Raw genomic sequence first — 144179 nt, forward strand, 5'->3', positions numbered from 1 at the left:
ATATATATATATACTGCACATACACACACACATACTAACATATATATATACTGCACATACACACACATACTAACATATATATATATACTGCACATACACACACACACATACTAACATATATATATACTGCACATACACACACACATACTAACATATATATATATACTGCACATACACACACATACTAACATATACATACATACAGTATATATACACACACATACATACTAACATATATATATATACTGCACATACACACACATACTAACATATATATATACTGCACATACACACACATACTAACATATATATACTGCACATACACACATACATACTAACATATATATATACTGCACATACACATACATACTAACATATATATATATACTGCACATATACACACATACATACTAACATATATATACTGCACATACACACACATACATACTAACATATATATATACACTGCACATACACACACATACATACTAACATATATATATACTGCACATACACATACATACTAACATATATATATACTGCACATACACACACATACATACTAACTTATATATATATATACTGCACATACACACACATACTAACATATATATATATACTGCACATACACACACATACTAACATATATATATATACTGCACATACACACACATACTAACATATATATACTGCACATACACACACATACTAACATATATATATACTGCACATACACACACACATACTAACATATATATACTGCACATACACACACATACTAACATATATATATATATATACTGCACACATACACATACTAACATATATATATATACTGCACATACACACACATACTAACATATATATATATATATACTGCACATACACACACATACATACTAACATATATATATATATACTGCACATACACACACATACTGCACATACACACACATACATACTAACATATATATATATATACTGCACATACACACATACTAACATATATATATATATATATATACTGCACATACACACACATACTAACATATATATATACACTGCACATACACACACATACTAACATATATATATATATACTGCACATACACACACATACTAACATATATATATATACTGCACATACACACACATACTAACATATATATATACTGCACATACACACACATACTAACATATATATATATACTGCACATACACACACATACTAACATATATATATACTGCACATACACACACACACATACTAACATATATATATATACTGCACATACACACACATACTAACATATATATATACAGTTATATGAAAAAGTTTGGGCACCCCTATTAATCTTAAGCTTAATGTTTTATAAAAATTGGTGTTTTTGCAGCAGCTATTTCAGTTTGATATCTGTAATAACTGTTGGACACAGTAATGTTTCTGCCTTGAAATGAGGTTTATTGTACTAACAGAAAATGTGCAATCTGCATTCAAACAAAATTTGACCGGTGCATAAGTATGGGCACCCTTATCATTTTCTTGGTTTAAATACTCCTACCTACTTTTTACTGACTTACTAAAGCCCTTTTTTTGGTTTTGTAACCTCATTGAGCTTTGAACTTCATAGCCAGGTGTTTGCAATCATGAGAAAAGCTACTTAAAGTGGCCACTTGCAAGTTGTTCTCCTGTATGAATCTCCTCTGAAGAGTGGCATCATGGGCTCCTCAAAACAACTGTCAAATGATCTGAAAACAAAGATTATTCAACATAGTTGTTCAGGGGAAGGATACAAAAAGCTGTCTCAGAGATTTAACCTGTCAGTTTCCACTGTGAGGAACATAGTAAGGAAATGGAAGAACACATGGACAGTTCTTGTTAAGGCCAGAAGTGGCAGGCCAAAAAAAACATCAGAAAGGCAGAGAAGAAGAATGGTGAGATCAGTCAAGGACAATCCTCAGACCACCTCCAGAGAGCTGCAGCATCAACTTGCTGCAGATGGTGTCACTGTGCATCGGTCAACTATACAACGCACTTTGCACAAAGAGAAGCTGTATGGGAGAGTGATGCGAAAGAAGCCGTTTCTGCAAGCACGCCACAAACAGAGTCGGCTGAGGTATGCAAAAGCACATTTGGAGAAGCCAATTTCTTTTTGGAAGAAGGTCCTGTGGACTGATGAAACCAAGATTGAGTTGTTTGGTCATACAAAAAGGCGTTATGCACGGCGGCAAAAAAACACAGCATTCCAAGAAAAACACTTGCTACCCACAGTAAAATTTGGTGGAGGTTCCATCATGCTTTGGGGCTGTGTGGCCAATGCCGGCACCGGGAATCTTGTTAAAGTTGAGGGACGCATGGATTCCACTCAGTATCAGCAGATTCTTGACAATAATGTTCAAGAATCAGTGACAAAGTTGAAGTTATGCAGGGAATGGATCTTTCAGCAAGACAATGATCCAAAACACCGCTCCAAATCTACTCAGGCATTCATGCAGAGGAACAATTACAATGTTCTGGAATGGCCATCCCAGTCCCCAGACCTGAATATCATTGAACATCTGTGGGATCATTTGAAGAGGGCTGTCCATGCTCGGGGGCGACCATCAAACTTAACTGAACTGGAATTGTTTTGTAAAGAGGAATGGTCAAAAATACCTTCATCCAGGATCCAGGAACTCATTAAAAGCTACAGGAAGCGACTAGAGGCAAAAGGAGGATCTACTAAATATTAATGTCACTTTTCTGGTGAGGTGCCCATACTTATGCACCTGTCAAATTTTGTTTGAATGCAGATTGCACATTTTCTGTTGGTACAATAAACCTAATTTCAAGGCAGAAACATTACTGTGTCCAACAGTTATTACATATATCAAACTGAAAAAGCTGCTGCAAAAACACCAAATTTTATAAAACATTAAGCTTAAGATTAATAGGGGTGCCCAAACTTTTTCATATAACTGTATACTGCACATACACACACATACATACTAACATATATATATATACTGCACATACTAACATATATATATATACTGCACATACACACACATACTAACATATATATATACTGCACATACACACACATACTAACATATATATATATACTGCACATACACACACATACATACTAACATATATATATATACTGCACATACACACACATACTAACATATATATATATACTGCACATACACACACATACATACTAACATATATATATATATACTGCACATACACACATACTAACATATATATATATATACTGCACATACACACACATACATACTAACATATATATATATACTGCACATACACACACATACATACTAACATATATATATACTGCACATACACACATACATACTAACATATATATATATACTGTACATACATACTAACATATATATATATACTGTACATACACACACATACTAACATATATATATATATACTGCACATACTAACATATATATATATACTGCACATACACACACACACACATACTAACATATATATATATACTGCACATACACACACATACTAACATATATATATATACTGCACATACACACACATACATATTAACATATATATATATACTGCACATACACACACATACATACTAACATATATATATATACTGCACATACACACACATACATACTAACATATATATATATACTGTACATACATACTAACATATATATATATACTGCACATACACACACATACTAACATATATATATATACTGCACATACACACACATACTAACATATATATATACTGCACATACACACACACACATACTAACATGTATATATACTGCACATACACACACATACTAACATATATATATATACTGCACATACACACACATACTAACATATATATATATACTGCACATACACACACATACTAACATATATATATACTGCACATACACACACACACATACTAACATATATATATACTGCACATACACACACATACTAACATATATATATATACTGCACATACACACACATACTAACATATATATATACTGCACATACACACACACACATACTAACATATATATATACTGCACATACACACACATACTAACATATATATATATATATATATATACTGCACATACACACACATACTAACATATATATATACTGCACATACACACACATACATACTAACATATATATATACTGCACATACACATACATACTAATATATATATATATACTGCACATACACACACATACTAACATATATATATACTGCACATACACACACATACAGTCATGGCCAAAAGTTTTGAGAATGACACCAAAATTATATTTTCCCATGATCTGCTGGCCTCTGGTTTTTATTAGTGTTTGTCTGATGTTTATATCACATACAGAAATATAATTGCAATCATATTATGAGGACCAATAGGTTATATTGACAGTTAGAATGACTTAATGCAGCAAGTCAATATTTGCAGTGTTGCCCCTTCTTCTTCAAGACCTCTGTAATTCTCCCTGGCATGCTCTCAATCAACTTTTGGACCAAATCCTGACTGATAGCAGTCCATTCTTGCATAATCAATGCTTGCATTTTGCCAGAATTTGTTGGTTTTTGTTTGTCCACCCGTCTCTTGATGATTGACCACAAGTTCTCAATGGGATTAAGATCTGGGGAGTTTCCAGGCCATGGACCCAAAATCTCTATGTTTTGTTCCATGAGCCATTTAGTTATCGCCTTTGCTTTATGGCAAGGTGCTCCATCATGCTGGAAAAGGCATTGTTGGGCGCCAAACTGCTCTTGGACGGTTGGGAGAAGTTGCTCTTGGAGGACATTCTGGTACCATTGTTTATTCATGGCTGTGTTTTTAGGCAAGACTGTGAGTGAGCCGATTCCCTTGGCTGAGAAGCAACCCCACACATGAATGGTTTCAGGATGCTTTACAGTTGGCATGAGACAAGACTGGTGGTAGCGCTCACCTCTTCTTCTCCGAATAAGCTGTTTTCCAGATGTCCCAAACAATCGAAAAGGGGATTCATCAGAGAAAATGATTTTGCCCCAGTCCTCAGCAGTCCACTCCCTGTACCTTTTGCAGAATATTAGTCGGTCCCTGATGTTTTTTCTGGAGAGAAGTGGCTTCTTTGCTGCCCTCCTTGAAACCAGCCCTTGCTCAAAGAGTCTCCGCCTCACAGTGCGTGCAGAAGCACTCACACCAGCCTGCTGCCATTCCTGAGCAAGCTCGGCACTGCTGGTAGTCCGATCCCGCAGCTGAAACAGTTTTACGATACGGTCCTGGCGCTTGCTGGTCTTTCTTGGGCACCCTGGAGCCTTTTTGACAACAATGGAAGCTCTCTCCTTGAAGTTCTTGATGATGCGATAGATTGTTGACTGAGGTGCAATCTTTGTAGCTGCGATACTCTTCCCTGTTAGGCCATTTTTGTGCAGTGCAATGATGGCTGCACGTGTTTCTTTAGAGATAACCATGGTTAACTGAAGAGAAACATTGATACCAAGAACCAGCCTCCTTTTAAAGTGTCCAGTGATGTCATTCTTACTTAATCATGACTGATTGATCGCCAGCCCTGTCCTCATCAACACCCACACCTGTGTTAATGGATCAATCACTAAAACGATGTTAGCTGCTCCTTTTAAGGCAGGACTGCAATGATGTTGAAATGTGTTTTGGGGGTTAAAGTTCATTTTCTGGGCAAATATTGACTTTGCAAGTACAGTAATTGCTGTTAAGCTGATCACTCTTTGACATTCAGGAGTATATGCAAATTGCCATTACAAAAAATGAAGCAGTAAACTTTGGAAAAATTACTATTTGTCTCATTCTCAATACTTTTGGCCATGACTGTACACGCGCACACTCACATATTACACGCCCACACACACATACTAACATATATATATATACTGCACATACACACACATACATACTAACATATATATATACTGCACATACACACACATACATACTAACATATATATATATACTGCACATACACACACATACTAACATATATATATATACTGCACATACACACACATACTAACATATATATATATACTGCACATACACACACATACTAACATATATATATATACTGCACATACACACACATACATACTAACATATATATATACTGCACATACACACACATACATACTAACATATATATATATATACTGCACATACACACACATACTAACATATATATATATACTGCACATACACACACATACTAACATATATATATATACTGCACATACACACACATACTAACATATATATATATACTGCACATACACACACATACATACTAACATATATATATATACTGCACATACACACACATACATACTAACATATATATATATACTGCACATACACACACATACTAACATATATATATATACTGCACATACACACACATACATACTAACATATATATATATACTGCACATACACACACATACTAACATATATATATATACTGCACATACACACACATACATACTAACATATATATATATACTGCACATACACACACATACTAACATATATATATATACTGCACATACACACACATACTAACATATATATATATACTGCACATACACACACATACTAACATATATATATATACTGCACATACACACACATACTAACATATATATATACTGCACATACACACACATACATACTAACATATATATATACTGCACATACACACACATACATACTAACATATATATATACTGCACATACACACACATACATATATACTGCACATACAGACACTATGGGGGTAATTGCTGGTGCTGAGCCTTCTCCTGTAGGATTCCGCTCTTCCCCGGGGACCCCCGGCCTCAGTCCTCCTCATCTCCCTCCACTGTTCTTCTGCCACATTTGTGTGAATGTATAAAGATGGAGGTGACACAGATGAGCTGCAGCTTTACGACTTCTCTTGTGAGGGGAGATGTGGGAGCCGGCGGTGGTCTCAGGAGCCGGCGGTGGTCTCAGGAGCCGGCGGTGGTCTCAGGAGCCGGCGGTGGTCTCGGGAGCCGCTGATTGGTCTCAGGAGCCGGCGGTGGTCTCTCGCAGGAGCCGGCGGTGGTCTCTCGCAGGAGCCGGCGGTGGTCTCGGGAGCCGCAGGGTGGTCTCAGGAGCCGGCGGTGGTCTCGGGAGCCGCTGATTGGTCTCAGGAGCCGGCGGTGGTCTCTCGCAGGAGCCGGCGGTGGTCTCTCGCAGGAGCCGGCGGTGGTCTCAGGAGCCGGCGGTGGTCTCGGGAGCCGGCGGTGGTCTCTCTCAGGAGCCGGCGGTGGTCTCGGGAGCCGCTGGGTGGTCTCAGGAGCCGGCGGTGGTCTCGGGAGCCGGCGGTGGTCTCAGGAGCCGGCGGTGGTCTCAGGAGCCGGCGGTGGTCTCTCTCAGGAGCCGGCGGTGGTCTCGGGAGCCGCTGGGTGGTCTCAGGAGCCGGCGGTGGTCTCGGGAGCCGGCGGTGGTCTCTCTCAGGAGCCGGCGGTGGTCTCGGGAGCCGGCGGTGGTCTCAGGAGCCGGCGGTGGTCTCAGGAGCCGGCGGTGGTCTCTCTCAGGAGCCGGCGGTGGTCTCGGGAGCCGCTGGGTGGTCTCAGGAGCCGGCGGTGGTCTCGGGAGCCGGCAGTGGTCTCGGGAGCCGGCGGTGGTCTCTCTCAGGAGCCGGCGGTGGTCTCGGGAGCCGCTGGGTGGTCTCAGGAGCCGGCGGTGGTCTCGGGAGCCGGCAGTGGTCTCGGGAGCCGGCGGTGGTCTCGGGAGCCGCTGGGTGGTCTCAGGAGCCGGCGGTGGTCTCGGGAGCCGGCAGTGGTCTCGGGAGCCGGCGGTGGTCTCGGGAGCCGGCGGTGGTCTCAGGAGCCGGCGGTGGTCTCTCTCAGGAGCCGGCGGTGGTCTCGGGAGCCGGCGGTGGTCTCGGGAGCCGGCAGTGGTCTCGGGAGCCGGCAGTGGTCTCGGGAGCCGGCAGTGGTCTCGGGAGCCGGCGGTGGTCTCGGGAGCCGGCGGTGGTCTCAGGAGCCGGCGGTGGTCTCTCTCAGGAGCCGGCGGTGGTCTCGGGAGCCGGCGGTGGTCTCGGGAGCCGGCGGTGGTCTCAGGAGCCGGCGGTGGTCTCTCTCAGGAGCCGGCGGTGGTCTCGGGAGCCGGCGGTGGTCTCGGGAGCCGGCGGTGGTCTCAGGAGCCGGCGGTGGTCTCTCTCAGGAGCCGGCAGTGGTCTCGGGAGCCGGCGGTGGTCTCGGGAGCCGGCGGTGGTCTCAGGAGCCGGCGGTGGTCTCTCTCAGGAGCCGGCGGTGGTCTCGGGAGCCGGCGGTGGTCTCGGGAGCCGGCAGTGGTCTCGGGAGCCGGCAGTGGTCTCGGGAGCGGGCGGTGGTCTCGGGAGCCGGCGGTGGTCTCAGGAGCCGGCGGTGGTCTCTCTCAGGAGCCGGCGGTGGTCTCGGGAGCCGGCAGTGGTCTCAGGAGCCGGCGGTGGTCTCGGGAGCCGGCAGTGGTCTCGGGAGCCGGCGGTGGTCTCGGGAGCCGGCGGTGGTCTCAGGAGCCGGCGGTGGTCTCTCTCAGGAGCCGGCGGTGGTCTCGGGAGCCGGCGGTGGTCTCGGGAGCCGGCAGTGGTCTCGGGAGCCGGCAGTGGTCTCGGGAGCCGGCGGTGGTCTCGGGAGCCGGCGGTGGTCTCAGGAGCCGGCGGTGGTCTCTCTCAGGAGCCGGCGGTGGTCTCGGGAGCCGGCGGTGGTCTCGGGAGCCGGCAGTGGTCTCGGGAGCCGGCGGTGGTCTCGGGAGCCGCTGGGTGGTCTCAGGAGCCGGCGGTGGTCTCGGGAGCCGGCAGTGGTCTCGGGAGCCGGCGGTGGTCTCGGGAGCCGGCGGTGGTCTCAGGAGCCGGCGGTGGTCTCTCTCAGGAGCCGGCGGTGGTCTCGGGAGCCGGCGGTGGTCTCGGGAGCCGCTGGGTGGTCTCTCTCAGGAGCCGGCGTCCCTCCCGGGATCTCCCCGGTGCCTCTTCTCTCCGCGGCTCAGGTGGGCGCAGCAGACCGGAGCCGGCTTGTTGTCCGCTGAGGGCAGGGCGCAGGTGTGGCCTCCTCCTCCTCCCAGGTATATATAGCGGTGTGTGAGGGTGAATGGTCAGATGCAGACACCATGTCTGAGGGGAAGGAGCAGAGTGACCGGGGGGCCGAGAAGCTGGTGACCCTGGAGCCCCCCGAGACCAAGGGCCGGAGAGCGGAGAGTAAAGCGGAGAGCGAGATGACGGAGAGCGAGGCGTACTCCTACCTGCCGAAAGAGAAGGAGCCGACCACCCTCCTCATCATCGGCCAGAGGGTCCGCACCTGCACGAGACGTGAGCCACCGCCGTTCATATCCACATGGGGGGCCGTCATTATAATATCCACATGGGGGGTCCGTCATTATAATATCCACATGGGGGGTCCGTCATTATAATATCCACATGGGGGGCCGTCATTATAATATCCACATGGGGGGTCCGTCATTATAATATCCACATGGGGGGCCGTCATTATAATATCCACATGGGGGGTCCGTCATTATAATATCCACATGGGGGGCCGTCATTATAATATCCACATGGGGGGCCGTCATTATAATATCCACATGGGGGGCCGTCATAATATCCACATGGGGGGCCGTCATTATAGTATCCATGTGGGGGGTCTGCCATCATAATAGCCACATGGGGGGTCCGTCATTATAATATCCACATGGGGGGAGTCCATCATAATAGCCACATGGGGGGTCCGTCATTATAATATCCACATGGGGGGAGTCCATCATAATATCCACATGGGGGGAGTCCATCATAATATCCACATGGGGGGAGTCCATTATAATAGCCACATGGGGGGTCTGTCATTATAATATCCACATGGGGGGAGTCCATTATAATATCCACATGGGGGGAGTCCATTATAATATCCACATGGGGGGAGTCCATCATAATATCCACATGGGGGGAGTCCATCATAATATCCACATGGGGGGAGTCCATCATAATAGCCACATGGGGGGTCTGTCATTATAATATCCACGTGGGGGGCCGTCATTATAGTATCCATGTGGGGGGTCTGTCATTATAGTATCCATGTGGGGGGTCTGCCATCATAATATCCACATGGGGGGGAGTCCATCATAATAGCCACATGGGGGGTCCGTCATTATAATATCCATCTGGGGGTCGTCATTATAATATCCACATGGGGGGAGTCCATTATAATATCCACATGGGGGGGGGGGGGGGGGGGAGTCCATCATAATAGCCACATGGGGGGTCTGTCATTATAATATCCACGTGGGGGGCTGTCATTATAGTATCCATGTGGGGGGTCTGTCATTATAGTATCCATGTGGGGGGTCTGTCATTATAGTATCCATGTGGGGGGTCTGCCATCATAATATCCACATGGGGGGGGGGAGTCCATCATAATAGCCACATGGGGGGTCCGTCATTATAATATCCATCTGGGGGTCGTCATTATAATATCCACATGGGGGGGGAGTCCATTATAATATCCACATGGGGGGGAGTCCATCATAATATCCACATGGGGGGGGAGTCCATCATAATAGCCACATGGGGGGTCCGTCATTATAATATCCATCTGGGGGTCGTCATTATAATATCCACATGGGGGGAGTCCATCATAATAGCCACATGGGGGGTCCGTCATTATAATATCCATCTGGGGGTCGTCATTATAATATACACATGGGGGGTCCGTCATTATAATATCCACATGGGGGGAGTCCATCATAATAGCCACATGGGAGGTCCGTCATTATAATAGCCACATGGGGGGTCCGTCATTATAATAGCCACATGGGGGGTCCGTCATTATAATATCCACATGGGGGGAGTCCATCATAATAGCCACATGGGTGGTCCGTCATTATAATATCCACATGGGGGCCATCATTATAATATCCACATGGGGTCTGTCATTATAATATCCACATGGGGGGTCTGTCATTATAATATCCACATCGGGGGGGTCTGTCATTATAATATCCACATCGGGGGGGTCTGTCATTATAATATCCACATCGGGGGGGTCTGTCATTATAATTGCCACATGGGGGGAGTCCATCATAATAGCCACATGGGGGGTCCGTCATTAGAATATCCACATGGGGGGTCCGTCATTAGAATATCCACATGGGGGATCTGTCATTATAATATCCACATCGGGGGGTCTGTCATTATAATATCCACATCGGGGGTCTGTCATAATATCCACATCGGGGGGGTCTGTCATTATAATTTCCACATGGGGGGTCCGTCATTAAAATTTCCACATGGGGGGAGTCCATCATAATAGCCACATGGGGGGTCCGTCATTATAATATCCACATGGGGGATCTGTCATTATAATATCCACAAGGGGGGTCCGTCATTATAATGTCCACATGGGGGGGGTCCATCATAATATCCACATGGGGGTCCATCATTATAATAGCCACATGGGGGAGTCCATCATAATAGCCACATGGGGGAGTCCATCATAATAGCCACATGGGGGGTCCATCATTATAATATCCACATGGGGGGTCCGTTGTCATAGTATCCACATGGGGGGTCCGTCATTCTAATATCCACATGGGGCGTCTGTCAATATAATATCCACAACATGGGGGGTCTGTCATTATAATATTCACATGGGGATCTGTCATTATAATATACACGGGGGGGGTCCGTCATTATAATATCCACATGGGGGGGTCCATCATTATAATATTCACATGGGGATCTGTCATTATAATATACACAGGGGGGTCCGTCATAATATCCACATGGGGGGTCCATCATTATAATATCCACATGGGGGGTCCATCATTATAATATCCACATTGAGGGTCTGTCATTATAATATCCACATGTGGGGTCAGTCATTATAATATCCACATGTAGGGGTCTGTCATTATAATATCCACATGGGGGTCCGTCATAATATCCACATCGGGGGTCCGTCATTATAATATCGCAAGGGAGAGAGGAAAGAAACAATGCAAAAAGGGGATATTCACACCAAATAGCCGAAAGTATACAAATTTATTCAAGAAAGATCAGTGCACAGACTAATGAGCGAAAAGACCCCGAGCACAAAACTAACGCCTGAGAACCAAAGCTGCATCACAGAACATCACCACCCCAAGGCGTCCGTATAGGGGGGTGCGTGCAAGAAAGGAGTCTCCGTCACACAGGGGACATGGACAAATCCTACAAGGAAATGTATAAGAAGCCCACCCAAAGGGAGAAGGGATGTGCCTCTACGGAGGAGTCAGACTATATACCACAAGTACTACCTGCTAGACCTAACAAAATGGGACCTAGCAGCGTAGGAGGGGAAAGGGAGACCTGGACATGGGGAGAACCCACGCGTATCGCCGACTAGCGGCTTCATCAGGGCTGGCGAAGAGTAGAGGATCTGGGAAGTGATAATCTCTAGGAACTGCAAGAGCAGTAAACCTGTAGACAAGTCACCTGATGAGCTAGGTCTTTACTGTAAGAGCTGTGAATCTGTCACCTTAGGAGTTGATTCTTTTTTCTAAGAGCCATGCAGTGGAGTAGTGAAGTTACCTCCAGCTGCTTTTTTTACTGTAAGAGCTGTGAATATTTGGAGTAGTCACCTTGGGAGTTGGTTCTTTACTGTAAAAGCTGTAAATCTGTGCAGAAGTTACCTTAGGGGTTGGTTCTTTTTTGTAAGAGCTGTGAATCTGTTGAATAGTCTCCTCCAGAAATGGTGCTTTACTATAAGTGTGGTGACTATATGGGGTAGAAGATGGTTTTAGAATGACTATTTCCAGCCCCAGATCCTGGTAAAGCTCCTGTGAAGTCATAGTCAGTCAGGGCCAAAAAACAGAAATGTAAATGTTAGGCCAAGGACACAGTGAGATAAAACAGGAGATCTGAAGAAATCCAGGACCGCTGTCCGCTCTGGACCTCGAGAACCCACTGGAAGCAAAGTGCCTCAACTACAGGTCAGAAAATTCAGAAGAATCCTACATGGATAAACATGACCCTCTGAAGGAGAAAGGAAACTCAAGGAGGTCATGTTTTCCTCATACCGCCCTCCTGCAATCCTCCTGACTTCCTTCCATCCACATGTCTTCCTCATACCGCCCTCCTGCCATCCTCCTTCCAACTTCTTTCCATCCTCCGGCATTCTTCATACCGCCTTCCTGCCATCCTCTTTCTGTCTTCCTTCCATCCTCCTGCCTTCCTCATACCGCCCTCCTGCCATCCTCCTCCTGACTTCTTTCCATCCTCCTACCTTCCTCATACCTCTCTCCTGCCATCCTCCTGACTTCCTTCCATCATCCAGCATTCCTCATGCTGCCCTCCTGCCATCCTCCTGACTTCCTTCCATCCTCCGGCATTCCTCATGCTGCCCTCCTGCCATCCTCCTGACTTCCTTCCATCCTCCTGCCTTCCTCAAACCGCCCTCCTGTCATCTTCCTGACTTTCTTCCATCTACATGTCTTCCTCATACCGCCCTCCCGTCATCCTCCTTCCGACTTCTTTCCATCCTCCTGCCTTCCTCATACCACCCTCCTGCCATACTCGTGTCTTCCTTCCATCCTCCTGCCTTCATCCTACCGCCCTCCTGCCATCCTCCTTCTGACTTCCTTCCATCCTCCTGCCATCTTCCTGACTTCCTTCCATCCTCCTGCCTTCCTCATACCGCCCTCCTGACTTCCTTCCATCCTCCTGCCTTCCTCATACCGCCCTCCTGACTTCCTTCCATCCTCCTGCCTTCCTCATACCGCCCTCCTGCCTTCCTCATACCGCCCTCCTGCCATCCTCTTTCTGCCTTCCTCCTGCCGCCTTTCTGCCTTCCTCCTGCCGCCTTTCTGCCTTCCTCCTGCTGTTCTCCTGCCATCTTTCTGCCTTCCTCCTGCCGCCTTTCTGCCTTCCTCCTGCTGTTCTCCTGCCATCTTTCTGCCTTCCTCCTCCTGCCGTCCTTCTGCCTTCCTCCTCCTGCCTTCCTGCTCCTGCCGTCCTTCTGCCTTCCTCCTCCTGCCGCCTTTCTGCCTTCCTCCTCCTGCCGCCTTTCTGCCTTCCTCCTCCTGCCGCCTTTCTGCCTTCCTCCTCCTGCCGCCTTTCTGCCTTCCTCCTCCTGCCGTCCTTCTGCCTTCCTCCTCCTGCCGTCCTTCTGCCTTCCTCCTCCTGCCGTCCTTCTGCCTTCCTCCTCCTGCCGTCCTTCTGCCTTCCTCCTCCTGCCGTCCTTCTGCCTTCCTCCTCCTGCCGCCGTTGTGCATCACCAGGATTACATTTAGCACTTGTACCATTATTCTGCAGACACTTTGTATTGTTGTAATAGATTAGTGACCATTATACTGTTGTCCAAACATCCAATGATTTTTGCATTTTAGCTGTGGGTAAGGTCCTGCGGAGGGCGCTGCAGCGATTCGGAGAAGATTGGATTTTCCTGTTGTTGCTGGGGATCAGTATGGCAACAATCAGCTTTGGACTGGATGTGACTATTGCCAAATTACAGCGAGGTGGGTAACGCCGCACCCATTGTCCACAGCCATAACCATAACTTGGCCTACCGGACATGAGCACTACTGACTGATCTGGACTGATTAGAATCATAGAATCATAGAATGGTAGAGTTGGAAGGGACCTCCTGGGTCATCTGGTCCAACCCCCTGCTCAAAGCAGGATTCACTAAATCATCTCAGACAGATGTCTGTCCAGCCTCTGTTTGAAGACGTCCATTGAAGGGGAACTCACCACCTCTCGTGGCAGCCTGTTCCACTCATTAATCACCCTAACTGTCAAAAAGTTTTTTCTAATATCTAATCTGTGTCTCCTCCCATTTAGTTTCATCCCATTGCTTCTAGTCTTTCCTTGTGCAAAAGAGAATAAAGATGATCCTTCTACAATGTGACAGCCCTTGACATATTTGTAGACAGCTATTAAGTCTCCTCTCAGTCTTCTTTTTTGCAAGCTAACCATTCCCAAATCCTGCAACCGTTCCTCATAGGACATGGTTTGCAGACCAGTCACCATTCTGGTCGCTCTTCTCTGAACTTGCTCCAGTTTGTCTATGTCTTTTTTAAAATGTGGTGCCCAAAACTGTACACAGTATTCCAGATGAGGTCTGACCAAAGAGGAGTAAAGACCAATAATGACTTCACGTGATCTAGACTGTATGCTTCTGTTAATACATCCCAGAATTGTATTTGCCTTTTTTGCTGCTGCATCACACTGTTGACTCATGTTCAGTCTATGATCTATTAGTATACCTAAGTCTTTTTCACATGTACTGTTGCTTAGCTCTATTCCTCCCATTCTGTATATGCTTTTTTCATTTTTATTGCCCAGATGTAGTACTTTGCATTTTTCCCTGTTAAAAACCATTCTGTTGGTTGCTGCCCACTGCTCCAGTTTATTTAGGTCTTTTTGAATCCTCTCTCTCTCTTCTCTAGTATTAGCTATCCCTCCTAGCTTTGTGTCATCAGCAAATTTAATCAGTTTACCCTCAATTCCTTCATCTAAATCATTGATAAAGATGTTGAACAATACAGGTCCCAGGACGGAGCCCTGTGGTACCCCACTTGAGACATTCATCCAGCTGGATGTGAAGCCATTTACAATCACCCTTTGAGTCCGATCACTAAGCCAGTTATGAATCCACCTAACAGTTGCCTGGTCCATTGCATACTTGGTCATTTTTTCAATAAGGATGGTGTGAGATACTTTGTCAAATGCTTTGCTGAAGTCAAGATATACTATATCTACAGCATTTCCCTGATCCACCCAGTCAGTGATTCTGTCATAGAAGGAAATTAAGTTAGTCTGACATGACTTGTTAGTTATAAACCCATGCTGACTCTGGTTAATCACTTCATTCTTATCCAGGTACTTACATACATGTTGTTTAATAATTTGTTCAAAGATCTTTCCTGGTATAGAAGTCAGACTCACCGGCCTATAGTTCCCTGGGTCCACCTTCTTCCCCTTTTTGAAGATAGGAACAACATTTGCTCTTCTCCAGTCTTCTGGGACTTCTCCTGTTCTCCAAGAATTTTCAAAGATTATGGAGAGTGGTTCTAAAATTTCTTCTACGATCTCCTTCAGTACTCTGGGGTGTAATTCATCTGGACCTGGAGACTTGAACTCATTTATGTTAGCTAAATATTCCCTCACAATCTTTCTGTTTACAGATAACTTGGATTCTTCTATTCCTTTAAAAGGACAGTGAAGATCAGTTGATGTTACATTTTCTTTCTGAGAGAAAACAGATGCAAAATAGGAATTAAAAACTTTGGCCTTCTCCACATCCTCTCTTACCATTTCTCCATTTTCATCCTGTAAAAATCCTATAGCATCTTTGACTTTTCTTTTACTTTTGACATACCCCCAAAATCCTTTTTTATTGCTTTTGACATCTCTTGCAAGCCTTAATTCATTGTCAGCTTTAGCTAACCTGATACATGCCCTGCAGGATCTGCAGACTGCATTATAATCTTCTTTAGATATGCCTCCCTCTTTCCATTTAATAAACATTTCTTTCTTTCTTTTTAGCATGTGTTTAAGTTCTGTGTTCATCCATCCTGGTTTCCTTAAATGCTTCCCATTCTTCCTACTTTTCGGGATTGTTAACGATTGTGCTTTGAGAATCTCATTTTTAAAAATTTCCCATCCTTCCTGGACATTTTTGTCCTTAAGGACATCCAGCCATTGGATCCCTCCTATTCTCTTTCTGAGTCTCTTAAAATCTGCCTTTCTAAAATCTAACCTTGAAGTTTGAGTCTTCACTCAGTCAGTCAGGACCCCCCATTAATAGTCAAACAGTGCACGACACTGCAGTCTTGTGTCTCATGCCCCTCGTTGTATGCTCTGCCCGATAAATGCTTTGCCCACCACACCCTAGAGACCCCCCTATGACAATGACATGCATGCTGAAAGTGTTTATGGAGAGGCCGGTTTATGGCCGGCGTTCTGTAGTGGCCGCTGTATATACGGACCTTCTACCAGATATTTATATATAGGTCATATGACTGTAACACTAGAGATATTACAGCCCCCTGGATCTAACATGGACCCTTATATCTCCGCAGTCAACCTGTGGGTGTACGATGCTCTCGACCAGTACCGATACTTACAGTACTTCTCCTGGGTGCTGTACCACACTCTCCTCATGGCTGTATCTGCCGGCGTTGCCAAATATATTGCTCCACAAGCTGCAGGTAATCGGCCAAATCTAAGAATACATGAAGCCATAACTCCCAGATGCAGTGGGTCAGTCCTGAATTTGGAGATGTGTCCCGGGAGGTCGCGGTATGTCTTGCCTTCAACTGTATCTGTGTCCTCAGGGCAGGATGGTGGAGCAGGGAGCTGACAATTCTCTGCTCCACCACGTAGAGACTGCAGGACCGGCTGGGACCTCAATTACTGAGGAACAGGCAAATAGGATGCTTGTGTGAGGACCACCATGGGGGGACTGTGGGGGAATTGTACTGTGGGGAGGAGGGCATTATTCTATGTTTAGAGGGCTGTGAGGCATTCTAGTGTGTGGAGGGCATAGTATATAGCATTGTGTGTGGCAGGTGTAATGGGGGCCTCAGACTGTGTGGGGGACCTCGATAGGCATTGTACTGTCTGTGGTGAGCATAGCAGTATTGTATCGTGTCGGACACTTAAGATACCTGTGCACTCTCCTAAGTTTCAGGGCTGGAATTGTGATGAGGCGCCTCCCCATGTTGGGTCACACAATTGCAGCCATACAATAAAACTCTGCCGTCTTGTTCTGCAGGATCTGGAATCCCGGAAATTAAGGTCACCTTGCGTGGAGTTGTCCTCGCAGAATTCTTTACTTTTCGAACATTTATTGCCAAGTTGATTGGAGTCACGTGCACGCTGGCTGCTGGCAGCACCATATTTCTAGGCAAAGTGGTATGTGCAGCAATAAATGCTGAAGCGGTACAGGGCAGGGATGGTGGAGACGTGCAGACATGAGAGCGCTTTGTGTCCATCTCTCCGCAGGGACCCTTCGTGCACATGGCCACCATACTTGCCACCCTTCTAGGAAGACTGATGGTGAAACTTGTTGGCGCTAAAGAGGTGAGGAGTCGTGCGCGTCGATATCGCGTTGTGTGTGACCCTGGTGTATTACAGCCTGGAGTAGGGTCAGAGCAGACATGGCCGCTTCCTTTCTGTAATCGCTGTTTTCAAACTCTTCAGCCTCTGAGGACTCCATGGTCAGGATAATGGGGGGCTGACACGGATCGTCTCCTGATACTTTTTGGGTTCATGGACCCTTATAATCCGATTCATTTTTGCTTCAGAACCCAAGTCGGAAGTACGAACTTCTGATTGCCGGGGCTGCGGTTGGGGTCGCCTGCTGCTTCGTGGCTCCTGTAGGAGGTCAGTGGCCATAATAACAATGATGTCTGACGTTTCATGTCTATGACCTGACAGTGGTTGTAAATGTACCGGTCCAGATGCCGCTGGTTGAGTATAGACCCGATGATCTGTACACAGTCGTGTTACTGTCTCTTCCCCAGGGGTCCTCTTCAGCATAGAAGCAACAGCGACGCATTTTGCGGTGCGCAATTACTGGCGCGGCTTTTTTGCGGCAACCTGTGCGGCTCTGATGTTCCGGCTTTTGGCAGTGACTAATAGCGAGAAGGGTGAGTTCTGCAGATCGGCGGACTGGGTGTCCACCAGATAAACAGTGATAATTACATTCATCTTTCCCGCTCTACTGTAGAGACGGTCGCCATCCTCTTTAGTACCAATTGGCGGGTTGAGTTTCCCTTCGATCTCCCAGAATATTTGTCTTATGCCATCCTGGGGTGAGTATTTGTAGGGGCACATCCACTGTTGGGGGGGGTGGGTGAGACACATTCTCATTTGTGAAGCAGAGTGGTGGATTTGGTGGACATGTCGGCCTCCTGATCATCCGGAAAATATGATAACCAAAGAAGAAAATGACCAAAAATCCCCAGTTACTGGAGTCCCCAGAGACCGGGCAGCCTGAAACGTACTACTAATCTCAGCCACATTGCCATCTATCTGTGCCATGTGAGCGTCCCATGCTCCACACTGAACAGTACCCTCACTTTGTGTTGCTTCTGTCGCAGGGTGGTCTGCGGTTGTGTCTGCTGCGTCTACCTGTATATCCACCGCGTCACACTGGTTTTCATCAGTACTAATGAACGGATAGGAAAGTTCCTGAGGAACAAGTAAGTGTCGCTCTATCCCAACACCCTGGCTCCATACAACTAATCATCTGCAGGAGATGGGGATCTGGCATCTCAGATTTTGGGACGCCAATTGTTTAGTTCATCCAATAGCATCTAAGCTCCATGGGGGGGGGGGGGGGGGGGGGGCTTTATATTGCTAGTGGGATCCAAACATGGTCATAACTGGGTTGTTTGGATACGGTCACCGGCTGCTATAAGATTCCAGAATTGGTCCAGCCCATCAACATTAAGACCATAGGTGAGGGAAATGAGCTATGTAAACCAAAAGCGATTGTTCGTTGAGCAAATCATAAGAACAGTCAACATCTCCCGCCCCAAGAACAATCCTTCAGATTCTTGATTGAAAAAAAATATTTCAAGAAAGATCATTTATTTCATCGCCCGCTGTCACTGAATGTGTATGGCCTGGATGAATGACTGTAGGAACGATCAGAACGACCCTTCACCAGGGAATCACTGGCGTTATGTTATGTGTATGGCCACATCAGGTTCAGGCCGTACGAGGATTTGAGAGATGAGAATTTCACGTCATTGGGGAAGTCTTGAATTTCTTGAGTAGTTTTGTCCATCAGATGTGGCAGAAGGTTCTCCACCGTCTGCACGTTGCGCGGCTCAATCTATATTTTCAGTCGTGACCTTGAGGCATTTTTAAATGTTGCACATTCAAAGCTGGGTCTTCCACATGGTCAAGAAGAAGACGTAGAACTTTCCCCAGCCTTCATCTTCCTCTGCCACTATCACACCGGAGAAGAATGACCGCTCCTCCCTTTGTGTTGCAGTAAGATCGTCTATGCCGTGTTTGTTGCCGTAGTGTTGGCCAGCATCACCTTCCCACATGGATTTGGCCAGTACATGGGTGGGACGCGGGTGAGTGTTAACAGGTGACTCCACATATAAGGTGAGAGATCCGTGGCCACCTGCTGAATGTCGCCTCCTCTATACAGCTGACTATGAAAGAACATCTGGAGACGTTCTTCAACAATATCACCTGGGGCGTGGAGGAAAAGTCCATGGTGTTGAATGAGTCCCGCCAACCTCCCAACCCCACCTATGACGACAACTGGCTACAGTGGACGCACCCGCAGCTGTCCTCTGTAGAGAAGCTCGCCATCTTCATCGTTCTCAAAGTAAGTAGCTTCGCTGGTAAATATCCGTCCTGCTCCGAGTTCTGCAGGGAGAAACACTGAGCACAGATCTTATCCTATGACTCTGTGAGTCCAGACAAAAACCAGCAATCATCTGCCCGATACTGTGCGCTGGTCAGTACTGATCATACGGTTACATCCAGATTATGGGAAGTCATTAGGTCAATCCCGAGTGCTGTACTTATAGGTGCAGCTGCCACAAAGGATCCACAAAGTCGTTACAGGAACCCAAAATGTATCTGCATCTGGATGGGATGTTCACAGCGCTGTGGATTTTTGTAATGTGTATGGTATATGTGTATTCTGTATATACAGTGGGTACGGAAAGTATTCAGACCCCTTTAAATTTTTCACTGAAATCTCACATGGTCATAAGTATTCAGACCCTTTGCTCAGTATTGAGTAGAAGCCCCCTTTTGAGCTAGTATAGCCATGAGTCTTCTTGGTAATGATGCAACAAGTTTTTCACACCTGGATTTGGGGATCCTCGGCCATTCTTCCTTGCAGATCCTCTCCAGTTCCGTCAGGTTGGATGGTGAACGTTGGTAGACAGCCATTTTCAGGTCTCTCCAGAGATTCTCAATTGGGTTTAGGTCAGGGCTCTGGCTGGGCCAGTCAAGAATGGTCACAGAGTTGTTCTGAAGCCGCTCCTTTGTTATTTTAGCTGTGTGCTTAGGGTCATTGTCTTGTTGGAAGGTGAACCTTCGGCCAAGTCTGAGGTCCAGAGCACTCTGGAAGAGGTTTTCATCCAGGATATCTCTGTACTTGGCCGCATTCATGTTTCCTCCATTTGCAACCAGTCGTCCTGTCCCTGCAGCTGAAAAACACCCCCATAGCATGATGCTGCCACCACCATGTTTCACTGTTGGGATTGTATTGGGCAGGTGATGCAGTGCCTAGTTTTCTCCACACATACCGCTTAGAATTATCACCAAAAAGTTCTATCTTCGTCTCATCAGACCAGAGAATCTTATTTCTCATAGTCTGGGAGTCCTTCATGTGTTTTTAGGCAAACTCTATGCGGCCTTTCATATGTCTTGCACTGAGGAGAGGCTTCCATCCGGCCACTCTGCCATAAAGGCCCGACTGGTGGAGGGCTGCAGTGATAGTTGACTTTGTGTGACTTTCTCCCATCTCCCTACTGCATCTCTGGAGCTCAGCCACAGTGATCTTGGGGTTCTTCTTTACCTCTCTCACCAAGGCTCTTCTCCCACGATTGCTCAGTTTGGCTGGATGACCAGGTCTAGGAAGACTTCTGGTGGTCCCAAACTTCTTCCATTTAAGGATTATGGAGGCCACTGTGCTGTTAGGAACCTTGAGTAATACAGAAATTCTTTTATAACCTTGGCCAGATCTGTGCCTTGCCACAATTCTGTCTCTGAGCTCCTTGGGCAGTTCCTTTGAGCTCATGATTCTCCTTTGGTCTGACATGCACTGTGAGCTGTGAGGTCTTATATAGACAGGTGTGCGCCTTTCCAAATCAAGCCCTATCAGTTTAATTAAACACAGTTGGACTCCAATGAAGGAGTAGAACCATCTCAAGGAGGATCACAAGGAAATGGACAGCATGTGACTTAAATATGAGTGTCTGAGCAAAGGGTCTGAATACTTATGACCATGTGAGATTTCAGTTTTTCTTCTTTAATAACTTTGCAAAACTTTCTACATTTCTGTTTTTTTCAGTCCAGATGGGGTGCAGAGTGGACTATAATGAGAAAAAAATGAACATTATAGAATTTACCAAATGGCTGCAATGAAATAAAGAGTGAAAAATGTAAAGGGGTCTGAATACTTTCCGTACCCACTGTATATGGATATTCTGTAAATATTCTGTGTGTGATACATGTAGATATTCTGTGTGTGATGCATGTGGATATTCTGTAGATATTCTGTGTGTGATACATGTAGATATTCTGTGTGTGATACATGTGGATATTCTGTAGATATTCTGTGTGTGATACATGTGGATATTCTGTGTGTGATACATGTGGATATTCTGTAGATATTCTGTGTGTGATACATGTGGATATTCTGTGTGTGATACATGTGGATATTCTGTAGATATTCTGTGTGTGATACATGTGGATATTCTGTGTGTGATACATGTGGATATTCTGTAGATATTCTGTGTGTGATACATGTGGATATTCTGTAGATATTCTGTGTGTGATACATGTGGATATTCTGTGTGTGATACATGTGGATATTCTGTAGATATTCTGTGTGTGATACATGTGGATATTCTGTAGATATTCTGTGTGTGATACATGTGGATATTCTGTAGATATTCTGTGTGTGATACATGTGGATATTCTGTGTGTGATACATGTGGATATTCTGTAGATATTCTGTGTGTGATACATGTGGATATTCTGTGTGTGATACATGTGGATATTCTGTGTGTGATACATGTGGATATTCTGTAGATATTCTGTGTGTGATACATGTGGATATTCTGTGTGTGATACATGTGAATATTCTGTAGATATTCTGTGTGTGATACATGTGGATATTCTGTGTGTGATACATGTGAATATTCTGTGTGTGATACATGTGGATATTCTGTAGATATTCTGTGTGTGATACATGTGGATATTCTGTGTGTGATACATGTGGATATTCTGTAGATAATCTGTGTGTGATACATGTACAGTGCTGGCCAAAAGTATTAGCACCCCTGCAATTCTGTCAGATAATACTCAGTTTCTTCCTGAAAATGATTGCAATCACAAATTCTTTGGTATTATTCTCTTCATTTAATTTGTCTTCAATGAAAAAAACACAAAAAGAATTGTCCTAAAGCCAAATTGGATATAATTCCACACCAAACCTAAAAAAGGGGGTGGACAAAAGTATTGGCACCCTTTGAAAAATCCTGTGATGCTTCTGTAATTGGTGTAATTATCAGCACCTGTAACTTACCTGTGGCACCTAACAGCTGTTGGCAATAACTAAATCACACTTGCAGCCAGTTAACATGGATTAAAGTTGACTCAACCTCTATCCTGTGTCCTTGTGTGACCACATTGAGCATGGAGAAAAGAAAGAAGACCAAAGAACTGTCTGAGGACTTGAGAAACCAAATTGTGAGGAAGCATGAGCAATCTCAAGGCTACAAGTCCATCTCCAAAGACCTGAATGTTCCTGTGTCTTCCGTGCGCAGTGTCAGTGTAAAGCCCATGGCCCTGTGGCTAACCTCCCTAGATGTGGACGGAAAAGAAAAATTGATGAGAGATTTCAACGCAAGATTGTGCGGATGGTGGATAAAGAACCTCAACTAACATCCAAACAAGTTCAAGCTGCCCTGAAGTCCGAGGGTACAACAGTGTCAACCCGTACTATCCGTTGGCGTCTGAATGAAAAGGGACTGTATGGTAGGATACCCAGGAAGACCCCACTTCTTACCCCGAGACATAAAAAAGCCAGGCTGGAGTTTGCCAGAACTTACCTGAGAAAGACTAAAACGTTTTGGAAGAATGTTCTCTGGTCAGATGAGACAAAAGTAGATGGGAAAAAGCATCAACAGAGTGTACAGGAAAAAAAAAAAGAGGCATTCAAAGAAAATAACACGGTCCCTACAGTCAAACATGGCGGAGGTTCCCTGATGTTTTGGGGTTGCTTTGCTGCCTCTGGCACTGGACTGCTTGACCGTGTGCATGGCATTATGAAGTCTGAAGACTACCAACAAATTTTGCAGCATAATGTAGGGCCCAGTGTGAGAAAGCTGGGTCTCCCTCAGAGGTCATGGGTCTTCCAGCAGGACAATGACCCAAAACACACTTCCAAAAGCACTATAAAATGGTTTGAGAGAAAGCACTGGAGACTTCTAAGGTGGCCAGCAATGAGTCCAGACCTGAATCCCATAGAACACCTGTGGAGAGATCTCAAAATGGCAGTTTGGAGAAGGAACCCTTCAAATATCAGGGACCTGGAGCAGTTTGCCAAAGAAGAATGGTCTACAATTCCAGCAGAGCCTTGTAAGAAACTCATTGATGGTTACCGGAAGCGGTTGTTCCCAGTTATTTTGGCTAAAGGTTGTGCAACCAAGTATTAGGCTGAGGGTGCCAATACTTTTGTCCGGCCCTTTTTTGGAGTTTTGTGTGAAATGATCAATGATTTGATTTTTGCTTCTTTCTCTTTTGTGTTTTTTCCTTGCAAGCAAATTAAATGAAGAGAATAAGACCAAAGAATTTGTGATTGCAATCATTTTCAGGAAGAAACTGAGTATTATCTGACAGAATTACAGGGGTGCCAATACTTTTGGCCAGCACTGTAGATATTCTGTGTGTGATACATGTAGATATTCTGTAGATATTCTGTGTGTGATACATCTGGATATTCTGTAGATATTCTGTGTGTGATACATGTAGATATTCTGTGTGTGATACATGTGGATATTCTGTGTGTGATACATGTGGATATTCTGTAGATATTCTGTGTGTGATACATGTGGATATTCTGTGTGTGATACATGTGGATATTCTGTAGATATTCTGTGTGTGATACATGTGGATATTCTGTAGATATTCTGTGTGTGATGCATGTGGATATTCTATGTGTGATACATGTGGATATTCTGTGTGTGATACATGTGGATATCCTGTGTGTGATACATGTGGATATTCTGTAGATATTCTGTGTGTGATACATGTGGATATTCTGTGTGTGATACATGTGGATATTCTGTGTGTGATACATGTGTATATTCTGTAGATATTCTGTGTGTGATACATGTGGATATTCTGTGTGTGATACATGTGGATATTCTGTAGATATTCTGTGTGTGATACATGTGGATATTCTGTAGATATCCTGTGTGTGATACATGTGGATATTCTGTAGATATTCTGTGTGTGATGCATGTGGATATTCTATGTGTGATACATGTGGATATTCTGTGTGTGATACATGTGGATATCCTGTGTGTGATACATGTGGATATTCTGTAGATATTCTGTGTGTGATACATGTGGATATTCTGTGTGTGATACATGTGGATATTCTGTGTGTGATACATGTGGATATTCTGTGTGTGATACATGTGGATATTCTGTGTGTGATACATGTGGATATTCTGTGTGTGATTCATGTATACATTCTGTAGATATTCTGTGTGTGATATATGTGGATATTCTGTAGATATTCTGTGTGTGATACATGTGGATATTCTGTAGATATTCTGTGTGTGATACATGTGGATATTCTGTAGATATTCTGTGTGTGATACATGTGGATATTCTGTAGATATTCTGTGTGTGATACATGTGGATATTCTGTGTGTGATACATGTGGATATTCTGTAGATATTCTGTGTGTGATACATGTGGATATTCTGTGTGTGATACATGTGGATATTCTGTAGATATTCTGTGTGTGATACATGTGGATATTCTGTAGATATTGTGTGTGTGATACATGTGGACATTGTGTGTGTGATGCATGTGGATATTCTGTGTGTGATACATGTGGATATTCTGTAGATATTCTGTGTGTGATACATGTAGATATTCTGTGTGTGTGATGCATGTGGATATTCTGTGTGTGATGCATGTGGATATTCTGTGTGTGATACATGTGGATATTCTGTGTGTGATACATGTGGATATTCTGTAGATATTGTGTGTGTGATACATGTGGACATTGTGTGTGTGATGCATGTGGATATTCTGTGTGTGATACATGTGGATATTCTGTAGATATTCTGTGTGTGATACATGTAGATATTCGGTGTGGGTGATACATGTGGATATTCTGTAGATATTCTGTGTGTGATACATGTGGATATTCTGTAGATATTCTGTGTGTGATACATGTGGATATTCTGTAGATATTCTGTGTGTGATACATGTGGATATTCTGTAGATATTCTGTGTGTGATACATGTGGATATTCTGTAGATATTCTGTGTGTGATACATGTGGATATTCTGTAGATATTCTGTGTGTGATACTTGTGGATATTCTGTAGATATTCTGTGTGTGATACATGTGGATATTCTGTAGATATTCTGTGTGTGATACATGTGGATATTCTGTGTGTGATACATGTGGATATTCTGTAGATATTGTGTGTGTGATACATGTGGACATTGTGTGTGTGATGCATGTGGATATTCTGTGTGTGATACATGTATACATTCTGTAGATATTCTGTGTGTGATATATGTGGATATTCTGTAGATATTCTGTGTGTGATACATGTGGATATTCTGTAGATATTCTGTGTGTGATACATGTGGATATTCTGTAGATATTCTGTGTGTGATACATGTGGATATTCTGTAGATATTCTGTGTGTGATACATGTGGATATTCTGTGTGTGATACATGTGGATATTCTGTAGATATTCTGTGTGTGATACATGTGGATATTCTGTAGATATTCTGTGTGTGATACATGTGGATATTCTGTGTGTGATACATGTGGATATTCTGTTTGTGATACAAGTATATATTCTGTAGATATTCTGTGTGTGATACATGTGGATATTCTGTGTGTGATACATGTGGATATTCTGTGTGTGATACATGTGGACATTCTGTGTGTGATACATGTGGATATTCTGTGTATATTCTGTGTGTGATACATGTGGATATTCTGTGTGTGATACATGTGGATATTCTGTAGTTATTCTGTGTGTGATGCATGTGGATATTCTGTAGATATTCTGTGTGTGATACATGTGGATATTCTGTAGATATCCTGTGTGTGATACATGTGGATATTCTGTGTGTGATACATGTGGATATTCTGTGTGTGATACATGTGGATATTCTGTGTGTGATACATGTGGATATTCTGTGTGTGATGCATGTGGATATTCTGTGTGTGATACATGTGGATATTCTGTGTGTGATACATGTGGATATTCTGTAGATATTGTGTGTGTGATACATGTGGACATTGTGTGTGTGATGCATGTGGATATTCTGTGTGTGATACATGTGGATATTCTGTAGATATTCTGTGTGTGATACATGTAGATATTCTGTGTGTGTGATGCATGTGGATATTCTGTGTGTGATGCATGTGGATATTCTGTGTGTGATACATGTGGATATTCTGTAGATATTATGTGTGTGATACATGTGGATATTCTGTGTGATACATGTGGATATTCTGTGTGTGATACATGTGGATATTCTGTGTGTGATACATGTGGATATTCTGTGTGTGATACATGTGGATATTCTGTGTGTGATACATGTGGATATTCTGTGTGTGATACATGTGGATATTCTGTGTGTGATACATGTGGATATTCTGTAGATATTCTGTGTGTGATACATGTGGATATTCTGTGTGTGATACATGTGGATATTCTGTTTGTGATACAAGTATATATTCTGTAGATATTCTGTGTGTGATACATGTGGATATTCTGTGTGTGATACATGTGGACATTCTGTGTGTGATACATGTGGACATTCTGTGTGTGATACATGTGGACATTCTGTGTGTGATACATGTGGATATTCTGTGTATATTCTGTGTGTGATACATGTGGATATTCTGTAGATATCCTGTGTGTGATACATGTGGATATTCTGTGTGTGATACATGTGGATATTCTGTAGTTATTCTGTGTGTGATGCATGTGGATATTCTGTAGATATTCTGTGTGTGATACATGTGGATATTCTGTAGATATCCTGTGTGTGATACATGTGGATATTCTGTGTGTGATACATGTGGATATTCTGTGTGTGATACATGTGGATATTCTGTGTGTGATACATGTGGATATTCTGTGTGTGATACATGTGGATATTCTGTAGATATTCTGTGTGTGATACATGTACAGTGCTGGCCAAAAGTATTAGCACCCCTGCAATTCTGTCAGATAATACTCAGTTTCTTCCTGAAAATGATTGCAATCACAAATTCTTAGGTCTTATTCTCTTCATTTAATTTGTCTTCAATGAAAAAAACACAAAAAGAATTGTCCTAAAGCCAAATTGGATATAATTCCACACCAAACCTAAAAAAGGGGGTGGACAAAAGTATTGGCACCCTTTGAAAAATCCTGTGATGCTTCTGTAATTGGTGTAATTATCAGCACCTGTAACTTACCTGTGGCACCTAACAGCTGTTGGCAATAACTAAATCACACTTGCAGCCAGTTAACATGGATTAAAGTTGACTCAACCTCTGTCCTGTGTCCTTGTGTGACCACATTGAGCATGGAGAAAAGAAAGAAGACCAAAGAACTGTCTGAGGACTTGAGAAACCAAATTGTGAGGAAGCATGAGCAAACTCAAGGCTACAAGTCCATCTCCAAAGACCTGAATGTTCCTGTGTCTTCCGTGCGCAGTGTCAGTGTAAAGACCATGGCCCTGTGGCTAACCTCCCTAGATGTGGACGGAAAAGAAAAATTGATGAGAGATTTCAACGCAAGATTGTGTGGATGGTGGATAAAGAACCTCGACTAACATCCAAACAAGTTCAAGCTGCCCTGAAGTCCGAGGGTACAACAGTGTCAACCCTTACTATCTGTCGACGTCTGAATGAAAAGGGACTGTATGGTAGGATACCCAGGAAGACCCCACTTCTTACCCCGAGACATAAAAAAGCCAGGCTGGAGTTTGCCAGAACTTACCTGAGAAAGCCTAAAACGTTTTGGAAGAATGTTCTCTGGTCAGATGAGACAAAAGTAGATGGGGAAAAAGCAGCAACAGAGTGTACAGGAAAAAAAAGAGGCATTCAAAGAAAAGAACACGGTCCCTACAGTCAAACATGGCGGAGGTTCCCTGATGTTTTGGGGTTGCTTTGCTGCCTCTGGCACTGGACTGCTTGACCGTGTGCATGGCATTATGAAGTCTGAAGACTACCAACAAATTTTGCAGCATAATGTAGGGCCCAGTGTGAGAAAGCTGGGTCTCCCTCAGAGGTCATGGGTCTTCCAGCAGGACAATGACCCAAAACACACTTCCAAAAGCACTATAAAATGGTTTTAGAGAAAGCACTGGAGACTTCTAAGGTGGCCAGCAATGAGTCCAGACCTGAATCCCATAGAACACCTGTGGAGAGATCTCACAATGGCAGTTTGGAGAAGGCACCCTTCAAATATCAGGGACCTGGAGCAGTTTGCCAAAGAAGAATGGTCTACAATTCCAGCAGAGCCTTGTAAGAAACTCATTGATGGTTACCGGAAGCGGTTGTACCCAGTTATTTTGGCTAAAGGTTGTGCAACCAAGTATTAGGCTGAGGATGCCAATACTTTTGTCCGGCCCTTTTTTGGAGTTTTGTGTGAAATGATCAATGATTTTATTTTTGCTTCTTTCTCTTGTGTTTTTTCCTTGCAAGCAAATTAAATGAAGAGAATAAGACCAAAGAATTTGTGATTGCAATCATTTTCAGGAAGAAACTGAGTATTATCTGACAGAATTGCAGGGGTGCCAATACTTTTGGCCAGCACTGTAGATATTCTGTGTGTGATACATGTAGATATTCTGTGTGTGATACATGTAGATATTCTGTGTATGATACATGTGGATATTCTGTAGATATTCTGTGTGTGATACATCTGGATATTCTGTAGATATTCTGTGTGTGATACATGTAGATATTCTGTGTGTGATACATGTGGATATTCTGTGTGTGATACATGTGGATATTCTGTAGATATTCTGTGTGTGATACATGTGGATATTCTGTAGATATTCTGTGTGTGATACATGTGGATATTCTGTGTGTGATACATGTGGATATTCTGTGTGTGATACATGTGGATATTCTGTGTGTGATACATGTGGATATTCTGTGGATATTCTGTGTGTGATACATGTGGATATTCTGTAGATATCCTGTGTGTGATACATGTAGATATTCTGTGTGAGATACATGTGGATATTCTGTGTGAGATACATGTGGATATTCTGTATATATTCTGTGTGTGATACATGTGGATATTCTGTAGATATTCTGTGTGTGATACATGTGGATATTGTGTGTGTGATACATGTGGATATTGTGTGTGTGATACATGTGGATATTGTGTGTGTGATACATGTAGATATTCTGTGTGTGATACATGTGGATATTCTGTAGATATCCTGTGTGTGATACATGTAGATATTCTGTGTGTGATACATGTGGATATTCTGTGTGAGATACATGTGGATATTCTGTATATATTCTGTGTTTGATACATGTGGATATTCTGTAGATATTCTGTGTGTGTGATACATGTGGATATTCTGTAGATATTATGTGTGTGTGATACATGTGGATATTCTGTGGATATTCTGTGTGTGATACATGTGGATATTCTGTGTGTGATACATGTGGATATTCTGTGTGTGATACATGTGGATATTCTGTAGATATTCTGTGTGTGATACATGTGGATATTCTGTGTGTGATACATGTGGATATTCTGTAGATATTCTGTGTGTGATACATGTGGATATTCTGTGTGTGATACACACAGAATATCTACAGAATATCCACATGTATCACACACAGAATATCCACATGTATCACACACAGAATATCTACAGAATATCCACATGTATCACACACAGAATATCTACAGAATATCCACATGTATCACACACAGAATATTCACATGTATCACACACAGAATATCCACATGTATCACACACAGAATATCTACAGAATATCCACATGTGATACATGTGGATATTCTGTGTGTGATACATGTGGATATTCTGTAGATATTCTGTGTGTGATACATGTAGATATTCTGTGTGTGATACATGTGGATATTCTGTAGATATTCTGTGTGTGATACATGTAGATATTCTGTGTGTGATACATGTAGATATTCTGTGTGAGATACATGTGGATATTCTGTGTGTGATACATGTGGATATTCTGTAGATATTCTGTGTGTGATACATGTGGATATTCTGTGTGTGATACATGTAGATATTCTGTGTGTGATACATGTGGATATTCTGTGTGTGATACATGTAGATATTCTGTGTGTGATACATGTGGATATTCTGTGTGTGATACATGTGGATATTCTGTAGATATCCTGTGTGTGATACATGTGGATATTCTGTGTGTGATACATGTGGATATTCTGTGTGTGATACATGTGGATATTCTGTAGATATTCTGTGTGTGATACATGTGGATATTCTGTGTGTGATACAAGTATATATTCTGTGTGTGATACATGTGAATATTCTGTAGACATTCTGTGTGTGATACATGTGGACATTCTGTGTGTGATACATGTGGATATTCTGTGTGTGATACATGTGGATATTCTGTGGATATTCTGTGTATATTATGTGGGTGATACATGTGGATATTCTGTAGATATTCTGTGTGTGATACATGTGGATATTCTGTAGATATCCTGTGTGTGATACATGTGGATATTCTGTGTGTGATACATGTGGATATTCTGTAGATATTCTGTGTGTGATACATGTGGATATTCTGTAGATATTCTGTGTGTGATACATGTGGATATTCTGTGTGTGATACATGTGGATATTCTGTGTGTGATACATGTGGATATTCTGTAGATATTCTGTGTGTGATACATGTGGATATTCTGTGTGTGATACATGTGGATATTCTGTGTGTGATACATGTGGATATTCTGTATGTGATACATGTGGATATTCTGTGTGTGATACATGTGGATATTCTGTGTGTGATACATGTGGATATTCTGTGTGTGATACATGTGGATATTCTGTGTGTGATACATGTGGATATTCTGTGTGTGATACATGTGGATATTCTGTGTGTGATACATGTGGATATTCTGTGTGTGATACATGTGGATATTCTGTAGATATTCTGTGTGTGATACATGTGGATATTCTGTAGATATTCTGTGTGTGATACATGTGGATATTCTGTGTGTGATACATGTGGATATTCTGTAGATATTCTGTGTGTGATACATGTGGATATTCTGTAGATATTCTGTGTGTGATACATGTGGACATTCTGTGTGTGATACATGTGGATATTCTGTGTGTGATACATGTGGATATTCTGTGTGTGATACATGTGGATATTCTGTGTGTGATACATGTGGATATTCTGTAGATATTCTGTGTGTGATACATGTGGATATTCTGTAGATATTCTGTGTGTGATGCATGTAGATATTCTGTGTGTGATGCATGTAGATATTCTGTGTGTGATACATGTGGATATTCTGTATATATTCTGTGTGTGATACATGTGGATATTCTGTAGATATTCTGTGTGTGATACATGTGGATATTCTGTAGATATTCTGTGTGTGATACATGTGGGATACATGTAGATATTCTGTGTGTGATACAAGTGGATATTCTATGTGTGATACATGTGGATATTCTGTGTGTGATGCATGTAGATATTCTGTGTGTGATACATGTGGATATTCTGTATATATTCTGTGTGTGATACATGTGGATATTCTGTAGATATTCTGTGTGTGATACATGTGGATATTCTGTAGATATTCTGTGTGTGATACATGTGGATATTCTGTGTGTGATACATGTGGATATTCTGTATATATTCTGTGTGTGATACATGTGGATATTCTGTAGATATTCTGTGTGTGATACATGTGGATATTCTGTAGATATTCTGTGTGTGATACATGTGGATATTCTGTAGATATTCTGTGTGTGATACATGTGGATATTCTGTAGATATTCTGTGTGTGATACATGTAGATATTCTCTAGATAGTCTGTGTGTGTGATGCATGTGGATATTCTGTGTGTGATACATGTGGATATTCTGTAGATATTCTGTGTGTGTGATGCATGTAGATATTCTGTGTGTGATACATGTGGATATTCTGTGTGTGATACATGTGGATATTCTGTAGATATCCTGTGTGTGATACATGTGGATATTCTGTGTGAGATACATGTGGATATTCTGTATATATTCTGTGTGTGATACATGTGGATATTCTGTAGATATTCTGTGTGTGATACATGTGGATATTCTGTGTGTGATACAAGTGGATATTCTGTAGATATTCTGTGTGTGATACATGTGGATATTCTGTGTGTGATACATGTGGATATTCTGTAGATATTATGTGTGTGTGATACATGTGGATATTCTGTGTGTGATACATGTGGATATTCTGTGTGTGATACATGTGGATATTCTGTGTGTGATACATGTGGATATTCTGTGTGTGATACATGTGGATATTCTGTGTGTGATACAAGTATATATTCTGTGTGTGATACATGTGGATATTCTGTAGATATTCTGTGTGTGATACATGTGGACATTCTGTGTGTGATACATGTGGACATTCTGTGTGATACATGTGGACATTCTGTGTGATACATGTGGACATTCTGTGTGTGATACATGTGGATATTCTGTGTGTGATACATGTGGATATTCTGTGTGTGATACATGTGGATATTCTGTGTGTGATACATGTGGATATTCTGTGTGTGATACATGTGGACATTCTGTGTGTGATACATGTGGATATTCTGTGTGTGATACATGTGGACATTCTGTGTGTGATACATGTGGATATTCTGTGTGTGATACATGTGGATATTCTGTGTGTGATACATGTGGATATTCTGTAGATATTCTGTGTGTGATACATGTGGATATTCTGTGTGTGATACAAGTATATATTCTGTGTGTGATACATGTGGATATTCTGTAGACATTCTGTGTGTGATACATGTGGACATTCTGTGTGTGATACATGTGGATATTCTGTGTGTGATACATGTGGATATTCTGTGGATATTCTGTGTATATTATGTGGGTGATACATGTGGATATTCTGTAGATATTCTGTGTGTGATACATGTGGATATTCTGTAGATATCCTGTGTGTGATACATGTGGATATTCTGTGTGTGATACATGTGGATATTCTGTAGATATTCTGTGTGTGATACATGTGGATATTCTGTAGATATTCTGTGTGTGATACATGTGGATATTCTGTGTGTGATACATGTAGATATTCTGTGTGTGATACATGTGGATATTCTGTAGATATTCTGTGTGTGATACATGTGGATATTCTGTGTGTGATACATGTGGATATTCTGTGTGTGATACATGTGGATATTCTGTATGTGACACATGTGGATATTCTGTGTGTGATACATGTGGATATTCTGTGTGTGATACATGTGGATATTCTGTGTGTGATACATGTGGATATTCTGTGTGTGATACATGTGGATATTCTGTGTGTGATACATGTGGATATTCTGTGTGTGATACATGTGGATATTCTGTAGATATTCTGTGTGTGATACATGTGGATATTCTGTAGATATTCTGTGTGTGATACATGTGGATATTCTGTGTGTGATACATGTGGATATTCTGTAGATATTCTGTGTGTGATACATGTGGATATTCTGTAGATATTCTGTGTGTGATACATGTGGACATTCTGTGTGTGATACATGTGGATATTCTGTGTGTGATACATGTGGATATTCTGTGTGTGATACATGTGGATATTCTGTGTGTGATACATGTGGATATTCTGTAGATATTCTGTGTGTGATACATGTGGATATTCTGTAGATATTCTGTGTGTGATGCATGTAGATATTCTGTGTGTGATGCATGTAGATATTCTGTGTGTGATACATGTGGATATTCTGTATATATTCTGTGTGTGATACATGTGGATATTCTGTAGATATTCTGTGTGTGATACATGTGGATATTCTGTAGATATTCTGTGTGTGATACATGTGGATATTCTGTGTGGGATACATGTAGATATTCTGTGTGTGATACAAGTGGATATTCTATGTGTGATACATGTGGATATTCTGTGTGTGATGCATGTAGATATTCTGTGTGTGATACATGTGGATATTCTGTATATATTCTGTGTGTGATACATGTGGATATTCTGTAGATATTCTGTGTGTGATACATGTGGATATTCTTTAGATATTCTGTGTGTGATACATGTGGATATTCTGTGTGTGATACATGTGGATATTCTGTATATATTCTGTGTGTGATACATGTGGATATTCTGTAGATATTCTGTGTGTGATACATGTGGATATTCTGTAGATATTCTGTGTGTGATGCATGTGGATATTCTGTGTGTGATACATGTGGATATTCTGTAGATATTCTGTGTGTGTGATGCATGTGGATATTCTGTGTGTGATACATGTGGATATTCTGTGTGTGATACATGTGGATATTCTGTAGATATCCTGTGTGTGATACATGTGGATATTCTGTGTGAGATACATGTGGATATTCTGTATATATTCTGTGTGTGATACATGTGGATATTCTGTAGATATTCTGTGTGTGATACATGTGGATATTCTGTGTGTGATACAAGTGGATATTCTGTAGATATTCTGTGTGTGATACATGTGGATATTCTGTGTGTGATACATGTGGATATTCTGTGTGTGATACATGTGGATATTCTGTGTGTGATACATGTGGATATTCTGTAGATATTATGTGTGTGTGATACATGTGGATATTCTGTGTGTGATACATGTGGATATTCTGTAGATATTCTGTGTGTGATACATGTGGATATTCTGTGTGTGATACATGTGGATATTCTGTGTGTGATACATGTGGATATTCTGTGTGTGATACAAGTATATATTCTGTGTGTGATACATGTGGATATTCTGTAGATATTCTGTGTGTGATACATGTGGACATTCTGTGTGTGATACATGTGGACATTCTGTGTGTGATACATGTGGACATTCTGTGTGTGATACATGTGGACATTCTGTGTGATACATGTGGACATTCTGTGTGTGATACATGTGGATATTCTGTGTGTGATACATGTGGATATTCTGTGTGTGATACATGTGGATATTCTGTGTGTGATACATGTGGACATTCTGTGTGTGATACATGTGGACATTCTGTGTGTGATACATGTGGACATTCTGTGTGTGATACATGTGGACATTCTGTGTGTGATACATGTGGACATTCTGTGTGTGATACATGTGGACATTCTGTGTGTGATACATGTGGACATTCTGTGTGTGATACATGTGGATATTCTGTGTGTGATACATGTGGATATTCTGTGTGTGATACATGTGGATATTCTCTGTATATTATGTGGGTGATACATGTGGATATTCTGTAGATATTCTGTGTGTGATGCATGTGGATATTCTGTAGATATTCTGTGTGTGATGCATGTGGATATTCTGTAGATATTCTGTGTGTGATACATGTGGACATTCTGTGTGTGATACATGTGGATATTCTGTGTGTGATACATGTGGATATTCTGTGTGTGATACATGTGGATATTCTGTAGATATTCTGTGTGTGATACATGTGGATATTCTGTGTGTGATACAAGTATATATTCTGTGTGTGATACATGTGGATATTCTGTAGACATTCTGTGTGTGATACATGTGGACATTCTGTGTGTGATACATGTGGATATTCTGTGTGTGATACATGTGGATATTCTGTGGATATTCTGTGTATATTATGTGGGTGATACATGTGGATATTCTGTAGATATTCTGTGTGTGATACATGTGGATATTCTGTAGATATCCTGTGTGTGATACATGTGGATATTCTGTGTGTGATACATGTGGATATTCTGTAGATATTCTGTGTGTGATACATGTGGATATTCTGTAGATATTCTGTGTGTGATACATGTGGATATTCTGTGTGTGATACATGTAGATATTCTGTGTGTGATACATGTGGATATTCTGTAGATATTCTGTGTGTGATACATGTGGATATTCTGTGTGTGATACATGTGGATATTCTGTGTGTGATACATGTGGATATTCTGTATGTGACACATGTGGATATTCTGTGTGTGATACATGTGGATATTCTGTGTGTGATACATGTGGATATTCTGTGTGTGATACATGTGGATATTCTGTGTGTGATACATGTGGATATTCTGTGTGTGATACATGTGGATATTCTGTGTGTGATACATGTGGATATTCTGTAGATATTCTGTGTGTGATACATGTGGATATTCTGTAGATATTCTGTGTGTGATACATGTGGATATTCTGTGTGTGATACATGTGGATATTCTGTAGATATTCTGTGTGTGATACATGTGGATATTCTGTAGATATTCTGTGTGTGATACATGTGGACATTCTGTGTGTGATACATGTGGATATTCTGTGTGTGATACATGTGGATATTCTGTGTGTGATACATGTGGATATTCTGTGTGTGATACATGTGGATATTCTGTAGATATTCTGTGTGTGATACATGTGGATATTCTGTAGATATTCTGTGTGTGATGCATGTAGATATTCTGTGTGTGATGCATGTAGATATTCTGTGTGTGATACATGTGGATATTCTGTATATATTCTGTGTGTGATACATGTGGATATTCTGTAGATATTCTGTGTGTGATACATGTGGATATTCTGTAGATATTCTGTGTGTGATACATGTGGATATTCTGTGTGGGATACATGTAGATATTCTGTGTGTGATACAAGTGGATATTCTATGTGTGATACATGTGGATATTCTGTGTGTGATGCATGTAGATATTCTGTGTGTGATACATGTGGATATTCTGTATATATTCTGTGTGTGATACATGTGGATATTCTGTAGATATTCTGTGTGTGATACATGTGGATATTCTTTAGATATTCTGTGTGTGATACATGTGGATATTCTGTGTGTGATACATGTGGATATTCTGTATATATTCTGTGTGTGATACATGTGGATATTCTGTAGATATTCTGTGTGTGATACATGTGGATATTCTGTAGATATTCTGTGTGTGATGCATGTGGATATTCTGTGTGTGATACATGTGGATATTCTGTAGATATTCTGTGTGTGTGATGCATGTGGATATTCTGTGTGTGATACATGTGGATATTCTGTGTGTGATACATGTGGATATTCTGTAGATATCCTGTGTGTGATACATGTGGATATTCTGTGTGAGATACATGTGGATATTCTGTATATATTCTGTGTGTGATACATGTGGATATTCTGTAGATATTCTGTGTGTGATACATGTGGATATTCTGTGTGTGATACAAGTGGATATTCTGTAGATATTCTGTGTGTGATACATGTGGATATTCTGTGTGTGATACATGTGGATATTCTGTGTGTGATACATGTGGATATTCTGTGTGTGATACATGTGGATATTCTGTAGATATTATGTGTGTGTGATACATGTGGATATTCTGTGTGTGATACATGTGGATATTCTGTAGATATTCTGTGTGTGATACATGTGGATATTCTGTGTGTGATACATGTGGATATTCTGTGTGTGATACATGTGGATATTCTGTGTGTGATACAAGTATATATTCTGTGTGTGATACATGTGGATATTCTGTAGATATTCTGTGTGTGATACATGTGGACATTCTGTGTGTGATACATGTGGACATTCTGTGTGTGATACATGTGGACATTCTGTGTGTGATACATGTGGACATTCTGTGTGATACATGTGGACATTCTGTGTGTGATACATGTGGATATTCTGTGTGTGATACATGTGGATATTCTGTGTGTGATACATGTGGATATTCTGTGTGTGATACATGTGGACATTCTGTGTGTGATACATGTGGACATTCTGTGTGTGATACATGTGGACATTCTGTGTGTGATACATGTGGACATTCTGTGTGTGATACATGTGGACATTCTGTGTGTGATACATGTGGACATTCTGTGTGTGATACATGTGGATATTCTGTGTGTGATACATGTGGATATTCTGTGTGTGATACATGTGGATATTCTCTGTATATTATGTGGGTGATACATGTGGATATTCTGTAGATATTCTGTGTGTGATGCATGTGGATATTCTGTAGATATTCTGTGTGTGATGCATGTGGATATTCTGTAGATATTCTGTGTGTGATACATGTGGATATTCTGTGTGTGATACATGTGGATATTCTGTGTGTGATACATGTGGATATTCTGTGTGTGATACATGTGGACATTCTGTGTGTGATACATGTGGACATTCTGTGTGTGATACATGTGGACATTCTGTGTGTGATACATGTGGATATTCTGTGTGTGATACATGTGGATATTCTGTGTGTGATACATCTGGATATTCTGTGTGTGATACATGTGGATATTCTGTGTATATTATGTGTGTGATACATGTGGGTATTCTGTAGATATTCTGTGTGTGATGCATGTGGATATTCTGTAGATATTATGTGTGTGTGATACATGTGGATATTCTGTAGATATTCTGTGTGTGATACATGTGGATATTCTGTAGATATTCTGTGTGTGATACATGTGGATATTCTGTGGATATTCTGTGTGTGATACATGTGTGATATTCTGTGTGAGATACATGTGGATATTCTGTGTGTGATACATGTGGATATTCTGTAGATATTCTGTGTGTGATACATGTGGATATTCTGTGTGTGATACAAGTGGATATTCTGTAGATATTCTGTGTGTGATACATGTGGATATTCTGTGTGTGATACATGTGGATATTCTGTGTGTGATACATGTGGATATTCTGTAGATATTATGTGTGTGTGATACATGTGGATATTCTGTGTGTGATACATGTGGATATTCTGTGTGTGATACAAGTATATATTCTGTGTGTGATACATGTGGATATTCTGTGTGTGATACATGTGGACATTCTGTGTGTGATACATGTGGACATTCTGTGTGTGATACATGTGGACATTCTGTGTGTGATACATGTGGACATTCTGTGTGTGATACATGTGGACATTCTGTGTGTGATACATGTGGATATTCTGTGTGTGATACATGTGGACATTCTGTGTGTGATACATGTGGATATTCTGTGTGTGATACATGTGGATATTCTGTGTGTGATACATGTGGATATTCTGTGTATATTATGTGGGTGATACATGTGGATATTCTGTAGATATTCTGTGTGTGATGCATGTCGATATTCTGTAGATATTCTGTGTGTGATACATGTGGATATTCTGTAGATATTCTGTGTGTGATACATGTGGATATTCTGTGTGTGATACATGTGGATATTCTGTGTGTGATACATGTGGATATTCTGTGTGTGATACATGTGGATATTCTGTGTGTGATACATGTGGATATTCTGTGTGTGATACATGTGGATATTCTGTGTGTGATACATGTGGGTATTTTGTGTGTGATACATGTGGATATTCTGTAGATATTCTGTGTGTGATACATGTGGATATTCTGTAGATATTCTGTGTGTGATACATGTGGATATTCTGTGTGTGATACATGTGGATATTCTGTGTGTGATACATGTGGATATTCTGTGTGTGATACATGTGGATATTCTGTGTGTGATACATGTGGATATTCTGTGTGTGATACATGTGGGTATTTTGTGTGTGATACATGTGGATATTCTGTAGATATTCTGTGTGTGATACATGTGGATATTCTGTAGATATTCTGTGTGTGATACATGTGGATATTCTGTAGATATTCTGTGTGTGATACATGTGGATATTCTGTGGATATTCTGTGTGTGATACATGTGGATATTCTGTGTGTGATACATGTGGATATTCTGTGTGTGATACATGTGGATATTCTGTGTGTGATACATGTGGATATTCTGTGTGTGATACATGTGGATATTCTGCGTGTGATACATGTGGATATTCTGTGTATATTTTGTGTGTGATACATGTGGATATTCTGTAGATATTCTGTGTGTGATACATGTGGATATTCTGTAGATATTCTGTGTGTGATACATGTGGATATTCTGTAGATATTCTGTGTGTGATACATGTGGATATTCTGTAGATATTCTGTGTGTGATACATGTGGATATTCTGTAGATATTCTGTGTGTGATACATGTGGATATTCTGTAGATATTCTGTGTGTGATACATGTGGATATTCTGTGTGTGATACATGTGGATATTCTGTGTGTGATACATGTGGATATTCTGTGTGTGATACATGTGGATATTCTGTGTGTGATACATGTAGATATTCTGTGTGTGATACATGTAGATATTCTGTGTGTGATACATGTAGATATTCTGTGTGTGATACATGTGGATATTCTGTGTGTGATACATGTGGATATTCTGTGTGTGATACATGTGGATATTCTGTGTGTGATACATGTGGATATTATGTATATATTCTGTGTGTGATACATGTGGATATTCTGTGTGTGATACATGTGGATATTCTGTGTGTGATACATGTGGATATTCTGTGTGTGATACATGTGGATATTCTGTGTGTGATACATGTGGATATTCTGTGGATATTCTGTGTGTGATACATGTGGATATTCTGTAGATATTCTGTGTGTGATACATGTGGATATTCTGTAGATATTCTGTGTGTGATACATGTGGATATTCTGTAGATATTCTGTGTGTGATACATGTGGATATTCTGTGTGTGATACCTGTGGATATTCTGTGTGTGATGCATGTGGATATTCTGTAGATATTCTGTGTGTGATACATGTGGATATTCTGTGTATATTATGTGTGTGATACATGTGGATATTCTGTAGATATTCTGTGTGTGATACATGTAGATATTCTGTGTGTGATACATGTGGATATTCTGTGTGTGATACATGTGTATATTATGTGTGTGATACATGTGGATATTCTGTGTATATTATGTGTGTGATACATGTGGATATTCTGTAGATATTCTGTGTGTGATACATGTAGATATTCTGTGTGTGATACATGTGGATATTCTGTGTATATTATGTGTGTGATACATGTGGATATTCTGTAGATATTATGTGTGTGATACATGTGGATATTCTGTAGATATTCTGTGTGTGATACATGTGGATATTCTGTAGATATCCTGTGTGTGATACATGTGGATATTCTGTAGATATTCTGTGTGTGATACATGTGGATATTCTGTAGATATTCTGTGTGTGATGCATGTGGATATTCTGTGTGTGATGCATGTGGATATTCTGTAGATATTCTGTGTGTGATACATGTGGATATTCTGTAGATATTCTGTGTGTGATACATGTGGATATTCTGTAGATATTCTGTGTGTGATACATGTGGATATTCTGTGTGTGATACATGTGGATATTCTGTATATATTCTGTGTGTGATACATGTGGATATTCTGTGTGTGATACATGTGGATATTCTGTGTGTGATACATGTGGATATTCTGTATATATTCTGTGTGTGATACATGTGGATATTCTGTGGATATTCTGTGTGTGATACATGTGGATATTCTGTAGATATTCTGTGTGTGATACATGTGGATATTCTGTAAATATTCTGTGTGTGATACATGTGGATATTCTGTGTGTGATACATGTGGATATTTTGTATATATTCTGTGTGTGATACATGTGGATATTTTGTATATATTCTGTGTGTGATACATGTGGATATTTTGTATATATTCTGTGTGTGATACATGTGGATATTCTGTGTGTGATACATGTGAATATTCTGTGTATATTCTGTGTGTGATACATGTGGACATTCTGTGTGTGATACATGTGGACATTCTGTGTGTGATACATGTGGACATTCTGTGTGTGATACATGTGGACATTCTGTGTGTGATACATGTGGACATTCTGTGTGTGATACATGTGGACATTCTGTGTGTGATACATGTGGACATTCTGTGTGTGATGCATGTGTATATTCTGTGTGTGATGCATGTGGATATTCTGTGTGTGATACATGTGGATATTCTGTGTATATTATGTGGGTGATACATGTGGATATTCTGTAGATATTCTGTGTGTGATGCATGTGGATATTCTGTAGATATTCTGTGTGTGATGCATGTGGATATTCTGTAGATATCCTGTGTGTGATACATGTGGATATTGTGTGTGTGATACATGTGGATATTCTGTAGATATTCTGTGTGTGATACATGTAGATATTCTGTGTGTGATACATGTGGATATTCTGTAGATATTGTGTGTGATACATGTGGATATTCTGTGTGATACATGTGGATATTTTGTAGATATTCTGTGTGTGATACATGTGGATATTCTGTGTGTGATACATGTGGATATTCTGTAGATATTCTGTGTGTTATACATGTAGATATTCTGTGTGTGATACATGTAGATATTCTGTGTGTGATACATGTGGATATTCTGTAGATATTGTGTGTGATACATGTGGATATTCTGTGTGATACATGTGGATATTTTGTAGATATTCTGTGTGTGATACATGTGGATATTCTGTAGATATTCTGTGTGTGATACATGTGGATATTCTGTGTATGATACATGTGGATATTCTGTAGATATTCTGTGTGTGATACATGTGGATATTCTGTAGATATTCTGTGTGTGATACATGTGCATATTCTGTGGATATTCTGTGTGTGATACATGTGGATATTCTGTAGATATTCTGTGTGTGATACATGTATATATTCTGTGTGTGATACATGTGGATATTCTGTGTGTGATACATGTGGATATTCTGTGTGTGATACATGTGGATATTCTGTGTGTGATACATGTGGATATTCTGTGTGTGATACATGTGGATATTCTGTGTGTGATACATGTGGATATTTTGTATATATTCTGTGTGTGATACATGTGGATATTCTATGTGTGATACATGTGGATATTTTGTATATATTCTGTGTGTGATACTTGTGGATATTCTGTAGATATTCTGTGTGTGATACATGTGGATATTCTGTAGATATTCTGTGTGTGATACATGTGGATATTCTGTGTGTGATACATGTGGATATTCTGTGTGTGATACATGTAGATATTCTGTGTGTGATACATGTAGATATTCTGTGTGTGATACATGTGGATATTCTGTGTGTGATACATGTGGATATTCTGTGTGTGATACATGTGGATATTCTGTGTGTGATACATGTGGATATTATGTATATATTCTGTGTGTGATACATGTGGATATTCTGTGTGTGATACATGTGGATATTCTGTGTGTGATACATGTGGATATTCTGTGTGTGATACATGTGGATATTCTGTGTGTGATACATGTGGATATTCTGTAGATATTCTGTGTGTGATACATGTGGATATTCTGTAGATATTCTGTGTGTGATACATGTGGATATTCTGTAGATATTCTGTGTGTGATACATGTGGATATTCTGTAGATATTCTGTGTGTGATACATGTGGATATTCTGTGTGTGATACATGTGGATATTCTGTGTGTGATGCATGTGGATATTCTGTAGATATTCTGTGTGTGATACATGTGGATATTCTGTGTATATTATGTGTGATACATGTGGATATTCTGTAGATATTCTGTGTGTGATACATGTAGATATTCTGTGTGTGATACATGTGGATATTCTGTGTGTGATACATGTGTATATTATGTGTGTGATACATGTGGATATTCTGTGTATATTATGTGTGTGATACATGTGGATATTCTGTGTATATTATGTGTGTGATACATGTGGATATTCTGTAGATATTATGTGTGTGATACATGTGGATATTCTGTAGATATTCTGTGTGTGATACATGTGGATATTCTGTAGATATCCTGTGTGTGATACATGTGGATATTCTGTAGATATTCTGTGTGTGATACATGTGGATATTCTGTAGATATTCTGTGTGTGATGCATGTGGATATTCTGTGTGTGATGCATGTGGATATTCTGTAGATATTCTGTGTGTGATACATGTGGATATTCTGTAGATATTCTGTGTGTGATACATGTGGATATTCTGTAGATATTCTGTGTGTGATACATGTGGATATTCTGTGTGTGATACATGTGGATATTTTGTATATATTCTGTGTGTGATACATGTGGATATTCTGTGTGTGATACATGTGGATATTCTGTATATATTCTGTGTGTGATACATGTGGATATTCTGTGTGTGATACATGTGGATATTCTGTGTGTGATACATGTGGATATTCTGTATATATTCTGTGTGTGATACATGTGGATATTCTGTGGATATTCTGTGTGTGATACATGTGGATATTCTGTAGATATTCTGTGTGTGATACATGTGGATATTCTGTAAATATTCTGTGTGTGATACATGTGGATATTCTGTGTGTGATACATGTGGATATTTTGTATATATTCTGTGTGTGATACATGTGGATATTTTGTATATATTCTGTGTGTGATACATGTGGATATTTTGTATATATTCTGTGTGTGATACATGTGGATATTCTGTGTGTGATACATGTGAATATTCTGTGTATATTCTGTGTGTGATACATGTGGACATTCTGTGTGTGATACATGTGGACATTCTGTGTGTGATACATGTGGACATTCTGTGTGTGATACATGTGGACATTCTGTGTGTGATACATGTGGACATTCTGTGTGTGATACATGTGGACATTCTGTGTGTGATACATGTGGACATTCTGTGTGTGATGCATGTGGATATTCTGTGTGTGATGCATGTGGATATTCTGTGTGTGATACATGTGGATATTCTGTGTATATTATGTGGGTGATACATGTGGATATTCTGTAGATATTCTGTGTGTGATGCATGTGGATATTCTGTAGATATTCTGTGTGTGATGCATGTGGATATTCTGTAGATATCCTGTGTGTGATACATGTGGATATTGTGTGTGTGATACATGTGGATATTCTGTAGATATTCTGTGTGTGATACATGTAGATATTCTGTGTGTGATACATGTGGATATTCTGTAGATATTGTGTGTGATACATGTGGATATTCTGTGTGATACATGTGGATATTTTGTAGATATTCTGTGTGTGATACATGTGGATATTCTGTAGATATTCTGTGTGTGATACATGTAGATATTCTGTGTGTGATACATGTAGATATTCTGTGTGTGATACATGTAGATATTCTGTGTGTGATACATGTGGATATTCTGTAGATATTGTGTGTGATACATGTGGATATTCTGTGTGATACATGTGGATATTTTGTAGATATTCTGTGTGTGATACATGTGGATATTCTGTAGATATTCTGTGTGTGATACATGTGGATATTCTGTGTGTGATACATGTGGATATTCTGTAGATATTCTGTGTGTGATACATGTGGATATTCTGTAGATATTCTGTGTGTGATACATGTGCATATTCTGTGGATATTCTGTGTGTGATACATGTGGATATTCTGTAGATATTCTGTGTGTGATACATGTATATATTCTGTGTGTGATACATGTGGATATTCTGTGTGTGATACATGTGGATATTCTGTGTGTGATACATGTGGATATTCTGTGTGTGATACATGTGGATATTCTGTGTGTGATACATGTGGATATTCTGTGTGTGATACATGTGGATATTTTGTATATATTCTGTGTGTGATACATGTGGATATTCTATGTGTGATACATGTGGATATTTTGTATATATTCTGTGTGTGATACATGTGGATATTCTGTGTGTGATACATGTGGATATTCTGTAGATATTCTGTGTGTGATGCATGTGGATATTCTGTAGATATTCTGTGTGTGATACATGTGGATATTCTGTAGATATTATGTGTGTGATACATGTGGATATTCTGTAGATATTCGGTGTGTGATACATGTGGATATTCTGTAGATATTCGGTGTGTGATACATGTGGATATTCTGTAGATATTCTGTGTGTGATACATGTAGATATTCTGTGTGTGATACATGTGGATATTCTGTAGATATTCTGTGTGTGATACATGTGGATATTCTGTGTGTGATACATGTGGATATTCTGTAGATATTCTGTGTGTGATACATGTGGATATTCTGTAGATATTCTGTGTGTGATACATGTGGATATTCTGTGGATATTCTGTGTGTGATACATGTGGATATTCTGTGGATATTCTGTGTGTGATACATGTGGATATTCTGTGTGTGATACATGTGGATATTCTGTGTATATTATGTGTGTGATACATGTGGATATTCTGTGTATATTATGTGTGTGATACATGTGGATATTCTGTGTATATTATGTGTGTGATACATGTGGATATTCTGTGTGTGATGCATGTGGATATTCTGTGTGTGATACATGTGGATATTCTGTAGATATTCTGTGTGTGATACATGTGGATATTCTGTAGATATTATGTGTGTGTGATACATGTGGATATTCTGTGTGTGATACATGTGGATATTCTGTGTGTGATACATGTGGATATTCTGTAGATATTCTGTGTGTGATACATGTGGATATTCTGTGGATATTCTGTGTGTGATACATGTGGATATTCTGTGTGTGATACATGTGGACATTCTGTGTGTGATACATGTGGACATTCTGTGTGTGATACATGTGGATATTCTGTGGATATTCTGTGTGTGATACATGTGGATATTCTGTAGATATTCTGTGTGTGATACATGTGGATATTCTGTAGATATTCTGTGTGTGATACATGTGGATATTCTGTAGATATTCGGTGTGTGATACATGTGGATATTCTGTAGATATTCGGTGTGTGATACATGTGGATATTCTGTAGATATTCGGTGTGTGATACATGTGGATATTCTGTAGATATTCTGTGTGTGATACATGTAGATATTCTGTGTGTGATACATGTAGATATTCTGTGTGTGATACATGTGGATATTCTGTGTGTGATACATGTGGATATTCTGTGTGTGATACATGTGGATATTCTGTGTGTGATACATGTGGATATTCTGTAGATATTCTGTGTGTGATACATGTAGATATTCTGTGTGTGATACATGTGGATATTCTGTAGATATTCTGTGTGTGATACATGTGGATATTCTGTGTGTGATACATGTGGATATTCTGTGTGTGATACATGTGGATATTCTGTAGATATTCTGTGTGTGATACATGTGGATATTCTGTAGATATTCTGTGTGTGATACATGTGGATATTCTGTGTGTGATACATGTGGATATTCTGTGTGTGATACATGTGGATATTCTGTGTGTGATACATGTGGATATTCTGTGTGTGTTACATGTGGATATTCTGTGTGTGATACATGTGGATATTTTGTATATATTCTGTGTGTGATACATGTGGATATTCTGTGTGTGATACATGTGGATATTCTGTGTGTGATACATGTGGATATTCTGTGGATATTCTGTGTGTGATACATGTGGATATTCTGTGTGTGATACATGTGGATATTCTGTGTGTGATACATGTGGATATTCTGTGTGTGATACATGTGGATATTCTGTGTGTGATACATGTGGATATTCTGTGTGTGATACATGTGGATATTTTGTATATATTCTGTGTGTGATACATGTGGATATTTTGTATATATTCTGTGTGTGATACATGTGGATATTCTGTGTGTGATACATGTGGATATTTTGTATATATTCTGTGTGTGATACATGTGGATATTCTGTGTGTGATACATGTGGATATTTTGTATATATTCTGTGTGTGATACATGTGGATATTCTGTGTGTGATACATGTGGACATTCTGTGTGTGATACATGTGGATATTCTGTAAATATTCTGTGTGTGATACATGTGGATATTCTGTGTGTGATATATGTGGATATTTTGTATATATTCTGTGTGTGATACATGTGGATATTCTGTGTGTGATACATGTGAATATTCTGTGTATATTCTGTGTGTGATACATGTGGATATTCTGTGTGTGATACATGTGGACATTCTGTGTGTGATACATTTGGACATTCTGTGTGTGATACATGTGGACATTCTGTGTGTGATACATGTGGACATTCTGTGTGTGATACATGTGGACATTCTGTGTGTGATACATGTGGACATTCTGTGTGTGATACATGTGGACATTCTGTGTGTGATACATGTGGACATTCTGTGTGTGATACATGTGGACATTCTGTGTGTGATACATGTGGACATTCTGTGTGTGATACATGTGGATATTCTGTGTGTGATGCATGTGGATATTCTGTGTGTGATGCATGTGGATATTCTGTGTGTGATACATGTGGATATTCTGTGTATATTATGTGGGTGATACATGTGGATATTCTGTAGATATTGTGTGTGTGATGCATGTGGATATTCTGTAGATATTCTGTGTGTGATGCATGTGGATATTCTGTAGATATCCTGTGTGTGATACAGGTGGATATTGTGTGTGTGATACATGTGGATATTCTGTAGATATTCTGTGTGTGATACATGTAGATATTCTGTGTGTGATACATGTGGATATTCTGTAGATATTGTGTGTGATACATGTGGATATTCTGTGTGATACATGTGGATATTTTGTAGATATTCTGTGTGTGATACATGTGGATATTCTGTAGATATTCTGTGTGTGATACATGTGGATATTCTGTGTATATTATGTGGGTGATACATGTGGATATTCTGTAGATATTGTGTGTGTGATACATGTGGATATTCTGTAGATATTCTGTGTGTGATACATGTGGATATTATGTGTGTGATACATGTGGATATTCTGTAGATATTCTATGTGTGATACATGTGGATATTCTGTAGATATTCTGTGTGTGATACATGTGGATATTCTGTGTGTGATACATGTGGATATTCTGTAGATATTCGGTGTGTGATACATGTGGATATTCTGTAGATATTCTGTGTGTGATACATGTGGATATTCTGTGGATATTCTGTGTGTGATACATGTGGATATTCTGTAGATATTCTGTGTGTGATACATGTATATATTCTGTGTGTGATACATGTGGATATTCTGTGTGTGATACATGTGGATATTCTGTGTGTGATACATGTGGATATTCTGTGTGTGATACATGTGGATATTTTGTATATATTCTGTGTGTGATACATGTGGATATTCTATGTGTGATACATGTGGATATTTTGTATATATTCTGTGTGTGATACATGTGGATATTCTGTGTGTGATACATGTGGATATTCTGTAGATATTCTGTGTGTGATGCATGTGGATATTCTGTAGATATTCTGTGTGTGATACATGTGGATATTCTGTAGATATTCTGTGTGTGATGCATGTGGATATTCTGTGTGTGATACATGTGGATATTCTGTGTATATTATGTGTGTGATACATGTGGATATTCTGTAGATATTCGGTGTGTGATACATGTGGATATTCTGTAGATATTCGGTGTGTGATACATGTGGATATTCTGTAGATATTCGGTGTGTGATACATGTAGATATTCTGTGTGTGATACATGTGGATATTCTGTAGATATTCTGTGTGTGATACATGTGGATATTCTGTGTGTGATACATGTGGATATTCTGTAGATATTCTGTGTGTGATACATGTGGATATTCTGTAGATATTCTGTGTGTGATACATGTGGATATTCTGTGTGTGATACATGTGGATATTCTGTAGATATTCTGTGTGTGATACATGTGGATATTCTGTAGATATTCTGTGTGTGATACATGTGGATATTCTGTGGATATACTGTGTGTGATACATGTGGATATACTGTGTGTGATACATGTGGATATTCTGTGTGTGATACATGTGGATATTCTGTGTATATTCTGTGTGATACATGTGGATATTCTGTGTATATTATGTGTGTGATACATGTGGATATTCTGTGTATATTATGTGTGTGATACATGTGGATATTCTGTGTGTGATGCATGTGGATATTCTGTAGATATTCTGTGTGTGATACATGTGGATATTCTGTAGATATTCTGTGTGTGATACATGTGGATATTCTGTAGATATTATGTGTGTGTGATACATGTGGATATTCTGTGTGTGATACATGTGGATATTCTGTGTGTGATACATGTGGATATTCTGTAGATATTCTGTGTGTGATACATGTGGATATTCTGTAGATATTCTGTGTGTGATACATGTGGATATTCTGTGTGTGATACATGTGGATATTCTGTGTGTGATACATGTGGATATTCTGTGTGTGATACATGTGGATATTCTGTGTGTGATACATGTGGATATTCTGTGTGTGATACATGTGGATATTCTGTGTGTGATACATGTGGATATTCTGTGGACATTCTGTGTGTGATACATGTGGATATTCTGTAGATATTCTGTGTGTGATACATGTAGATATTCTGTGTGTGATACATGTGGATATTCTGTAGATATTCTGTGTGTGATACATGTGGATATTCTGTAGATATTCGGTGTGTGATACATGTGGATATTCTGTAGATATTCGGTGTGTGATACATGTGGATATTCTGTAGATATTCTGTGTGTGATACATGTGGATATTCTGTAGATATTCTGTGTGTGATACATGTAGATATTCTGTGTGTGATACATGTGGATATTCTGTGTGTGATACATGTGGATATTCTGTGTGTGATACATGTGGATATTCTGTGTGTGATACATGTGGATATTCTGTGTGTGATACATGTGGATATTCTGTGTGTGATACATGTGGATATTCTGTGTGTGATACATGTGGATATTCTGTGTGTGATACATGTGGATATTCTGTGTGTGATACATGTGGATATTCTGTGTGTGATACATGTGGATATTCTGTGTGTGATACATGTGGATATTCTGTATGTGATACATGTGGATATTATGTAGATATTCTGTGTGTGATACATGTGGATATTCTGTGTGTGATACATGTGGATATTCTGTGTGTGATACATGTGGATATTCTGTGTGTGATACATGTGGATATTCTGTGTGTGATACATGTGGATATTCTGTGTGTGATACATGTGGATATTCTGTGTGTGATACATGTGGATATTATGTGTGTGATACATGTGGATATTCTGTAGATATTCTATGTGTGATACATGTGGATATTCTGTAGATATTCTGTGTGTGATACATGTGGATATTCTGTGTGTGATACATGTGGATATTCTGTGTATATTCTGTGTGTGATACATGTGGATATTCTGTGTATATTATGTGTGTGATACATGTGGATATTCTGTGTATATTATGTGTGTGATACATGTGGATATTCTGTAGATATTCTGTGTGTGATACATGTGGATATTCTGTAGATATTCTGTGTGTGATACATGTAGATATTCTGTGTGTGATACATGTGGATATTCTGTGTGTGATACATGTGGATATTCTGTGTGTGATACATGTGGATATTCTGTGTGTGATACATGTGGATATTCTGTGTGTGATACATGTGGATATTCTGTGTGTGATACATGTGGATATTCTGTATGTGATACATGTGGATATTCTGTAGATGTGTGTGTGATACATGTGGATATTCTGTAGATATTATGTGTGTGTGATACATGTGGATATTCTGTGTGTGATACATGTGGATATTCTGTATATATTCTGTGTGTGATACATGTGGATATTCTGTAGATGTGTGTGTGATACATGTGGATATTCTGTAGATATTATGTGTGTGTGATACATGTGGATATTCTGTGTGTGATACATGTGGATATTCTGTAGATATTCTGTGTGTGATACATGTGGATATTCTGTAGATATTCTGTGTGTGATACATGTAGATATTCTGTGTGTGATACATGTGGATATTCTGTGTGTGATGCATGTGGATATTCTGTGTGTGATGCATGTGGATATTCTGTGTGTGATGCATGTGGATATTCTGTGTGTGATGCATGTGGATATTCTGTGTGTGATGCATGTGGATATTCTGTGTGTGATGCATGTGGATATTCTGTGTGTGATGCATGTATATTCTGTAGATATTCTGTGTGTGATACATGTGGATATTTTGTATATATTCTGTGTGTGATACATGTGGATATTTTGTATATATTCTGTGTGTGATACATGTGGATATTTTGTATATATTCTGTGTGTGATACATGTGGATATTTTGTATATATTCTGTGTGTGATACATGTGGATATTCTGTGTATATTCTGTGTGTGATACATGTGGATATTCTGTGTGTGATACATGTGGATATTCTGTGTGTGATACATGTGGATATTCTGTAGATATTATGTGTGTGATACATGTGGATATTCTGTAGATGTGTGTGTGATACATGTGGATATTCTGTAGATATTATGTGTGTGTGATACATGTGGATATTCTGTGTGTGATACATGTGGATATTCTGTAGATATTCTGTGTGTGATACATGTGGATATTCTGTAGATATTCTGTGTGTGATACATGTGGATATTCTGTAGATATTCTGTGTGTGATACATGTAGATATTCTGTGTGTGATACATGTGGATATTCTGTGGATATTCTGTGTGTGATACATGTGGATATTCTGTGTGTGATACATGTGGACATTCTGTGTGATACATGTGGACATTCTGTGTGTGATACATGTGGACATTCTGTGTGTGATACATGTGGACATTCTGTGTGTGATACATGTGGATATTCTGTGTGATACATGTGGATATTCTGTAGATATTCTGTGTGTGATACATGTGGATATTCTGTAGATATTCTGTGTGTGATACATGTGGATATTCTGTAGATATTCTGTGTGTGATACATGTGGATATTCTGTAGATATTCTGTGTGTGATACATGTGGATATTCTGTGTGTGATACATGTGGATATTCTGTAGATATTCTGTGTGTGATACATGTGGATATTCTGTAGATATTCTGTGTGTGATACATGTGGATATTCTGTGTGTGATACATGTGGATATTATGTGTGTGATACATGTGGATATTCTGTAGATATTCTGTGTGTGATACATGTGGATATTCTGTGTGTGATACATGTGGATATTCTGTGTGTGATACATGTGGATATTCTGTGTGTGATACATGTGGATATTCTGTGTGTGATACATGTGGATATTTTGTATATATTCTGTGTGTGATACATGTGGATATTTTGTATATATTCTGTGTGTGATACATGTGGATATTCTGTGTGTGATACATGTGGATATTCTGTGTGTGATACATGTAGATATTCTGTGTGTGATACATGTGGATATTCTGTAGATATTCTGTGTGTGATACATGTAGATATTCTGTGTGTGATACATGTGGATATTCTGTAGATATTCTGTGTGTGATACATGTGGATATTCTGTGTGTGATACATGTGGATATTCTGTAGATATTCCGTGTGTGATACATGTGGATATTCTGTGGACATTCTGTGTGTGATACATGTGGACATTCTGTGTGTGATACATGTGGACATTCTGTGTGTGATACATGTGGACATTCTGTGTGTGATACATGTGGATATTCTGTGGATATTCTGTGTGTGATACATGTGGATATTCTGTGTGTGATACATGTGGATATTCTGTGTGTAATACATGTGGATATTCTGTGTATATTCTGTGTGTGATGCATGTGGATATTCTGTAGATATTCTGTGTGTGATGCATGTGGATATTCTGTAGATATTCTGTGTGTGATACATGTGAATATTCTGTGTGTGATACATGTAGATATTCTGTGTGTGATACATGTGGATATTCTGTAGATATTATGTGTGTGTGATGCATGTGGATATTCTGTGTGTGATACATGTGGACATTCTGTGTGTGATACATGTAGATATTCTGTGTGTGATACATGTGGATATTCTGTGTGTGATACATGTGGATATTCTGTGTGTGATACATGTGGATATTCTGTGTGTGATACATGTGGACATTCTGTGTGTGATACATGTGGATATTCTGTGTGTGATACATGTGGATATTCTGTGTGTGATACATGTGGATATTCTGTGTGTGATACATGTGGATATTCTGTGTATATTCTGTGTGTGATACATGTGGATATTCTGTGTGTGATACACGTGGATATTCTGTGTGTGATACATGTGGACATTCTGTGTGTGATACATGTGGATATTCTGTGTGTGATACATGTGGATATTCTGTGTGTGATACATGTGGATATTCTGTGTGTGATACATGTGGATATTCTGTGTTTGATGCATGTGGATATTCTGTAGATATTCTGTGTGTGATGCATGTGGATATTCTGTAGATATCCTGTGTGTGATACATGTGGATATTCTGTAGATATTCTGTGTGTGATACATGTGGATATTCTGTGTGTGATACATGTGGATATTCTGTGGATATTCTGTGTGTGATACATGTGGATATTCTGTGTGTGATACATGTGGATATTCTGTGTGTGATACATGTGGATATTTTGTATATATTCTGTGTGTGATACATGTGGATATTCTGTGTGTGATACATGTGGATATTCTGTGTGTGATACATGTGGATATTCTGTATACATTCTGTGTGTGATACATGTGGATATTCTGTAGATATTCTGTGTGTGATACATGTGGATATTCTGTAGATATTCTGTGTGTGATACATGTGGATATTCTGTAGATATTCTGTGTGTGATACATGTGGATATTCTGTAGATATTCTGTGTGTGATACATGTGGATATTCTGTAGATATTCTGTGTGTGATACATGTGCATATTCTGTAGATATTATGTGTGTGTGATACATGTGCATATTCTGTAGATATTATGTGTGTGATACATGTGGATGTTCTGTAGATATTATGTGTGTGTGATACATGTGGATATTCTGTGTGTGATACATGTGGATATTCTGTGGATATTCTGTGTGTGATACATGTGGATATTCTGTAGATATTATGTGTGTGTGATACATGTGCATATTCTGTAGATATTATGTGTGTGTGATACATGTGCATATTCTGTAGATATTATGTGTGTGTGATACATGTGGATATTCTGTAGATATTCTGTGTGTGATAGATGTGGATATTCTGTGGATATTCTGTGTGTGATACATGTGGATATTCTGTGTGTGATACATGTGGATATTCTGTGTGTGATACATGTGGATATTCTGTAGATATTCTGTGTGTGATACATGTGGATATTCTGTAGATATTCTGTGTGTGATACATGTGGATATTCTGTAGATATTCTGTGTGTGATGCATGTGGATATTCTGTGTGTGATGCATGTGGATATTCTGTGTGTGATACATGTGGATATTCTGTGTGTGATACATGTGGATATTCTGTGTGTGATACATGTGGATATTCTGTAGATATTCTGTGTGTGATACATGTGGATATTCTGTAGATATTCTGTGTGTGATACATGTGGATATTCTGTAGATATTCTGTGTGTGATGCATGTGGATATCCTGTGTGTGATACATGTGGATATCCTGTGTGTGATACATGTAGATATTCTGTGTGTGATACATGTGGATATTCTGTAGATATTCTGTGTGTGATACATGTGGATATTCTGTGTGTGATACATGTGGATATTCTGTGTGTGATACATGTGGATATTCTGTGTGTGATACATGTGGATATTCTGTGGATATTCTTTGTGTGAGACATGTGGATATTCTGTGTGTGATACATGTGGATATTCTGTGTGTGATACATGTGGATATTCTGTGTGTGATACATGTGGATATTCTGTGTGTGATACATGTGGATATTCTGTAGATATTCTGTGTGTGATACATGTGGATATTTTGTAGATATTCTGTGTGTGATACATGTGGATATTTTGTATATATTCTGTGTGTGATACATGTGGATATTCTCTGTGTGATACATGTGGATATTCTGTGTGTGATACATGTGGATATTCTGTGTGTGATACATGTGGATATTCTGTGTGTGATACATGTGGATATTCTGTGTGTGATACATGTGGATATTCTGTGTGTGATACATGTGGATATTCTGTGTGTGATACATGTGGATATTCTGTGTATATTATGTGTGTGATACATGTGGATATTCTGTAGATATTCTGTGTGTGATACATGTGGATATTCTGTAGATATTATGTGTGTGTGTGTGTGATACATGTGGATATTCTGTGTGTGATACATGTGGATATTCTGTAGATATTCTGTGTGTGATACATGTGGATATTCTTTGTGTGATACATGTGGATATTCTGTGTGTGATACATGTGGATATTCTGTGTGTGATACATGTGGATATTCTGTGTGTGATACATGTGGATATTCTGTGTCTGCTACATGTGGATATTCTGTAGATATTCTGTGTGTGATACATGTGGATATTCTGTAGATATTGTGTGTGATGCATGTGGATATTCTGTAGATATTCTGTGTGATGCATGTGGATATTCTGTAGATATTCTGTGTGTGATACATGTGGATATTCTGTGTGTGATACATGTGGATATTCTGTAGATATTCTGTGTGTGATGCATGTGGATATTCTGTAGATATTCTGTGTGATGCATGTGGATATTCTGTGTGTGATACATGTGGATATTTTGTAGATATTCTGTGTGTGATACATGTGTATATTCTGTGTGTGATACATGTGGATATTCTGTGGGTGATACATGTGGATATTCTGTGGGTGATACATGTGGATATTCTGTGGGTGATACATGTGGATATTCTGTGGGTGATGCATGTGGATATTCTGTGGGTGATGCATGTGGATATTCTGTGGGTGATGCATGTGGATATTCTGTGGGTGATACATGTGGATATTCTGTGGGTGATACATGTGGATATTCTGTGGGTGATACATGTGGATATTCTGTGGGTGATACATGTGGATATTCTGTGGGTGATACATGTGGATATTCTGTGTGTGATACATGTGGATATTCTGTAGATATTCTGTGTGTGATACATGTGGATATTCTGTAGATATTATGTGTGTGTGTGTGATACATGTGGATATTCTGTGTGTGATACATGTGGATATTCTGTAGATATTCTGTGTGTGATACATGTGGATATTCTGTGTGTGATACATGTGGATATTCTGTGTGTGATACATGTGGATATTCTGTAGATATTCTGTGTGTGATACATGTGGATATTCTGTAGATATTATGTGTGTGTGTGTGATACATGTGGATATTCTGTGTGTGATACATGTGGATATTCTGTAGATATTCTGTGTGTGATACATGTGGATATTCTGTGTGTGATACATGTGGATATTCTGTGTGTGATACATGTGGATATTCTGTGTGTGATACATGTGGATATTCTGTGTGTGATACATGTGGATATTCTGTGTGTGATACATGTGGATATTCTGTGTGTGATACATGTGGATATTCTGTGTGTGATACATGTGGATATTCTGTGTGTGATACATGTGGATATTCTGTAGATATTCTGTGTGTGATGCATGTGGATATTCTGTAGATATTGTGTGTGATGCATGTGGATATTCTGTAGATATTCTGTGTGATGCATGTGGATATTCTGTAGATATTCTGTGTGTGATACATGTGGATATTCTGTAGATATTCTGTGTGTGATGCATGTGGATATTCTGTAGATATTCTGTGTGTGATGCATGTGGATATTCTGTAGATATTCTGTGTGATGCATGTGGATATTCTGTAGATATTCTGTGTGTGATACATGTGGATATTTTGTAGATATTCTGTGGGTGATACATGTGGATATTCTGTGGGTGATACATGTGGATATTCTGTGGGTGATACATGTGGATATTCTGTGGGTGATACATGTGGATATTCTGTGGGTGATACATGTGGATATTCTGTGGGTGATACATGTGGATATTCTGTAGATATTCTGTGTGTGATACATGTGGATATTCTGTGTGTGATACATGTGGATATTCTGAGGATATTCTGTGTGTGATACATGTGGATATTCTGTGTGTGATACATGTGAATATTCTGTAGATATTCTGTGTGTGATACATGTGGATATTCTGTAGATATTCTGTGTGTGATACATGTGGATATTCTGTAGATATTCTGTGTGTGATACATGTGGATATTCTGTGTGTGATACATGTGGATATTTTGTATATATTCTGTGTGTGATACATGTGGATATTTTGTATATATTCTGTGTGTGATACATGTGGATATTTTGTATATATTCTGTGTGTGATACATGTGGATATTTTGTGTATATTCTGTGTGTGATACATGTGGATATTCTGTGTGTGATACATGTGGATATTCTGTGTGTGATACATGTGGATATTCTGTGTGTGATACATGTGGATATTCTGTGTGTGATACATGTGGATATTCTGTATATATTCTGTGTGTGATACATGTGGATATTCTGTGTGTGATACATGTGGATATTTTGTATATATTCTGTGTGTGATACATGTGAATATTTTGTATATATTCTGTGTGGGATACATGTGGATATTTTGTATATATTCTGTGTGTGATACATGTGGATATTTTGTATATATTCTGTGTGTGATACATGTGGATATTTTGTATATATTCTGTGTGTGATACATGTGGATATTCTGTGTATATTCTGTGTGTGATACATGTGGATATTCTGTAGATATCCTGTGTGTGATACATGTGGATATTCTGTAGATATCCTGTGTGTGATACATGTGGATATTCTGTAGATATCCTGTGTGTGATACATGTGGATATTCTGTGTATATTCTGTGTGTGATACATGTGGATATTCTGTGTGTGATACATGTGGATATTCTGTATATATCCTGTGTGTGATACATGTGGATATTCTGTAGATATCCTGTGTGTGATACATGTGGATATTCTGTAGATATCCTGTGTGTGATACATGTGGATATTCTGTAGATATCCTGTGTGTGATACATGTGGATATTCTGTAGATATCCTGTGTGTGATACATGTGGATATTCTGTAGACATCCTGTGTGTGATACATGTGGATATTCTGTAGATATTCTGTGTGTGATACATGTGGATATTCTGTAGATATTCTGTGTGTGATACATGTGGATATTGTGTGTGTGATACATGTGGATATTGTGTGTGTGATACATGTGGATATTGTGTGTGTGATACATGTGGATATTGTGTGTGTGATACATGTGGATATTGTGTGTGTGATACATGTGGATATTGTGTGTGTGATACATGTGGATATTCTGTGTGTGATACATGTGGATATTCTGTAGATATTCTGTGTGTGATACATGTGGATATTCTGTAGATATCCTGTGTGTGATACATGTGGATATTCTGTGTGTGATACATGTGGATATTCTGTGTGTGATACATGTGGATATTCTGTGTGTGATACATGTGGATATTCTGTGTGTGATACATGTGGATATTCTGTGGGTGATACATGTGGATATTCTGTGGGTGATACATGTGGATATTCTGTGGGTGATACATGTGGATATTCTGTGGGTGATACATGTGGATATTCTGTGTGTGATACATGTGGATATTCTGTAGATATTCTGTGTGTGATACATGTGGATATTCTGTAGATATTATGTGTGTGTGTGTGATACATGTGGATATTCTGTGTGTGATACATGTGGATATTCTGTAGATATTCTGTGTGTGATACATGTGGATATTCTGTGTGTGATACATGTGGATATTCTGTGTGTGATACATGTGGATATTCTGTAGATATTCTGTGTGTGATACATGTGGATATTCTGTAGATATTATGTGTGTGTGTGTGATACATGTGGATATTCTGTGTGTGATACATGTGGATATTCTGTAGATATTCTGTGTGTGATACATGTGGATATTCTGTGTGTGATACATGTGGATATTCTGTGTGTGATACATGTGGATATTCTGTGTGTGATACATGTGGATATTCTGTGTGTGATACATGTGGATATTCTGTGTGTGATACATGTGGATATTCTGTGTGTGATACATGTGGATATTCTGTGTGTGATACATGTGGATATTCTGTGTGTGATACATGTGGATATTCTGTAGATATTCTGTGTGTGATGCATGTGGATATTCTGTAGATATTGTGTGTGATGCATGTGGATATTCTGTAGATATTCTGTGTGATGCATGTGGATATTCTGTAGATATTCTGTGTGTGATACATGTGGATATTCTGTAGATATTCTGTGTGTGATGCATGTGGATATTCTGTAGATATTCTGTGTGTGATGCATGTGGATATTCTGTAGATATTCTGTGTGATGCATGTGGATATTCTGTAGATATTCTGTGTGTGATACATGTGGATATTTTGTAGATATTCTGTGGGTGATACATGTGGATATTCTGTGGGTGATACATGTGGATATTCTGTGGGTGATACATGTGGATATTCTGTGGGTGATACATGTGGATATTCTGTGGGTGATACATGTGGATATTCTGTGGGTGATACATGTGGATATTCTGTAGATATTCTGTGTGTGATACATGTGGATATTCTGTGTGTGATACATGTGGATATTCTGAGGATATTCTGTGTGTGATACATGTGGATATTCTGTGTGTGATACATGTGAATATTCTGTAGATATTCTGTGTGTGATACATGTGGATATTCTGTAGATATTCTGTGTGTGATACATGTGGATATTCTGTAGATATTCTGTGTGTGATACATGTGGATATTCTGTGTGTGATACATGTGGATATTTTGTATATATTCTGTGTGTGATACATGTGGATATTTTGTATATATTCTGTGTGTGATACATGTGGATATTTTGTATATATTCTGTGTGTGATACATGTGGATATTTTGTGTATATTCTGTGTGTGATACATGTGGATATTCTGTGTGTGATACATGTGGATATTCTGTGTGTGATACATGTGGATATTCTGTGTGTGATACATGTGGATATTCTGTGTGTGATACATGTGGATATTCTGTATATATTCTGTGTGTGATACATGTGGATATTCTGTGTGTGATACATGTGGATATTTTGTATATATTCTGTGTGTGATACATGTGAATATTTTGTATATATTCTGTGTGGGATACATGTGGATATTTTGTATATATTCTGTGTGTGATACATGTGGATATTTTGTATATATTCTGTGTGTGATACATGTGGATATTTTGTATATATTCTGTGTGTGATACATGTGGATATTCTGTGTATATTCTGTGTGTGATACATGTGGATATTCTGTAGATATCCTGTGTGTGATACATGTGGATATTCTGTAGATATCCTGTGTGTGATACATGTGGATATTCTGTAGATATCCTGTGTGTGATACATGTGGATATTCTGTGTATATTCTGTGTGTGATACATGTGGATATTCTGTGTGTGATACATGTGGATATTCTGTATATATCCTGTGTGTGATACATGTGGATATTCTGTAGATATCCTGTGTGTGATACATGTGGATATTCTGTAGATATCCTGTGTGTGATACATGTGGATATTCTGTAGATATCCTGTGTGTGATACATGTGGATATTCTGTAGATATCCTGTGTGTGATACATGTGGATATTCTGTAGACATCCTGTGTGTGATACATGTGGATATTCTGTAGATATTCTGTGTGTGATACATGTGGATATTCTGTAGATATTCTGTGTGTGATACATGTGGATATTGTGTGTGTGATACATGTGGATATTGTGTGTGTGATACATGTGGATATTGTGTGTGTGATACATGTGGATATTGTGTGTGTGATACATGTGGATATTGTGTGTGTGATACATGTGGATATTGTGTGTGTGATACATGTGGATATTCTGTGTGTGATACATGTGGATATTCTGTGTGTGATACATGTGGATATTCTGTAGATATTCTGTGTGTGATACATGTGGATATTCTGTAGATATCCTGTGTGTGATACATGTGGATATTCTGTGTGTGATACATGTGGATATTCTGTGTGTGATACATGTGGATATTCTGTGTGTGATACATGTGGATATTCTGTAGATATTCTGTGTGTGATACATGTGGATATTCTGTAGATATCCTGTGTGTGATACATGTGGATATTCTGTGTGTGATACATGTGGATATTCTGTGTGTGATACATGTGGATATTCTGTGTATATTCTGTGTGTGATACATGTGGATATTATGTGGATATTCTGTGTGTGATACATGTGGATATTCTGTGTGTGATACATGTGGATATTCTGTAGATATTTTGTGTGTGATACATGTGGATATTCTGTAGATATTCTGTGTGTGATACATGTGGATATTCTGTGTGTGATACATGTGGATATTCTGTGTGTGATACATGTGTATATTCTTTGTGTGACACATGTGGATATTCTGTGTATATTCTGTGTGTGATACATGTGGATATTCTGTGTAAATTCTGTGTGTGATACATGTGGATATTCTGTAGATATTCTGTGTGTGATGCATGTGGATATTCTGTAGATATTCTGTGTGTGATGCATGTGGATATTCTGTGTGTGATACATGTGGATATTCTGTGTGTGATACATGTAGATATTCTGTGTGATACATGTATATATTCTGTGTGTGATACATGTGGATATTCTGTAGATATTCTGTGTGTGATACATGTGGATATTCTGTGTGTGATACATGTGGATATTCTGTGTGTGATACATGTGGATATTCTGTGTGTGATACATGTGGATATTCTGTGTGTGATACATGTGGATATTCTGTGTGTGATACATGTGGATATTCTGTGTGTGATACATGTATATATTCTGTGTGTGATACATGTGGATATTCTGTGTGTGATACATGTGGATATTCTGTGTGTGATACATGTGGATATTCTGTGTGTGATACATGTGGATATTCTGTGTGTGATACATGTGGATATTCTGTGTGTGATACATGTGGACATTCTGTGTGTGATACATGTGGATATTCTGTGTGTGATACATGTGGATATTCTGTGTGTGATACATGTGGATATTCTGTAGATATTCTGTGTGTGATACATGTGGATATTCTGTGTGTGATACATGTGGATATTCTGTGTGTGATGCATGTGGATATTCTGTGTGTGATACATGTGGATATTCTGTAGATATTCTGTGTGTGATACATGTGGATATTCTGTAGATATTATGTGTGTGTGATACATGTGGATATTCTGTGTGTGATACATGTGGATATTCTGTGTGTGATACATGTGGATATTCTGTAGATATTCTGTGTGTGATACATGTGGATATTTTGTATATATTCTGTGTGTGATACATGTGGATATTCTGTGTATATTCTGTGTGTGATACATGTGGATATTCTGTGTGTGATACATGTGGATATTCTTTGTGTGATACATGTGGATATTCTGTAGATATTCTGTGTGTGATACATGTGGATATTCTGTGTGTGATACATGTGGATATTCTGTAGATATTCTGTGTGTGATACATGTAGATATTCTGTGTGTGATACATGTGGATATTCTGTGTGTGATACATGTGGATATTCTTTGTGTGATACATGTGGATATTCTGTGTGTGATACATGTGGATATTCTGTGTGTGATACATGTGGATATTCTGTGTGTGATACATGTGGATATTCTGTGTGTGATACATGTGGATATTCTGTGTGTGATACATGTGGATATTCTGTGTGTGATACATGTGGATATTCTGTGTGTGATACATGTGGATATTCTGTGTGTGATACATGTGGATATTCTGTGTATATTATGTGTGTGATGCATGTGGATATTCTGTAGATATTCTGTGTGTGATGCATGTGGATATTCTGTAGATATTCTGTGTGTGATGCATGTGGATATTCTGTAGATATTTTGTGTGTGATACATGTGGATATTCTGTAGATATCCTGTGTGTGATACATGTGGATATTCTGTAGATATTCTGTGTGTGATACATGTGGATATTTTGTATATATTCTGTGTGTGATACATGTGGATATTTTGTATATATTCTGTGTGTGATACATGTGGATATTCTGTGTGTGATACATGTGGATATTCTGTAGATATTCTGTGTGTGATGCATGTAGATATTCTGTGTGTGATACATGTGGATATTCTGTAGATATTCTGTGTGTGATACATGTGGATATTCTGTAGATATTCTGTGTGTGATACATGTGGATATTCTGTAGATATTCTGTGTGTGATACATGTGGATATTCTGTAGATATTCTGTGTGTGATACATGTGGATATTCTGTGTGTGATACATGTGGATATTCTGTGTGTGATACATGTGGACATTCTGTGTGTGATGCATGTGGACATTCTGTGTGTGATGCATGTGGATATTCTGTGTGTGATGCATGTGGATATTCTGTGTGTGATGCATGTGGATATTCTGTGTGTGATACATGTGGATATTCTGTGTGTGATACATGTGGATATTCTGTGTGTGATACATGTGGATATTCTGTGTATATTATGTGTGTGATACATGTGGATATTCTGTGTGTGATACATGTGGATATTCTGTAGATATTCTGTGTGTGATGCATGTAGATATTCTGTGTGTGATACATGTGGATATTCTGTAGATATTCTGTGTGTGATACATGTGGATATTCTGTGTGTGATACATGTAGATATTCTGTGTGATACATGTATATATTCTGTGTGTGATACATGTGGATATTCTGTAGATATTCTGTGTGTGATACATGTAGATATTCTGTGTGTGATACATGTGGATATTCTGTGTGTGATGCATGTGGATATTCTGTAGATATTCTGTGTGTGATGCATGTGGATATTCTGTAGATATTCTGTGTGTGATGCATGTGGATATTCTGTAGATATTCTGTGTGTGATGCATGTGGATATTGTGTGTGTGATACATGTGGATATTGTGTGTGTGATACATGTGGATATTGTGTGTGTGATACATGTGGATATTGTGTGTGTGATACATGTGGATATTCTGTGTGTGATACATGTGGATATTCTGTGTGATACATGTGGATATTCTGTAGATATTCTGTGTGTGATACATGTGGATATTCTGTAGATATCCTGTGTGTGATACATGTGGATATTCTGTGTGTGATACATGTGGATATTCTGTAGATATTCTGTGTGTGATACATGTGGATATTCTGTAGATATTCTGTGTGTGATACATGTGGATATTCTGTAGATATTCTGTGTGTGATACATGTGGATATTCTGTAGATATTCTTTGTGTGATACATGTGGATATTCTGTAGATATTCTGTGTGTGATACATGTGGATATTCTGTGTGTGATACATGTGGATATTCTGTGGATATTCTGTGTGTGATACATGTGGATATTCTGTGTGTGATACATGTGGATATTCTGTAGATATTCTGTGTGTGATACATGTGGATATTCTGTAGATATTCTGTGTGTGATACATGTGGATATTCTGTGTGTGATACATGTAGATATTCTGTGTGATACATGTATATATTCTGTGTGTGATACATGTGGATATTCTGTAGATATTCTGTGTGTGATACATGTAGATATTCTGTGTGTGATACATGTGGATATTCTGTGTGTGATACATGTGGATATTCTGTGTGTGATACATGTGGATATTCTGTGTGTGATACATGTATATATTCTGTGTGTGATACATGTGGATATTCTGTGGATATTCTGTGTGTGATACATGTGGATATTCTGTGTGTGATACATGTGGATATTCTGTGTGTGATACATGTGGATATTCTGTGTGTGATACATGTGGACATTCTGTGTGTGATACATGTGGACATTCTGTGTGTGATACATGTGGACATTCTGTGTGTGATACATGTGGATATTCTGTGTGTGATACATGTGGATATTCTGTGTGTGATACATGTAGATATTCTGTGTGTGATACATGTGGATATTCTGTGTGTGATGCATGTGGATATTCTGTAGATATTCTGTGTGTGATACATGTGGATATTCTGTAGATATTCTGTGTGTGATACATGTGGATATTATGTAGATATTATGTGTGTGTGATACATGTGGATATTCTGTGTGTGATACATGTGGATATTCTGTAGATATTCTGTGTGTGATACATGTGGATATTTTGTATATATTCTGTGTGTGATACATGTGGATATTCTGTGTGTGATACATGTGGATATTCTGTAGATATTCTGTGTGTGATACATGTGGATATTTTGTGTGTGATACATGTGGATATTCTGTGTATATTCTGTGTGTGATACATGTGGATATTCTTTGTGTGATACATGTGGATATTCTGTAGATATTCTGTGTGTGATACATGTGGATATTCTGTGTGTGATACATGTGGATATTCTGTAGATATTCTGTGTGTGATACATGTAGATATTCTGTGTGTGATACATGTGGATATTCTTTGTGTGATACATGTGGATATTCTGTGTGTGATACATGTGGATATTCTGTGTGTGATACATGTGGATATTCTGTGTGTGATACATGTGGATATTCTGTGTGTGATACATGTGGATATTCTGTGTGTGATACATGTGGATATTCTGTGTGTGATACATGTGGATATTCTGTGTGTGATACATGTGGATATTCTGTGTATATTATGAGTGTGATGCATGTGGATATTCTGTGTGTGATACATGTGGATATTCTGTGTATATTATGTGTGTGATGCATGTGGATATTCTGTAGATATTCTGTGTGTGATGCATGTGGATATTCTGTAGATATTCTGTGTGTGATACATGTGGATATTCTGTAGATATCCTGTGTGTGATACATGTGGATATTCTGTAGATATCCTGTGTGTGATACATGTGGATATTCTGTAGATATTCTGTGTGTGATGCATGTGGATATTCTGTAGATATGCTGTGTGTGATACATGTGGATATTTTGTAGATATTCTGTGTGTGATACATGTGGATATTTTGTATATATTCTGTGTGTGATACATGTGGATATTCTGTGTATATTATGAGTGTGATGCATGTGGATATTCTGTGTGTGATACATGTGGATATTCTGTGTATATTATGTGTGTGATGCATGTGGATATTCTGTAGATATTCTGTGTGTGATGCATGTGGATATTCTGTAGATATTCTGTGTGTGATACATGTGGATATTCTGTAGATATCCTGTGTGTGATACATGTGGATATTCTGTAGATATTCTGTGTGTGATACATGTGGATATTTTGTATATATTCTGTGTGTGATACATGTGGATATTTTGTATATATTCTGTGTGTGATACATGTGGATATTCTGTGTGTGATACATGTGGATATTCTGTGTATATTATGTGTGTGATGCATGTGGATATTCTGTAGATATTCTGTGTGTGATGCATGTGGATATTCTGTAGATATTCTGTGTGTGATGCATGTGGATATTCTGTAGATATTCTGTGTGTGATACATGTGGATATTCTGTAGATATCCTGTGTGTGATACATGTGGATATTCTGTAGATATTCTGTGTGTGATACATGTGGATATTCTGTGTGTGATACATGTGGATATTCTGTAGATATTCTGTGTGTGATACATGTGGATATTTTGTATATATTCTGTGTGTGATACATGTGGATATTTTGTATATATTCTGTGTGTGATACATGTGGATATTCTGTGTGTGATACATGTGGATATTCTGTAGATATTCTGTGTGTGATACATGTGGATATTTTGTATATATTCTGTGTGTGATACATGTGGATATTTTGTATATATTCTGTGTGTGATACATGTGGATATTCTGTGTGTGATACATGTGGATATTCTGTAGATATTCTGTGTGTGATGCATGTAGATATTCTGTGTGTGATACATGTGGATATTCTGTAGATATTCTGTGTGTGATACATGTGGATATTCTGTAGATATTCTGTGTGTGATACATGTGGATATTCTGTAGATATTCTGTGTGTGATACATGTAGATATTCTGTGTGATACATGTAGATATTCTGTGTGTGATACATGTGGATATTCTGTGTGTGATACATGTGGACATTCTGTGTGTGATACATGTGGACATTCTGTGTGTGATACATGTGGACATTCTGTGTGTGATACATGTGGACATTCTGTGTGTGATGCATGTGGATATTCTGTGTGTGATACATGTGGATATTCTGTGTGTGATACATGTGGATATTCTGTGTGTGATACATGTGGATATTCTGTGTGTGATACATGTGGATATTCTGTGTATATTATGTGTGTGATACATGTGGATATTCTGTAGATATTCTGTGTGTGATGCATGTGGATATTCTGTAGATATTCTGTGTGTGATGCATGTGGATATTCTGTAGATATTCTGTGTGTGATGCATGTGGATATTCTGTAGATATTCTGTGTGTGATGTATGTAGATATTCTGTGTGTGATACATGTGGATATTCTGTAGATATTCTGTGTGTGATACATGTGGATATTCTGTAGATATTCTGTGTGTGATACATGTGGACATTCTGTGTGTGATACATGTGGACATTCTGTGTGTGATGCATGTGGATATAATGTGTGTGATGCATGTGGATATTCTGTGTGTGATGCATGTGGATATTCTGTGTGTGATACATGTGGATATTCTGTAGATATTCTGTGTGTGATACATGTGGATATTCTGTAGATATTCTGTGTGTGATACATGTGGACATTCTGTGTGTGATACATGTGGACATTCTGTGTGTGATACATGTGGACATTCTGTGTGTGATGCATGTGGATATTCTGTGTGTGATACATGTGGATATTCTGTGTGTGATACATGTGGATATTCTGTAGATATTCTGTGTGTGATGCATGTGGATATTCTGTAGATATTCTGTGTGTGATGCATGTGGATATTCTGTAGATATTCTGTGTGTGATGCATGTGGATATTCTGTAGATATTCTGTGTGTGATACATGTGGATATTCTGTAGATATTCTGTGTGTGATACATGTGGATATTCTGTGTGTGATACATGTGGATATTCTGTAGATATTCTGTGTGTGATACATGTGGATATTCTGTGTGTGATACATGTGGATATTCTGTGTGTGATGCATGTGGATATTCTGTAGATATTCTGTGTGATGCATGTGGATATTCTGTAGATATTCTGTGTGTGATACATGTGGATATTTTGTAGATATTCTGTGTGTGATACATGTGGATATTCTGTGTGTGATACATGTGGATATTCTGTGTGTGATACATGTGGATATTCTGTAGATATTCTGTGTGTGATACATGTGGATATTCTGTAGATATTCTATGTGTGATACATGTGGATATTCTGTAGATATTCTGTGTGTGATACATGTGGATATTCTGTAGATATTCTGTGTGTGATGCATGTGGATATTCTGTAGATATTCTGTGTGATGCATGTGGATATTCTGTAGATATTCTGTGTGTGATACATGTGTATATTCTGTTTGTGATACATGTGTATATTCTGTTTGTGATACATGTGGATATTCTGTGTGTGATACATGTAGATATTCTGTGTGTGATACATGTAGATATTCTGTGTGTGATACATGTGGATATTCTGTGTGTGATACATGTGGATATTCTGTGTGTGATACATCTGGATATTCTGTATATATTCTGTGTGTGATACATCTGGATATTCTGTATATATTCTGTGTGTGATACATGTGGATATTCTGTAGATATTCTGTGTGTGATACATGTGGATATTCTGTGTGTCATACATGTGGATATTCTGTGTGTGATACATGTGGATATTCTGTGTGTGATACATGTGGATATTCTGTGTGTGATACATGTGGATATTCTGTGTGTGATACATGTGGATATTCTGTGTGTGATACATGTGGATATTCTGTAGATATTCTGTGTGTGATACATGTGGATATTCTGTAGATATCCTTTGTGTGATACATGTGGATATTCTGTGTGTGATACATGTGGATATTCTGTGTGTGATACATGTGGATATTCTGTGTGTGATACATGTGGATATTCTGTAGATATTCTGTGTGTGATACATGTGGATATTCTGTAGATATCCTGTGTGTGATACATGTGGATATTCTGTGTGTGATACATGTGGATATTCTGTGTGTGATACATGTGGATATTCTGTGTATATTCTGTGTGTGATACATGTGGATATTATGTGGATATTCTGTGTGTGATACATGTGGATATTCTGTGTGTGATACATGTGGATATTCTGTAGATATTTTGTGTGTGATACATGTGGATATTCTGTAGATATTCTGTGTGTGATACATGTGGATATTCTGTGTGTGATACATGTGGATATTCTGTGTGTGATACATGTGTATATTCTTTGTGTGACACATGTGGATATTCTGTGTATATTCTGTGTGTGATACATGTGGATATTCTGTGTAAATTCTGTGTGTGATACATGTGGATATTCTGTAGATATTCTGTGTGTGATGCATGTGGATATTCTGTAGATATTCTGTGTGTGATGCATGTGGATATTCTGTGTGTGATACATGTGGATATTCTGTGTGTGATACATGTAGATATTCTGTGTGATACATGTATATATTCTGTGTGTGATACATGTGGATATTCTGTAGATATTCTGTGTGTGATACATGTGGATATTCTGTGTGTGATACATGTGGATATTCTGTGTGTGATACATGTGGATATTCTGTGTGTGATACATGTGGATATTCTGTGTGTGATACATGTGGATATTCTGTGTGTGATACATGTGGATATTCTGTGTGTGATACATGTATATATTCTGTGTGTGATACATGTGGATATTCTGTGTGTGATACATGTGGATATTCTGTGTGTGATACATGTGGATATTCTGTGTGTGATACATGTGGATATTCTGTGTGTGATACATGTGGATATTCTGTGTGTGATACATGTGGACATTCTGTGTGTGATACATGTGGATATTCTGTGTGTGATACATGTGGATATTCTGTGTGTGATACATGTGGATATTCTGTAGATATTCTGTGTGTGATACATGTGGATATTCTGTGTGTGATACATGTGGATATTCTGTGTGTGATGCATGTGGATATTCTGTGTGTGATACATGTGGATATTCTGTAGATATTCTGTGTGTGATACATGTGGATATTCTGTAGATATTATGTGTGTGTGATACATGTGGATATTCTGTGTGTGATACATGTGGATATTCTGTGTGTGATACATGTGGATATTCTGTAGATATTCTGTGTGTGATACATGTGGATATTTTGTATATATTCTGTGTGTGATACATGTGGATATTCTGTGTATATTCTGTGTGTGATACATGTGGATATTCTGTGTGTGATACATGTGGATATTCTTTGTGTGATACATGTGGATATTCTGTAGATATTCTGTGTGTGATACATGTGGATATTCTGTGTGTGATACATGTGGATATTCTGTAGATATTCTGTGTGTGATACATGTAGATATTCTGTGTGTGATACATGTGGATATTCTGTGTGTGATACATGTGGATATTCTTTGTGTGATACATGTGGATATTCTGTGTGTGATACATGTGGATATTCTGTGTGTGATACATGTGGATATTCTGTGTGTGATACATGTGGATATTCTGTGTGTGATACATGTGGATATTCTGTGTGTGATACATGTGGATATTCTGTGTGTGATACATGTGGATATTCTGTGTGTGATACATGTGGATATTCTGTGTGTGATACATGTGGATATTCTGTGTATATTATGTGTGTGATGCATGTGGATATTCTGTAGATATTCTGTGTGTGATGCATGTGGATATTCTGTAGATATTCTGTGTGTGATGCATGTGGATATTCTGTAGATATTTTGTGTGTGATACATGTGGATATTCTGTAGATATCCTGTGTGTGATACATGTGGATATTCTGTAGATATTCTGTGTGTGATACATGTGGATATTTTGTATATATTCTGTGTGTGATACATGTGGATATTTTGTATATATTCTGTGTGTGATACATGTGGATATTCTGTGTGTGATACATGTGGATATTCTGTAGATATTCTGTGTGTGATGCATGTAGATATTCTGTGTGTGATACATGTGGATATTCTGTAGATATTCTGTGTGTGATACATGTGGATATTCTGTAGATATTCTGTGTGTGATACATGTGGATATTCTGTAGATATTCTGTGTGTGATACATGTGGATATTCTGTAGATATTCTGTGTGTGATACATGTGGATATTCTGTGTGTGATACATGTGGATATTCTGTGTGTGATACATGTGGACATTCTGTGTGTGATGCATGTGGACATTCTGTGTGTGATGCATGTGGATATTCTGTGTGTGATGCATGTGGATATTCTGTGTGTGATGCATGTGGATATTCTGTGTGTGATACATGTGGATATTCTGTGTGTGATACATGTGGATATTCTGTGTGTGATACATGTGGATATTCTGTGTATATTATGTGTGTGATACATGTGGATATTCTGTGTGTGATACATGTGGATATTCTGTAGATATTCTGTGTGTGATGCATGTAGATATTCTGTGTGTGATACATGTGGATATTCTGTAGATATTCTGTGTGTGATACATGTGGATATTCTGTGTGTGATACATGTAGATATTCTGTGTGATACATGTATATATTCTGTGTGTGATACATGTGGATATTCTGTAGATATTCTGTGTGTGATACATGTAGATATTCTGTGTGTGATACATGTGGATATTCTGTGTGTGATGCATGTGGATATTCTGTAGATATTCTGTGTGTGATGCATGTGGATATTCTGTAGATATTCTGTGTGTGATGCATGTGGATATTCTGTAGATATTCTGTGTGTGATGCATGTGGATATTGTGTGTGTGATACATGTGGATATTGTGTGTGTGATACATGTGGATATTGTGTGTGTGATACATGTGGATATTGTGTGTGTGATACATGTGGATATTCTGTGTGTGATACATGTGGATATTCTGTGTGATACATGTGGATATTCTGTAGATATTCTGTGTGTGATACATGTGGATATTCTGTAGATATCCTGTGTGTGATACATGTGGATATTCTGTGTGTGATACATGTGGATATTCTGTAGATATTCTGTGTGTGATACATGTGGATATTCTGTAGATATTCTGTGTGTGATACATGTGGATATTCTGTAGATATTCTGTGTGTGATACATGTGGATATTCTGTAGATATTCTGTGTGTGATACATGTGGATATTCTGTGTGTGATACATGTGGATATTCTGTGGATATTCTGTGTGTGATACATGTGGATATTCTGTGTGTGATACATGTGGATATTCTGTAGATATTCTGTGTGTGATACATGTGGATATTCTGTAGATATTCTGTGTGTGATACATGTGGATATTCTGTGTGTGATACATGTAGATATTCTGTGTGATACATGTATATATTCTGTGTGTGATACATGTGGATATTCTGTAGATATTCTGTGTGTGATACATGTAGATATTCTGTGTGTGATACATGTGGATATTCTGTGTGTGATACATGTGGATATTCTGTGTGTGATACATGTGGATATTCTGTGTGTGATACATGTATATATTCTGTGTGTGATACATGTGGATATTCTGTGGATATTCTGTGTGTGATACATGTGGATATTCTGTGTGTGATACATGTGGATATTCTGTGTGTGATACATGTGGATATTCTGTGTGTGATACATGTGGACATTCTGTGTGTGATACATGTGGACATTCTGTGTGTGATACATGTGGACATTCTGTGTGTGATACATGTGGATATTCTGTGTGTGATACATGTGGATATTCTGTGTGTGATACATGTAGATATTCTGTGTGTGATACATGTGGATATTCTGTGTGTGATGCATGTGGATATTCTGTAGATATTCTGTGTGTGATACATGTGGATATTCTGTAGATATTCTGTGTGTGATACATGTGGATATTATGTAGATATTATGTGTGTGTGATACATGTGGATATTCTGTGTGTGATACATGTGGATATTCTGTAGATATTCTGTGTGTGATACATGTGGATATTTTGTATATATTCTGTGTGTGATACATGTGGATATTCTGTGTGTGATACATGTGGATATTCTGTAGATATTCTGTGTGTGATACATGTGGATATTTTGTGTGTGATACATGTGGATATTCTGTGTATATTCTGTGTGTGATACATGTGGATATTCTTTGTGTGATACATGTGGATATTCTGTAGATATTCTGTGTGTGATACATGTGGATATTCTGTGTGTGATACATGTGGATATTCTGTAGATATTCTGTGTGTGATACATGTAGATATTCTGTGTGTGATACATGTGGATATTCTTTGTGTGATACATGTGGATATTCTGTGTGTGATACATGTGGATATTCTGTGTGTGATACATGTGGATATTCTGTGTGTGATACATGTGGATATTCTGTGTGTGATACATGTGGATATTCTGTGTGTGATACATGTGGATATTCTGTGTGTGATACATGTGGATATTCTGTGTGTGATACATGTGGATATTCTGTGTATATTATGAGTGTGATGCATGTGGATATTCTGTGTGTGATACATGTGGATATTCTGTGTATATTATGTGTGTGATGCATGTGGATATTCTGTAGATATTCTGTGTGTGATGCATGTGGATATTCTGTAGATATTCTGTGTGTGATACATGTGGATATTCTGTAGATATCCTGTGTGTGATACATGTGGATATTCTGTAGATATCCTGTGTGTGATACATGTGGATATTCTGTAGATATTCTGTGTGTGATGCATGTGGATATTCTGTAGATATGCTGTGTGTGATACATGTGGATATTTTGTAGATATTCTGTGTGTGATACATGTGGATATTTTGTATATATTCTGTGTGTGATACATGTGGATATTCTGTGTATATTATGAGTGTGATGCATGTGGATATTCTGTGTGTGATACATGTGGATATTCTGTGTATATTATGTGTGTGATGCATGTGGATATTCTGTAGATATTCTGTGTGTGATGCATGTGGATATTCTGTAGATATTCTGTGTGTGATACATGTGGATATTCTGTAGATATCCTGTGTGTGATACATGTGGATATTCTGTAGATATTCTGTGTGTGATACATGTGGATATTTTGTATATATTCTGTGTGTGATACATGTGGATATTTTGTATATATTCTGTGTGTGATACATGTGGATATTCTGTGTGTGATACATGTGGATATTCTGTGTATATTATGTGTGTGATGCATGTGGATATTCTGTAGATATTCTGTGTGTGATGCATGTGGATATTCTGTAGATATTCTGTGTGTGATGCATGTGGATATTCTGTAGATATTCTGTGTGTGATACATGTGGATATTCTGTAGATATCCTGTGTGTGATACATGTGGATATTCTGTAGATATTCTGTGTGTGATACATGTGGATATTCTGTGTGTGATACATGTGGATATTCTGTAGATATTCTGTGTGTGATACATGTGGATATTTTGTATATATTCTGTGTGTGATACATGTGGATATTTTGTATATATTCTGTGTGTGATACATGTGGATATTCTGTGTGTGATACATGTGGATATTCTGTAGATATTCTGTGTGTGATGCATGTAGATATTCTGTGTGTGATACATGTGGATATTCTGTAGATATTCTGTGTGTGATACATGTGGATATTCTGTAGATATTCTGTGTGTGATACATGTGGATATTCTGTAGATATTCTGTGTGTGATACATGTAGATATTCTGTGTGATACATGTAGATATTCTGTGTGTGATACATGTGGATATTCTGTGTGTGATACATGTGGACATTCTGTGTGTGATACATGTGGACATTCTGTGTGTGATACATGTGGACATTCTGTGTGTGATACATGTGGACATTCTGTGTGTGATGCATGTGGATATTCTGTGTGTGATACATGTGGATATTCTGTGTGTGATACATGTGGATATTCTGTGTGTGATACATGTGGATATTCTGTGTGTGATACATGTGGATATTCTGTGTATATTATGTGTGTGATACATGTGGATATTCTGTAGATATTCTGTGTGTGATGCATGTGGATATTCTGTAGATATTCTGTGTGTGATGCATGTGGATATTCTGTAGATATTCTGTGTGTGATGCATGTGGATATTCTGTAGATATTCTGTGTGTGATGTATGTAGATATTCTGTGTGTGATACATGTGGATATTCTGTAGATATTCTGTGTGTGATACATGTGGATATTCTGTAGATATTCTGTGTGTGATACATGTGGACATTCTGTGTGTGATACATGTGGACATTCTGTGTGTGATGCATGTGGATATAATGTGTGTGATGCATGTGGATATTCTGTGTGTGATGCATGTGGATATTCTGTGTGTGATACATGTGGATATTCTGTAGATATTCTGTGTGTGATACATGTGGATATTCTGTAGATATTCTGTGTGTGATACATGTGGACATTCTGTGTGTGATACATGTGGACATTCTGTGTGTGATACATGTGGACATTCTGTGTGTGATGCATGTGGATATTCTGTGTGTGATACATGTGGATATTCTGTGTGTGATACATGTGGATATTCTGTAGATATTCTGTGTGTGATGCATGTGGATATTCTGTAGATATTCTGTGTGTGATGCATGTGGATATTCTGTAGATATTCTGTGTGTGATGCATGTGGATATTCTGTAGATATTCTGTGTGTGATACATGTGGATATTCTGTAGATATTCTGTGTGTGATACATGTGGATATTCTGTGTGTGATACATGTGGATATTCTGTAGATATTCTGTGTGTGATACATGTGGATATTCTGTGTGTGATACATGTGGATATTCTGTGTGTGATGCATGTGGATATTCTGTAGATATTCTGTGTGATGCATGTGGATATTCTGTAGATATTCTGTGTGTGATACATGTGGATATTTTGTAGATATTCTGTGTGTGATACATGTGGATATTCTGTGTGTGATACATGTGGATATTCTGTGTGTGATACATGTGGATATTCTGTAGATATTCTGTGTGTGATACATGTGGATATTCTGTAGATATTCTATGTGTGATACATGTGGATATTCTGTAGATATTCTGTGTGTGATACATGTGGATATTCTGTAGATATTCTGTGTGTGATGCATGTGGATATTCTGTAGATATTCTGTGTGATGCATGTGGATATTCTGTAGATATTCTGTGTGTGATACATGTGTATATTCTGTTTGTGATACATGTGTATATTCTGTTTGTGATACATGTGGATATTCTGTGTGTGATACATGTAGATATTCTGTGTGTGATACATGTAGATATTCTGTGTGTGATACATGTGGATATTCTGTGTGTGATACATGTGGATATTCTGTGTGTGATACATCTGGATATTCTGTATATATTCTGTGTGTGATACATCTGGATATTCTGTATATATTCTGTGTGTGATACATGTGGATATTCTGTAGATATTCTGTGTGTGATACATGTGGATATTCTGTGTGTCATACATGTGGATATTCTGTGTGTGATACATGTGGATATTCTGTGTGTGATACATGTGGATATTCTGTGTGTGATACATGTGGATATTCTGTGTGTGATACATGTGGATATTCTGTGTGTGATACATGTGGATATTCTGTGTGTGATACATGTGGATATTCTGTGTGTGATACATGTGGATATTCTGTGTGTGATACATGTGGATATTCTGTAGATATTCTGTGTGTGATACATGTGGATATTCTGTGTGTAATACATGTGGATATTCTGAGGATATTCTGTGTGTGATACATGTGGATATTCTGTAGATATTCTGTGTGTGATACATGTGGATATTCTGGGTGTGATACATGTGGATATTCTGTGTGTGATACATGTGGATATTCTGTGTGTGATACATGTGGATATTTTGTATATATTCTGTGTGATACATGTGGATATTTTGTATATATTCTGTGTGTGATACATGTGGATATTTTGTATATATTCTGTGTGTGATACATGTGGATATTTTGTATATATTCTGTGTGTGATACATGTGGATATTCTGTGTGTGATACATGTGGATATTCTGTAGATATTCTGTGTGTGATACATGTGGATATTCTGTAGATATTCTGTGTGTGATACATGTAGATATTCTGTAGATATTCTGTGTGTGATACATGTGGATATTCTATAGATATTCTGTGTGTGATACATGTGGATATTCTGTAGATATTCTGTGTGTGATGCATGTCGATATTCTGTAGATATTCTGTGTGTGATGCATGTGGATATTCTGAGTGTGATACATGTGGATATTCTGTAGATATTCTGTGTGTGATACATGTGTATATTCTGTGTGTGATACATGTGGATATTCTGTAGATATTCTGTGTGTGATACATGTGGATATTCTGTAGATATTCTGTGTGTGATACATGTGGATATTCTGTATATATCCTGTGTGTGATACATGTGCATATTCTGTGTGTGATACATGTGGATATTCTGTGTGTGATACATGTGGATATTCTGTAGATATTCTGTGTGTGATACATGTGGATATTCTGTGTGTGATACATGTGGATATTCTGTAGATATTCTGTGTGTGATACATGTGGATATTCTGTGTGTGATACATGTGGATATTCTGTAGATATTCTGTGTGTGATACATGTGGATATTCTGTGTGTGATACATGTGGATATTCTGTAGATATTCTGTGTGTGATACATGTGGATATTCTGTGTGTGATACATGTGGATTTTCTGTAGATATCCTGTGTGTGATACATGTGGATATTCTGTAGATATCCTGTGTGATACATGTGGATATTCTGTAGATATTCTGTGTGTGATACATGTGTATATTCTGTGTGTGATACATGTGGATATTCTGTGTGTGATGCATGTGGATATTCTGTAGATATTCTGTGTGTGATGCATGTGGATATTCTGTAGATATTCTGTGTGTGATGCATGTGGATATTCTGTAGATATTCTGTGTGATACATGTGGATATTCTGTGTATATTCTGTGTGTGATAAATGTGGATATTCTGTAGATATTCTGTGTGTGATACATGTGGATATTCTGTGTGTGATACATGTGGATATTCTGTAGATATTCTGTGTGTGATACATGTGGATATTCTGTAGATATTCTGTGTGATACATGTGGATATTCTGTGTGTGATACATGTGGATATTTTGTATATATTCTGTGTGTTATACATGTGGATATTTTGTATATATTCTGTGTGTGATACATGTCGATATTTTGTGTATATTCTGTGTGTGATACATGTGGATATTATGTGTGTGTGATACATGTGGATATTCTGTAGATATTATGTGTGTGATACATGTGGATATTATGTGTGTGATACATGTGGATATTCTGTGTGTGATACATGTGGATATTCTGTGTGTGATACATGTGGATATTCTGTAGATATTCTGTGTGTGATACATGTGGATATTCTGTGTGTGATACATGTGGATATTCTGTGTGTGATACATGTGGATATTCTGTATATATTCTGTGTGTGATACATGTGGATATTCTGTGTGTGATACATGTGGATATTCTGTGTGTGATACATGTGGATATTCTGTGTGTGATACATGTGGATATTTTGTATATATTCTGTGTGTGATACATGTGGATATTTTGTATATATTCTGTGTGTGATACATGTGGATATTTTGTATATATTCTGTGTGTGATACATGTGGATATTTTGTATATATTCTGTGTGTGATACATGTGGATATTTTGTATATATTCTGTGTGTGATACATGTGGATATTTTGTATATATTCTGTGTGTGATACATGTGGATATTTTGTATATATTCTGTGTGTGATACATGTGGATATTTTGTATATATTCTGTGTGTGATACATGTGGATATTTTGTATATATTCTGTGTGTGATACATGTGGATATTCTGTGTATATTCTGTGTGTGATACATGTGGATATTCTGTATATATTCTGTGTGTGATACATGTGGATATTCTGTAGATATCCTGTGTGTGATACATGTTTATATTCTGTAGATATCCTGTGTGTGATACATGTGGATATTCTGTAGATATTCTGTGTGTGATACATGTGGATATTCTGTAGATATTCTGTGTGTGATACATGTGGATATTCTGTAGATATCCTGTGTGTGATACATGTGGATATTCTGTAGATATCCTGTGTGTGATACATGTGGATATTCTGTAGATATCCTGTGTGTGATACATGTGGATATTCTGTAGATATTCTGTGTGTGATACATGTGGATATTCTGTAGATATTCTGTGTGTGATACATGTGGATATTCTGTGTGTGATACATGTGGATATTCTGTGTGTGATACATGTGGATATTCTGTGTGTGATACATGTGGATATTCTGTAGATATCCTGTGTGTGATACATGTGGATATTCTGTGTGTGATACATGTGGATATTCTGTAGATATTCTGTGTGTGATACATGTGGATATTGTGTGTGTGATACATGTGGATATTGTGTGTGTGATACATGTGGATATTCTGTGTGTGATACATGTGGATATTCTGTGTATATTCTGTGTGTGATACATGTGAATATTCTGTAGATATTCTGTGTGTGATACATGTGGATATTCTGTAGATATTCTGTGTGTGATACATGTGGATATTCTGTAGATATTCTGTGTGTGATGCATGTGGATATTCTGTAGATATTCTGTGTGTGATGCATGTGGATATTCTGTAGATATTCTGTGTGTGATGCATGTGGATATTCTGTAGATATTCTGTGTGATGCATGTGGATATTCTGTAGATATTCTGTGTATGATACATGTGGATATTCTGTAGATATTATGTGTGTGTGATACATGTGGATATTCTGTGTGTGATACATTTGGATATTCTGTAGATATTATTTGTGTGTGATACATGTGGATATTCTGTGTGTGATACATGTGGATATTCTGTAGATATTCTGTGTGTGATACATGTGGATATTCTGTGTGTGATACATGTGGATATTCTGTAGATATTCTGTGTGTGATACATGTGGATATTCTGTAGATATTCTGTGTGTGATACATGTAGATATTCTGTGTGTGATACATGTGGATATTCTGTGTGTGATACATGTGGATATTCTGTGTGTGATACATGTGGATATTCTGTGTGTGATACATGTGGATATTCTGTGTGTGATACATGTGGATATTCTGTGTGTGATACATGTGGATATTCTGTAGATATTCTGTGTGTGATACATGTGGATATTCTGTGGATATTCTGTGTGTGATACATGTGGATATTCTGTGTGTGATACATGTGGATATTCTGTGTGTGATACATGTGGACATTCTGTGTGTGATACATTTGGACATTCTGTGTGTGATACATGTGGACATTCTGTGTGTGATACATGTGGACATTCTGTGTGTGATACATGTGGATATTCTGTAGATATCCTGTGTGTGATACATGTGGATATTCTGTATATATTCTGTGTGTGATACATGTGGATATTCTGTATATATTCTGTGTGTGATACATGTGGATATTCTGTAGATATTCTGTGTGTGATGCATGTGGATATTCTGTAGATATTCTGTGTGTGATACATGTGGATATTCTGTGTGTGATACATGTGGATATTCTGTGTGTGATACATGTGGATATTCTGTAGATATTCTGTGTGTGATACATGTGGATATTCTGTGTGTGATACATGTGGATATTCTGTAGATATTCTGTGTGTGATACATGTGGATATTCTGTAGATATTCTGTGTGTGATACATGTGGATATTCTATAGATATTCTGTGTGTGATACATGTGGATATTCTGTAGATATTCTGTGTGTGATACATGTGGATATTCTCTGTGTGATACATGTGGATATTCTGTGTGTGATACATGTGAATATTCTGTAGATATTCTGTGTGTGATACATGTGGATATTCTGTAGATATTCTGTGTGTGATACATGTGGATATTCTGTAGATATTCTGTGTGTGATACATGTGGATATTCTGTAGATATTGTGTGTGATACATGTGGATATTTTGTATATCTTCTGTGTGTGATACATGTGGATATTCTGTATATATTCTGTGTGTGATACATGTGGATATTCTGTGTGTGATACATGTGGATATTCTGTAGATATTCTGTGTGTGATACATGTGGATATTCTGTGTGTGATACATGTGGATATTCTGTGTGTGATACATGTGGATATTCTGTGTATATTCTGTGTGTGATACATGTGGATATTCTGTGTGTGATACATGTGGATATTCTGTAGATATTCTGTGTGATACATGTGGATATTCTGTAGATATTCTGTGTGTGATACATGTGGATATTCTGTAGATATTCTGTGTGTGATACATGTGGATATTCTGTAGATATTCTGTGTGTGATACATGTGGATATTCTGTAGATATTCTGTGTGTGATACATGTGGATATTCTGTAGATATTCTGTGTGTGATACATGTGGATATTCTGTAGATATTCTGTGTGTGATACATGTGGATATTCTGTAGATATTCTGTGTGTGATACATGTGGATATTCTGTAGATATTCTGTGTGTGATACATGTGGATATTCTGTGTGTGATACATGTGGATATTCTGTGTGTGATACATGTGGATATTCTGTGTGTGATACATGTGGATATTCTGTGTGTGATACATGTGGATATTCTGTAGATATTCTTTGTGTGATACATGTGGATATTCTGTGTGTGATACATGTGGATATTCTGTGGATATTCTGTGTGTGATACATGTGGATATTCTGTGTGTGATACATGTGGATATTCTGTGTGTGATACATGTGGATATTCTGTAGATATTCTGTGTGTGATACATGTGGATATTCTGTAGATATTCTGTGTGTGATACATGTGGATATTTTGTATATCTTCTGTGTGTGATACATGTGGATATTTTGTATATATTCTGTGTGTGATACATGTGGATATTCTGTGTGTGATACATGTGGATATTGTGTGTGTGATACATGTGGATATTCTATAGATATTCTGTGTGTGATACATGTGGATATTCTGTAGATATTCTGTGTGTGATGCATGTGGATATTCTGTAGATATTCTGTGTGTGATGCATGTGGATATTCTGTAGATATTCTGTGTGTGATACATGTGGATATTCTGTAGATATTCTGTGTGTGATACATGTGGATATTCTGTAGATATTCTGTGTGTGATACATGTGGATATTCTGTGTGTGATACATGTGGATATTCTGTGTGTGATACATGTGGATATTCTGTAGATATTCTGTGTGTGATACATGTGGATATTCTGTGTGTGATACATGTAGATATTCTGTGTGTGATACATGTGGATATTCTGTAGATATTCTGTGTGTGATACATGTGGATATTCTGTGGATATTCTGTGTGTGATACATGTGGATATTCTGTGTGTGATACATGTGGATATTCTGTGTGTGATACATGTGGACATTCTGTGTGTGATACATGTGGACATTCTGTGTGTGATACATGTGGATATTCTGTATATATTCTGTGTGTGATACATGTGGATATTCTGTATATATTCTGTGTGTGATACATGTGGATATTCTGTAGATATTCTGTGTGTGATGCATGTGGATATTCTGTAGATATTCTGTGTGTGATGCATGTGGATATTCTGTGTGTGATACATGTGGATATTCTGTGTGTGATACATGTGGATATTCTGTAGATATTCTGTGTGTGATACATGTGGATATTCTGTAGATATTCTGTGTGTGATACATGTGGATATTCTGTGTGTGATGCATGTGGATATTCTGTAGATATTCTGTGTGTGATACATGTGGATATTCTGTGTGTGATACATGTGGATATTCTGTAGATATTCTGTGTGTGATACATGTGGATATTCTGTGTGTGATACATGTGGATGTTCTCTGTGTGATACATGTGGATATTCTGTGTGTGATACATGTGAATATTCTGTAGATATTCTGTGTGTGATACATGTGGATATTCTGTAGATATTCTGTGTGTGATACATGTGGATATTCTGTAGATATTCTGTGTGTGATACATGTGGATATTCTGTAGATATTCTGTGTGTGATACATGTGGATATTCTGTAGATATTCTGTGTGTGATACATGTGGATATTTTGTATATCTTCTGTGTGTGATACATGTGGATATTCTGTATATATCCTGTGTGTGATACATGTGGATATTCTGTATATATTCTGTGTGTGATACATGTGGATATTCTGTGTGTGATACATGTGGATATTCTGTAGATATTCTGTGTGTGATACATGTGGATATTCTGTGTGTGATACATGTGGATATTCTGTGTGTGATACATGTGGATATTCTGTGTATATTCTGTGTGTGATACATGTGGATATTCTGTGTGTGATGCATGTGGATATTCTGTAGATATTCTGTGTGTGATACATGTGGATATTCTGTGTGTGATACATGTGGATATTCTGTAGATATTCTGTGTGTGATACATGTGGATATTCTGTGTGTGATACATGTGGATATTCTGTAGATATTCTGTGTGTGATACATGTGGATATTCTGTGTGTGATACATGTGGATATTCTGTAGATATTATTTGTGTGTGATACATGTGGATATTCTGTGTGTGATACATGTGGATATTCTGTAGATATTCTGTGTGTGATACATGTGGATATTCTGTGTGTGATACATGTGGATATTCTGTAGATATTCTGTGTGTGATACATGTGGATATTCTGTAGATATTCTGTGTGTGATACATGTAGATATTCTGTGTGTGATACATGTGGATATTCTGTGTGTGATACATGTGGATATTCTGTGTGTGATACATGTGGATATTCTGTGTGTGATACATGTGGATATTCTGTGTGTGATACATGTGGATATTCTGTGTGTGATACATGTGGATATTCTGTAGATATTCTGTGTGTGATACATGTGGATATTCTGTGGATATTCTGTGTGTGATACATGTGGATATTCTGTGTGTGATACATGTGGATATTCTGTGTGTGATACATGTGGACATTCTGTGTGTGATACATTTGGACATTCTGTGTGTGATACATGTGGACATTCTGTGTGTGATACATGTGGACATTCTGTGTGTGATACATGTGGATATTCTGTAGATATCCTGTGTGTGATACATGTGGATATTCTGTATATATTCTGTGTGTGATACATGTGGATATTCTGTATATATTCTGTGTGTGATACATGTGGATATTCTGTAGATATTCTGTGTGTGATGCATGTGGATATTCTGTAGATATTCTGTGTGTGATACATGTGGATATTCTGTGTGTGATACATGTGGATATTCTGTGTGTGATACATGTGGATATTCTGTAGATATTCTGTGTGTGATACATGTGGATATTCTGTGTGTGATACATGTGGATATTCTGTAGATATTCTGTGTGTGATACATGTGGATATTCTGTAGATATTCTGTGTGTGATACATGTGGATATTCTGTAGATATTCTGTGTGTGATACATGTGGATATTCTCTGTGTGATACATGTGGATATTCTGTGTGTGATACATGTGAATATTCTGTAGATATTCTGTGTGTGATACATGTGGATATTCTGTAGATATTCTGTGTGTGATACATGTGGATATTCTGTAGATATTCTGTGTGTGATACATGTGGATATTCTGTAGATATTGTGTGTGATACATGTGGATATTTTGTATATCTTCTGTGTGTGATACATGTGGATATTCTGTATATATTCTGTGTGTGATACATGTGGATATTCTGTGTGTGATACATGTGGATATTCTGTAGATATTCTGTGTGTGATACATGTGGATATTCTGTGTGTGATACATGTGGATATTCTGTGTGTGATACATGTGGATATTCTGTGTATATTCTGTGTGTGATACATGTGGATATTCTGTGTGTGATACATGTGGATATTCTGTAGATATTCTGTGTGATACATGTGGATATTCTGTAGATATTCTGTGTGTGATACATGTGGATATTCTGTAGATATTCTGTGTGTGATACATGTGGATATTCTGTAGATATTCTGTGTGTGATACATGTGGATATTCTGTAGATATTCTGTGTGTGATACATGTGGATATTCTGTAGATATTCTGTGTGTGATACATGTGGATATTCTGTAGATATTCTGTGTGTGATACATGTGGATATTCTGTAGATATTCTGTGTGTGATACATGTGGATATTCTGTAGATATTCTGTGTGTGATACATGTGGATATTCTGTGTGTGATACATGTGGATATTCTGTGTGTGATACATGTGGATATTCTGTGTGTGATACATGTGGATATTCTGTGTGTGATACATGTGGATATTCTGTAGATATTCTTTGTGTGATACATGTGGATATTCTGTGTGTGATACATGTGGATATTCTGTGGATATTCTGTGTGTGATACATGTGGATATTCTGTGTGTGATACATGTGGATATTCTGTGTGTGATACATGTGGATATTCTGTAGATATTCTGTGTGTGATACATGTGGATATTCTGTAGATATTCTGTGTGTGATACATGTGGATATTTTGTATATCTTCTGTGTGTGATACATGTGGATATTTTGTATATATTCTGTGTGTGATACATGTGGATATTCTGTGTGTGATACATGTGGATATTCTGTGTGTGATACATGTGGATATTCTATAGATATTCTGTGTGTGATACATGTGGATATTCTGTAGATATTCTGTGTGTGATGCATGTGGATATTCTGTAGATATTCTGTGTGTGATGCATGTGGATATTCTGTAGATATTCTGTGTGTGATACATGTGGATATTCTGTAGATATTCTGTGTGTGATACATGTGGATATTCTGTAGATATTCTGTGTGTGATACATGTGGATATTCTGTGTGTGATACATGTGGATATTCTGTGTGTGATACATGTGGATATTCTGTAGATATTCTGTGTGTGATACATGTGGATATTCTGTGTGTGACACATGTAGATATTCTGTGTGTGATACATGTGGATATTCTGTAGATATTCTGTGTGTGATACATGTGGATATTCTGTGGATATTCTGTGTGTGATACATGTGGATATTCTGTGTGTGATACATGTGGATATTCTGTGTGTGATACATGTGGACATTCTGTGTGTGATACATGTGGACATTCTGTGTGTGATACATGTGGATATTCTGTATATATTCTGTGTGTGATACATGTGGATATTCTGTATATATTCTGTGTGTGATACATGTGGATATTCTGTAGATATTCTGTGTGTGATGCATGTGGATATTCTGTAGATATTCTGTGTGTGATGCATGTGGATATTCTGTGTGTGATACATGTGGATATTATGTGTGTGATGCATGTGGATATTCTGTAGATATTCTGTGTGTGATACATGTGGATATTCTGTAGATATCCTGTGTGTGATACATGTGGATATTCTGTATATATTCTGTGTGTGATACATGTGGATATTCTGTGTGTAATACATGTGGATATTCTGAGTGTGATACATGTGGATATTCTGTGTGTGATACATGTGGATATTCTGTGTGTGATACATGTGGATATTCTGTGTGTGATACATGTGGATATTCTGTGTGTGATACATGTGGATATTCTGTGTGTGATACATGTGGATATTCTGTAGATATTATGTGTGTGTGATACATGTGGATATTCTGTAGATATTATGTGTGTGTGATACATGTGGATATTCTGTAGATATTATGTGTGTGTGATACATGTGGATATTCTGTGTGTGATACATGTGGATATTCTGTAGATATTATGTGTGTGTGATACATGTGGATATTCTGTGTGTGATACATGTGGATATTCTGTGTGTGATACATGTGGATATTCTGTAGATATTCTGTGTGTGATACATGTGGATATTCTGTAGATATTCTGTGTGTGATACATGTGGATATTCTGTAGATATTCTGTGTGTGATACATGTGAATATTCTGTGTGTGATACATGTGGACATTCTGTGTGTGATACATGTGGACATTCTGTGTGTGATACATGTGGACATTCTGTGTGTGATACATGTGGACATTCTGTGTGTGATACATGTGGACATTCTGTGTGTGATACATGTGGACATTCTGTGTGTGATACATGTGGACATTCTGTGTGTGATACATGTGGACATTCTGTGTGTGATACATGTGGATATTCTGTGTGTGATACATGTGGATATTCTGTAGATATTCTGTGTGTGATGCATGTGGATATTCTGTAGATATTCTGTGTGATGCATGTGGATATTCTGTAGATATTCTGTGTGTGATACATGTGGATATTCTGTAGATATTCTGTGTGTGATACATGTGGATATTCTGTGTGTGATACATGTGGATATTCTGTAGATATTCTGTGTGTGATACATGTGGATATTCTGTAGATATTCTGTGTGTGATACATGTGGATATTCTGTGTGTGATACATGTGGATATTCTGTGTGTGATACATGTGGATATTCTGTGTGTGATACATGTGGATATTCTGTGTGTGATACATGTGGATATTCTGTGTGTGATACATGTGGATATTCTGTGTGTGATACATGTGGATATTCTGTAGATATTCTGTGTGTGATACATGTGGATATTCTGTAGATCTCCTGTGTGTGATACATGTGGATATTCTGTATATATCCTGTGTGTGATACATGTGGATATTCTGTGTGTGATACATGTGGATATTCTGTGTGTGATACATGTGGATATTCTGTAGATATTCTGTGTGTGATACATGTGGATATTCTGTAGATATTCTGTGTGTGATACATGTGGATATTCTGTAGATATTATGTGTGTGTGATACATGTGGATATTCTGTGTGTGATACATTTGGATATTCTGTAGATATTATTTGTGTGTGATACATGTGGATATTCTGTGTGTGATACATGTGGATATTCTGTAGATATTCTGTGTGTGATACATGTGGATATTCTGTGTGTGATACATGTGGATATTCTGTGGATATTCTGTGTGTGATACATGTGGATATTCTGTGTGTGATACATGTGGATATTCTGTGTGTGATACATGTGGATATTCTGTGTGTGATACATGTGGATATTCTGTGTATATTCTGTGTGTGATACATGTGGATATTCTGTGTGTGATACATGTGGATATTCTGTGTGTGATACATGTGGATATTCTGTGTATGATACATGTGGATATTCTGTATATATCCTGTGTGTGATACATGTGGATATTCTTTATATATTCTGTGTGTGATACATGTGGATATTCTGTAGATATTATGTGTGTGTGATACATGTGGATATTCTGTGTGTGATACATATGGATATTCTGTAGATATTATTTGTGTGTGATACATGTGGATATTCTGTGTGTGATACATGTGGATATTCTGTGTGTGATACATGTGGATATTCTGTGTGTGATACATGTGGATATTCTGTGTGTGATACATGTGGATATTCTGTAGATATTCTGTGTGTGATGCATGTGGATATTCTGTGTGTGATACATGTGGATATTCTGTGTGTGATACATGTGGATATTCTGTAGATATTCTGTGTGTGATACATGTGGATATTCTGTGTGTGATACATGTGGATATTCTGTGTATATTCTGTGTGTGATACATGTGGATATTCTGTGTGTGATACATGTGGATATTCTGTGTATATTCTGTGTGTGATACATGTGTATATTCTGTGTGTGATACATGTGGATATTCTGTGTGTGATACATGTGGATATTCTGTGTGTGATACATGTGGATATTCTGTGTGTGATACATGTGGATATTCTGTGTATATTCTGTGTGTGATACATGTGGATATTCTGTGTGTGATACATGTGGATATTCTGTGTGTGATACATGTGGATATTCTGTGTGTGATACATGTGGATATTCTGTGTGTGATACATGTGGATATTCTGTGTGTGATACATGTGGATATTCTGTAGATATTCTGTGTGTGATGCATGTGGATATTCTGTGTGTGATACATGTGGATATTCTGTGTGTGATACATGTGGATATTCTGTAGATATTCTGTGTGTGATACATGTGGATATTCTGTGTGTGATACATGTGGATATTCTGTGTATATTCTGTGTGTGATACATGTGGAAATTCTGTGTGTGATACATGTGGATATTCTGTGTATATTCTGTGTGTGATACATGTGGATATTCTGTGTGTGATACATGTGGATATTCTGTGTGTGATACATGTGGATATTCTGTGTGTGATACATGTGGATATTCTGTGTGTGATACATGTGGATATTCTGTGTATATTCTGTGTGTGATACATGTGGATATTCTGTGTGTGATACATGTGGATATTCTGTGTGTGATACATGTGGATATTCTGTGTGTGATACATGTGGATATTCTGTGTGTGATACATGTGGATATTCTGTGTATATTCTGTGTGTGATGCATGTGGATATTCTGTGTGTGATACATGTGGATATTCTGTGTGTGATGCATGTGGATATTCTGTGTGTGATACATGTGGATATTCTGTGTGTGATACATGTGGATATTCTGTGTGATACATGTGGATATTCTGTGTATGATACATGTGGATATTCTGTATATATCCTGTGTGTGATACATGTGGATATTCTGTATATATTCTGTGTGTGATACATGTGGATATTCTGTAGATATTATGTGTGTGTGATACATGTGGATATTCTGTGTGTGATATATTTGGATATTCTGTAGATATTATTTGTGTGTGATACATGTGGATATTCTGTGTGTGATACATGTGGATATTCTGTGTGTGATACATGTGGATATTCTGTGTGTGATACATGTGGATATTCTGTGTGTGATACATGTGGATATTCTGTAGATATTCTGTGTGTGATGCATGTAGATATTCTGTGTGTGATACATGTGGATATTCTGTAGATATTCTGTGTGTGATACATGTGGATATTCTGTAGATATTCTGCGTGTGATACATGTGGATATTCTGTAGATATTCTGTGTGTGATACATGTGGATATTCTGTAGATATTATGTGTGTGTGATACATGTGGATATTCTGTGTGTGATACATTTGGTTATTCTGTAGATATTATTTGTGTGTGATACATGTGGATATTCTGTGTGTGATACATGTGGATATTCTGTAGATATTCTGTGTGTGATACATGTGGACATTCTGTGTGTGATACATGTGGACATTCTGTGTGTGATACATGTGGACATTCTGTGTGTGATACATGTGGACATTCTGTGTGTGATACATGTGGACATTCTGTGCGTGATACATGTGGACATTCTGTGCGTGATACATGTGGACATTCTGTGCGTGATACATGTGGACATTCTGTGTGTGATACATGTGGACATTCTGTGTGTGATACATGTGGACATTCTGTGTGTGATACATGTGGACATTCTGTGTGTGATACATGTGGACATTCTGTGTGTGATACATGTGGACATTCTGTGTGTGATACATGTGGACATTCTGTGTGTGATACATGTGGACATTCTGTGTATATTATGTGTGTGATGCATGTGGATATTCTGTAGATATTCTGTGTGTGATGCATGTGGATATTCTGTAGATATTCTGTGTGTGATACATGTGGATATTCTGTATATATTCTGTGTGTGATACATGTGGATATTCTGTGTGTAATACATGTAGATATTCTGTGTGTGATACATGTGGATATTCTGTGTGTGATACATGTGGATATTCTGTGTGTGATACATGTGGATATTCTGTGTGTGATACATGTGGATATTCTGTAGATATTCTGTGTGTGATACATGTGGATATTCTGTGTGTGATACATGTGGATATTCTGTGTGTGATACATGTGGATATTCTGTAGATATTCTGTGTGTGATGCATGTGGATATTCTGTAGATATTCTGTGTGATGCATGTGGATATTCTGTAGATATTCTGTGTGATACATGTGGATATTCTGTGTGTGATACATGTGGATATTCTGTAGATATTCTGTGTGTGATACATGTGGATATTCTGTAGATATTCTGTGTGTGATACATGTGGATATTCTGTGTGTGATACATGTGGATATTCTGTGTGTGATACATGTGGATATTCTGTAGATATCCTGTGTGTGATACATGTGGATATTCTGTGTGTGATACATGTGGATATTCTGTGTGTGATACATGTGGATATTCTGTAGATATTCTGTGTGTGATACATGTGGATATTCTGTGGATATTCTGTGTGTGATACATGTGGATATTCTGTGTGTGATACATGTGGATATTCTGTGTGTGATACATGTGGATATTCTGTAGATATTCTGTGTGTGATACATGTGGATATTCTGTAGATATCCTGTGTGTGATACATGTGGATATTCTGTAGATATCCTGTGTGTGATACATGTGGATATTCTGTATATATTCTGTGTGTGATACATGTGGATATTCTGTGTGTGATACATGTGGATATTCTGTAGATATTCTGTGTGTGATACATGTGGATATTCTGTGTGTGATACATGTGGATATTCTGTGTGTGATACATGTGGATATTCTGTGTGTGATACATGTGGATATTCTGTGTATATTCTGTGTGTGATACATGTGGATATTCTGTGTGTGATACATGTGGATATTCTGTGTATATTCTGTGTGTGATACATGTGTATATTCTGTGTGTGATACATGTGGATATTCTGTGTGTGATACATGTGGATATTCTGTGTGTGATACATGTGGATATTCTGTGTGTGATACATGTGGATATTCTGTGTGTGATACATGTGGATATTCTGTGTGTGATACATGTGGATATTCTGTAGATATTCTGTGTGTGATACATGTGGATATTCTGTAGATATTCTGTGTGTGATACATGTGGATATTCTGTAGATATTCTGTGTGTGATACATGTGGATATTCTGTGTGTGATACATGTGGATATTCTGTGTATGATACATGTGGATATTCTGTATATATCCTGTGTGTGATACATGTGGATATTCTGTATATATTCTGTGTGTGATACATGTGGATATTCTGTAGATATTATGTGTGTGTGATACATGTGGATATTCTGTAGATATTATGTGTGTGTGATACATTTGGATATTCTGTAGATATTATTTGTGTGTGATACATGTGGATATTCTGTGTGTGATACATGTGGATATTCTGTGTGTGATACATGTGGATATTCTGTGTGTGATACATGTGGATATTCTGTGTGTGATACATGTGGATATTCTGTGTGTGATACATGTGGATATTCTGTGTGTGATACATGTGGATATTCTGTGTGTGATACATGTGGATATTCTGTGTGTGATACATGTGGATATTCTGTGTGATACATGTGGATATTCTGTGTGTGATACATGTGGATATTCTGTAGATATTCTGTGTGTGATGCATGTAGATATTCTGTGTGTGATGCATGTGGATATTCTGTGTGTGATACATGTGGATATTCTGTAGATATTCTGTGTGTGATACATGTGGATATTCTGTGTGTGATACATGTGGATATTCTGTGTGTGATACATGTGGATATTCTGTGTGTGATACATGTGGATATTCTGTGTGTGATATTCTGTGGATATTCTGTGTGTGATACATGTGGATATTCTGTGTGTGATACATGTGGATATTCTGTGTGTGATACATGTGGATATTCTGTGTGTGATACATGTGGATATTCTGTGTGTGATACATGTGGATATTCTGTGTATATTCTGTGTGTGATACATGTGGATATTCTGTGTGTGATACATGTGGATATTCTGTGTATATTCTGTGTGTGATACATGTGGATATTCTGTGTGTGATACATGTGGATATTCTGTGTGTGATACATGTGGATATTCTGTGTGTGATACATGTGGATATTCTGTGTGTGATACATGTGGATATTCTGTGTGTGATACATGTGGATATTCTGTATATATTCTGTGTGTGATACATGTGGATATTCTGTAGATATTATGTGTGTGTGATACATGTGGATATTCTGTGTGTGATACATGTGGATATTCTGTGTGTGATACATGTGGATATTCTGTGTGTGATACATGTGGATATTCTGTGTATATTCTGTGTGTGATACATGTGGATATTCTGTGTGTGATACATGTGGATATTCTGTGTGTGATACATGTGGATATTCTGTGTGTGATACATGTGGATATTCTGTGTGTGATACATGTGGATATTCTGTGTGTGATACATGTGGATATTCTGTGTGTGATACATGTGGATATTCTGTAGATATTCTGTGTGTGATGCATGTGGATATTCTGTGTGTGATACATGTGGATATTCTGTGTGTGATACATGTGGATATTCTGTAGATATTCTGTGTGTGATACATGTGGATATTCTGTGTGTGATACATGTGGATATTCTGTGTATATTCTGTGTGTGATACATGTGGAAATTCTGTGTGTGATACATGTGGATATTCTGTGTATATTCTGTGTGTGATACATGTGTATATTCTGTGTGTGATACATGTGGATATTCTGTGTGTGATACATGTGGATATTCTGTGTGTGATACATGTGGATATTCTGTGTGTGATACATGTGGATATTCTGTGTATATTCTGTGTGTGATACATGTGGATATTCTGTGTGTGATACATGTGGATATTCTGTGTGTGATACATGTGGATATTCTGTGTGTGATACATGTGGATATTCTGTGTGTGATACATGTGGATATTCTGTGTATATTCTGTGTGTGATGCATGTGGATATTCTGTGTGTGATGCATGTGGATATTCTGTGTGTGATGCATGTGGATATTCTGTGTGTGATGCATGTGGATATTCTGTGTGTGATACATGTGGATATTCTGTGTGTGATACATGTGGATATTCTGTGTGATACATGTGGATATTCTGTGTATGATACATGTGGATATTCTGTATATATCCTGTGTGTGATACATGTGGATATTCTGTATATATTCTGTGTGTGATACATGTGGATATTCTGTGTGTGATACATGTGGATATTCTGTGTGTGATACATGTGGATATTCTGTGTGTGATACATGTGGATATTCTGTGTGTGATACATGTGGATATTCTGTAGATATTCTGTGTGTGATGCATGTAGATATTCTGTGTGTGATACATGTGGATATTCTGTAGATATTCTGTGTGTGATACATGTGGATATTCTGTAGATATTCTGCGTGTGATACATGTGGATATTCTGTAGATATTCTGTGTGTGATACATGTGGATATTCTGTAGATATTATGTGTGTGTGATACATGTGGATATTCTGTGTGTGATACATTTGGATATTCTGTAGATATTATTTGTGTGTGATACATGTGGATATTCTGTGTGTGATACATGTGGATATTCTGTAGATATTCTGTGTGTGATACATGTGGACATTCTGTGTGTGATACATGTGGACATTCTGTGTGTGATACATGTGGACATTCTGTGCGTGATACATGTGGACATTCTGTGCGTGATACATGTGGACATTCTGTGCGTGATACATGTGGACATTCTGTGCGTGATACATGTGGACATTCTGTGCGTGATACATGTGGACATTCTGTGTGTGATACATGTGGACATTCTGTGTGTGATACATGTGGACATTCTGTGTGTGATACATGTGGACATTCTGTGTGTGATACATGTGGACATTCTGTGTGTGATACATGTGGACATTCTGTGTGTGATACATGTGGACATTCTGTGTGTGATACATGTGGACATTCTGTGTGTGATACATGTGGACATTCTGTGTATATTATGTGTGTGATGCATGTGGATATTCTGTAGATATTCTGTGTGTGATACATGTGGATATTCTGTATATATTCTGTGTGTGATACATGTGGATATTCTGTGTGTAATACATGTAGATATTCTGTGTGTGATACATGTGGATATTCTGTGTGTGATACATGTGGATATTCTGTGTGTGATACATGTGGATATTCTGTGTGTGATACATGTGGATATTCTGTAGATATTCTGTGTGTGATACATGTGGATATTCTGTGTGTGATACATGTGGATATTCTGTGTGTGATACATGTGGATATTCTGTAGATATTCTGTGTGTGATGCATGTGGATATTCTGTAGATATTCTGTGTGATGCATGTGGATATTCTGTAGATATTCTGTGTGATACATGTGGATATTCTGTGTGTGATACATGTGGATATTCTGTAGATATTCTGTGTGTGATACATGTGGATATTCTGTAGATATTCTGTGTGTGATACATGTGGATATTCTGTGTGTGATACATGTGGATATTCTGTAGATATCCTGTGTGTGATACATGTGGATATTCTGTGTGTGATACATGTGGATATTCTGTGTGTGATACATGTGGATATTCTGTAGATATTCTGTGTGTGATACATGTGGATATTCTGTGGATATTCTGTGTGTGATACATGTGGATATTCTGTGTGTGATACATGTGGATATTCTGTGTGTGATACATGTGGATATTCTGTAGATATTCTGTGTGTGATACATGTGGATATTCTGTAGATATCCTGTGTGTGATACATGTGGATATTCTGTAGATATCCTGTGTGTGATACATGTGGATATTCTGTATATATTCTGTGTGTGATACATGTGGATATTCTGTGTGTGATACATGTGGATATTCTGTAGATATTCTGTGTGTGATACATGTGGATATTCTGTGTGTGATACATGTGGATATTCTGTGTGTGATACATGTGGATATTCTGTGTGTGATACATGTGGATATTCTGTGTATATTCTGTGTGTGATACATGTGAATATTCTGTGTGTGATACATGTGGATATTCTCTGTATATTCTGTGTGTGATACATGTGTATATTCTGTGTGTGATACATGTGGATATTCTGTGTGTGATACATGTGGATATTCTGTGTGTGATACATGTGGATATTCTGTGTGTGATACATGTGGATATTCTGTGTATATTCTGTGTGTGATACATGTGGATATTCTGTGTGTGATACATGTGGATATTCTGTGTGTGATACATGTGGATATTCTGTGTGTGATACATGTGGATATTCTGTAGATATTCTGTGTGTGATACATGTGGATATTCTGTAGATATTCTGTGTGTGATACATGTGGATATTCTGTAGATATTCTGTGTGTGATACATGTGGATATTCTGTGTGTGATACATGTGGATATTCTGTGTATGATACATGTGGATATTCTGTATATATCCTGTGTGTGATACATGTGGATATTCTGTATATATTCTGTGTGTGATACATGTGGATATTCTGTAGATATTATGTGTGTGTGATACATGTGGATATTCTGTAGATATTATGTGTGTGTGATACATTTGGATATTCTGTAGATATTATTTGTGTGTGATACATGTGGATATTCTGTGTGTGATACATGTGGATATTCTGTGTGTGATACATGTGGATATTCTGTGTGTGATACATGTGGATATTCTGTGTGTGATACATGTGGATATTCTGTGTGTGATACATGTGGATATTCTGTGTGTGATACATGTGGATATTCTGTGTGTGATACATGTGGATATTCTGTGTGATACATGTGGATATTCTGTGTGTGATACATGTGGATATTCTGTAGATATTCTGTGTGTGATGCATGTAGATATTCTGTGTGTGATGCATGTGGATATTCTGTGTGTGATACATGTGGATATTCTGTAGATATTCTGTGTGTGATACATGTGGATATTCTGTGTGTGATACATGTGGATATTCTGTGTGTGATACATGTGGATATTCTGTGTGTGATACATGTGGATATTCTGTGTGTGATATTCTGTGGATATTCTGTGTGTGATACATGTGGATATTCTGTGTGTGATACATGTGGATATTCTGTGTGTGATACATGTGGATATTCTGTGTGTGATACATGTGGATATTCTGTGTGTGATACATGTGGATATTCTGTGTATATTCTGTGTGTGATACATGTGGATATTCTGTGTGTGATACATGTGGATATTCTGTGTATATTCTGTGTGTGATACATGTGGATATTCTGTGTGTGATACATGTGGATATTCTGTGTGTGATACATGTGGATATTCTGTGTGTGATACATGTGGATATTCTGTGTGTGATACATGTGGATATTCTGTATATATTCTGTGTGTGATACATGTGGATATTCTGTAGATATTATGTGTGTGTGATACATGTGGATATTCTGTGTGTGACACATTTGGATATTCTGTAGATATTATTTGTGTGTGATACATGTGGATATTCTGTGTGTGATACATGTGGATATTCTGTGTGTGATACATGTGGATATTCTGTGTGTGATACATGTGGATATTCTGTGTGTGATACATGTGGATATTCTGTGTGTGATACATGTGGATATTCGGTGTGATACATTTGGATATTCTGTAGATATTTGTGTGTGATACATGTGGATATTCTGTGTGTGATACATGTGCATATTCTGTAGATATTTGTGTGTGATACATGTGGATATTCTGTGTGTGATACATGTGGATATTCTGTAGATATTCTGTGTGTGATACATGTGGATATTCTGTGTGTGATACATGTGGATATTCTGTGTGTGATACATGTGGATATTCTGTGTGTGATACATGTGGATATTCTGTAGATATTCTGTGTGTGATGCATGTGGATATTCTGTAGATATTCTGTGTGTGATGCATGTGGATATTCTGTAGATATTCTGTGTGTGATACATGTGGATATTCTGTAGATATTATGTGTGTGTGATACATGTGGACATTCTGTGTGTGATACATGTGGACATTCTGTGTGTGATACATGTGGACATTCTGTGTGTGATACATGTGGACATTCTGTGCGTGATACATGTGGACATTCTGTGCGTGATACATGTGGACATTCTGTGCGTGATACATGTGGATATTCTGTGCGTGATACATGTGGATATTCTGTGTGTGATACATGTGGATATTCTGTGTGTGATGCATGTGGATATTCTGTAGATATCCTGTGTGTGATACATGTGGATATTCTGTGTATATTCTGTGTGTGATACATGTGGATATTCTGTGTGTGATACATGTGGATATTCTGTGTGTGATACATGTAGATATTCTGTGTGTGATACATGTGGATATTCTGTGTGTGATACATGTGGATATTCTGTGTGTGATACATGTGGATATTCTGTAGATATTCTGTGTGTGATACATGTGGATATTCTGTGTGTGATACATGTGGATATTCTGTGTGTGATACATGTGGATATTCTGTGTGTGATACATGTGGATATTCTGTGTGTGATACATGTGGATATTTTGTATATATTCTGTGTGTGATACAAGTGGATATTTTGTATATATTCTGTGTGTGTGATACATGTGGATATTTTGTATATATTCTGTGTGTGATACATGTGGATATTTTGTATATATTCTGTGTGTGATACATGTGGATATTTTGTATATATTCTGTGTGTGATACATGTGGATATTCTGTGTGTGATACATGTGGATATTTTGTGGATATTCTGTGTGTGATACATGTGGATATTTTGTATATATTCTGTGTGTGATACATGTGGATATTCTGTGTATATTCTGTGTGTGATACATGTGGATATTCTGTGTGTGATACATGTGGATATTCTGTGTGTAATACATGTGGATATTCTGTAGATATTCTGTGTGTGATGTATGTGGATATTCTGTAGATATTATGTGTGTGTGATACATGTGGATATTCTGTGTGTGATACATGTGGACATTCTGTGCGTGATACATGTGGACATTCTGTGCGTGATACATGTGGACATTCTGTGTGTGATACATGTGGACATTCTGTGTGTGATACATGTGGACATTCTGTGTATATTATGTGTGTGATGCATGTGGATATTCTGTAGATATTCTGTGTGTGATACATGTGGATATTCTGTAGATATCCTGTGTGTGATACATGTGGATATTCTGTAGATATTCTGTGTGTGATACATGTGGATATTCTGTAGATATCCTGTGTGTGATACATGTGGATATTCTGTGTATATTCTGTGTGTGATACATGTGGATATTCTGTGTGTGATACATGTGGATATTCTGTGTGTGATACATGTAGATATTCTGTGTGTGATACATGTGGATATTCTGTGTGTGATACATGTGGATATTCTGTGTGTGATACATGTGGATATTCTGTAGATATTCTGTGTGTGATACATGTGGATATTCTGTGTGTGATACATGTGGATATTCTGTGTGTGATACATGTGGATATTCTGTGTGTGATACATGTGGATATTCTGTGTGTGATACATGTGGATATTTTGTATATATTCTGTGTGTGATACATGTGGATATTTTGTATATATTCTGTGTGTGTGATACATGTGGATATTTTGTATATATTCTGTGTGTGATACATGTGGATATTTTGTATATATTCTGTGTGTGATACATGTGGATATTTTGTATATATTCTGTGTGTGATACATGTGGATATTCTGTGTGTGATACATGTGGATATTTTGTGGATATTCTGTGTGTGATACATGTGGATATTTTGTATATATTCTGTGTGTGATACATGTGGATATTCTGTGTATATTCTGTGTGTGATACATGTGGATATTCTGTGTGTGATACATGTGGATATTCTGTGTGTGATACATGTGGATATTCTGTAGATATTCTGTGTGTGATGTATGTGGATATTCTGTAGATATTATGTGTGTGTGATACATGTGGATATTCTGTGTGTGATACATGTGGATATTCTGTGTGTGATACATGTGGATATTCTGTAGATATTATGTGTGTGTGATACATGTGGATATTCTGTAGATATTATGTGTGTGTGATACATGTGGATATTCTGTGTGTGATACATGTGGATATTCTGTAGATATTATGTGTGTGTGATACATGTGGATATTCTGTGTGTGATACATGTGGATATTCTGTGGATATTCTGTGTGTGATACATGTGGATATTCTGTAGATATTCTGTGTGTGATACATGTGGATATTCTGTAGATATTCTGTGTGTGATACATGTGGATATTCTGTAGATATTCTGTGTGTGATACATGTGGACATTCTGTGTGTGATACATGTGGACATTCTGTGTGTGATACATGTGGACATTCTGTGTGTGATACATGTGGACATTCTGTGTGTGATACATGTGGACATTCTGTGTGTGATACATGTGGATATTCTGTGTGTGATACATGTGGATATTCTGTGTGTGATACATGTGGATATTCTGTAGATATTCTGTGTGTGATACATGTGGATATTCTGTAGATATTCTGTGTGTGTTGCATGTGGATATTCTGTAGATATTCTGTGTGATACATGTGGATATTCTGTAGATATTCTGTGTGTGATACATGTGGATATTCTGTGTGTGATACATGTGGATATTCTGTAGATATTCTGTGTGTAATACATGTGGATATTCTGTAGATATTCTGTGTGTGATACATGTGGATATTCTGTAGATATTCTGTGTGTGATACATGTGGATATTCTGTGTGTGATACATGTGGATATTCTGTGTGTGATACATGTGGATATTCTGTAGATATTCTGTGTGTGATACATGTGGATATTCTGTAGATATCCTGTGTGTGATACATGTGGATATTCTGTAGATATCCTGTGTGTGATACATGTGGATATTCTGTATATATCCTGTGTGTGATACATGTGGATATTCTGTGTGTGATACATGTGGATATTCTGTAGATATTCTGTGTGTGATACATGTGGATATTCTGTGGATATTCTGTGTGTGATACATGTGGATATTCTGTGTGTGATACATGTGGATATTCTGTGTGTGATACATGTGGATATTCTGTAGATATTATGCGTGTGTGATACATGTGGATATTCTGTAGATATTATGTGTGTGTGATACATGTGGATATTCTGTAGATATTATGTGTGTGATACATGTGGATATTCTGTGTGTGATACATGTGGATATTCTGTAGATATTATGTGTGTGTGATACATGTGGATATTCTGTGTGTGATACATGTGGATATTCTGTGTGTGATACATGTGGATATTCTGTGTGTGATACATGTGGGTATTCTGTAGATATTCTGTGTGTGATACATGTGGATATTCTGTAGATATCCTGTGTGTGATACATGTGGATATTCTGTATATATCCTGTGTGTGATACATGTGGATATTCTGTGTGTGATACATGTGGATATTCTGTGTGTGATACATGTGGATATTCTGTAGATATTCTGTGTGTGATACATGTGGATATTCTGTGGATATTCTGTGTGTGATACATGTGGATATTCTGTGTGTGATACATGTGGATATTCTGTAGATATTATGCGTGTGTGATACATGTGGATATTCTGTAGATATTATGTGTGTGTGATACATGTGGATATTCTGTAGATATTCTGTGTGTGATACATGTGGATATTCTGTAGATATTATGTGTGTGTGATACATGTGGATATTCTGTGTGTGATACATGTGGATATTCTGTGTGTGATACATGTGGATATTCTGTAGATATTCTGTGTGTAATACATGTGGATATTCTGTAGATATTCTGTGTGTGATACATGTGGATATTCTGTAGATATTCTGTGTGTGATACATGTGGATATTCTGTGTGTGATACATGTGGATATTCTGTGTGTGATACATGTGGATATTCTGTAGATATTCTGTGTGTGATACATGTGGATATTCTGTAGATATCCTGTGTGTGATACATGTGGATATTCTGTAGATATCCTGTGTGTGATACATGTGGATATTCTGTATATATCCTGTGTGTGATACATGTGGATATTCTGTGTGTGATACATGTGGATATTCTGTAGATATTCTGTGTGTGATACATGTGGATATTCTGTGGATATTCTGTGTGTGATACATGTGGATATTCTGTGTGTGATACATGTGGATATTCTGTGTGTGATACATGTGGATATTCTGTAGATATTATGCGTGTGTGATACATGTGGATATTCTGTAGATATTATGTGTGTGTGATACATGTGGATATTCTGTAGATATTATGTGTGTGATACATGTGGATATTCTGTGTGTGATACATGTGGATATTCTGTAGATATTATGTGTGTGTGATACATGTGGATATTCTGTGTGTGATACATGTGGATATTCTGTGTGTGATACATGTGGATATTCTGTGTGTGATACATGTGGGTATTCTGTAGATATTCTGTGTGTGATACATGTGGATATTCTGTAGATATCCTGTGTGTGATACATGTGGATATTCTGTATATATCCTGTGTGTGATACATGTGGATATTCTGTGTGTGATACATGTGGATATTCTGTGTGTGATACATGTGGATATTCTGTAGATATTCTGTGTGTGATACATGTGGATATTCTGTGGATATTCTGTGTGTGATACATGTGGATATTCTGTGTGTGATACATGTGGATATTCTGTAGATATTATGCGTGTGTGATACATGTGGATATTCTGTAGATATTATGTGTGTGTGATACATGTGGATATTCTGTAGATATTCTGTGTGTGATACATGTGGATATTCTGTAGATATTATGTGTGTGTGATACATGTGGATATTCTGTGTGTGATACATGTGGATATTCTGTGTGTGATACATGTGGATATTCTGTGTGTGATACATGTGGATATTCTGTAGATATTATGTGTGTGTGATACATGTGGATATTCTGTGTGTGATACATGTGGATATTCTGTGGATATTCTGTGTGTGATACATGTGGATATTCTGTAGATATTCTGTGTGTGATACATGTGGATATTCTGTGTGTGATACATGTGGATATTCTGTGTGTGATACATGTGGATATTCTGTGTGTGATACATGTGGATATTCTGTGTGTGATACATGTGGATATTCTGTGTGTGAGATACATGTGGATATTCTGTGTGTGATACATGTGGATATTCTGTATATATCCTGTGTGTGATACATGTGGATATTCTGTATATATCCTGTGTGTGATACATGTGGATATTCTGTGTATATCCTGTGTGTGATACATGTGGATATTCTGTAGATATCCTGTGTGTGATACATGTGGATATTCTGTAGATATTCTGTGTGTGATACATGTGGATATTCTGTAGATATTCTGTGTGTGATACATGTGGATATTCTGTGTATATCACATTCGCGTTATATGTGGATATTCTGTGTATATTACATTTGCGTTATGTGGATATTTTGTGTATATCACATTCGCGTTATATGTGGATATTCTGTGTATATTACATTTGCGTTATATGTGGATATTCTGTGTATATTACATTTGCGTTATGTGGATATTCTGTGTATATTACATTTGCGTTATATGTGGATATTCTGTGTATATTACATTTGCGTTATGTGGATATTCTGTGTATATTACATTTGCGTTATATGTGGATATTCTGTGTATATTACATTTGCGTTATGTGGATATTCTGTGTATATTACATTTGCGTTATATGTGGATATTCTGTGTATATTACACTTGCGTTATATGTGGATATTCTGTGTATATCACATTTGCGTTATATGTTGATTACAGCTTTTCTTATTGCGTCTCTTTAGTTTTTTATGCTCCTTTTTGCTAACACCATGATCATCCCAGCTGGATACTTCCTTCCCGTGTTTGTATACGGTGAGTAATGTTGTGGCCTCGCTGAGTATATATTGAGGGGGTTCATCTGGATTTTAACCTTTGCCCATCAGTATTACATCAGTGGGGGTCCAGGACCCCTGCTAATCATTGGCATGCCTATGGGGAACCATTGCCTTTGATTATCCCGGTCCAGCGACCGTCCTTTACAATGTGATAATCAACTCTCCCGGTATGTACAGTGCCAGTCGTAAGAGCATCTATTAGTCCCATGGATGGTGGGATACGTACACGATCTACTTACTCCGAAGAGGGTCCCAAGTGCATCATTCATGTTCAAGTCCACATGGTCCTATGCTGCAATGACCCTCCCTATTGATGGTGCACAGACAAGTCTTCGCCATCAGAAGGATAACTCATTGTCCACTTCACATCCTTCAGTAGATATACACCCCAGCATCATGGGTAGTCCATGAGCCCAATGGTGAGGAGATAGTGAATATACACACACACCCCTCCAGTGGTCAGCAGTCCCATGTAATCCACCTCTCACAGCTAATGATCCAGAGGTTTATGCAGATTATCGCCTGGAGCAATTCCTGATTACCTTCTCCATTTTCCTGGTGCCCTTTACCTTTCACATAGTCAATCACTAGGGGGTCTGTCTACATCGTACACTGAGCCAACCACCTAGTGCGGATTCGTCAGCTTCTTGTTTGTTCCTACAGGTGCTGGACTCGGTCGTCTGTATGGAGAAATAATTGCCAAAATCTTTCCCGATGGGTTTATCTCGGAGGGCATCCCTATTAAGATCACTCCTGCTGGATACGCGCTCGCAGGTGCCAGTATTGCTCTAGACTCGGTTGTCCCCTCTGATGGGGGCGTGATCGCTGATAACATGGTGGTCCGCATTTTCTTATCCGGTTCCTCTCGCTTTTGCAGGGGCCGCAGCATATTCTGGGGCCGTTACGCAAACCCTCTCTACAGCGCTCTTGGTATTTGAGTTGACGGGGCAGATGTCCCATATTCTCCCCGTCCTGATTGCTGTCCTTATAGCGAACGCCATCAGTCAAAGCTGCCAGAATTCATTCTTTGACATTATAGTCATAGTCAAGAAACTTCCGTACCTCCCAAAGCTGGTGTTTGGAAAGAACTGGTGAGATGGCAGGGAGATCAGACTCTGGACTGGATGGTGGGAGGATGGGGATCCAAGATGGGTCTCTTGATAACGATTTCTTTAAATCCCAGCGCCCACGATATATGTGCAGAGGATTTCATGGTGACCGACCTGCGGTATCTCGTGAAGGGCTTCAAATACAAAGACGTCCGGAACCTCCTGAAGTCTTCAGATCTTAGGCAGTTTCCCATTGTCGATGCTGAAGGTTCGTCTTCTTTTTATCTCGGGAATGTGCGGTCCTCCCTCCTGTTCTGTAATGGTGATTGGGATCGGTCGTGATAAATCCTGACATCCTTGTGTAGAACGAGAGGGGAGGACTAGCCTCTTCTGCCCGCTGCCTCTGTGATGGGGCCACCCATGACGTGTAGTAGTGAGGCCGGACACCAACACAGGATGCTACCGGTGGATCGCCGGAGAGGTGTCGTAGAGTCCAGGAAGATCCCTCAGAGATAGGCAGTGGTTCGTTGGGACTTGTGGTCATCTTCCCATCTCCTGGGGTAAAGGCTTTTGTAGGTCGTGGCAGTGATGTGACGTGAAGGCTATAAAGCTAAGCCTCCTAATGTGTAGTGGTGCCACATCTGCCCCGCTCTCTCTCGTATCTACTCATCTCTAGTCTGTGCCGATCACTGACTTGTTACCACCCTCTGACCTCGTCTCGGTGCCTTCCAGACTCGTTGTAACACGAGTCTTTTGCTTTCTTCAGATTCTAGGATCCTTCTTGGCTCTGTCAGTCGGAAGACTCTCAGCAAACTCCTGTCTGACCAGCTCAGCACTGAGCGGAGGATGCAGTATATGATGAACCAGCCCGGGAGTAACCTGGACCACAACGGGACTGTGACAGTAAGAGAGCAGCCTGGGACCCTGGGAATGGGGGTGATATAGGGGTCACAATCCATAGAGGACAGCAGAAAACATAAATGACCAAAGGAGAGGAGAGAAAGTCATAAGAAAAGAAAGTGAAGAGCTTGGCAATGTAGTAATCGAAGCAGGTGGCAGCTAACCGTCATGTCGTCACTTTTCTGTATTTCAGTCTCTGGGTGATTGCTCCAGACCAAAACTGCCCAGAACTGGTGAGTGCTGCCCGCGCGTCCTGTTTACTGATCTTTGCCCTGTTATCTCGTCATGCTTCAGAGCCATGTCTGCCGAAATCCCCCTCCTCACGATACTCCATAAATGTCATATAGCCGTGGTCCCATCTGTCTCCAGGCTGGGGTCTGTTGGATGCCGCCAGGAAGAGAGCGGTGGCGGACCATGGTTGAGCTGCTCGCTCTACTAGATTTCCAAAAATCGTTGGTTTGCGAACTCCCTGCACATGTGCAGCCATTTCTTCATTCCCAGCAGCATGTGTTGGGCGCCCATCATTTATGAGGGTCTCAACCATGGGCTACGTCTGTGCGACTTACAGTATCTAATGTGGGAAGCCCCTAGATGTCCCATAAGGACGTAGTCAAATCATATTGATTATGATGGGAGAATGGTTTCTCGGGACTCGGGTCCATCCCCCGGCGAATCTCCTCCCTCCCGCCTCTTCTGATTAGCCGGGCTGACGTGACGTCATACCGCAAATGATGACATCACACTGGCTAATCAGAGGAGGCGGGAATGCAGGGAGGTTGGAGATTCGCAGGCTCTTGTCCAGTGGCCACAGATTCCTGACCGACCTGAGTATCCATTCTCCCATCCTAGTATTGGCCTACAGGGTCACAGACCCCATAAGATACTGCGATAACCATGAGGCCATGACGGTACTGTGTGCACTGCCGCTGTCATCCATTCCACTGCTAAGATAACGCAATAGACACCAACCGTCATCTGTATTTCCTCATCTCAGCAGAGGAACCGGAGAACGGAGACACGGCCACCTACAGCACTCAGGAGACCGTCACCTACGAAAGTGAGGAGGTGAGCAAGCATCCCCCCGCCCCCGGCTGTGGCGTAGGAGGTCCTCTATTCTGACCCTCCTGACTCCCCCATACACATGCATGCTCGGCCTAGTATGGTCAGACTTCTCGGAGACGTAACGTGGCCAGTCCCACTGATCATCCAGACTGGCCAGCATTACTCACAGCGTGCATGGGGGTCTTCAGCCGCACATACACATTGGGCGTAATAATCAGCAGCTGCCGGACTCATCTCCATAAGGAGTGAAGAGCCGCGTGTCCTTATCAGGATGTCAGGAGTGATTGTGTATGAGATACCGGACGCGTATCTGCAGCTCAGGAAGACGATGGGCGCGATCACTGCGGGAAACCAGCGCTCACTCAGTAACTCTCATTCACAGACACCGAGGCCGGTGGGCCGCAAGAGGCGCTCAAGCAAATTCCGAAACCAGTACCTGAGAATGGTGGGTATAGTGGTCCTGACGTATCAGTCAAGATCATGGTGTATGTGATGAGTGGGAAACATGCGAGTATACTGTAGGATATGGAGGATATTACAGGCGGGGGATATTACAGGCGGGGGATAATACAGATGGAGGTGTGTTACAGGTGGGGGATAATGGTGTATATGATGAGTGGGAAACATTCAGTATATACTGTAGAATATGGAGATGTTTCACAGGTTGAGGACATTGCAGGTGGAGAATATTACAGGTGGAGCAGTATTACAGGTGGAGGATATCACAGGAGGACATTACAGGTGAAGGATATCACAGGAGGACATTACAGGTGGAGGATATCACAGGAGGACATTACAGGTGGAGGATATCACAGGAGGACATTACAGGTGGAGGATATCACAGGAGGACATTACAGGTGAAGGATATCACAGGAGGACATTACAGGTGAAGGATATCACAGGAGGACATTACAGGTGAAGGATATCACAGGAGGACATTACAGGTGGAGGACATCACAGGAGGACATTACAGGTGAAGGACATCACAGGAGGACATTACAGGTGGAGGATATCACAGGAGGACATTACAGGTGGAGGATATCACAGGTGGAGCTTACAGGTGAAGGATATCACAGGAGGACATTACAGGTGAAGGACATCACAGGAGGACATTACAGGTGAAGGACATCACAGGAGGACATTACAGGTGAAGGACATCACAGGAGGACATTACAGGTGAAGGACATCACAGGAGGACATTACAGGTGAAGGACATCACAGGAGGACATTACAGGTGAAGGACATCACAGGAGGACATCACAGGAGGACATTACAGGTGAAGGACATCACAGGAGGACATTACAGGTGGAGGATATCACAGGAGGACATTACAGGTGAAGGACATCACAGGAGGACATTACAGGTGAAGGACATCACAGGAGGACATTACAGGTGGAGGACATCACAGGAGGACATTACAGGTGGAGGATATCACAGGAGGACATTACAGGTGGAGGATATCACAGGTGGAGCTTACAGGTGGAGGATATCACAGGTGGAGCAGTATTACAGGTGAAGGATATCACAGGAGGACATTACAGGTGAAGGACATCACAGGAGGACATTACAGGTGAAGGACATCACAGGAGGACATTACAGGTGAAGGACATCACAGGAGGACATTACAGGTGAAGGACATCACAGGAGGACATCACAGGGGGACATTACAGGTGAAGGATATCACAGGAGGACATTACAGGTGGAGGATATCACAGGTGGAGCTTACAGGTGAAGGATATCACAGGTGGAGCAGTATTACAGGTGAAGGATATCACAGGAGGACATTACTGGTGAAGGACATCACAGGAGGACATTACAGGTGAAGGACATCACAGGAGGACATTACAGGTGGAGGACATCACAGGAGGACATTACAGGTGGAGGACATTACAGGTGAAGGATATCACAGGAGGACATTACAGGTGGAGGACATTACAGGTGAAGGATATCACAGGAGGACATTACAGGTGGAGGATATCACAGGTGGAGCTTACAAGTGAAGGATATCACAGGAGGACATTACAGGTGGAGGATATCACAGGAGGACATTACAGGTGAAGGATATCACAGGAGGACATTACAGGTGAAGGATATCACAGGAGGACATTACAGGTGGAGGATATCACAGGAGGACATTACAGGTGGAGGATATTATTGGTGTCATAGTGACCATTGACTATAGGTACAATGTGCCGACACCCTGATATTCCTGACCCGCAGATGTAGGATTGTCCTCTGATGTTGTCGGTGTTGCCCGCAGTGTATCTGGCTCTTAGCGGCACCTTGCATTTCACAGGTGGAGGAGTGGGAGTGCCGCCAGCTCAATGAGGTTGTGCCCATCGAGGACCTTATCATTGATCCCGCCCCGTACAGACTAATGGAGAAACAGACGCTCTACCAGGTGAGGTCACAGAGCAGGAGAAGTCTGCAGGAGAAGCTGTAGACCACCGGCCCCGAGAGCGTCGTCCCTCCTCACTCGGGTCACTCTCTTTCCTTATCGAGAGCGTCGTCCCTCCTCACTCTCTTTCCTTCTCGTGTCTCCTCAGTGCTACGACCTCTTCAATCTTCTGGGCCTGCGGCTGGGTTATGTCACCAATACTGGCCGGCTGGTCGGGGTGGTGTCTCTGAGTGAGGTAATGATGGTCCTGACAGCTGCCATGTGTGACAGTCTGACATGGCGCAGGTGCCCCGGTCCACAGACGGGCGGTGACCTCTGCATCATCTCCTTCTGTGATATGATGACCGGTCCACCTGGCCTGGGGGGGGCTTCATGGTTGATGCCGTGTGTTGTGGAGAAGCCTCGGTGTTGGGTCTTCTACATGACGATGTCTGACGCCGATCACCCACATACAGTAACTCCCACCTCTCTACATTCCCACAGCTGAAGGACGCCGTCCACGGCACCGTGAAGGGCACGTTCACGTCAAGGATAGCCCCCAAAGCCGAGGACAACGTCCAAGAGAGCTACACCCTGCAGCCGCTGATCCATCACCCCCCGGACTGTCAAGATTTAGAGGAACCGTCCACCAAAGCCTTAAGCACATGACCCTGACAGCGGAGACCGGACTCAGGAACGCTGCGGATCAGAACGGCGGCGGCGGAGGAGGAGCGGTCCAACACCAGCAACAAAACCGAGAACCTGCTGCTCCAACTCTCACCACAGACCCAGACAGGTCCGCATGGGACAAGTGACAGGCGCCTGCTATAAACAGTGACGGCCCCGAGGCTGCGGACACAGGACCGGCCCTCACAGCAATGGCCGCGCATCCAACAATTCATTCCCCACATCAAGAAGAAAAACATATTTAATTTTTTTTATAATAAAATCTGTTCAGTGAAAATGATAATAGAGGATGTAGCGTGAGACAGGTGCGAACGGAGTCCAATAAAACAGCTGCACCCCCCACCCCGGGGTATCCCCTCACCCCATCATCTGCACATGTAGAAACTAAGAACACCTAGTATGAAACTAGGGAGGATTATCCAATACTGCAGAATAGTGAGTGCAGCTCTGGAGTATAATACAGGATGTAACTCAGGATCAGTAATGTAATGTATGTACACAGTGACTGCACCAGCAGAATAGTGAGTGCAGCTCTGGAGTATAATACAGGAGGTAACTCAGGATCAGTAATGTAATGTATGTACACAGTGACTGCACCAGCAGAATAGTGAGTGCAGCTCTGGAGTATAATATAGGATGTAACTCAGGATCAGTAATGTAATGTATGTACACAGTGACTGCACCAGCAGAATAGTGAGCGCAGCTCTGGGGTATAATACAGGATATAACTCAGGATCAGTAATGTAATGTATGTACACAGTGACTGCACCAGCAGAATAGTGAGTGCAGCTCTGGAGTATAATACAGGAGGTAACTCAGGATCAGTAATGTAATGTATGTACACAGTGACTCCACCAGCAGAATAGTGAGCGCAGCTCTGGAGTATAATATAGGATGTAACTCAGGATCAGTAATGTAATGTATGTACACAGTGACTGCACCAGCAGAATAGTGAGTGCAGCTCTGGAGTATAATACAGGATGTAACTCAGGATCAGTAATGTAATGTATGTACACAGTGACTCCACCAGCAGAATAGTGAGCGCAGCTCTGGAGTATAATATAGGATGTAACTCAGGATCAGTAATGTAATGTATGTACACAGTAACTGCACCAGCAGAATAGTGAGTGCAGCTCTGGAGTATAATATAGGATGTAACTCAGGATCAGTAATGTAATGTATGTACACAGTGACTGCACCAGCAGAATAGTGAGTGCAGCTCTGGAGTATAATGCAGGATGTATCCCAGGATCAGTAATGTATGTACACAGTGACTCCACCAGCAGAATAGTGAGTGCAGCTCTGGAGGATAATACAGGATGTAACTCAGGATCAGTAATGTAATGTATGTACACAGTGACTCCACCAGCAGAATAGTGAGTGCAGCTCTGGAGGATAATACAGTATGTAACTCAGGATCAGTAATGTATGTACACAGAGTCTGCACCAGCAGAATAGTGAGTGCAGCTCTGGAGTATAATACAGGATGTAACTCAGGATCAGTAATGTAATGTATGTACACAGTGACTGCACCAGCAGAATAGTGAGTGCAGCTCTGGAGTATAATGCAGGATGTATCCCAGGATCAGTAATGTATGTACACAGTGACTCCACCAGCAGAATAGTGAGTGCAGCTCTGGAGGATAATACAGGATGTAACTCAGGATCAGTAATGTATGTACACAGAGTCTGCACCAGCAGAATAGTGAGTGCAGCTCTGGGGTATAATACAGGATGTAACTCAGGATCTGTAATTTAATGTATGTAAACAGTGACTGCACCAGCAGAATAGTGAGTGCAGCTCTGGAGTATAATACAGGATGTAACTCAGGATCAGTAATGTATGTACACAGTGACTGCTCCAGCAGAATAGTGAGTGCAGCTCTGGAGTATAATGCATGATGTAACTCAGGATCAGTACAGGATCAGTAATGTATGTACACAGTGACTGCACCAGCAGAATAGTGAGTGCAGCTCTGGAGTATAATACAGGAGGTAACTCAGGATCAGTAATGTATGTAGACAGTGACTGCTCAGGCAGAATAGTGAGTGCAGCTCTGGAGTATAATACAGGAGGTAACTCAGGATCAGTAATGTAATGTATGTACACAGTGACTGCACCAGCAGAATAGTGAGTGCAGCTCTGGAGTATAATACAGGATGTAACTCAGGATCAGTAATGTAATGTATGTACACAGTGACTGCACCAGCAGAATAGTGAGTGCAGCTCTGGGGTATAATACAGGAGGTAACTCAGGATCAGTAATGTAATGTATGTACACAGTGACTGCACCAGCAAAATAGTGAGTGCAGCTCTGGAGTATAATACAGGATGTAACTCAGGATCAGTAATGTAATGTATGTACACAGTGACTGCACCAGCAGAATAGTGAGTGCAGCTCTGGAGTATAATACAGGATGTAACTCAGGATCAGCAATGTAATGTATGTACACAGTGACTACACCAGCAGAATAGTGAGTCCAGCTCTGGAGTATAATGCAGGATGTAACTCAGGATCAGTAATGTAATGTATGTACACAGTGACTGCACCAGCAGAATACTGAGTGCAGCTCTGAAGTATAATACAGGATGTAACTCAGGATCAGTAATGTAATGAATGTACACAGTGACTGCACCAGCAGAATAGTGAGTGCAGCTCTGGAGTATAATACAGGATGTAACTCAGGATCAGTAATGTAATGTATGTACACAGTGACTACACCAGCAGAATAGTGAGTCCAGCTCTGGAGTATAATGCAGGATGTAACTCAGGATCAGTAATGTAATGTATGTACACAGTGACTGCACCAGCAGAATAGTGAGTGCAGCTCTGAAGTATAATACAGGATGTAACTCAGGATCAGTAATGTAATGAATGTACACAGTGACTGCACCAGCAGAATAGTGAGTGCAGCTCTGGAGTATAATACAGGATATAACTCAGGATTAGTAGTGTAATGTATGTACACAGTGACTGCACCAGCAGAATAGTGAGTGCAGCTCTGGAGTATAATACAGGATGTAACTCGGGATCAGTAATGTAATGAATGTACACAGTGACTGCACCAGCAGAATATCGAGTGCAGCTCTGGAGTATAATACAGGATGTAACTCAGGATCAGTAATGTAACGTATGTACACAGTGACTGCACCAGCAGAATAGTGAGTGCAGCTCTGGACTATAATACAGGATGTAACTCAGGATCAGTAATGTAGTGTATGTACACCGTGACTGCACCAGCAGAATAGTGAGTGCAGCTCTGGGGTATAATACAGGAGGTAACTCAGGATCAGTAATGTAGTGTATGTACACAGTGACTGCACCAGCAGAATAGTGAGTGCAGCTCTGGAGTATAATACAGGATGTAACTCAGGATCAGTAATGTAATGTATGTACACCGTGACTGCACCAGCAGAATAGTGAGTGCAGCTCTGGGGTATAATACAGGATGTAACTCAGGATCAGTAATGTAGTGTATGTACACAGTGACTGCACCAGCAGAATAGTGAGTGCAGCTCTGGAGTATAATACAGGAGGTAACTCAGGATCAGTAATGTAATGTATGTACACCGTGACTGCACCAGCAGAATAGTGAGTGCAGCTCTGGGGTATAATACAGGATGTAACTCAGGATCAGTAATGTAATGTATGTACACAGTGACTGCACCAGCAGAATAGTGAGTGCAGCTCTGGAGTATAATACAGGAGGTAACTCAGGATCAGTAATGTAGTGTATGTACACCGTGACTGCACCAGCAGAATAGTGAGTGCAGCTCTGGGGTATAATACAGGATGTAACTCAGGATCAGTAATGTAATGTATGTACACAGTGACTGCACCAGCAGAATAGTGAGTGCAGCTCTGGAGTATAATACAGGATGTAACTCAGGATCAGTAATGTAATGTATGTACACAGTGACTCCACCAGCAGAATAGTGAGTGCAGCTCTGGAGTATAATACAGGATGTAACTCAGGATCAGTAATGTAATGTATGTACACAGTGACTGCCCCAGCAGAATAGTGAGTGCAGCTCTGGAGTATAATACAGGATGTAACTCAGGATCAGTAATGTAATGAATGTACACAGTGACTGCACCAGCAGAATAGTGAGTGCAGCTCTGGAGTATAATACAGGATGTAACTCAGGATCAGTAATGTAGTGTATGTACACAGTGACTGCACCAGCAGAATAGTGAGTGCAGCTCTGGAGTATAATACAGGATGTAACTCAGGATCAGTAATGTAATGTATGTACACAGTGACTGCACCAGCAGAATAGTGAGTGCAGCTCTGGAGTATAATACAGGATGTAACTCAGGATCAGTAATGTAATGTATGTACACAGTGACTGCACCAGCAGAATAGTGAGTGCAGCTCTGGAGTATAATGCAGGATGTATCCCAGGATCAGTAATGTATGTACACAGTGACTCCACCAGCAGAATAGTGAGTGCAGCTCTGGAGGATAATACAGGATGTAACTCAGGATCAGTAATGTAATGTATGTACACAGTGACTCCACCAGCAGAATAGTGAGTGCAGCTCTGGAGGATAATACAGTATGTAACTCAGGATCAGTCATGTATGTACACAGAGTCTGCACCAGCAGAATAGTGAGTGCAGCTCTGGAGTATAATACAGGATGTAACTCAGGATCTGTAATTTAAAGTATGTAAACAGTGACTGCACCAGCAGAATAGTGAGTGCAGCTCTGGAGTATAATACAGGATGTAACTCAGGATCAGTAATGTAATGTATGTACACAGTGACTGCACCAGCAGAATAGTGAGTGCAGCTCTGGAGTATAATGCAGGATGTATCCCAGGATCAGTAATGTATGTACACAGTGACTCCACCAGCAGAATAGTGAGTGCAGCTCTGGAGGATAATACAGGATGTAACTCAGGATCAGTAATGTATGTACACAGAGTCTGCACCAGCAGAATAGTGAGTGCAGCTCTGGAGTATAATACAGGATGTAACTCAGGATCTGTAATTTAATGTATGTAAACAGTGACTGCACCAGCAGAATAGTGAGTGCAGCTCTGGAGTATAATACAGGATGTAACTCAGGATCAGTAATGTATGTACACAGTGACTGCTCCAGCAGAATAGTGAGTGCAGCTCTGGAGTATAATGCAGGATGTAACTCAGGATCAGTACAGGATCAGTAATGTATGTACACAGTGACTGCACCAGCAGAATAGTGAGTGCAGCTCTGGAGTATAATACAGGAGGTAACTCAGGATCAGTAATGTATGTAGACAGTGACTGCTCAGGCAGAATAGTGAGTGCAGCTCTGGAGTATAATACAGGAGGTAACTCAGGATCAGTAATGTAATGTATGTACACAGTGACTCCACCAGCAGAATAGCGAGTGCAGCTCTGGAGTATAATACAGGAGGTAACTCAGGATCAGTAATGTATGTACACAGTGACTACACCAGCAGAATAGTGAGCACAGCTCTGGAGGATAATACAGGAGGTAACTCAGGATCAGTAATGTAATGTATGTACACAGTGACTGCTCAGGCAGAATAGTGAGTGCAGCTCTGGAGTATAATACAGGATGTAACTCAGGATCAGTAATGTAATGTATGTACACAGTGACTGCACCAGCAGAATAGTGAGTGCAGCTCTGGAGTATAATACAGGATATAACTCAGGATCAGTAATGTAATGTATGTACACAGTGACTGCACCAGCAGAATATTGAGTGCAGCTCTGGAGTATAATACAGGATGTAACACAGGATCAGTAATGTAATGTATGTACACAGTGACTGCACCAGCAGAATAGTGAGTGCAGCTCTGGAGGATAATACAGGAGGTAACTCAGGATCAGTAATGTAATGTATGTACACAGTGACTGCACCAGCAGAATAGTGAGTGCAGCTCTGGGGTATAATACAGGAGGTAACTCAGGATCAGTAATGTAATGTATGTACACAGTGACTGCACCAGCAGAATAGTGAGTGCAGCTCTGGGGTATAATACAGGAGGTAACTCAGGATCAGTAATGTAATGTATGTACACAGTGACTGCACCAGCAGAATAGTGAGTGCAGCTCTGGAGTATAATACAGGATGTAACTCAGGATCAGTAATGTAATGTATGTACACAGTGACTGCACCAGCAGAATAGTGAGTGCAGCTCTGGGGTATAATACAGGAGGTAACTCAGGATCAGTAATGTAATGTATGTACACAGTGACTGCACCAGCAAAATAGTGAGTGCAGCTCTGGAGTATAATACAGGATGTAACTCAGGATCAGTAATGTAATGTATGTACACAGTGACTGCACCAGCAGAATAGTGAGTGCAGCTCTGGAGTATAATACAGGATGTAACTCAGGATCAGCAATGTAATGTATGTACACAGTGACTACACCAGCAGAATAGTGAGTCCAGCTCTGGAGTATAATGCAGGATGTAACTCAGGATCAGTAATGTAATGTATGTACACAGTGACTGCACCAGCAGAATACTGAGTGCAGCTCTGAAGTATAATACAGGATGTAACTCAGGATCAGTAATGTAATGAATGTACACAGTGACTGCACCAGCAGAATAGTGAGTGCAGCTCTGGAGTATAATACAGGATGTAACTCAGGATCAGTAATGTAATGTATGTACACAGTGACTACACCAGCAGAATAGTGAGTCCAGCTCTGGAGTATAATGCAGGATGTAACTCAGGATCAGTAATGTAATGTATGTACACAGTGACTGCACCAGCAGAATAGTGAGTGCAGCTCTGAAGTATAATACAGGATGTAACTCAGGATCAGTAATGTAATGAATGTACACAGTGACTGCACCAGCAGAATAGTGAGTGCAGCTCTGGAGTATAATACAGGATATAACTCAGGATTAGTAGTGTAATGTATGTACACAGTGACTGCACCAGCAGAATAGTGAGTGCAGCTCTGGAGTATAATACAGGATGTAACTCGGGATCAGTAATGTAATGAATGTACACAGTGACTGCACCAGCAGAATATCGAGTGCAGCTCTGGAGTATAATACAGGATGTAACTCAGGATCAGTAATGTAATGTATGTACACAGTGACTGCACCAGCAGAATAGTGAGTGCAGCTCTGGACTATAATACAGGATGTAACTCAGGATCAGTAATGTAGTGTATGTACACCGTGACTGCACCAGCAGAATAGTGAGTGCAGCTCTGGGGTATAATACAGGAGGTAACTCAGGATCAGTAATGTAGTGTATGTACACCGTGACTGCACCAGCAGAATAGTGAGTGCAGCTCTGGGGTATAATACAGGATGTAACTCAGGATCAGTAATGTAGTGTATGTACACAGTGACTGCAGCAGCAGAATAGTGAGTGCAGCTCTGGAGTATAATAGAGGAGGTAACTCAGGATCAGTAATGTAATGTATGTACACCGTGACTGCACCAGCAGAATAGTGAGTGCAGCTCTGGGGTATAATACAGGATGTAACTCAGGATCAGTAATGTAATGTATGTACACAGTGACTGCACCAGCAGAATAGTGAGTGCAGCTCTGGGGTATAATACAGGATGTAACTCAGGATCAGTAATGTAATGTATGTACACAGTGACTGCACCAGCAGAATAGTGAGTGCAGCTCTGGAGTATAATACAGGATGTAACTCAGGATCAGTAATGTAATGTATGTACACAGTGACTGCACCAGCAGAATAGTGAGTGCAGCTCTGGAGTATAATACAGGATGTAACTCAGGATCAGCAATGTAATGTATGTACACAGTGACTACACCAGCAGAATAGTGAGTCCAGCTCTGGAGTATAATGCAGGATGTAACTCAGGATCAGTAATGTAATGTATGTACACAGTGACTGCACCAGCAGAATACTGAGTGCAGCTCTGAAGTATAATACAGGATGTAACTCAGGATCAGTAATGTAATGAATGTACACAGTGACTGCACCAGCAGAATAGTGAGTGCAGCTCTGGAGTATAATACAGGATATAACTCAGGATTAGTAATGTAATGTATGTACACAGTGACTGCACCAGCAGAATAGTGAGTGCAGCTCTGGAGTATAATACAGGATGTAACTCGGGATCAGTAATGTAATGAATGTACACAGTGACTGCACCAGCAGAATATCGAGTGCAGCTCTGGAGTATAATACAGGATGTAACTCAGGATCAGTAATGTAACGTATGTACACAGTGACTGCACCAGCAGAATAGTGAGTGCAGCTCTGGACTATAATACAGGATGTAACTCAGGATCAGTAATGTAGTGTATGTACACCGTGACTGCACCAGCAGAATAGTGAGTGCAGCTCTGGGGTATAATACAGGAGGTAACTCAGGATCAGTAATGTAGTGTATGTACACCGTGACTGCACCAGCAGAATAGTGAGTGCAGCTCTGGGGTATAATACAGGATGTAACTCAGGATCAGTAATGTAGTGTATGTACACAGTGACTGCAGCAGCAGAATAGTGAGTGCAGCTCTGGAGTATAATACAGGAGGTAACTCAGGATCAGTAATGTAATGTATGTACACCTTGACTGCACCAGCAGAATAGTGAGTGCAGCTCTGGGGTATAATACAGGATGTAACTCAGGATCAGTAATGTAATGTATGTACACAGTGACTGCACCAGCAGAATAGTGAGTGCAGCTCTGGAGTATAATACAGGAGGTAACTCAGGATCAGTAATGTAGTGTATGTACACCGTGACTGCACCAGCAGAATAGTGAGTGCAGCTCTGGGGTATAATACAGGATGTAACTCAGGATCAGTAATGTAATGTATGTACACAGTGACTGCACCAGCAGAATAGTGAGTGCAGCTCTGGAGTATAATACAGGATGTAACTCAGGATCAGTAATGTAATGTATGTACACAGTGACTCCACCAGCAGAATAGTGAGTGCAGCTCTGGAGTATAATACAGGATGTAACTCAGGATCAGTAATGTAATGAATGTACACAGTGACTGCACCAGCAGAATAGTGAGTGCAGCTCTGGAGTATAATACAGGATGTAACTCAGGATCAGTAATGTAGTGTATGTACACAGTGACTGCACCAGCAGAATAGTGAGTGCAGCTCTGGAGTATAATACAGGATGTAACTCAGGATCAGTAATGTAATGTATGTACACAGTGACTGCACCAGCAGAATAGTGAGTGCAGCTCTGGAGTATAATACAGGATGTAACTCAGGATCAGTAATGTAATGTATGTACACAGTGACTGCACCAGCAGAATAGTGAGTGCAGCTCTGGAGTATAATACAGGATGTAACTCAGGATCAGTAATGTAGTGTATGTACACAGTGACTGCACCAGCAGAATAGTGAGTGCAGCTCTGGAGTATAATACAGGATGTAACTCAGGATCAGTAATGTAATGTATGTACACAGTGACTGCACCAGCAGAATAGTGAGTGCAGCTCTGGGGTATAATACAGGATGTAACTCAGGATCAGTAATGTAATGTATGTACACAGTGACTGCACCAGCAGAATAGTGAGTGCAGCTCTGGAGTATAATACAGGAGGTAACTCAGGATCACTAATGTAATGTATGTACACAGTGACTGCACCAGCAGAATAGTGAGTGCAGCTCTGGAGTATAATACAGGATGTAACTCAGGATCAGTAATGTAATGTATGTACACAGTGACTGCACCAGCAGAATAGTGAGTGCAGCTCTGGGGTATAATACAGGATGTAACTCAGGATCAGTAATGTAATGTATGTACACAGTGACTGCACCAGCAGAATAGTGAGTGCAGCTCTGGAGGATAATACAGGAGGTAACTCAGGATCACTAATGTAATGTATGTACACAGTGACTGCACCAGCAGAATAGTGAGTGCAGCTCTGGAGTATAATACAGGATGTAACTCAGGGTCAGTAATGTAATGTATGTACACAGTGACTGCACCAGCAGAATAGTGAGTGCAGCTCTGGAGTATAATACAGGATGTAACTCAGGATCAGTAATGTAATGTATGTACACAGTGACTGCACCAGCAGAATAGTGAGTGCAGCTCTGGAGTATAATACAGGATGTAACTCAGGGTCAGTAATGTAATGTATGTACACAGTGACTGCACCAGCAGAATAGTGAGTGCAGCTCTGGAGTATAATACAGGATGTAACTCAGGATCAGTAATGTAATGTATGTACACAGTGACTGCACCAGCAGAATAGTGAGTGCAGCTCTGGAGTATAATACAGGAGGTAACTCAGGATCAGTAATGTAATGTATGTACACAGTGACTGCACCAGCAGAATAGTGAGTGCAGCTCTGGACTATAATACAGGATGTAACTCAGGATCAGTAATGTAATGTATGTACACAGTGACTGCACCAGCAGAATAGTGAGTGCAGCTCTGGGGTATAATACAGGATGTAACTCAGGATCAGTAATGTAATGTATGTACACAGTGACTGCACCAGCAGAATAGTGAGTGCAGCTCTGGAGTATAATACAGGATGTAACTCAGGATCAGTAATGTAATGTATGTACACAGTGACTGCACCAGCAGAATAGTGAGTGCAGCTCTGGGGTATAATACAGGATGTAACTCAGGATCAGTAATGTAATGTATGTACACAGTGACTGCACCAGCAGAATAGTGAGTGCAGCTCTGGGGTATAATACAGGATGTAACTCAGGATCAGTAATGTAATGTATGTACATAGTGACTGCACCAGCAGAATAGTGAGTGCAGCTCTGGAGTATAATACAGGAGGTAACTCAGGATCAGTAATGTAATGTATGTAAACAGTGACTGCACCAGCAGAATAGTGAGTGCAGCTCTGGGGTATAATACAGGAGGTAACTCAGGATCAGTAATGTAATGTATGTACACAGTGACTGCACCAGCAGAATAGTGAGTGCAGCTCTGGGGTATAATACAGGATGTAACTCAGGATCAGTAATGCAATGTAAGTACACAGTGACTGCACCAGCAGAATAGTGAGTGCAGCTCTGGAGGATAATACAGGATGTAACTCAGGATCAGTAATGTAATGTATATATACAGTGACTGCACCAGCAAATAGTGAGTGCAGCTCTGGAGTATAATACAGGATGTAACTCAGGATCAGTAATGTAATGTATGTACACAGTGACTGCACCAGCAGAATAGTGAGTGCAGCTCTGGGGTATAATACAGGATGTAACTCAGGATCAGTAATGTAATGTATGTACATAGTGACTGCACCAGCAGAATAGTGAGTGCAGCTCTGGAGTATAATACAGGAGGTAACTCAGGATCAGTAATGTAATGTATGTAAACAGTGACTGCACCAGCAGAATAGTGAGTGCAGCTCTGGGGTATAATACAGGAGGTAACTCAGGATCAGTAATGTAATGTATGTACACAGTGACTGCACCAGCAGAATAGTGAGTGCAGCTCTGGGGTATAATACAGGATGTAACTCAGGATCAGTAATGCAATGTAAGTACACAGTGACTGCACCAGCAGAATAGTGAGTGCAGCTCTGGAGGATAATACAGGATGTAACTCAGGATCAGTAATGTAATGTATATATACAGTGACTGCACCAGCAAATAGTGAGTGCAGCTCTGGAGTATAATACAGGATGTAACTCAGGGTCAGTAATATAATGTATGTACACAGTGACTGCACCAGCAGAATAGTGAGTGCAGCTCTGGGGTATAATACAGGATGTAACTCAGGATCAGTAATGCAATGTATGTACACAGTGACTGCACCAGCAGAATAGTGAGTGCAGCTCTGAAGTATAATACAGGAGGTAACTCAGGATCAGTAATGTAATGTATGTACACAGTGACTGCACCAGCAGAATAGTGAGTGCAGCTCTGGGGTATAATACAGGATGTAACTCAGGATCAGTAATGCAATGTATGTACACAGTGACTGCACCAGCAGAATAGTGAGTGCAGCTCTGGAGTATAATACAGGATGTAACTCAGGATCAGTAATGTAATGTATGTACACAGTGACTGCACCAGCAGAATAATGAGTGCAGCTCTGGGGTATAATACAGGATGTAACTCAGGATCAGTAATGTAATGTATGTACACAGTGACTGCACCAGCAGAATAGTGAGTGCAGCTCTGGGGTATAATGCAGGAGGTAACTCAGGATCAGTAATGTATGTACACAGTGACTGCTCAGGCAGAATAGTGAGTGCAGCTCTGGAGTATAATACAGGAGGTAACTCAGGATCAGTAATGTAATGTATGTACACAGTGACTCCACCAGCAGAATAGTGAGTGCAGCTCTGGAGTATAATACAGGAGGTAACTCAGGATCAGTAATGTAATGTATGTACACAGTGACTCCACCAGCAGAATAGTGAGTGCAGCTCTGGAGTATAATACAGGAGGTAACTCAGGATCAGTAATGTATGTACACAGTGACTGCTCAGGCAGAATAGTGAGTGCAGCTCTGGAGTATAATACAGGATGTAACTCAGGATCAGTAATGTAATATATGTACACAGTGACTACACCAGCAGAATAGTGAGTGCAGCTCTGGAGTATAATACAGGATATAACTCAGGATCAGTAATGTAATGTATGTACACAGTGACTGCACCAGCAGAATAGTGAGTGCAGCTCTGGAGGATAATACAGGAGGTAACTCAGGATCAGTAATGTAATATATGTACACAGTGACTACACCAGCAGAATAGTGAGTGCAGCTCTGGAGTATAATACAGGATGTAACTCAGGATCAGTAATGCAATGTATGTACACAGTGACTGCACCAGCAGAATAGTGAGTGCAGCTCTGGAGGATAATACAGGAGGTAACTCAGGATCAGTAATGTAAAGTATGTACACAGTGACTGCACCAGCAGAATAGTGAGTGCAGCTCTGGAGTATAATACAGGATGTAACTCAGGATCAGTAATGTAATGTATGTACACAGAGACTGCACAAGCAGAATAGTGAGTGCAGCTCTGGAGTATAATACAGGAGGTAACTCAGGATAGTAATGTAATGTATGTAAACAGTGATTGCACCAGCAGAATAGTGAGTGCAGCTCTGGAGTATAATACAGGATGTAATTCAGGATCAGTAATGTAATGTATGTACACAGTGACTCCACCAGCAGAATAGTGAGTGCAGCTCTGGAGTATAATACAGGATGTAACTCAGGATCAGTAATGTAATGTATGTACACAGTGTTTGCACCAGCAGAATAGTGAGCGCAGCTCTGGAGGATAATACAGGAGGTAACTCAGGATCAGTAATGTAATGTATGTACACAGTGACTGCACCAGCAGAATAGTGAGTGCAGCTCTGGAGTATAATACTGGATGTAACTCAGGATCAGTAATGTAGTGTATGTACACAGCGACTGCACAGCAGAATATTGAGTGCAGCTCTGCAGTATAATACTGGATGTAACTCAGGATCAGTAATGTAGTGTATGTACACAGCGACTGCACAGCAGAATAGTGAGTGCAGCTCTGGAGTATAATACAGGAGGTAACTCAGGATCAGTAATGTAATGCATGTACACAGTGACTGCTCCAGCAGAATAGTGAGTGCAGCTCTGGGGTATAATACAGGAGGTAACTCAGGATCAGTAATGTAATGTATGTACACAGTGACTGCTCCAGCAGAATAGTGAGTGCAGCTCTGGAGTATAATACAGGATGTAACTCAGGATCAGTAATGTAATGTATGTACTCAGTGACTGCACCAGCAGAATAGTGAGTGCAGCTCTGGAGTATAATACAGGAGGTAACTCAGGATCAGTAATGTAATGCATGTACACAGTGACTGCACCAGCAGAATAGTGAGTGCAGCTCTGGAGTATAATACCGGAGGTAACTCAGGATCAGTAATGTATGTACACAGTGACTGCACCAGCAGAATAGTGAGTACAGCTCTGGAGTATAATACAGGATGTAACTCAGGATCAATAATGTAATGTATGTACACAGTGACTGCACCAGCAGAATAGTGAGTGCAGCTCTGGTGTATAATACAGGATGTAACTCAGTATCAATAATGTAATGTATGTACACAGTGACTGCACCAGCAGAATAGTGAGTGCAGCTCTGGAGTATAATACAGGATGTAACTCAGTATCAATAATGTAATGTATGTACACAGTGACTGCACCAGCAGAATAGTGAGTGCAGCTCTGGAGTATAATTCAGGAGGTAACTCAGGATCAGTAATGTAATGTATGTACACAGTGACTGCACCAGCAGAATAGTGAGTGCAGCTCTGGAGTATAACACAGGATGTAACTCAGGATCAGTAATGTATGTACACAGTGACTGCACCAGCAGAATAGTGAGTGCAGCTCTGGAGTATAATACAGGATGTAACTCAGGATTAGTAATGTAATGTATGAACACAGCGACTGCACCAGCAGAATAGTGAGTGCAGCTCTGGAGTATAATACAGGAGGTAACTCAGGATCAGTAATGTAATGTACGTACACAATGATTGCACCAGCAGAATAGTGAGTGCAGCTCTGGAGTATAATACCAGATGTAACTCAGGATCAGTAATGTAATGTATGTACACAGTGACTCCACCAGCAGAATAGTGAATGCAGCTCTGGAGTATAATACAGGATGTAACTCAGGATCAGTAATGTAATGTATGTACACAGTGATTGCACCAGCAGAATAGTGAGCGCAGCTCTGGAGTATAATACTGGATGTAACTCAGGATCAGTAATGTATTGTATGTACACAGTGACTGCACCAGCAGAATAGTGAGTGCAGCTCTGGGGTATAATACAGGATGTAACTCAGGATCAGTAATGTAATGTATGTACACAGTGACTGCACCAGCAGAATAGTGAGTGCAGCTCTGGAGTATAATACAGGATGTAACTCAGGATCAGTAATGTAATGTATGTACACAGTGACTGCACCAGCAGAATAGTGAGTGCAGCTCTGGAGTATAATACAGGATGTAACTCAGGATCAGTAATGTAATGTATGTACACAGTGACTCCACCAGCAGAATAGTGAGTGCAGCTCTGGAGTATAATACAGGATGTGACTCAGGATCAGTAATGTAATGTATGTACACAGTGACTCCACCAGCAGAATAGTGAGTGCAGCTCTGGAGTATAATACAGGAGGTAACTCAGGATCAGTAATGTAATGTATGTACACAGTGACTCCACCAGCAGAATAGTGAGTGCAGCTCTGGAGTATAATACAGGATGTAACTCAGGATCAGTAATGTATGTACACAGTGACTGCTCAGGCAGAATAGTGAGTGCAGCTCTGGAGTATAATACAGGATGTAACTCAGGATCACTAATGTAATGTATGTACACAGTGACTGCTCCAGCAGAATAGTGAGTGCAGCTCTGGAGTATAATACAGGATGTAACTCAGGATCAGTAATGTAATGTATGTACACAGTGACTCCACCAGCAGAATAGTGAGTGCAGCTCTGGAGTATAATACAGGAGGTAACTCAGGATCAGTAATGTAATGTATGTACACAGTGACTCCACCAGCAGAATAGTGAGTGCAGCTCTAGAGTATAATACAGGAGGTAACTCAGGATCAGTAATATATGTACACAGTGACTGCTCAGGCAGAATAGTGAGTGCAGCTCTGGAGTATAATACAGGATGTAACTCAGGATCAGTAATGTAATGAATGTACATAGTGACTGCACCAGCAGAATAGTGAGTGCAGCTCTGGAGGATAATACAGGATGTAACTCAGGATCAGTAATGTATGTACACAGTGACTGCTCAGGCAGAATAGTGAGTGCAGCTCTGGAGTATAATACAGGATGTAACTCAGGATCAGTAATGTAATATATGTACATAGTGACTCCACCAGCAGAATAGTGAGTGCAGCTCTGGAGTATAATACAGGATGTAACTCAGGATCAGTAATGTAATATATGTACATAGTGACTGCACCAGCAGAATAGTGAGTGCAGCTCTGGAGTATAATACAGGACGTAACTCAGGATCAGTAATGTAATGTATGTACACAGTGACTGCACCAGCAGAATAGTGAGTGCAGCTCTGGAGTATAATACAGGACGTAACTCAGGATCAGTAATGTAATGTATGTACACAGTGACTGCTCCAGCAGAATAGTGAGTGCAGCTCTGGAGTATAATACAGGATGTAACTCAGGATCAGTAATGTAATGTATGTACATAGTGACTGTACCAGCAGAATAGTGAGTGCAGCTCTGGAGGATAATACAGGATGTAACTCAGGATCAGTACAGGATCAGTAAGGTATGTACACAGTGACTGCACCAGCAGAATAGTGAGTGCAGCTCTGGAGTATAATACAGGATGTAACTCGGGATCAGTAATGTAATGTATGTACACAGTGACTGCACCAGCAGAATAGTGAGTGCAGCTCTGGAGTATAATACAGGATGTAACTCAGGATCAGTAATGTAATGTATGTACACAGTGACTCCACCAGCAGAATAGTGAGTGCAGCTCTGGAGTATAATACAGGATGTAACTCAGGATCAGTAATGTATGTACACAGTGACTGCACCAGCAGAATAGTGAGTGCAGCTCTGGAGTGTAATACAGGAGGTAACTCAGGATCACTAATGTAATGTATGTACACAGTGACTGCACCAGCAGAATAGTGAGTGCAGCTCTGGAGTATAATACAGGATGTAACTCAGGATCAGTAATGTAATGTATGTACACAGTGACTCCACCAGCAGAATAGTGAGTGCAGCTCTGGAGTATAATACAGGATGTAACTCAGGATCAGTAATGTATGTACACAGTGACTGCACCAGCAGAATAGTGAGTGCAGCTCTGGAGTATAATACAGGATGTAACTCAGGATCAGTAATGTAATGTATGTACACAGTGACTGCACCAGCAGAATAGTGAGTGCAGCTCTGGAGTATAATACAGGATGTAACTCAGGATCAGTAATGTAATGTATGTACACAGTGACTCCACCAGCAGAATAGTGAGTGCAGCTCTGGAGTATAATACAGGATGTAACTCAGGATCAGTAATGTATGTACACAGTGACTGCACCAGCAGAATAGTGAGTGCAGCTCTGGAGTGTAATACAGGAGGTAACTCAGGATCACTAATGTAATGTATGTACACAGTGACTCCACCAGCAGAATAGTGAGTGCAGCTCTGGAGTATAATACAGGATGTAACTCAGGATCAGTAATGTAATGTATGTACACAGTGACTCCACCAGCAGAATAGTGAGTGCAGCTCTAGAGTATAATAGAGGAGGTAACTCAGGATCAGTAATATATGTACACAGTGACTGCTCAGGCAGAATAGTGAGTGCAGCTCTGGAGTATAATACAGGAGGTAACTCCAGATCAGTAATGTAATGTATGTACACAGTGACTGCACCAGCAGAATAGTGAGTGCAGCTCTGGAGGATAATACAGGATGTAACTCAGGATCAGTAATGTAATGTATGTACATACTGACTCCACCAGCAGAATAGTGAGTGCAGCTCTGGAGTATAATACAGGATGTAACTCAGGATCAGTAATGTAATGTATGTACACAGTGACTGCTCCAGCAGAATAGTGAGTGCAGCTCTGGAGTATAATACAGGATGTAACTCAGGATCAGTACAGGATCAGTAATGTATGTACACAGTGACTGCACCAGCAGAATAGTGAGTGCAGCTCTGGAGTATAATACAGGATGTAACTCGGGATCAGTAATGTAATGTATGTACACAGTGACTCCACCAGCAGAATAGTGAGTGCAGCTCTGGAGTATAATACAGGAGGTAACTCAGGATCAGTAATGTAATGTATGTACACAGTGACTCCACCAGCAGAATAGTGAGCGCAGCTCTGGAGTATAATACAGGACGTAACTCAGGATCAGTAATGTAATGTATGTACACAGTGACTGCACCAGCAGAATAGTGAGTGCAGCTCTGGAGTATAATACAGGACGTAACTCAGGATCAGTAATGTAATGTATGTACACAGTGACTGCACCAGGAGAATAGTGAGTGCAGCTCTGGAGTATAATACAGGATGTAACTCAGGATCAGTAATGTATGTACACAGTGACTGCTCAGGCAGAATAGTGAGTGCAGCTCTGGAGTATAATACAGGAGGTAACTTAGGATCAGTAATGTAATGTATGTACACAGTGACTCCACCAGCAGAATAGTGAGTGCAGCTCTAGAGTATAATACAGGAGGTAACTCAGGATCAGTAATATATGTACACAGTGACTGCTCAGGCAGAATAGTGAGTGCAGCTCTGGAGTATAATACAGGAGGTAACTCAGGATCAGTAATGTAATGTATGTACACAGTGACTGCACCAGCAGAATAGTGAGTGCAGCTCTGGAGTATAATACAGGAGGTAACTCAGGATCAGTAATGTCTGTACACAGTGACTGCACCAGCAGAATAGTGAGTGCAGCTCTGGAGTATAATACAGGATGTAACTCAGGATCAGTAATGTATGTACACAGTGACTGCTCAGGCAGAATAGTGAGTGCAGCTCTGGAGTATAATACAGGAGGTAACTTAGGATCAGTAATGTAATGTATGTACACAGTGACTCCACCAGCAGAATAGTGAGTGCAGCTCTAGAGTATAATACAGGAGGTAACTCAGGATCAGTAATATATGTACACAGTGACTGCTCAGGCAGAATAGTGAGTGCAGCTCTGGAGTATAATACAGGAGGTAACTCAGGATCAGTAATGTAATGTATGTACACAGTGACTGCACCAGCAGAATAGTGAGTGCAGCTCTGGAGTATAATACAGGATGTAACTCAGGATCAGTAATGTAATGTATGTACACAGTGACTCCACCAGCAGAATAGTGAGTGCAGCTCTGGAGTATAATACAGGATGTAACTCGGGATCAGTAATGTAATGTATGTACATAGTGACTGCACCAGCAGAATAGTGAGTGCAGCTCTGGAGTATAATACAGGAGGTAACTCAGGATCAGTAATGTAATGTAATGTATGTACACAGTGACTGCACCAGCAGAATAGTGAGTGGAGCTCTGGAGTATAATACAGGAGGTAACTCAGGATCAGTAATGTAATGTATGTACACAGTGACTGCACCCGCAGAATAGTGAGTGCAGCTCTGGGGTATAATACAGGATATAACTCAGGATCAGTAATGTAATGTATGTACACAGTGACTGCACCAGCAGAATAGTGAGTGCAGCTCTGGAGTATAATACAGGATGTAACTCAGGATCAGTAATGTAATGTATGTACACAGTGACTGCACCCGCAGAATAGTGAGTGCAGCTCTGGGGTATAATACAGGATATAACTCAGGATCAGTAATGTAATGTATGTACACAGTGAGTGCACCAGCAGAATAGTGAGTGCAGCTCTGGGGTATAATACAGGATGTAACTCAGGATCAGTAATGTAATGTATGTACACAGTGACTGCACCAGCAGAATATTGAGTGCAGCTCTGGGGTATAATACAGGATGTAACTCAGGATCAGTAATGTAATGTATTCTGCAGTCACCAGCAGAATAGTGAGTGCAGCTCTGGAGGATAATACAGGATGTAACTCAGGATCAGTAATGTAATTTATGTACACAGTGACTGCACCAGCAGAATAGTGAGTGCAGCTCTGGGGTATAATACAGGATGTAACTCAGGATCAGTAATGTAATGTATGTACACAGTGACTGCACCAGCAGAATAATGAGTGCAGCTCTGGGGTATAATACAGGATGTAACTCAGGATCAGTAATGTAATGTATGTACACAGTGACTGCACCAGCAGAATAGTGAGTGCAGCTCTGGTGTATAATACAGGATGTAACTCAGGATCAGTAATGTAATGTATGTACACAGTGACTGCACCAGCAGAATAATGAGTGCAGCTCTGGGGTATAATACAGGATGTAACTCAGGATCAGTAATGTAATGTATGTACACAGTGACTGCACCAGCAGAATAGTGAGTGCAGCTCTGGTGTATAATACAGGATGTAACTCAGGATCAGTAATGTAATGTATGTACACAGTGACTGCACCAGCAGAATAGTGAGTGCAGCTCTGGTGTATAATACAGGATGTAACTCAGGATCAGTAATGTAATGTATGTACACAGTGACTGCACCAGCAGAATAGTGAGTGCAGCTCTGCAGTAGAATACAGGAGGTAACTCAGGATCAGTAATGTATGTACACAGTGACTGCACCAGCAGAATATTGAGTGCAGCTCTGGGGTATAATACAGGATGTAACTCAGGATCAGTAATGTAATGTATGTACACAGTGACTGCACCAGCAGAATAATGAGTGCAGCTCTGGGGTATAATACAGGATGTAACTCAGGATCAGTAATGTAATGTATGTACACAGTGACTGCACCAGCAGAATAGTGAGTGCAGCTCTGGTGTATAATACAGGATGTAACTCAGGATCAGTAATGTAATGTATGTACACAGTGACTGCACCAGCAGAATAGTGAGTGCAGCTCTGGTGTATAATACAGGATGTAACTCAGGATCAGTAATGTAATGTATGTACACAGTGACTGCACCAGCAGAATAGTGAGTGCAGCTCTGCAGTAGAATACAGGAGGTAACTCAGGATCAGTAATGTATGTACACAGTGACTGCACCAGCAGAATATTGAGTGCAGCTCTGGAGTATAATACAGGAGGTAACTCAGGATCAGTAATGTAATGTACGTACACAATGATTGCACCAGCAGAATAGTGAGTGCAGCTCTGGAGTATAATACCAGATGTAACTCAGGATCAGTAATGTAATGTATGTACACAGTGACTGCACCAGCAGAATAGTGAGTGCAGCTCTGGAGTATAATACAGGAGGTAACTCAGGATCAGTAATGTAATGTATGTACACAGTGACTGCACCAGCAGAATAGTGAGTGCAGCTCTGGAGTATAATACAGGATGTAACTCAGGATCAGTAATGTAATGTATGTACAGGGACTGCACCAGCAGAATAGTGAGTGCAGCTCTGGGGTATAATACAGGAGGTAACTCAGGATCAGTAATGTAATGTATGTACACAGTGACTGCACCAGCAGAATAGTGAGTGCAGCTCTGGAGTATAATACAGGAGGTAACTCAGGATCAGTAATGTAATGTATGTACACAGTGACTGCACCAGCAGAATAGTGAGTGCAGCTCTGGAGTATAATACAGGATATAACTCAGGATCAGTAATGTAATGTATGTACACAGTGACTGCACCAGCAGAATAGTGAGTGCAGCTCTGGAGTATAATACAGGATGTAACTCAGGATCAGTAATGTAATGTATGTACACAGTGACTGCACCAGCAGAATAGTGAGCGCAGCTCTGGAGGATAATACAGGAGGTAACTCAGGATCAGTAATGTAATGTATGTACACAGTGACTGCACCAGCAGAATAGTGAGTGCAGCTCTGGAGTATAATACTGGATGTAACTCAGGATCAGCAATGTATTGTATGTACACAGTGACTGCACCAGCAGAATAGTGAGTGCAGCTCTGGAGTATAATACAGGAGGTAACTCAGGATCAGTAATGTAATGTATGTACACAGTGACTGCACCAGCAGAATAGTGAGTGCAGCTCTGGAGTATAATACAGGATGTAGCTCAGGATGAGTAATGTATGTACACAGTGACTGCACCAGCAGAATAGTGAGTGCAGCTCTGGAGTATAATACAGGATGTAACTCAGGATCAGTAATGTAATGTATGTACATAGTGACTGCACCAGCAGAATAGTGAGTGCAGCTCTGGAGTATAATACAGGATGTAACTCAGGATCAGTAATGTATGTACACAGTGACTGCACCAGCAGAATAGTGAGTGCAGCTCTGGAGTATAATACAGGATGTAACTCAGGATCAGTAATGTAATGTATGTACACAGTGACTCCACCAGCAGAATAGTGAGTGCAGCTCTGGAGTATAATACAGGATGTAACTCAGGATCAGTAATGTAATGTATGTACACAGTGACTCAACCAGCACAATAGTGAGTGCAGCTCTGGGGTATAATACAGGATGTAACTCAGGATCAGTAATGTAATGTATGTACACAGTGACTGCACCAGCAGAATAGTGAGTGCAGCTCTGGAGTATAATACAGGAGGTAACTCAGGATCAGTAATGTAATGTATGTACACAGTGACTGCACCAGCAGAATAGTGAGTGCAGCTCTGGGGTATAATACAGGATGTAACTCAGGATCAGTACAGGATCAGTAATATAATGTATGTACACAGTGACTGCACCAGCAGAATAGTGAGTGCAGCTCTGGAGTATAATACAGGAGGTAACTCAGGATCAGTAATGTATGTACACAGTGACTGCTCAGGCAGAATAGTGAGTGCAGCTCTGGAGTATAATACAGGAGGTAACTCAGGATCAGTAATGTAATGTATGTACACAGTGACTGCACCAGCAGAATAGTGAGTGCAGCTCTGGAGTATAATACAGGAGGTAACTCAGGATCAGTAATGTATGTACACAGTGACTGCACCAGCAGAATAGTGAGTGCAGCTCTGGAGTATAATACAGGATGTAACTCAGGATCAGTAATGTAATGTATGTACACAGTGACTGCACCAGCAGAATAGTGAGTGCTGCTCTGGAGTATAATACAGGATGTAACTCAGGATCAGTAATGTAATGTATGTACACAGTGACTGCACCAGCAGAATAGTGAGTGCAGCTCTGGGGTATAATACAGGATGTAACTCAGGATCAGTAATGTAATGTATGTACACAGTGACTGCACCAGAAGAATAGTGAGTGCAGCTCTGGAGGATAATACAGGATGTAACTCAGGATCAGTAATGTAATTTATGTACACAGTGACTGCACCAGCAGAATAGTGAGTGCAGCTCTGGAGTATAATACAGGAGGTAACTCAGGATCAGTAATTTAATGTATGTACACAGTGACTGCACCAGAAGAATAGTGAGTGCAGCTCTGGAGGATAATACAGGATGTAACTCAGGATCAGTAATGTAATTTATGTACACAGTGACTGCACCAGCAGAATAGTGAGTGCAGCTCTGGTGTAAAATACAGGATGTAACTCAGGATCAGTAATTTAATGTATGTACACAGTGACTGCACCAGCAGAATAGTGAGTGCAGCTCTGGAGTAGAATACAGGAGGTAACTCAGGATCAGTAATGTAATGTATGTACACACTGACTGCACCAGCAGAATAGTGAGTGCAGCTCTGGAGTATAATACAGGATGTAACTCAGGATCAGTAATGTAATGTATGTACACAGTGACTCCACCAGCAGAATAGTGAGTGCAGCTCTGGAGTATAATACAGGATGTAACTCAGGATCAGTAATGTAATGTATGTACACAGTGACTCCACCAGCAGAATAGTGAGTGCAGCTCTGGGGTATAATACAGGATGTAACTCAGGATCAGTAATGTATGTACACAGTGACTGCACCAGCAGAATAGTGAGCGCAGCTCTGGAGTATAATACAGGATGTAACTCAGGATCAGTAATGTAATGTATGTACACAGTGACTGCACCAGCAGAATAGTGAGTGCAGCTCTGGAGTATAATACAGGATGTAACTCAGGATCAGTAATGTATGTACACAGTGACTGCACCAGCAGAATAGTGAGCGCAGCTCTGGAGTATAATACAGGATGTAACTCAGGATCAGTAATGTAATGTATGTACACAGTGACTGCACCAGCAGAATAGTGAGTGCAGCTCTGGAGTATAATACAGAATGTAACTCAGGATCAGTAATGTAATGTATGTACACAGTGACTGCACCAGCAGAATAGTGAGTGCAGCTCTGGGGTATAATACAGGATGTAACTCAGGATCAGTAATGTAATGTAAGTACACAGTGACTGCACCAGCAGAATAGTGAGTGCAGCTCTGGAGTATAATACAGGATGTAACTCAGGATCAGTAATGTAATGTATGTACACAGTGACTCCACCAGCAGAATAGTGAGTGCAGCTCTGGAGCATAATACAGGATGTAACTCAGGATCAGTAATGTAATGTATGTACACAGTGACTGCACCAGCAGAATAGTGAGTGCAGCTCTGGAGTATAATACAGGAGGTAACTCAGGATCAGTAATGTAATGTATGTACACAGTGACTGCACCAGCAGAATAGTGAGTGCAGCTCTGGAGTATAATACAGGAGGTAACTCAGGATCAGTAATGTAATGTATATACACAGTGACTCCACCAGCAGAATAGTGAGTGCAGCTCTGGAGTATAATACAGGATGTAACTCAGGATCAGTAATGTAATGTATGTACACAGTGACTGCACCAGCAGAATAGTGAGTGCAGCTCTGGAGTATAATACAGGAGGTAACTCAGGATCAGTAATGTAATGTATGTACACAGTGACTGCACCAGCAGAATAGTGAGTGCAGCTCTGGAGTATAATACAGGAGGTAACTCAGGATCAGTAATGTAATGTATGTACACAGTGACTCCACCAGCAGAATAGTGAGTGCAGCTCTGGAGTATAATACAGGATGTAACTCAGGATCAGTAATGTAATGTATGTACACAGTGACTGCACCAGCAGAATAGTGAATGCAGCTCTGGAGTATAATACAGGAGGTAACTCAGGATCAGTAATGTAATGTATGTACACAGTGACTGCACCAGCAGAATAGTGAGTGCAGCTCTGGAGTATAATACAGGATGTAACTCAGGATCAGTAATGTAATGTAAGTACACAGTGACTGCACCAGCAGAATAGTGAGTGCAGCTGTGGAGTATAATACAGGATGTAACTCAGGATCAGTAATGTAATGTATGTACACAGTGACTGCACCAGCAGAATAGTGAGTGCAGCTCTGGAGTATAATACAGGATGTAACTCAGGATCAGTAATGTAATGTATGTACACAGTGACTGCACCAGCAGAATAGTGAGTGCAGCTCTGGGGTATAATACAGGATATAACTCAGGATCAGTAATGTAATGTATGTACACAGTGACTGCACCAGTAGAATAGTGAGTGCAGCTCTGGAGTATAATACTGGATGTAACTCCGGATCAGTAATGTAATGTATGTACACAGTGACTGCACCAGCAGAATAGTGAGTGCAGCTCTGGTGTATAATACAGGATGTAACTCAGGATCAGTAATGTATGTACACAGTGACTGCACCAGCAGAATAGTGAGTACAGCTCTGGGGTATAATACAGGATGTAACTCAGGATCAGTAATGTATGCACACAGTGACTGCACCAGCAGAATAGTGAGTGCAGCTCTAGAGTATAATACAGGATGTAACTCAGGATCAGTAATGTATGTACACAGTGACTGCACCAGCAGAATAGTGAGTGCAGCTCTGGAGTATAATACAGGATGTAACTCAGGATCAGTAATGTAATGTATGTACACAGTGACTGCACCAGCAGAATAGTGAGTGCAGCTCTGGGGTATAATACAGGATGTAACTCAGGATCAGTAATGTATGTACACAGTGACTGCACCAGCAGAATAGTGAGTGCAGCTCTGGAGTATAATACAGGATGTAACTCAGGATCAGTAATGTATGTACACAGTGACTGCACCAGCAGAATAGTGAGTGCAGCTCTGGAGTATAATACAGGATGTAACTCAGGATCAGTAATGTAATGTATGTACACAGTGACTGCACCAGCAGAATAGTGAGTGCAGCTCTGGAGTATAATACAGGATGTAACTCAGGATCAGTAATGTAAAATATGTATACAGTGACTGCACCAGCAGAATAGTGAGTGCAGCTCTGGAGGATAATACAGGATGTAACTCAGGATCAGTAATGTATGTACACAGTGACTGCACCAGCAGAATAGTGAGTGCAGCTCTGGAGTATAATACAGGATGTAACTCAGGATCAGTAATGTAATGTATGTACACAGTGACTGCACCAGCAGAATAGTGAGTGCAGCTCTGGAGGATAATACAGGATGTAACTCAGGATCAGTGATGTAATGTATGTACACAGTGACTCCACCAGCAGAATAGTGAGTGCAGCTCTGGAGGATAATACAGGATGTAACTCAGGATCAGTAATGTAATGTATGTACACAGTGACTGCACCAGCAGAATAGTGAGTGCAGCTCTGGAGTATAATACAGGAGGTAACTCAGGATCAGTAATGTAATGTATGTACACAGTGACTCCACCAGCAGAATAGTGAGTGCAGCTCTGGAGTATAATACAGGATGTAACTCAGGATCAGTAATGTAATGTATGTACACAGTGACTGCACCAGCAGAATAGTGAGTGCAGCTCTGGAGTATAATACAGGAGGTAACTCAGGATCAGTAATGTAATGTATGTACACAGTGACTGCACCAGCAGAATAGTGAGTGCAGCTCTGGAGTATAATACAGGATGTAACTCAGGATCAGTAATGTAATGTAAGTACACAGTGACTGCACCAGCAGAATAGTGAGTGCAGCTCTGGAGTATAATACAGGATGTAACTCAGGATCAGTAATGTAATGTATGTACACAGTGACTGCACCAGCAGAATAGTGAGTGCAGCTCTGGAGTATAATACAGGATGTAACTCAGGATCAGTAATGTAATGTATGTACACAGTGACTGCACCAGCAGAATAGTGAGTGCAGCTCTGGGGTATAATACAGGATATAACTCAGGATCAGTAATGTAATGTATGTACACAGTGACTGCACCAGCAGAATAGTGAGTGCAGCTCTGGTGTATAATACAGGATGTAACTCAGGATCAGTAATGTATGTACACAGTGACTGCACCAGCAGAATAGTGAGTACAGCTCTGGGGTATAATACAGGATGTAACTCAGGATCAGTAATGTATGCACACAGTGACTGCACCAGCAGAATAGTGAGTGCAGCTCTAGAGTATAATACAGGATGTAACTCAGGATCAGTAATGTATGTACACAGTGACTGCACCAGCAGAATAGTGAGTGCAGCTCTGGAGTATAATACAGGATGTAACTCAGGATCAGTAATGTAATGTATGTACACAGTGACTGCACCAGCAGAATAGTGAGTGCAGCTCTGGGGTATAATACAGGATGTAACTCAGGATCAGTAATGTATGTACACAGTGACTGCACCAGCAGAATAGTGAGTGCAGCTCTGGAGTATAATACAGGATGTAACTCAGGATCAGTAATGTATGTACACAGTGACTGCACCAGCAGAATAGTGAGTGCAGCTCTGGAGTATAATACAGGATGTAACTCAGGATCAGTAATGTAATGTATGTACACAGTGACTGCACCAGCAGAATAGTGAGTGCAGCTCTGGAGTATAATACAGGATGTAACTCAGGATCAGTAATGTAAAATATGTATACAGTGACTGCACCAGCAGAATAGTGAGTGCAGCTCTGGAGGATAATACAGGATGTAACTCAGGATCAGTAATGTATGTACACAGTGACTGCACCAGCAGAATAGTGAGTGCAGCTCTGGAGTATAATACAGGATGTAACTCAGGATCAGTAATGTAATGTATGTACACAGTGACTGCACCAGCAGAATAGTGAGTGCAGCTCTGGAGGATAATACAGGATGTAACTCAGGATCAGTGATGTAATGTATGTACACAGTGACTCCACCTGCAGAATAGTGAGTGCAGCTCTGGAGGATAATACAGGATGTAACTCAGGATCAGTAATGTAATGTATGTACACAGTGACTCCACCAGCAGAATAGTGAGTGCAGCTCTGGAGTATAATACAGGATGTAACTCAGGATCAGTAATGTAATGTATGTGCACAGTGACTGCACCAGCAGAATAGTGAGTGCAGCTCTGGAGTATAATACAGGATGTAACTCAGGATCAGTAATGTAATGTATGTACACAGTGACTGCACCAGCAGAATAGTGAGTGCAGCTCTGGAGTATAATACAGGATGTAACTCAGGATCAGTAATGTATGTACACAGTGACTGCACCAGCAGAATAGTGAGTGCAGCTCTGGAGTATAATACAGGAGGTAACTCCGGATCAGTAATGTAATGTATGTACACAGTGACTGCACCAGCAGAATAGTGAGCGCAGCTCTGGAGTATAATACAGGATGTAACTCAGGATCAGTAATGTAATGTATGTACACAGTGACTGCACCAGCAGAATAGTGAGTGCAGCTCTGGGGTATAATACAGGATGTTACTCAGGATCAGTAATTTAATGTATGTACACAGTGACTGCACCAGCAGAATAGTGAGTGCAGCTCTGGAGTAGAATACAGGAGGTAACTCAGGATCAGTAATGTAATGTATGTACACACTGACTGCACCAGCAGAATAGTGAGTGCAGCTCTGGAGTATAATACAGGATGTAACTCAGGATCAGTAATTTAATGTATGTACACAGTGACTGCACCAGCAGAATAGTGAGTGCAGCTCTGGAGTAGAATACAGGAGGTAACTCAGGATCAGTAATGTAATGTATGTACACACTGACTGCACCAGCAGAATAGTGAGTGCAGCTCTGGAGTATAATACAGGATGTAACTCAGGATCAGTAATGTATGTACACAGTGACTGCACCAGCAGAATAGTGAGCGCAGCTCTGGAGTATAATACAGGATGTAACTCAGGATCAGTAATGTAATGTATGTACACAGTGACTGCACCAGCAGAATAGTGAGTGCAGCTCTGGAGTATAATACAGGAGGTAACTCAGGATCAGTAATGTAATGTATGTACACAGTGACTGCACCAGCAGAATAGTGAGTGCAGCTCTGGAGTATAATACAGGATGTAACTCAGGATCAGTAATGTAATGTATGTACACAGTGACTGCACCAGCAGAATAGTGAGTGCAGCTCTGGAGTATAATACAGGATGTAACTCAGGATCAGTAATGTAATGTATGTACACAGTGACCGCACCAGCAGAATAGTGAGTGCAGCTCTGGAGGATAATACAGGATGTAACTCAGGATCAGTAATGTAATGTATGTACACAGTGACCGCACCAGCAGAATAGTGAGTGCAGCTCTGGAGGATAATACAGGATGTAACTCAGGATCAGTAATGTAATGTATGTACACAGTGACTCCACCAGCAGAATAGTGAGTGCAGCTCTGGAGTATAATACAGGATGTAACTCAGGATCAGTAATGTAATGTATGTACACAGTGACTGCACCAGCAGAATAGTGAGTGCAGCTCTGGAGTATAATACAGGATGTAACTCAGGATCAGTAATGTAATGTATGTACACAGTGACTGCACCAGCAGAATAGTGAGTACAGCTCTGGGGTATAATACAGGATGTAACTCAGGATCAGTAATGTATGCACACAGTGACTGCACCAGCAGAATAGTGAGTGCAGCTCTAGAGTATAATACAGGATGTAACTCAGGATCAGTAATGTATGTACACAGTGACTGCACCAGCAGAATAGTGAGTGCAGCTCTGGAGTATAATACAGGATGTAACTCAGGATCAGTAATGTATGTACACAGTGACTGCACCAGCAGAATAGTGAGTGCAGCTCTGGAGTATAATACAGGATGTAACTCATGAACAGTAATGTATGTACACAGTGACTGCACCAGCAGAATAGTGAGTGCAGCTCTAGAGGATAATACAGGATGTAACTCAGGATCAGTAATGTATGTACACAGTGACTGCACCAGCAGAATAGTGAGTGCAGCTCTGGAGTATAATACAGGATGTAACTCAGGATCAGTAATGTAATGTATGTACACAGTGACTGCACCAGCAGAATAGTGAGTGCAGCTCTGGAGGATAATACAGGATGTAACTCAGGATCAGTGATGTAATGTATGTACACAGTGACTGCACCAGCAGAATAGTGAGTGCAGCTCTGGAGGATAATACAGGATGTAACTCAGGATCAGTAATGTAATGTATGTACACAGTGACTCCACCAGCAGAATAGTGAGTGCAGCTCTGGAGTATAATACAGGATGTTACTCAGGATCAGTAATGTAATGTATGTGCACAGTGACTGCACCAGCAGAATAGTGAGTGCAGCTCTGGAGTATAATACAGGATGTAACTCAGGATCAGTAATGTAATGTATGTACACAGTGACTGCACCAGCAGAATAGTGAGTGCAGCTCTGGAGTATAATACAGGATGTAACTCAGGATCAGTAATGTATGTACACAGTGACTGCACCAGCAGAATAGTGAGTGCAGCTCTGGAGTATAATACAGGAGGTAACTCAGGATCAGTAATGTAATGTATGTACACAGTGACTGCACCAGTAGAATATTGAGTGCTGCTCTGGAGTATAATACAGGAGGTAACGCAGGATCAGTAATGTAATATATGTACACAGTGACTGCACCAGCAGAATAGTGAGTGCAGCTCTGGAGTATAATACAGGATGTAACTCAGGATCAGTAATGTAATGTATGTACATAGTGACTGCACCAGCAGAATAGTGAGTGCAGCTCTAGGGTATAATACAGGATATAACTCAGGATCAGTAATGTAATGTATGTACACAGTGACTGCACCAGCAGAATAGTGAGTGCAGCTCTGGAGTATAATACAGGATGTAACTCCGGATCAGTAAAGTAATGTATTTACACAGTGACTGCACCAGCAGAATAGTGAGTGCAGCTCTGGAGTATAATACAGGATGTAACTCAGGATCAGTAATGTAATGTATGTACACAGTGACTGCACCAGCAGAATAGTGAGTACAGCTCTGGGGTATAATACAGGATGTAACTCAGGATCAGTAATGTAATGTATGTACACAGTGACTGCACCAGCAGAATAGTGAGTGCAGCTCTGGAGTATAATACAAGAGGTAACTCAGGATCAGTGATGTAATGTATGTACACAGTGACTGCACCAGCAGAATAGTGAGTGCAGCTCTGGGGTATAATACAGGATATAACTCAGGATCAGTAATGTAATGTATGTACACAGTGACTGCACCAGCAGAATAGTGAGTGCAGCTCTGGAGTATAATACAGGATGTAACTCAGGATCAGTAATGTAATGTATGTATATAGTGACTGCACCAGCAGAATAGTGAGTGCAGCTCTGGAGTATAATACAGGATGTAACTCAGGATCAGTACAGAATCAGTAATGTAATGTATGTACACAATGACTCCACCAGCAGAATAGTGAGTGCAGCTCTGGAGTATAATACAGGATGTAACTCAGGATCAGTAATGTAATGTATGTACACAGTGACTGCACCAGCAGAATAGTGAGTGCAGCTCTGGAGGATAATACAGGATATAACTCAGGATCAGTAATGTAATGTATGTACACAGTGACTGCACAAGCAGAATAGTGAGTGCAGCTCTGGAGTATAATACAGCATGTAACTCAGGATCAGTAATGTAATGTATGTACACAGTGACTGCACAAGCAGAATAGTGAGTGCAGCTCTGGAGTATAATACAGGATGTAACTCAGGATCAGTAATGTAATGTATGTACACAGTGACTGCACCAGCAGAATAGTGAGTGCAGCTCTGGAGTATAATACAGGAGGTAACTCAGGATCAGTAATGTAATGTATGTACACAGTGACTGCACAAGCAGAATAGTGAGTGCAGATCTGGAGTATAATACAGGATGTAACTCAGGGTCAGTAATGTAATGTATGCACATAGTGACTGCACAAGCAGAATAGTGAGTGCAGATCTGGAGTATAATACAGGATGTAACTCAGGGTCAGTAATGTAATGTATGTACACAGTGACTGCACGAGCAGAATAGTGAGTGCAGCTCTGGGGTATAATACAGGATGTAACTCAGGATCAGTAAAGTAATGTATTTACACAGTGACTGCACGAGCAGAATAGTGAGTGCAGCTCTGGGGTATAATACAGGATGTAACTCAGGATCAGTAAAGTAATGTATTTACACAGTGACTGCACCAGCAGAATAGTGAGTGCAGCTCTGGAGGATAATACAGGATATACCTCAGGATCAGTAATGTAATGAATGTACACAGTGACTGCACCAGCAGAATAGTGAGTCCAGCTCTGGAGTATAATACAAGAGGTAACTCAGGATCAGTAATGTATGTACACAGTGACTGCACCAGCAGAATAGTGAGTGCAGCTCTGGAGTATAATACAGGATATACCTCAGGATCAGTAATGTAATGTATGTACACAGTGACTCCACCAGCAGAATAGTGAGTCCAGCTCTGGAGTATAATACAGGATGTAACTCAGGATCAGTAATGTAATGTATGTACACAGTGACTGCACCAGCAGAATAGTGAGTGCAGCTCTGAAGTATAATACAGGATGTAACTCAGGATCAGTAATGTAATGCATGTACACAGTGACTGCACCAGCAGAATAGTGAGTGCAGCTCTGGAGTATAATACACGATGTAACTCAGGATCAGTAATGTAATGTATGTACACAGTGACTGCACCAGCAGAA

At 39.6% G+C, this 144179-nt stretch overlaps 1 protein-coding gene across 3 annotated transcripts; it reads left to right on the plus strand.

The window, feature by feature from the left end:
* The first annotated feature begins 8996 nt into the window (after positions 1-8996).
* LOC141167172 (chloride channel protein ClC-Kb-like) lies at positions 8997-112117 on the plus strand. Of its 3 annotated transcripts, none has more exons than XM_073654581.1 (22): positions 8997-9355; positions 14404-14532; positions 17101-17229; positions 17796-17935; positions 18026-18103; positions 18328-18406; positions 18547-18672; positions 18753-18837; positions 19126-19227; positions 20028-20115; positions 20193-20375; positions 105667-105736; positions 106423-106533; positions 106637-106850; positions 106943-107076; positions 107575-107711; positions 107902-107941; positions 108706-108773; positions 109153-109215; positions 111067-111171; positions 111317-111403; positions 111652-112117. In XM_073654581.1, the coding sequence occupies exons 1-22, from the start codon at positions 9157-9159 to the stop codon at positions 111814-111816; spliced, it is 2532 nt and encodes an 843-aa protein (XP_073510682.1). In that variant the 5' UTR covers positions 8997-9156; the 3' UTR covers positions 111817-112117. The 3 variants fall into 3 exon arrangements, with proteins under 3 accessions (XP_073510682.1, XP_073510681.1, XP_073510683.1); XM_073654580.1 differs by having other exon boundaries at positions 9000-9355; positions 108703-108773; XM_073654582.1 differs by lacking the exon at positions 8997-9355 and adding an exon at positions 11805-13008 and having other exon boundaries at positions 108703-108773.
* The last annotated feature ends 32062 nt before the right edge of the window (positions 112118-144179 follow it).

This window comes from Phyllobates terribilis, unplaced genomic scaffold (genome assembly GCF_046119375.1).
Source record: "Phyllobates terribilis strain yellow unplaced genomic scaffold, ASM4611937v1 Scaffold_11__3_contigs__length_659146591, whole genome shotgun sequence".
In the NCBI taxonomy this organism is placed as follows: Eukaryota; Metazoa; Chordata; class Amphibia; order Anura; family Dendrobatidae; genus Phyllobates; species Phyllobates terribilis.

Bases quoted from the DNA above. Each gene is read 5' to 3' on its own strand.
- LOC141167172 (XM_073654580.1), top strand. From the start codon at position 9,157: ATGTCTGAGGGGAAGGAGCAGAGTGACCGGGGGGCCGAGAAGCTGGTG. The intron at 20,376-105,666 runs GTAAGTAGCTTC...GCGTCTCTTTAG, and splicing joins CCATCTTCATCGTTCTCAAA to TTTTTTATGCTCCTTTTTGC. The intron at 105,737-106,422 runs GTGAGTAATGTT...TTGTTCCTACAG, and splicing joins CCTTCCCGTGTTTGTATACG to GTGCTGGACTCGGTCGTCTG.